This window comes from Oncorhynchus mykiss, chromosome Y (assembly GCF_013265735.2).
Source record: "Oncorhynchus mykiss isolate Arlee chromosome Y, USDA_OmykA_1.1, whole genome shotgun sequence".
NCBI lineage: Eukaryota > Metazoa > Chordata > Actinopteri > Salmoniformes > Salmonidae > Oncorhynchus > Oncorhynchus mykiss.
Window position 1 is genome coordinate 19,914,089 of NC_048593.1, and position 143,262 is coordinate 20,057,350.

The window sequence follows — 143,262 nt, forward strand, 5'->3', positions numbered from 1 at the left end:
CCCTTCTGCACAGTTCTCACACCTAGGAACCTCCCTCCTACACACTGTTGCCACATGACTATAAGCTGGACACCTGTAACAACGTAATGTATTCAGCACAAAAGCTCGTACAGGATCATTTATATATTCTAACATCACTTTGTCGGGCAAAGACTCAACATCAAAACTCAGAAGAACAGACAATGACTTTTCTATTTCACCACTCTCGCCACCCTGTCTGCGACGAGCATCACATACACCGGGAATCTTCCCCTTCAGTTGGTCAACTTTTACATTTACTGCTACCCCAGTAATCACTCCTTTCAATGGCACCCTTTTCGAGAGGGAAACCATTCACATTTCTTTCCCCCATTCGTTTAGCTAACATGGTAAGTAGTTGCAAAGTAGCCAAAATGTTGAAGTTTTCCTTGATGTAATTAGAACACGCAACCATGTTTCGTTTTTGCTTTAAGTAACCTATCTTATGTAACCATACCAAACGTAACATATCATACTAATGTCAGTGTCCTAGTCTGAGACTAGTCTTTGAAAAATTATCATATGTAAATCTGAAATGTCAGACTACAAATTGCAAGACAGATTACTTTGGGGTCATAATTTATGTTTCAAGTGGGAATTTGGCATGTCTTATGCTGAAAAATAAAGGAAATTATTGCTTTCTTCACCCATATTTTATTTTAGCCAAAAAAGTAGTGTGTAGTTCCAGTAGTAAGTTATACAGTAAGAAACTTATTAACTACTGAAAACACTACCTAGATTTGAATTTAGTTCAACTACCACTAAGCTACTGCAACATTTTGTTAAATCACTAGTTGAACTACATATAGTTCACTACTACCCAACACTGATAATAATGTCCTGTTTGTAAAATGCTTTTTTGTGTCATGTGTGCTTTGTAAACATACAGTTAATGTGAAACTCAAAATGCGTTCCAAGATTCCCATCACACTAATTTCCTTGCTGGTCTCATGTACTACTCATTTACTAGGACAATTCATCACTGTTTGACAGTAAACTAGAGCACTGGAAACTACCAGTGGCCCCATCTGAGCAGTGATAATTGATGAGCCATTGTGGATGGGATGAATGACTGCTTCAGAGTCAGGTGTTCTGCATTATCATGTCTGATGGTGTTTGCTCTCCCCCACAGCCGTGTGTCTGGCAGCAGCATAGTGGTCTAGACTCTGCAGACAGCCACCCGGGCCACATCCCTACAAATGTCATCCAGAAAGCACTGCTGGCTGTGGGCCCTGGGGTGGCAGCCCTGCAGGACCCCTACAGACACGGTGAGAAGGATGCCCACTTCCAGTTGTGATATGTTCACATGGACATTTACATGTGTAGGAAGTTTTTAGACATCATCAAGAGTATTTAGCACTGACAAACTCCTTATTAACCAGAGCCATAGGTGTATAGTACCAAGAGTTTGGCTAAATATAATGGTACGCAGTTTGTTTGACTCTGATATTAACCCCAGAGCAGGCAATGGGTTGTTCTACCAATTCGGTGCTTTTAAGATGTTTTGGTGGGGATTTTTTTTGTTTTGATTTCACCATTTTAATATTCTGTCATAAAGAGCACATGTTCAACTTAATAAAAGAGGTAAAATAATAAAAAATAACCATAGTAAGTGCCAAGTAAAGTAACAGGGTTGACAAGTTAATCTTAAATCAGCAATAAATCCCCTTGTGACAGGGGGAATGGAAGCTTATTGTGTACAACAAGGAGGGGCAAGTGAATGGAAAAAAATGAAAGTGAAACATTTCTAGCCTGCCTATCTATGGGTAATAGGGTTGGCTGACTTGTTATGCTCGGCCTATTCCGTTTTCCACCACAAAACACCAGAAAATTGACAAAAAGAGTAGAACCAGCTCACCTGCTTTTACACTAGACATTACTATTAGATGTTCAATGTTTCTTTTGAAAAAAATATTTTAAAAGAAATAGTTTCACCATATTAAAACAAGAGTTCATTTTTTGTAACAGGGTTGACCTTTAAAATAAGGGACAGATTTTTTATCTTAAAATTAATAACTAATCACATTAAATAAATAATAATAATCAGAATGTACTTTCTCAAGCAACAAAATAACTAGGGCTTTATAATGATGTGGAAAACTTAAGTGGATGAAAATGTTCCTCGAAGTTAGAGGGGACTTGTCAAAATGCTGTATTTTGGCACTAACAACTCTTTATTCATAGAAAAAATTATAACAGGCTTTTAAATTCAATAGTGGTGCACAATTTCTAACTAAAATATCAAAGGGATGCAAAAGGCACTTATTTCATGGAACGACCATAATACTGATCCATAATGAGTTGTGTGGGTGGGGTGTTCCCTGTTTCGTTTTCCTGTCTGCATTGAAAATTCAAAGTAGGTGATTAAGTTTCATTACTCAGTAATCGATACCAAGCAGGGTTATTTAGTGGTTTTCCTGTGTCATATAGATCCTTTGTTACCAGGTCTGGTAAAACAAGATCAAAAACTGTGAAACAGTCTTAGTGAAATTAGATGAAAAGCTTGATTTAAAACAAGTAATTGAAATATCAATTTTTCGAAAGTGTTACGGTGAGTGAATGAGGACCCAAAAGCGAACTAACTTAAACAGAGCTTCTTTAATAACCAAACGTAGGTAGGCTCAGATAGACCGGCAGATTCCGACAGGACAGGACAAGGTTACAGCAAACATGACGATAGTCTGGCTCAGGCATGAAACACAACAAACAAGAATCCGACAAGGACAGGAGCAGAAACAGAGAGAGATATAGGGACCTAATCAGAGGGAAAAAGGGAACAGGTGGGAAAAGGGGTGACGAGGTGGTTAGGAGGAGACAAGGCACAGCTGGGGGAAAGAGGGGGAGAAAAGGTAACCTAACAACGACCAGCAGAGGGAGACAGGGTGAAGGGAAAGGACAGAGACAAGACACAACATGACAGTACATGACAGTACCCCCCCCACTCACCGAGCGCCTCCTGGCGCACTCGAGGAGGAAACCTGGCGGCAACGGAGGAAATCCTCGATCAGCGCACGGTCCAGCACGTCCCGAGAGGGAACCCAACTCCTCTCCTCAGGACCGTACCCCTCCCAATCTACGAGGTACTGGTGACCACGGCCCCGAGGACGCATGTCCAAAATTCTACGGACCCTGTAGATGGGTGCGCCCTCGACAAGGATGGGGGGGGGGGGGGGGGGGAGACGAGCGGGGGCGCGAAGGACGGGCTTGATGCAGGAGACATGGAAGACCGGGTGGACGCGACGAAGGTATCGCGGAAGAAGAAGTCGAACTGCGACAGGATTAATGACCCGAGAAATACGGAACGGACCAATGAACCGCGGGGTCAACTTGCGAGAAGCCGTCTTAAGGGGAAGGTTCTGAGTGGAGAGCCAAACTCTCTGACCGCGACAATATCTAGGACTCTTAGTTCTACGCTTATTAGCAGCCCTCACAGTCTGCGTCCTATAACGGCAAAGTGCAGACCTGACCCTCTTCCAGGTGCGCTCGCAACGTTGGACAAAAGCCTGAGCGGAGGGGACGCTGGACTCGGCGAACTGAGATGAGAACAGCGGAGGCTGGTACCCGAGGCTACTCTGAAAAGGAGATAGCCCGGTCGCAGACGAAGGAAGCGAGTTGTGGGCGTATTCTGCCCAGGGGAGCTGTTCTGACCAAGACGCAGGGTTGCGAAAAGAAAGACTGCGTAAGATGCGACCAATAGTCTGATTGGCCCGTTCTGCTTGACCGTTAGACTGGGGGTGAAAGCCGGAAGAGAGACTGACGGAAGCCCCAATCAAACGGCAAAACTCCCTCCAAAATTGAGACGTGAATTGCGGACCTCTGTCCGAAACGACGTCTGACGGAAGGCCATGAATTCTGAAAACATTCTCGATGATGATTTGTGCCGTCTCTTTAGCAGAAGGAAGCTTAGCAAGGGGAATGAAATGAGCCGCCTTAGAGAACCTATCGACAACCGTAAGAATAACAGTCTTCCCCGCTGACGAAGGCAGTCCGGTGACAAAATCTAAGGCGATGTGAGACCACGGTCGAGAGGGAATAGGAAGCGGCCTGAGACGGCCGGCAGGAGGAGAGTTACCGGACTTAGTCTGCGCGCAGACCGAACAAGCAGCCACGAAACGACGCGTGTCATGCTCCCGGGTGGGCCACCAAAAACGCTGGCGAATGGAAGCAAGCGTACCCCGAACGCCAGGGTGGCCGGCTAACTTGGCAGAGTGAGCCCACTGAAGAACGGCCAGACGAGTAGGAACGGGAACAAAAAGAAGGTTCCTAGGACAAGCGCGCGGCGACGGAGTGTGAGTGAGCGCTTGCTTTACCTGCCTCTCAATTCCCCAGACAGTCAACCCGACAACACGCCCCTCAGGGAGAATCCCCTCGGGGTCAGTGGAGGCTACTGAAGAACTGAAGAGACGAGATAAAGCATCAGGCTTGGTGTTCTTAGAGCCCGGACGATAAGAAATCACGAACTCGAAACGAGCGAAAAACAGCGCCCAACGCGCCTGACGCGCATTAAGTCGTTTGGCAGAACAGATGTACTCAAGGTTCCTATGGTCAGTCCAAACGACAAAAGGAACGGTCGCCCCCTCCAACCACTGTCGCCATTCGCCTAGGGCTAACCGGATGGCGAGCAGTTCGCGGTTTCCCACATCATAGTTACGTTCCGACGGGGACAGGCGATGAGAAAAATACGCGCATGGGTGGACCTTGTCGTCAGAGAGGGAGCGCTGAGAAAGAATGGCTCCCACGCCCACCTCTGACGCGTCAACCTCGACAACGAACTGTCTAGAGACGTCAGGTGTAACAAGGATAGGAGCGGATGTAAAACGATTCTTGAGGAGATCAAAAGCTCCCTGGGCGGAAACGGACCACTTAAAGCACGTCTTGACAGAAGTAAGGGCTGTGAGAGGAGCTGCCACCTGACCGAAATTACGGATGAAACGACGATAGAAGTTCGCGAAGCCGAGAAAGCGCTGCAGCTCGACGCGTGACTTAGGGGCGGGCCAATCAATGACAGCTTGGACCTTAGCGGGATCCATCTTAATGCCTTCAGCGGAAATAACAGAACCGAGAAATGTGACGGAGGAGGCATGAAAAGTGCACTTCTCAGCCTTCACAAAAAGACAATTCTCTAAAAGGCGCTGGAGGACACGTCGAACGTGCTGAAGATGAATCTGGAGTGACGGTGAAAAAATCAGGATATCGTCAAGGTAAACGAAAACAAAGATGTTCAGCATGTCTCTCAGGACATCATTGACTAATGCCTGAAAGACAGCTGGAGCGTTAGCGAGGCCGAAAGGAAGAACCCGGTATTCAAAGTGCCCTAACGGAGTGTTAAACGCCGTCTTCCACTCGTCCCCCTCCCTGATGCGCACGAGATGGTAAGCGTTACGAAGGTCCAACTTAGTGAAAAACCTGGCTCCCTGCAGGATCTCGAAGGCTGAAGACATAAGAGGAAGCGGATAACGATTCTTAACTGTTATGTCATTCAGCCCTCGATAATCTATGCAGGGGCGCAGAGACCCGTCCTTCTTCTTGACAAAAAAAAACCCTGCTCCGGCGGGAGAGGAGGAGGGGACTATGGTACCGGCGTCAAGAGCTACAGACAAATAATCCTCGAGAGCCTTACGTTCGGGAGCCGACAGAGAGTATAGTCTACCCCGGGGGGGAGTGGTTCCCGGAAGGAGATCAATACTACAATCATACGACCGGTGTGGAGGAAGAGAGGTGGCCCTGGACCGACTGAACACCGTGCGCAGATCGTGATATTCCTCCGGCACCCCTGTCAAATCACCAGGCTCCTCCTGTGAAGAAGAGACAGAGGAAACAGGAGGGATAGCAGACATTAAACATTTCACATGACAAGAGACGTTCCAGGAGAGGATAGAATTACTAGACCAATTAATGGAAGGATTATGACAAACTAGCCAGGGATGGCCCAAAACAACAGGTGTAAAAGGTGAACGAAAAATCAAAAAAGAAATGGTTTCGCTATGATTACCAGAAACAGTGAGGGTTAAAGGTAGCGTCTCACGCTGAATCCTGGGGAGAGGACTACCATCCAGGGCGAACAAGGCCGTGGACTCCCTTAACTGTCTGAGAGGAATGTCATGTTCCCGAGCCCAGGTCTCGTCCATAAAACAGCCCTCCGCCCCAGAGTCTATTAAGGCACTGCAGGAAGCTGACGAACCGGTCCAGCGTAGATGGACCGACAAGGTAGTGCAGGATCTTGAAGGAGAGACAGGAGTAGTAGCGCTCACCAGTAGCCCTCCGCTTACTGATGAGCTCTGGCTTTTACTGGACATGAAGTGACAAAATGACCAGCAGAACCGCAATAGAGACAGAGGCGGTTGGTGATTCTCCGTTCCCTCTCCTTAGTCGAGATGCGGATACCTCCCAGCTGCATAGGCTCAGCTCCCGAGCCGGCAGAGGAAGATGGTAGTGATGCGGAGAGGGGGGCAACGGAGAACGCGAGCTCCTTTCCACGAGCTCGGTGACGAAGATCAACCCGTCGCTCAATGCGAATAGCGAGTTCAATCAAGGAATCCACGCTGGAAGGAACCTCCCGGGAGAGAATCTCATCCTTTACCTCTGCGCGGAGACCCTCCAGAAGACGAGCGAGCAAAGCCGGCTCGTTCCAGCCACTGGAGGCAGCAAGAGTGCGAAACTCAATAGAGTAGTCTGTTATGGATCGATTGCCTTGACATAGGGAAGCCAGGGCCCTGGAAGCCTCCTCCCCAAAAACAGATCGATCAAAAACCCGTATCATCTCCTCCTTAAAGTCCTGATACTGGTTAGTACACTCAGCCCTTGCCTCCCAGATTGCCGTGCCCCACTCACGAGCCCGTCCAGTAAGGAGAGATATGACGTAGGCGACACGAGCAGTGCTCCTGGCGTAAGTGTTGGGCTGGAGAGAAAACACAATATCACACTGGGTGAGGAACGAGCGGCATTCAGTGGGCTCCCCAGAGTAACACGGCGGGTTATTGATTCTGGGCTCCGGAGATTCGAAAGCCCTGGAAGTGGCCGGTGGATCGAGGCGGAGATGGTGAACCTGTTCTGTGAGGTTGGAGACTTGGGTGGCCAGGGTCTCAACGGCATGTCGAGCAGCAGACAATTCCTGCTCGTGTCTGCCTAGCATCGCTCCCTGGATCTCGACGGCTGAGTGGAGAGGATCCGAAGTCGCTGGGTCCATTCTTGGTCGGATTCTTCTGTTACGGTGAGTGAATGAGGACCCAAAAGCGAACTAACTTAAACAGAGCTTCTTTAATAACCAAACATAGGTAGGCTCAGATAGACCGGCAGATTCCGACAGGACAGGACAAGGTTACAGCAAACATGACGATAGTCTGGCTCAGGCATGAAACACAACAAACAAGAATCCGACAAGGACAGGAGCAGAAACAGAGAGAGATATAGGGACCTAATCAGAGGGAAAAAGGGAACAGGTGGGAAAAGGGGTGACGAGGTGGTTAGGAGGAGACAAGGCACAGCTGGGGGAAAGAGGGGGAGAAAAGGTAACCTAACAACGACCAGCAGAGGGAGACAGGGTGAAGGGAAAGGACAGAGACAAGACACAACATGACAGTACATGACAGAAAGGGTGAGAAATAACTTAAGTTTCTCATTTGGTGTAACATACTACACTGCATTTTTCTCAATAAAAAGGACCATATTTTTGTCACTGTGATCCCTGTTCCCCATGTATTGTAGACATGGTGGTCCGTTCTCGGCGAGACTACAGGACACCTGGCCCTCATTACGCTCTGGGACAGAACAAGAGGAGACCCTGAGGGCCATACCATATTCTAATGTATGGCACAAACTCTGCTGTCTGTCCTACTCAGTGTTTATGTCCATCCTGATTCCTGAAATATACATTGGGTTAAGTTCTGTGGGAACATATATGTCCATTACTACTCTTGCGTGTAGGTTTCATCTATTGGTGTGTTAGAGAGCGCCCACGGATCAGGCTATCCACATTGGATCTGTCCAAGATGGCCTTCCTTCCAGATGGATCCTCAGGGAGAGAGTACTTGCGCTTCCTTGAGGACAATGTGAGTTTGTGAAGGACTGATCTCTTTGCAGAGGGAGTGTAGTGGTTTTTGTAGTGTATTTGCTTATCCTCATATCACTCTACTTTCTCTTTCCCTCTCTTTCTCAGAGGGTGACCCCTGACTCAAGGGCAGATGTGAAGTTTGTGGATAATGAAGAGTTGGCGTATGTTATGCAGAGATACAGAGAGGTCCACGATTTACTGCACAGCTTACTGGGCTTGCCCACTAACATGCTAGGTGAGTCTGCCACCATAGAAGTAGGATTCATCGATTACATACAGTGAGCACCAAAAGTATTGGAACAGAGTACTTTTTTTTCCTTTTTCTACCCCAGATACAATGACCACGCCATTAAAATGCAGACAGTCAGTTTTAATTTGAGAGTATTTTCATCCATATCGGGTGAACCATTTAGAAATGTAGAAATTACAGCACTTTTTGTACATACAGTGCCTTATTGTATTGATACAGTTGAAATCGGAAGTTTACATAAACTAGTTTTAATGACTCCAACCTAAGTGTTTCAATCACTCCACAAATTTCTTGTTAGCAAACTATTGTTTTGGCAAGTCGGTTAGCACATCATTTTTCCTACAATTGTTTACATACAGATTATTTCACTTAGAATTCACTAAGTTGACAGTGCCTTTAAACAGCTTGGAAAATTCCAGAAAATGATGTCATGGCTTTAGAAGCTTCTGATAGGCTAATTGACATCATTTGAGTCAATTGGAGGTGTACCTGTGGATGTATTTCAAGGCCGACCTTCTCACTCAGTGCCTCTTTGCTTGACATCATGGGAAAATCAAAAGAAGTCAGCCAAGACTTCAGAAAGAAATTGTAGACATCCACAAGTCTGATTCATCCTTGGGAGCAATTTCCCAACACCTGAAGGTACCATGTTCATCTGTACAAACAATAGTACTCAAGTATAAACACCATGGGACCACGCAGCCATCATACCGCTCAGGAACGAGATCTGTTCTGTCTCCTAGAGATGAAAGTACTTTGGTGTGAAAAGTACATATCTATCCCAGAACAACAGCAAAGGACCTTGTGAAGATGCTGGAGGAAACAGGTACAAAGTATCTATATCCACAGTAAAACGAGTCCTATATCGACATAACCTGAAAGGCTGCTCAGCAAGGAAGAAGCCACTGCTCCAAAACCACCATAAAAATGCCAGACTATGGTTTGCAACAGCACATAGAGATAAAGATTGTACTTTTTGGAGAAATGTCCTCTGGTCTGATGAAATAAATATAGAACTGTTTGGCCATAATGACCATCGTTATGTTTGGAGGAAAAAGGGGGATGCTTGCAAGCCGAAGAACACCATCCCAACCGTGAAGCACGGGGGTGGCAGCATCATGTTGTGGGGATGCTTTGCTGCAGGAGGAACTGGTGCAACTTCCCAAAATAGATGGCATCATGAGGTAGGAAAATTATGTGGATATATTGAAGCAACATCTCAAGACATCAGTCAGGAAGTTAAAGCTTGGTCGCAAATGGGTCTTCCGAATGGACAATGACCCCCAAGCATACTTCCAAAGTTGTTTCAAAATTGCTTAAGGACAACAAAGTCAAGGTATTGGAGTGCCCATCACAAAGCACTGACCTCAATCCTATAGAAAATTTGTGGAAAGAACTGAGAAAGTGTGTGCGAGCAAGGAGGCCTACAAACCTGACTCAGTTACACCAGCTCTGTCAGGAGGAATGGGCCAAAATTCACCCAACTTACTGTGGGAAGCTTGTGGATGGCTACCCGAAACGTTTGACCCAAGTTAAATAGTTTAAAGGCAATGCTACCAAATACTAATTGAGTGTATGTAAACTTCTGACCCACTGGGAATGTGATGAAAGAAATAAAAGCTGAACGAAATCATTCTCTCCTATTATTCTGACATTTCACATTCTTAAAATAAAGTGATGATCCTAACTGACATAAGACAGGGAATTTCTATTTTCATTAAAATGTCAGGAATTGTGAAAAACTGAGTTTAAATGTATTTGGCTAAGGTGTATTAAACTTCTGACTTCAACTGTACCTCATGACTTATTTCACTTTTTTTTTTTGTTACAGCCTGAATTCAAAATGGATTAAATATATGTTTTTCTTACCCATCTACACACAATACCCCATAATGACAAAGTGAAAACATTAGTTGAAAATGAAACATCTAATTTACATAAGTATTCACACCACTGAGTCGATAGTGTTAGAATACCCTTTGGCAGCGATTACAGCTGTGAGATTTTCTTGGTAAGGTCACAGAGCTTTGCACACCTGGATTGTACAATATGTGCACTTTAAAATATATATATATATTATTCAAGCTCTTTCAAGTTGGTTGTTGATCATTTCTAGACAGCCATTTTTAAATCTTGCCATAGATTTTGTAGCAGATTTAAATAAATAAAAAACTGTAACTAGGCCACTCAGGAACATTCATTATTGTCTTGGTAAGAAACTCTAGTGTATATTTGGCTTTGTGTTTTAGGTTATTGTCCTGCTGAAAGGTGAATTTGACTCACAGTGTCTGTTGGAAAGCAGACTGAATCAGGTTTTCCTCTAGGATTTTGCTTGTGCTTAGCTTTATTCTGTTTATTTTTATTCTAACAAAACTCCCTAGTCCTTGACGATGACAAGCATACCCATAACATGATACAGCCACCACCATGCTTGAAAATATGAAGAGTGGTACTGTTGTGTTGGATTTGCCCCAAACATAATGCTTTGTATTCCGGATATAAAGTGTATTTCTTTGCCAAATTGTTTTCACTTTTACTTTAGTGCCTTGTTACAAACAGGGTGCATGTTTTGGAATATTTGTATTCTGTACAGGCTTCCTTCTTTTCACTCTGTCATTTATGTTCATTTTCTGGAGTAACTACAAGGTCGTTGATCCATCCTCCGTTGTCTCTTATCACTACCATTAAACTCTGTAACTGTTTTAAAGTCACCATTGGCCTCATGGTGAACTCCCTAAGTGGTTTCCTTCCTGTCCGGCAGGAAAGACACCTGTATCTTTGTTGTGACTGGGTGTACTGTGTCATTAATAACTTCACCATGCTCAAAGTGATATTCAATGGGCCTCCCGAGTGGCGCAGCGGTCTAAGACTCCTGTGGCGGGCTGGGCGCATGCACGCTGACAAGTTCGCCAGGTGTACGGTGTTTCCTCCAACACATTGGTGAGGCTAGCTTCCGGGTTAAGCAAGCATTGTGTCAAGAAGCTTGGCGGGGTTGTGTTTCGGGGGACGCACAGCTCTCGACCTTCGCCTCTCCCGAGTCCTTACGGGAGTTACAGTGATGAGACAAGACTGTAACTATAAATTGCATATCACGAAAAAGGGGAGAAAAAAAATACCTGTCAAAAGTTTGGACACACTTACTCATTCCAGGGTTTTTCCTTTACTGTAAAACTATTTTCTACATTGTAGAATAATAGGGAAGACATCAACACTTTGAAATAACACATATGGAATCATGTAGTAACCAAAAAGTATTCAAACTGAGATTCTTTAAAGTAGCACTAAGGTTGCACATTTAGGGGAATATTCAGAGGTGTAAATTGTCAGTTGGAATTAACGGGAATATGGGAATTAACAGAAATGTATGCAAATTAATATTAATACCATTTAAATGTAGATGTTTTTTGCATTGGATAGTCTAGAAACTAAAGCTTTGGTTTTCTTCCTCTCAGGCTTCCATGTCTGATGTTGGTAGGATTTGGAGGATGATGGAAGCAACCAGTGCAAATACCTTCTGTGGTCCAAGGTCATTGATGACTGCCTTCAGCTCATCTGCAATGTAGAGACCGGTGTGTCTGTTGTCCCTTGTGTCAGTGCTTTTCTAGAATACTGGTTGAGGTGGAGATGATGTAGTTAATTATTCCTTGCCCACAAACATTCAACCACCCATCAGAGATGATTGCAATACAGTCTGCTTTCTCTAAGATTTGCTTGACCTTCACTTGAACTCTGCATCCAGCAAATGAGTAGATAAAGCATGTCTGGTTGGAGGGGTGTATGCTAAATGGTATATATAATTATATATATATATATATATATATATATATATATATATATATAAATATATATATATATATATATAAATATATATATATATATAAATAAAAATAATGTATTGTGTCATTTTGGCATCACTTATATTGTAAATAAGAATAGAATATGTTTTTAAACACTTCTACAATAATGTGGATGATACTAGTCTTGGGCGGTATACCATAAATCGGGGTATTTGGAAAAAGCAACAGGATGGTTTTTCAACACCATCAATGCCGTTGAAACTATATATATATATTTTTTTGAATACAGTTGAATATTTGTAGATACTTTAAGTAAATAAATACCTGCAGCCAACTTGTGCGATACTTTAGCACACTTTTTTACGACACTTTTTCACCTGTTACAATATTTATGTAGCTTAGCGTAGTCCCCAGTCACATGTCACGTGGTGTTTGCTTACAAGAACACAACATGAGAACCCGGAACCTTGTGAGTCCCTCACTGTTGGTGCAGTATGCACCAGGTGATCTAAGTACAGTATGGATGTTTGACAGCTAGATACAGTATCTTATAACTATTAAGTTAACTGTTGCTTCCCACAATGTTAACAATATTCCATACCGCACTTCTTGACACCCACCCGCACCAATGTGTCAGAGGAAGCACTGTTCAACTGATGACCGAGGTGCAATGAGCCAAGCAAAGCCCCCCGGCCAAACCCTCCCCGAACCCAGATGAAGCTGGGCCAATTGTGCGCCGCCCTGTGGGACTCCCGATCACGGCCGATTGTGATACAGCCCGGGATCAAACCCGGGTCTCTAGTGACGCCTCCAGCACTGCGATATAGTTCCTTAGACCGCTGTGCCACTTGGGAGGCCCCCGGACTTAATTTCTAATGACAAAGTGTAGTCGGGCCCGCTGACACTTTCCACAAACAAACGGTGCTTGTCATTGCTTGTGGGAAAGCTCTCCCCATACACTCTACACACATTTTTGAGGGCGTACTGTAGTTGACCATTTTTTTGTGGGAGGATGGTGCTCCATAACCTCTTATGTATTGGGTCCGCTTCTGTCATGTTTCCGAGGGGATTCATTTTTATGAGCACAATTCCCGCCTGCCTTTTAAGCCCTGTCTACCTAAATTCATGATTTTTTGGGAGTTGTCTGTCTGAAGAGCACCCTCCCCGGAACTTTTCTTTCTCCCTTTTCAAAGTAGCCAAGAGAATCCCACACAATCCCCTGACCTAGTTCTAGGATTTCTGAGAATATTAGGTGGGACTTTCAGTCCCGTCAATGACACATCGCTTCTTAGGTTTTTAGAATTTAAATCAAATTGCGTATGAAAATTAAATACTTCCTGAAACTGAATTTCCTGAAAGTTTCATAATGAATTTAAAGGGGGTATTGTCTGAGTATTAACATCAGCTGTAAATGCTTCCTTCTCTGTTGTACAATAACTATTGGCATCAGTCTGCTATTTGTAAAGTAGTGTGATTATTTCGGCATGACTGTTTCCTTGTGGCTCTCCCACAGTTGTCTGGAATCCCTGGTGACAGGGACGTGGGCTGTGAGGAATGGCCGACAGGCTCACTGTGTCCTCAGCATCTTCTACGAGCGATGCTGGGAGCAGAGTCTGTAGGACCTAAGACTGGAACTGAACATCGAGCCCCCCCTGCTGACCGTCACAGCTTCTAGCCAGAGACCACATCAGACCCATAGCACTGACCTCTGATGTCACACTGTGTCTGGTCACACTGTGCAACCAGATGGTAGAGGATGCAGGAACTCTTTGGAGTGATGTAATGTTGGAATTTTGTGGGCTGAATGTATTATGGCAATTGTGTCAAGCTTCCCTGTGTTTCAAAGTGAATAATGGTGAAGGAAGGAAAGGCCTATATTCAAAATGGGGGCAGGGGATTTCCAGAGGCATTACCAGAGAGAGATTGTTACCCCCTTACCAAGGTTGAGATCATTTCCCCTTGACAATGGTTAAGTACATTATGACCTGACATTGAGTAGAAGGGACATTTTTGGAACAAAACCTTGTTGAGGGTCTTGTATTACCTACGGCCATTCTTCAAGCGACAAGTCATTACCTAGGTTGGACAAACCAAGGACATGCAAGAGCCTGTTGCTGCTGGTTACACCAGTGGTGGCTTAGTCATGTCTGGTATCATTCAGACGCTGAGACTGGTTCTATCTGACATTTCCTTCTCTTATAACTCAAGGTACATCACCCACCTGGTACTGTAATGACTGTCAATCATTGACTGAGTTTTATTTGACAATGTGTGTGTTCATGACAAGCACAGCACTGTTCATGTATCTCTGGTGTGAGATGTCACTTATCAATAAATTGTTTGTACTTTGTTGAAACCTTTTTCGATAATGCTGGGTTTAGTACAGTACTGTATTATCCAAATTACTACTAGTCTAACTTGTTGCTCAGTCAGCTGGAGCTGAAGTTTGCTTGGATGTTTTTTTCCAGTTTGTTTGAAGTCGGAACTGACAATGTCAACAGCAATGTGTCACTAAGATGGGACCATTCTGTGAAGCCCTTTAAGTTTTCCAAACTACTTCTCACTTATACAGAACGATCTTTGATTATCATTGTGGGGAGTTTTCTGTATTTTCTTCTTTCTCTAGGAAGGCAGGTTTTTCTTATCCACAAAGAAGAAACATCCATTAATAGTACCTCATACCATGTGGTTGATACAGTAAAAGTAGATTTTTTATTTAATAATTTTTTACTTGTAGAATGTAAACTTTGTTTATATATACAGTACCAATCAAAAGTTTGGACACCTACTCATTTCAGGGTTTTTCTATTTTACTATTTTCTACATTCTATGAAATAACACATATGGAATCATGTAGTAACCAAAACAAGTGTTAAACAAATCCAAATATATTTCATATTCTTCAAAGTAACCACCCTTTGCCTTGATGATAGCTTTGCACACTCTTGGCATTCTCTCAACCCGCTACACCTGGAATGCTTTTCCAGTTTTGAAAGAGTTCCCACATATGCTGAGCACTTGTTGGCTGCTTTTCCTTCACTCTGCAATCCAACTCATCCCAAGCCATCTCAATTGGGTTGAGGTCAGGTGATTGTGGAGGCCAGGTCATCTGATGCAGCACTCCATCACTCTCCTTCTTGGTCAACTAGCAAAAAAATCTCACATTTGGACTCCTCAGACCAAAGGACAGATTTCCACCTTTCTAATGTCCATTGAATGTCCATTGATCGTGTTCTTGGTGCAAGCAAGTCTCTTCTTATTATTGGTGTCCTTTAGTAGTGGTTTATTTGCAGCAATTCGACCATGAAGGCCTGATTCATGTAGTCTCCTCTGAACAGTTGATGTTGAGATGTGTCTGTTACTCGAACTCTGAAGCATTTTTTGGGCTGCAACTTCTGAGGCTGGTAACTAATGAACTGGGGTGCGCGCAAGATGGAGGTCAATGCAGATGTGTAGCTGAAGGAATAATTGGATTTCCTCACCCAAATATGACCATTTGCTAATTTCTAAGGCCAAAGTAATTAATTACTCTCTTAAATGTATTCCTCTCTAAAACTATTAAGTTAGCGACAACACTAGGTAGCCAGATCAGCTAGCTAGCTCAAAAACTGTAAACTTCCACGACCAAAACCAAATGAAAAGAAATGGAGGAGAAATCATCAGATGGACAATTAACAGCAAAAGATGGAATGGTTTTGGGTACTCCTCTCCAGAGGAGAAATACTGCTATGTGTGATGAAAATTCTGTGAGCACGGACAACGAAGGCGCCCATCCAGTCCCCAGCTCGGGCTGTTACCTTACGACCCCGGCACTCCAGTCAAGCCCCAGGGGAAAAAGATGAGAGGGCAATAGGGTATGTCACTTCTTGAGATGTAAAACAATATTGTGATGCTTTTGACAGCAAAGATAGGTGAAAGGGCAAATGGCTTTGGGAGAATACAATGAAAATTGAGGCCATAAAAATCTGTTGACTTTATCTATGGATGAGTGAAAACCCTCAAAAGTGACATGAAGAAAGTGGAAGTTACTTGCCAGGAAAATAAAAAGGTGACTGAACTCGAGCAAAAGATGAATGAGATGGAGAGATACCAGCGCAGGTGGAACCTGAGGCTCCATGGAATTCTAGAGCAGGCGGGTGAGGACATCAAATGCAGAGTTGTTGACATCTGTGGAGCTGTCATTCCCTAGTCAAAAGCCAAACTTCAGGAAAATGTGGACATCGTTCATTCTTTGGGAAGACTCAAGGATCAAGACAAGAGACCGAGGACAACCATCATCCGGTTCATCAACAGATCTACACGGATCTTCTCTGAAGGCGAGCGAAAAACTGAGTTCCTCATCAGGTCAAAAATGGAGGTTCACGGAGGATCTGACCTCAGCAGACAAAGTGACACGAGAGAAACTGTGGTCGATGGTGGCTGCAGCTCGAAAGGCAGGGAAAACAGCATTTTTGTCGGTGCAAGAGTGATCATCAATGGGAAAGAAATGCGGCCAAACCAGAACATTTGAGAGAGAGCCAGAGTCTAACTCGGACAGAACTGGTAGGCCTAATCACTGCCTCATTTCCAGGTGAAAAGCAGCCTTTTTTTGTAAAGAATTTACACAAACACTTGAATGAGAAAAGGCTGACCCTAAAACTGGTAAACTAAACACTATGGGTGAATAACTGCTTATTGTAAGGTCTACAAAATGTCTCCCCCTTGTGGGAGTAAGAATAATTTGGTAACTTTATGACCAGTATTTCTTCGTTTTTTGTTGGAAGGGTTAATAATGGGATGGAAATCCTTTTGAGGTACATATCCTTAGGAAAAGCTTATATTAGCATAACAAGGTTGTTGGTTGAGGTTTGTCTTTATCTCTTCGTTCAATTCATGTCGGGGGTATTCGGAATTTACTCAAGCATGAGGCTATTTTCCTGTATTGCAAACAGTTTAATGCAGACTTTTACTTTCTACAAGAGACTCATGCTTGTTCTTCCCATCTAGCTTTTTGGAAAAATCTATGGGATAACGATATCTGGTTATCATATGGCAACAACCACTCTGCAGGTGTAGCAGTTAAGAGGTGCATTTAAAGGGAAGGTCATCAGTAGTAAGACTCACCACTCTGGATGTTGGTTAATTTTAACAGTGAATTTGAAACGTGACATTTTTTTTATTAGGGAATATATATGCATCCAACAACAAACAAAACAACAGGATATTATTTCAAGAATTTGAAGAATAGATTAATAGAGTTATAGGTGTATTTCAGGATATCAAAATTATCTTAGATGGATATTTTAATTCTGTATCTAATGTGATGATTGACAGATATCCCCCTCCTAACAGATCCAGCATTGTTAATCCTGAGTTTATTAACCTGTCTTGGTCTTGGATTAGTCGATATTTGGAGATCTAAATATCCTGATAAAAGGGACTGCACTTGGAGTAACAAGGACATGTCCAGACAGTCAACAATTGACTTCTGGTTGATTTCTAATTAATCAGATAACACTGTAGTCAAAGTATCCATTGAACCATCAATTCTTACTGATCATAAAGTTATATTCTTATCTTTAAACATTAATGGCTCTGAAGTTAATACATTGAATCGGAGTTAATTGAAAACTCAATACTCAGACTGTTGTCAGATGATAATTTCAAGATGGATGCCAAAGATATAAAAAGAAAATTGTAGGAAAGCCCAACTATTTAAGACTTATGGAAAATATTGGGAATTAATGAAGTATGAAATAAGATAAACAGCCATGAAGAGAATTAAAGAAATGGCTGAATTTTAAACAATTTGAGGGAATATAAACTTATTTAAGGAAATAAATTCTCTAATCTCAATGGAGGACCTTGATGAAGAAGGGAAGGGTCAGTTATTTTCTTTACAACTAAAAATGGACCGAATGTATGAAGAGAGAGCAAATGGGGCATTTGTCAGATCAAGATGGTGGGAGGAAGGTGAAAAAAATAAAATACTTTTACAATTAGAGAGAAAAAAAAATTCTGAATTTACCTCTGTTCAGAAGCATAATATAGATGGCAAAGAAAATGAAAACCCCAAAGATATTTCAAAATATGTTTCAGAATTCTATGGTGATCTTTACACCAGCAATGCCTGTCCACCTAATGACATATCTGCCTTTCTAGACACTGTCAAAGACTATGCAAAATTTACAGATGAAGACTTCAAAAAGTCGTGATACATTTTTTTATTTCATGAATAGAAATAAATTCATCAGCAAGTTAAAAGAGAACAAATCTTTAGGGAATGATGGCTTTACTTGTAAATTCGATGCATATTTTCAGGAGGACATTGTTGAATTTATATTTAATGTTTTTAAGGAAGCAAATGATTTTGGGGTCCTGCCTGTTTCTATGACACAATGCCTATTTTCTGTAAGCCCCAAACCAAACAAAGATCCTATGATGTTAGAAAATTGGAGACCAATCACGTTAATGAACAATGATGGAAAGCAACTTGCATCTATATTTGTAAAAAGACTTAAAAAAGGTTTTGACCAAATCATTGATGATACCCAGTCTGGTTTTATGAAGGTCAGACAAGTGTTGTGGTGTCTCTCGTCATGATGTGTGTTTTGTCCGATATTTTTATTAAATGTTAATATTTTTAATCACAACCCCCATACCCGCCTTTTGGTAGGCCGTCATTGTAAATCATAATTTGTTATTAACTGACTTGCCTAGTTAAACAAGGGGAAAAATATATAAAGACATACAGTATATGTAATAATATTTGACTATTATTGGTCTTGACAGACTATACAATGAGCACGTTATGGATGTCACGTATACTCCCTTTCTGGCCTCTAGGTCATCAGGCTGCTGATTATCCCGCACACCTGTCACCATCGTCTCACGCACCTGCGCCTCATGACACTCACCTGGACTCCATCACATCCTTGGTTCTTTCCTCGGGTGTTATTGACTCTGTTTTCATGTTGGTGCGTTGTTTGTTTTTTGTGTTCATTGGTGCGTTTATTTATTAAAACACTTACTCCCTGAACTTGCTTCCCGACTCTCAGCACACTCATTACAATGGAAGATAGCTTTATTTGTCAATATTTTCAAAGTGTAGTTAAGACACTTTACAATAATAGTAACAGCTCTGTTAAATGATCCCATGGAACTTCAGAGATTCGACATTAGGCTCGGAATGCCCAAAGTATGCCCAATTTCTCCTTATTTGTCAAAAGTTATTGCACTTCAATAAGGTTAGCTTTAGGGGTATTCAGAAGATAAAGAGGTAAAGTGTTAACAATTGGCTGACACCACCATTTTTTTTGAAAGATCATAATGAAGTCAGGAAAGCTATTGAGTGTATTAGTTTTGACAATTGCTTCCACATGATTTCTGAAACTATGGCTCCTTTTCTCAAGACTCTACACACAAAACCCCAAAACACACACAAACATGCAAAATGTCACATCTCTTTCAAAACCAAACTCTTCAATCAAAACTATTTTAACTCTCCTCAAAATTGTGTTTTTGCGTCAAAACTATACAACCAAACCATCAAATGATTAGCTCTTATACACGTCAACTACACAAGGACGTGACAAATGTAAAAGACAAAAAAAAAAAAAAAAATTAAATATTGTGCCCCTTTTACTTAAATTTTTTTTTAGGTAACTATTTGCATCAGCCTCTTAAGTAAATCCAACAGGGAGGATCATTTAAGTATAATATACTTCGCTTTTAGTGCATTACAAACTCAAATATATTAAGTGCAAACAGGATCTCAAAAATTCCTTTCATTCGCTTAATTTTATCAGGTTCAGAACAGTTGTCACGACTCCTACCGAAGGTGGCTCCCCTTCCCGTTCGGGTGGCGCTCCGTGTCACCGGCCTACTAGCTGTCACTGATTATTTCCTCCCCCTCCTTGTCTGTTTATTGGTTACATCTGTTGTTTATTTGGTGATTAGTTGGGATTGTTTGTGTGACTAGTATGCACTTTAGAGGTTAACGTGTTTTTCCTGTTCGTGTTTTTTTTTTGCTGGACTGTTTTAGTCCCCGTGTTTGGGGCATTTGTTTTTGTGTGCGCCATGTGTTTTCGTGGGGTGGCTTATGTTCGCCGTTTGTGCATTAAATAGCACTACCCTGAACTCTCTGCTTCCTGCGCCTGACTTCGCACCAACTCGACCCAGATCGTTACAACAGTTTTTTTTGTTACCTGCTTAATTAAGTCCTTCATGTCCCAGAACTAATATTATACGTTTGATATACTTAATGTAATCAGTTACAGAACTAATATCATAAGTTTAATTTGCTGAATTTACTCAGTATCGTAGGTTAGAAAATCTATTTAAATTGGGTTCCTACTACTCAAATATATACTCACAACTATACTTAAAAAGCTGATGCAAATAGTTCTCAATATAGTTGGGATCATTTACTAAAAATTACCATTTCTATACAAGGGAATATGCAAAAAGTAACAACAGTGTTCAACTTCAAACTTCAACACCTTTATTTTTAATAAAGGTTTTCTTCAAACTTCAATCTCAAATTGCCCTATAAACCCTACTCCTTAAGCATGTGAAGAGCTCATTATTTTGTAATCTGTAAGCATTCTGGGTGTAACTCCACCTTGCCTCCTTAGGTAAAGTTACATCCAGATAGCTTGCACCTGACTACAAATAATCTCAAATCTTCACAACTGCATAAAGTTCCGGTGATAGTTTGGGATTAGCACTTTGACCTCACATCTTGTACATTTTCTGGTGGTCTGTGTGCCCCTTAACATCAAAGCGATATTTTAACAAATGTAAATGAACGATTTATCTTAATATACTTTACACAAGGCACAATATGAACTTTAGCTCAAATACAACCTTATTCGAACTGTTTAAGATTAATCAAAACATGTGTTTTCAAAACATACATTGCAGATCTTGTTACAAAATATATGCCAAATTGTCCCTTAAACCTGACTCCATTTGCACTAGTGAAGCCCATATGGACATAATATTTTGACAGGTATAATCATTCTGGGTATAACTCCACCTTTCCTCCTGAGGTAAAGTTACATCCAGATAGCTTTCACCTGACTACAAATAATCTCAGAAATCCACTAGTGCATATGAAGTAAGTTTTAAAACAAATCTGAATTGACAATGTCTTATGATTTCACCTGAAAAAGAGCATCATGTAAACTGTAGCTCCTATACCACCTAGCAACAAGGTTTTCAGCTTACTGAGTATGCTCTAACCACTAGGCTACCCTGCTGCCCCCATATACTATCTCAATCTAAAATAAGGAAGTCACACATTGTCAATACCTGCCTGGGTGACAAATCATTGAGTAAAACACTAATAGGGCCCTATGAAATTATTATTATTTTATTCCCCCAAATGCTGTTTTATTTTACAGAATTCCATGTTAACTTTTTGTTACCTAACGTGCTCAACCCATTTGGTTGATTTAAAAATACAGTATATATCTAATACCTATTATTCACAATAATGTTGGGTTACTGTAATTTAAATATCCTGTCTGAGGGGTACCTGTATTCTGTTTAAATTTCTGGATTCCGTCTGAGTTTTCCCTACAAGCCCTTATGTGAGTTACAATGAAAACACACAGGCATTTGAATATATTGACATACCTTGTCAATGTATTCTGGAAAATATGGTATGTCCAGTACTCAGGAACGTCTGAATACGTGAATTATACCTAAAGAAGAGAAGTTGTAATAACATCTATGACAATGTCAGGAAAATAACACTCAAATGACTTCAGCTTTAGATAGCTTGGATTTCCGTGTTTTAGCTGACTTGGAAGAGCTGCTTGTTATCCATCTTACTAGCCAGCCCAATTATTTCATTCAGCTATTAACGTTAGATATTGACTAGATAACTACTGCACAAGGTCTACGTTCAGTGCTGCCTTGAGCATGTTGTGAATACGTGAACAACAAGGTTTCTGCAAGGACAGGTGTAGATAGCTAGCGAACTACACCTAGCTACGTGTTGTTCCTACCTGTCTCTTCCTGGGTACGTTAGCATGCCTAGCAGGCTAAATTGACCTTGCTGGGGCACATGTGTTCAGTTCTACTGTAATGTTTGCGGACAACGCATTTTTTTGATAAGCTCGGTAGCTAATATGTTAAATAGCTATTTCGGTTAATATAAAACAAAAATGACAAAAGTTATAAACAGCGCGTAAAGGTACTGCAAACGTATTAGCTAGTAGCATGCCCACCACTAGCTAACTATACAGACATCATGGCCGTTAACTAGCTAGCTTATCAACGTGCAAATATATAACGTCAACGTACTCTGGCAATATAACTAGTTAAAGGCTTTTCGTACTTGAAGAATATTATTTAACGAATATTTTTGACATTTCGTTGAAAATATGTGTAGAGAGATCCAAACTACATTCCAAGTTATAATTTGGTCCTTCACTGCTGCTTGGCCTTTCAAGAGGAGAAAGATCAAGACGACGTCCAGGAACCAGGAACCTATTAATGTAAGACAAAATAATTGATTTTCTATTGCAATATTTACTAAGCCCGTGGGTCATTTTTTACTGTGTATATTGTGTATTTTGCATGTGCAGTGGAGTCCACAGCAGTTTGTCATAGCACTCACCCTACATGTACAGTTGAAGTCTGAAGTTCACATACACTTAGGTTGGAGTCATTAAAACTCGTTTTTCAACCACTCCACAAATTTCTTGCTAACAAACTGTAGTTTTGGCAAGTCGGTTAGGACATCTACTGTGTGCATGACAAGTAATTTTCCAACAATTGTTTACAAACAGATTATTTCACTTATAATTCACTGTATCACAATTCCAGTCAGAAGTTTATACTAAATTGACTGTGCCTTTAAACAGCTTGGAAAATTCCAGAAAATTATGTCATGGCTTTAGAAGCTTCTGATAGGCTAATTGACATCATTTGAGTCAATTGGAGGTGTACCTGTGGATGTATTCCAAGTCCTACCTTCTCACTCAGTGCATCTTTGCTTGACATCATGGGAAAATCAAAAGAAATCAGCCAAGACAGAAAAAAAATTGTAGACCTCCACAAGTCTGGTACATCCTTGGGAACAATTTCCAAACGCCTGAAGGTACCATGTTCATCTGTATAAACAATAGTACGCAAGTATAAACACCATGGGACCACGCAGCCGTCATACTGCTCAGGAAGGAGATGCATTCTGTCTCCTAGAGATTAACGTACTTTGTGTGAAAAGTGCAAATCAATCCCAGAACAACAGCAAAGGACCTTGTGAAGATGCTGGAGGAAACATGTACAAAAGTATCTATTTCCACAGTAAAACGAGTCCTATATAGACATAACCTAAAAGGCCGCTCAGCAAGGAAGAAGCCACTGCTCCAAAACCTCCATAAAAAAAGCCAGACTACGATTTGCAACTGCACATGGGGACAAAGATTCTACTTTTTGGAGAAATGTCCTCTGGTCTGATGAAAATAAAATAACGGTTTGGCCATAATGACCATCGTTATGTTTGGAGGAAAAAGGGGGCAGCTTGCAAGCCAAAGAACACCATCCCAACCGTGAAGCATGGGGGTGGCAGCATCATGTTGTGAGGGTGCTTTGCTGCAGGAGGGACTGGTGCATTTCACAAAATAGATGGCATCATGTAGGAAAATGATGTGGATATATTGAAGCAACATCTCAAGACATCAGTCAGGAATGAGGAAGCTTGGTCACAAATGGGTCTCCCAAATGGACAATGACCCCAAGCATACTTCCAAAGTTGTCAAAATGGCTTAAGGACAACAAATTCAAGGTATTGGAGTGGCCATCAAAAAGCACTGACCTCAATCCTATAGAATATCTGTGGACAGAACTGAGAAAGCGTGTGCGAGCAAGGAGGCCTACAAACCTGACTCAGTTACACCAGCTCTGTCAGGAGGAATGGGCCAAAATTCACCCAACTTATGGTGGGAAGCTTGTGGAAGGCTACCCAAAACACTTGACCCAAGTTAAACAATTTAAAGGCAATGCTACCAAACACTAATTGAGTGTATGTAAACTTCTGATCCACTGGGAATGTGATGAAAGAAATAAAAGCTTAAATAAATTGTTCTCTCCACTATTATTCTGACATTTCACATTCTTAAAATAAAGTGGTTGTAACGATAGATTTCCTTTTCGTCTGAAGAGGTGTAGCAAGGATCGGACCAAAACGCAGCGTGGTAAGTGTCCATGTTTTCATAGTATAAACTGAACATGACACAATACAAAATAACAAAGTGAATATAACCGAAACAGTCCCATGTGGCACAAACACTGACACAGGAAATAAACACCTACAAACCAACAGTGAAACCCAGGCTACCTATATATGATTCTCAATCAGGGACAACGATAAACAGCTGCCTCTGATTGAGAACCATATCAGGCCAAACATAGAAATGGAAAAACATAGAAAAACACACATAGACTGCCCACCCCAACTCACGCCCTGACCATACTAAACAAAGACAAAACAAAGGAAATAAATGTCAGAACGTGACAGTGGTGATCCTAACTGACCTAAGACAGGGGATTTTTACAGTAACAGACAAAACAAATACAATAAATAGGATTGTTACTATAAAGAAAAAAACAATTAGGGTGCATCCTGTCTCCTATTTGGGTCTGGCCAGAGCACCTCATCAACATCACAAGCGATGTTCTGTCTGGCTAAACAGCGGGGAAGTAGCATCTGGAGTAGCAGCATCTGGAGTAGCATATCCAGCCCTGGCATGCCCCCTCGTCTATGTTACCACAGGCCTTCTACTTGTCCTTGTCTTCGTCCCCCCTCTTACTCTCACTCTTCTTCCTCTAACTCTCTCTCCAATATTGGCCTCCATTGTTGTCCAAACCAAGAAAGCCAACCTGAAGCCTGTTTATAGTGCTCAAGCTCTGATTTCTAAGTGAAGAAATTAGCTATACGTTTTTTCACACGAGAGCACTGGGTGTAGGTAATCGGTAAATGAGTGTGGCATTTTGAATGGCAGTGTTTTCCTAACGAAACAGAAGACCTGTTAGTTTTGAATGATGATGTAGAGAACTGAATTTAGTGTTTTGCAAAAAGTGTGTTTTAAATTGCAAACTGAGTGTAAAGCAGATCATCTGCTTGCAGTTTTGCAGACTTGGTCTGAAGATTAGGGACATGAGTTAATGGTTTCACTGAGTGTGCCTCAAGTACCACTTTTAGTGTGTAAGCGATTGTAAAAAACTGTAATGCATTCTCACATGTATCTGGTTTATCTCTGAATATTAGGAAATGTGAATTGAAAAGATGTGACTTAAACTCAGTATGTAATATCCCTGTAAAGGATGTGATCACATATCTTGGTATTAAAGTTAGCAAAGATCAGAAAGAAAGGGCCAACTTAAACATAAAGGAAATTGGAAGGAGATTTAACTCCTGGTTATTAAGAGATCTTTCTTTATCTGGATGTGTACTTTTGTCAAAATCTGAAGGTCTGTCCAGATTAGTTCATACCTCCCTTGCCTTGGATGTTCCTCTGTCGGTAACTAATATGGTTGATACTAAATTAACTTCATTTGGAGGTGTTGTGTCTTTGGCTATGCCGGATTAAGTGATATGACATGCCATTCTATAAAATAATTTATCTGTAATTAATATTACCTGATTAAACTAATCATGTAAATGTAATTAACTAGAAAGTCGGGGCACCACAAAATAATGTTTATAGAGCTCTTTTCTTCCGAATAAACTCTTAAAGACCTTTTAGTCTTTTACATCAGTAGCAGTCAAAAATGAATCGTCACCTTATTCAGTCTCATCTGAAAGTTCTATATTCTTGGTTATCTTCACGAACCCTGGCTAACAAGTTGAATCAGCAATAAAAAAATGTGGTTTAATTATTTATTTACTAAATACCTGTCACACCCTGACCATGTTTTGCTTTGTATGTTTCTATGTTTTGGTTGGTCAGGGTGTGAGCTGAGTGGGCATTCTATGTTACATGTCTAGTTTGTCTAGTTCTATGTTTGGCCTGATATGGTTCTCAATCAGAGGCAGGTGTTCGTCATTGTCTCTGATTGGGAACCATATTTAGGTAGCCTGTTTGGTGTTGGGTTTTGTGGGTGATTGTCCTTAGTGTCCTGATGTCCTTGTTCTGTGTTTATATGCACCAGTATTAGGCTGTTTCGGTTTTCGTTACGTTTATTGTTTTGTAGTGTTTGTATTTAGATTTGTGTTGCTTCAGTTTAATAAACATGGATCGCAATCTACACGCCGCATTTTGGTCCGACTCTCTTTCACGTACAGAAAACTGTGACAATACCTAAATAATAACACAGAATTACATCTACACAGAATGGATCATAATAGATTACAAATTATGTCATAAAGGAAAACGTCCCTAGCGGACGGAACAGATATGACGGCTGGTTACACCAAGAAAGGGGGTTGGGTTTGAGTGAAAGAGCGGGAGGACTGAGGAACAAAAAGGTTTTGTGTCTATCGGGGCGTAGGCAGCTATGCTATCGTAAATACAGTATGTTATGCATTCTAAATAACCGCCCATTTGGAAAAGGAAAATGCAATAAATATTTACTCTGAGCTGCGCTTCGGTAGATTGGTCATAGATAGGAGGCTGGGTTGTCAGCATGGATCTCTTGTCCTCTGAAGAATGTCTCGTGGTGAACTTTAGCGTGATAGAATGGATACTCTGTCCGTCCTCTCCTAGCCCACATTTACAGTTGCTGCGGCTAACTCAATCGGCTAGGAGGTATCACTTCTTTAGTGAATAAGAGTTCAAAGTTCATACCAAGTTGCCCTACTTTAAGCTCATGCTTTTAGATTAACTAACTTCTTAGTAATGACTCGGGACGTCGGGTTTGATACGAAAGCTTATTTTAGTAAGAATACTTGTTTACGTTACATTTAACAACAATTGTTTTGGTACAGAGCAATGCAGGTAAGATGCTGTCGGAATGTCAGCCACAATCACTCGCACCTGCACATAATTGGCGCGTTATCACTCATTCCTCTCGCAAGGCATTCTGGGACTTGCAGTCAAAAAGCGTAATTCAACACAACCCAATACAATTACATATGCAAATAAATCTAAAGAAATATCTTTAGATACAGCTCAAAGAATAAACTTAAACATTAACTCTGTAACACATTAAAGTTACAACACATGCTATATTCTGGCTGGTATAGTCAAAATTCATCCTTTCGCCATCTTCACGTTCAATCAGAGCTCACACTGAGGTTGGCTTAGTTCTGGTGATCTTGTCCTTTTAACGCAGGGACCGCAAGTCCTCACGTCCTTGGAACAGAAAGTTGGATTTTCATCAACTGGCTTATATCGTGGTGAAGAGAAGGGCGTGTTTCATAGTTTACAACCAATGTCTGTTCACTTGGGCGGGGCCTCTGAGTGAGCAGAGTTTACTCTATGACAAACCGTTCTCTCATTAAGAAGCTAAAATTACATTTAATCTTTTCACAAATAGTTTCATATTTAAACATTTAAATTGCACAACAATTCCATGTGAATCTGATAACTAGAATGTGTAGAATTTCCAAGATACAGTTTATGTCATCCTATCATTAGTAGTAATGTCTCAGACAACAACTGATCTGACATCATATTCATTAAGTACCAATGCATATTTTCAACTGGTTGGATTACCGAAATATGGTTCCGTTTCCCACCTTTTGATGTTCCCAGACTCTCTATGTTACAAAGGCTTTACAAGAGTCAACTCTATAAATTAGAGAGAGAGGAGGTATTTATGGGGGTATTTATGGGGGTCATAAACCTCCCCCAACAGGCCAATGTCATGACAGAGGAATAAACCTCATTATTTAAGAAAAGCGGTAATATGTAGCACCCAAAGTGAGGGGGGTTGAATGCTCTGGATTTCAACATCTCTAATATAATATTTAAAATCAAATGGGCACAACACTATTTAAGAAATAAAGATTGTTGTCACAACTTCCGCCGAAGTCGGTCCCTCTCCTTGTCCGTGCGGCGTTCTGCGGTCGACGTCACTGGCCTTCTAGCCACCACCTATCCACTCTTGATTTTCTATTTGTTTTGTTTTGGGTTTCACTCACCCAATTACCTGTTTATTATTTAACCCTCTGTTCCCCATGTTTGTTTGTGAGTGATTGTTCTTTGTATATCAGTCCGTTATTTGTGGGCTTGTAAATTTGCCTTGTATTTTTGTATTTTGAGTAAAGTACGTTGATTACTGTCCTGCGCCTGACTTTCTACACCAGCTACACCAGCTACACACAGGACCCTATTACAATTGCATTTGGAATATAATCCCTAATTTAATATTCCAACAGATTGGTGGTCTAAAATTCTTGCTAAATGACTATCGCCCTGTGCACTCACATCTATAATTAGGAAAGGTGTTTTGAAAGGCTGGTTATGACACACATCAACACCATCACCGTGGACCCACTCCAATTCGCATACCACACCCAACAGATGACACAATCTCAATTGCACTTCACACTTTCCTCTCCCACCTGGATATGAGGGAAAATAACTACGTGAGAATGCTGTTCATAGACTACAGCTCAGTGTTCAACACCATAGTCCCTTCAAATTTCATCACCAATCTGGGGTCCCTGGGACCTCCCTCTGCAACTGTATCCTGGACTTCCTGATGGATCGGCCCCAGGTGGTGATGGTAGGCAACAACACCTCCGCCACGCTGACCTTCAACACGGAGGCTTATCAGGTGTGAGTGCTTAGTCTCATCCTGTACTCCCTGTTCACCCACGACTGCGTGGCCACGACTCCAACACCATCATCAAGTTCGATAATGACACGACGGTGGTAGGCTTGATCACTGACGGCGATGAAACAGCCAACGGGGAGGAGGTCAGAGACTTAGCAGTGTGATGCCAGGACCACAGCCTCTCCGTCAATATCAGCAGGAGAAAGGAGTTGATTGTGGACTATAGAAGAGAGGGGAGAGCAGGCACCCATTCTACGATCCACATCACTAAGAACCTAACATGGTCCACCCACACCTGCACAGTCTTGAAGAGAGCACAACAGCACCTCTTCCCGCTCAGCAGGCTGAAAAGATTGGACATTGGCCCTCAGTTCTACAGCTGCACCATCGAGAGCATCTTGACTGGCTGTATCACCGCTTGGTATGACAAATACACCGCCCTCAACCGCAAAGCTCTACAGAACGTGGTGTGGAAGTCCATTACATAACTGAGGCCGAGCTCCCTGCCATCCAGGACCTCTATATCAGGCCGTGTAAGAGGAAGGCACAAGAAATTACCAAAGACTCCAGCCACCCAAGCCGTAGACTGTTCACTCTGCTACTGTACAGCAAACAGTACAGAGGCATTGGTGAGATAGCTTCTACCTCCAAGCCATTAAATTGCTAAATAGTCATAAGACTACAAAATAGTTAACTAAATGGCTACCTGGACTATCTGCACTGACCCTGTCTTGCATTGACTCTATGCACACTCATAAGACTATATACAGTATACACATTATATACTGTACACAGTCACTCTCAAACAAAACCCACACATGTTCACATACACTACATACGCACACACGCATACCAACACAACACATACACACACACTTACCCTGCCTTCATGTAAATATTTTGTGTGTGTGCATTTCGCTACACCCGCAATTACATCTGCTAAATATGTGTATGTGACCAATAAAATTGTATTTGATATCTACCTCAAATACCTCGCAACCCTTCACATTGATCTGGTACTGGTACTCCCTGTATTTAGCTCCATTGTTTTGTACTCTTGTTGTTACTTTTTCTATTTTTATCATTTTCTAAACTCTGCATCGTTAGGAAGTGCTCGTAAGCACGCATTTCATGGTAAAATCTACACCCATTGTATTCGGCATATGTAACAAAGACAATTTTATTTGAGCGCCCCTAGTCAGCTATTTAAATATGTGCTATGCAGAAATCGTTCCGCCATTTCCTGGTTGCTAAAATCCTAATAGTTTGCCTAATTTTTGTTTATATGGCAAAACAAGCAAGTATAGTGTAGAGAATCATTGTACTGTCTAAACTGCTGTGAAATATATTTTCCATAACCAAAAATATTGTATTTTCAGCTGTTCTTAATTAAGCTGTAACAAAACCGAAAGTAAAAATGCCTAAACTAAATTTAAGAATGGAAAGAATAGAAATAGCGCACATAGAACAGATCTACCACTGCTTAGACTTGCTTTCAATTTTATTTTAATTTAAAATATATATTTTACCTTTATTTAACCAGGTAGGCTAGTTGAGAACAAGTTGTCATTTACAACTGCGACCTGGCCAAGATATAGCAAAGCAGTGTGACACAAACAACAACACAATGTTACACATGTAATAAACAAACATACAGTCAATAATACAATAGAGAAAGTCTATATACAGTGTGTGAAAATGAGGTAGGATAAGGGGGGGTGAGGAAATAAATAGGCCATAGTGGCAAAATTATTACAGTAAGGCAAATTAAACACTGGAGTGATAGATGTGCAGAAGATGAGTGTGCAAGTAGCGGTACTGGGGTGCAAAGGAGCAAAATAAATAAAATAAATAACAATATGGTGATGAGGAAGTTGGATGGGCTGTTTACAGATGAGCTATGTACAGGTGCAGTGATCTGTGAGCTGCTCTGACAGCTGGTGCTTAAAGCTAGTGAGGGAGATATGAGTCCCCAGCTTCAGTGATTTTTGCAGTTCGTTCCAGTCATTGGCAGCAGAGAACTGGAAGGAAAGGCGGCTGAAGGAGGAATTGGCTTTGGGGGTGACCAGTGAAATATACCTGCTGGAGTGCGTGCTTTAACCCTATGAAACTACAGCTATGGCCTACTTCAGAAAGAAGTTTCAAAAAGAAGAGGAAGACTAGTGCCCGGCATTGGGAGAGTATGGAGCGAGATGGAACTGGGTCGATATTCTGCTGATTTTCTCATAGAAGAAAAGGCCGATCTCAATACAGTATTCTGTTCCTAAAACTAGAATATGTTATGGACAGAGTCCACTAAGTTTAGTAGACGTGACCCTTTTCCAAAGTAAAAAAAAAGGCATTGTTTATGTAACAGGGTTATATTGGTGATTCCCCTTGCCACTTTATTGTTGAGCCAATGGGTTTTTGGTGTGAGTTTGTTTTGCCTTCACCTACTCAACATGGCATCTTATTGGCTGGTTTGCGTAGCTTGCTTACGAGGGGGGATGTTCCAGTTAAAATCGTCCCAGTGAACAAGCACCAAACCAGCGGTAAGTTGTTGGTTGCAAAGCACTGTACATCAAAAGTGATTTTTATACTCTCAAGTGATGATTTAAACGTACAATTTATATCAAATTGTTTGTAAATGTTATTCGAACATCACATATAAGATGCAGCGGTTTTTGGAGAATATTTGTTGTGCATTTTGTTGTAGAGAATTCCCGCCAGTATTAGCTAGCAACTTACTGTGTCTGGTGGGGGGGTTCATATATTTTGTACAGTGCGTGAGTGCAGAGTTGGATGGTGAGACGTGCATTGCATGACGTGCAATTTTGTGTCGTTCTTATCAGGTACATTGTTAAATATATTATATTGTATATTGTAATTGTATTATTTTGGTAACTATCCCAGTGAACAAGCACCAAACCAGCGTGCGTGAGTGCAGAGTTGGATGGTGAGACGTGCATTGCATGACGTGCAATTTTGTGTCGTTCTTATCAGAATAAAGCTACATGACTGGTGCTACATGTTGGAGTTCCGTGTCGATGACTGATTGTACACAACGCAAGACGAGTACTGTTACATTTACAAGGAGTGCAACGGCGAATTGAGTAATTGCACAAGCACACTTTACAGAAAAGGCGTCCCCTAACGGGAATATGCAGATATATAATTTAACACACCAATAAGAACTAGATAGCTCGCGTCGGCTCTGCAGTTGCCCACCTCCTTCCTTGTTCTGCCCACTATACTTAATTTGCTCCCATTGAAAACGACAGCGATGAACTATCTTGGGTTAGTTATAAATATATTTGCAATTATGCTGCCCTCTCCTGGTTCCCTCTGAACCTTAGTCAAAACAAAAGTACTGGTGATATTATGGCATTGATCATTCATTGCCATAATTTGGCACCCACAGTAGATTGGTCCAAAATTAAACCGAATAATCAGCGCGAATGCAAGGGTAAAAGCTTGACCACACATTGAGCAGAAAGGCTATACTTTTGACACCATCGATGGAAAAAAACACTACTTCCCCCTGCTGTTCATTTGTAGATTGTCGTCTGTATTGCGTCGGGCATTTCATTAATTTTCTTTCCAATGATGACGAATGGATGGAAAGCAGGATGTGAGTTCATACTCACTCAATAGAGGCATACATTGCATATCAGACAATCAAAAATATTTTAATACATTTGACAGGTAGCAAGCACACTGAGCAACTTCTGGATCAACCAGTTCCGCAAACAGGTGTCTCTCGAAAAGGTAGAAAACATTCACTGAAGTTATCAAAAATGATTATCAGATCATAAAAGTGCAATAAATATAAATAGCATACTTCTAAAACTTAAATTAAGAGTTTGGGACAGACTTCACAACAAATTAATCACGGACACATTAGGACTACAGTATAATTTGATCTACAGAAATCTATACAGAAGCAGTACTTCAGATAAACAAAGAATAAATTAGAAATATGTTCCTTAACAAAGGAGAACTGGCTGCATACCTCATCAATGCAGACAGAAATTTGATTCCATTCAAATACATTGTGAAGCTTTGATTAGTATTCTATTCTATTAGAATTACGTACAAATATTAGTAATTCAGTAAGATTTTATCAGCAGGTATAATGCATTATTACTTGTTATGAGCATTAATAGGCCCTTACAATGTTATATTATCAACTCATAAGATATGTCTTCTGAAAGTGTTATCCGTAATTGTAATTCTATATCAATGGCACTATAGACGGTTACTTCGGAGGGCAGTGCAGTATGGTGACACTACGGTCAGCCACGGCGAATGCAGGCAGCAGCGGGCCACTGAAGGTGTGTCTGACAGAGTGCAACACGGCACTGGAGTCTGGGTCATAAAATACCAGGGTCTGACTGGGCCAGTCCAGGAGCAGCCCTAGACTCTTGGGCTTGTGGATCACGTGCAGGGGTGTGTTCTTCCCCGCATGGCAGAAGGAGAAGTCCCCATCATATTTGGAGAGCACCCAGGACTGGCCATTGTAGCCCAGGCGGGAGTTGTTGCCCGAGCCCTTACGCCCCATACTGGTGTAGCATACCCCCACCTTGAAGGCCCCGCTTTCACCCACGTCCATCACCCAGCTGTGGGTGCCGGAGGAGATTGACAGGGTGCCCAGCGCATTGGGCCAGCTGTCGAAGCGCGCCGGGTCGTAGGGCGGGGACTGGCGTGACCTCTTAGGCAGGAAGGTCAGAGTGCAAAGGTCTTCTGAGAGGGACAGTAGGGAGCTGACGGTGCGCTCGTCAAATGTCAGATGTGCTGAACCATAAGCTAAAGGGGCGAGGGAAGAGAATAATGTATTGTTATTCATCCTCAATTAAGCACTTGTGCTGTGTTAATAACATTGTAATAGTGTCTGAACAACTGGCAACAATGCATAACTGCAACTACTTGGAACAACTGTACCCTGAACGAATCAAGGTTGTCCTGACCTGTATCATGGAGATATGGATAAAAGCTGTAGTACTAGTTACCAATTGGCCCCAGCAGTATGGCGCTGGCCCACAGGCCCCTCATGAGTTTGCTGTCACTGCAACCTGCATTCAGGTTGAGCCGGTCTGTGTCACAGGGTTCACCCACCCCCTCTGCATCCTCAACCCTGATCGCCACACACAAGAGAGAGCTCATGTGAATCTGGCTAATGAACAACTTCACCGGCAGGATTGCTTCAGTGGGTGAACTATTTAACTATGTATTCTTACTACTTGCAAAAAATACTAAAAATGGATTAAACATTTTTTTTTTTTACCTGTCAGCTATTTCTTGGCCAGAGGTCTGAAAACACAGGAGTCAACAATCATTTCTGAGAATGAAATTGATCTTAATTACATCATCATCAGCATCATCAGAATTATCAGGGTTATTGCTAGGGTGTGGACATGAAGTTAGGGTTAGGGATGAGCCAGGGTGTAAACATGAAGTTAGGGTTAGGGATGAGCCAGGGTGTGGACATGAAGTTAGGGTTAGGGTTGAGCCAGGGTCTGGACATGAAGTTAGGGTTAGGGTTGAGCCAAGGTGTGGACATGAAGTTAGGGTTAGGGATGAGCCAGGGTGTGGACATGAAGTTAGGGTTAGGGATGAGCCAGGGTGTGGACATGAAGTTAGGGTTAGGGTTGAGCCAGGGTGTAAACATGAAGTTAGGGTTAGGGATGAGCCAGGGTGTGGACATGAAGTTAGGGTTAGGGTTGAGCCAGGGTGTGGACATGAAGTTAGGGTTAGGGTTGAGCCAGGGTGTGGACATGAAGTTAGGGTTAGGGATGAGCCAGGGTGTAAACATGAAGTTAGAGTTATGGTTAATCATCATCATCGTCATTTGCACCATCCCATTCAGTCTTGTTCGACCCTCTCCCTATTCATTCTTCTTCTTTCCACCACTGTATTCTCCAACTTCCCGTCCTCTGTCCCACCCTGTGCCCATCATCTTTCCCCTACTCACCGCCAGCTGTATGTCCGGTGTGTTTGTGAGAGTGTGCACCAGGCGTGTGCGTGTCTGTGTGAGCATAGCTAGGGCCTGGCCCCAGTGGGCTCTCTGAGTGAGTAGGCACTGCTCCACCCTCTCCTCCTCCCTCTGCACGGCTTCTAGCAGCCGCTGCTCCTCCTCCTCCACCGCCTCCCTCACCACACTGACCTGTGCCACCACTCGCTCCCGAGCCCCGCTCGCCTCCACCTGCATGGACACATGGCAGAGGGGGCAGAAGTCACAGCAAAAAGACATATGATGGAATCCATTACACATCTGTGTGTAGAGCTTGTGATTCCAAGGCTGTGTGGAGTGAGAGCACATAAGGGACTGAGTGTGTGTCACAGAGCCTGTGTGCTCACCTGCAGTGCCCGCTCTTTGGCAGTCAGAGTCTTGTTGATAAAGTGCTCGATGCGCAGGGCCTGCAGCTGCATTTTCTCACACACGTCAACCAGGTGGTTCTGTTCAGGACAACACTCAAACAGTGACTGGCATGAAGAAGAGCAGTGTTGGACTTGAAAACCACAGAGTTGATCAGGTACAGTTTCAAAGGCAGGGGCACTATCCTGACAGGCCTATTCCTGTAGTGTGGAACTGCCATCACCAACATGTCATTGTGTATCCTGAAATAATAATAACTTGGAAGAGCACTGATGACAATTTATTTTATTTTACTTATTTTTTTTTTTTAAATGTATTTTTTTTTTATGGACACTATTTATGTAAAGGCTTCCCGTATCTTCCCAACAGCTTGAAATTCCTGTCTCCTCACATTCCATGAGACATCAACAGGGGAAACTCCTCAGTGTGGTGTCGAAAAAGTGTGGCACACCCTACACACCCACCAGGCATGTGAACACACACTTTCCTAACCCAAACCAGCTGGCCCTTTGTACTGTAGTACCCCAGGTGACCAAAGGTAAACTCAGTTTGCCTGGTCAATTCTAACTCCTAACTGTAGGTCAACAATCTCCTGGCCCCAAGCCCCATTTACCGTGACAAAGGTTCATATGACACACAAGCAGCTTGTAACTGCTCAAATATGAGAATATATATGACTATATTCTAATATAGTGCTATACAAGAGATCATTTCCTTTCAGGAAAAGTCGGGGCACTCACCCTGACTGCTGTCACTCTGTTGGCCAGGGCTATCACCGTGTGTCCCTGGCAGGATCCCACTATGGTGCAGTGCGAGCATATGAGTTTCTGCTCGGAGCAGCAGAACCAGTCCAGGTCTGATTCATGTTCCACGCAAAGTTCCGATTCACCGGAGAATATACCCGATTCTGAGTCGGAGGAGGTCACCGCAGCCTTTCCAGACAACCCGGAGTCCTCTTTAGCTGATCGAATTTCATTCCGGAGTACATTCAACGCGGATAAAATGGGCTGTTGTAAATCCATATTCAAGTTTCTCGAACTTTCTGTAACTTCTACTTCAGTGTCTCGGTCGTCCTGTAAAGAGCACCCAGGTGTTGAATGACATGATCCTGGCTCCGCGCTCATGTTACGTAAAATAGTCTACAAGAGTAATAGCAATAGAACGTAGCAGGTGGCTTAAGTATCACTATCTACCGCACCTATAACACAGGTGTATCAAGGTATGAACACGGAAGTAACACCGACACTAAAGGTCAGAGCTGAAAAGCAAGTTTAGCAACAAGGCCGTTTCAATTATAAGGTTTTTGGTTCCCGTGTACTTGTTATAGCCTACCATTGTTTTGACCTCCTTTGCCTGTAAGATGACACAGTGTTTCCATATTGTAATTTGACCTCATAACATCCTCAACCATCAATGACTCTCTCTTGTCTAATTTTAGACTAAATGTATTATAGTTTAGAATAGGCTAGAACAGGATTTTAAAATGTAGGATACATTTAGCCTATAGGTTAGGCTGAAATATAGTCTATAGGCCTATATGACAATGATGCCAATTTCTCGAGACATATGCACATGACTGATGATATTGGAGGTAAATCCCTTTGTGCAAACCCCACAGTAATGTTAAATGTGTTGGAGTATATACAGTGCATTCGGAAAGTATTCAGACCCCTTCCCTTTTCCCACATTTTGTTAACTTACAGCCTAATTCCAAAATTGATTAAAATGTTTTTTTCTCTCATCGACTTACACACAATACCCCATAATGACAAAGCGAGAAGAAAAAAATCTGAAATATTTGCTAATTTATAAAATATTAAAAACATAAATACCTTATTTACGTAACTGGTCAGGATTGAGGGAAAGATGAAAGGAGCAAAGTACAAAGGGATCCTTGATGAAAACCTGCTCCAGAGCGCTCAGGACCTCAGACTGGGGTGAAGGTTCACTTTCCATCAGGACAATGACCCTAAGCACACAGCCAAGACAACGCAGGAGTGGCTTCGGACAAGTCTCTGAATGTCCTTGAGTGGCCCAGCCAGAGCCCGGACTTGAACCCGATCTAACATCTCTGGAGACACCTGAAAATAGCTGTGCAGCAACGCTCCCCATCCAACCTGACAGAGTTTGAGAGGATCTGCAGAGAAGAATGGGGAAAAACTCCCCAAATACCGCTGTGCCAAGCTTGTAGCGTCATAACAAAGAAGATTATAGGATGTATACGCTGCCAAAGGTGCTTCAACAAAGTACTGAGCAAAGAGTGAAGATTTATGTAAATGTGATATTTACAAAAAAACATTAATGTGCAAAATGTCCGTTTTTGCTTCGTCATTATGTGATATTGTGTGTAGATTGATGAGGGGGAAAAACAATGTAATCAATTTTAGAATAAGGTTGTTACGAAACAACGTTTGGAAAAAGTCAAGGCATCTGAATACTTTCCAAATGCACTGTACTGGCACTTTTGGTAAATAGGCCTAAATAAATTACATATCAAATGTATTTAAATTGCAATTTCAAATATATTTCCCTTGACAGAAATAAGACACAAAAAGGGAAAAGGGGCTAAGAATATATGCAGTAAAAAAAGCAACACAAATATTTTAACATGTAGCATAGCCCATGGTGGCGGTTAGACAAAATAGGATAAAGACAACTTTATAAGTAATAAAATCAAAGTTTATTGGTTGCGCACACAGATTTACAGATGTTATCGCAGGTGCAGCGAAATGGTTGCGTTTCTATCTCCAACAGTGCAGTAATACCTAGCAATATGAAAAAATAAACAATACAAACATAATCCAGAAAAATTTATTCATTCAGAAATATCAGAACAAGCAATATCAGAGACAGGAATATAAATATACACACACACATACAGTGGGGAGAACAAGTATTTGATACACTGCCGATTTTGCAGGTTTTCCTACTTACAAAGCATGTAGAGGTCTGTAATTTTTATCATAGGTACACTTCAACTGTGAGAGACAGAATCTAAAACAAAAATCCAGAAAATCTCATTGCATAACAAAAGTTCTTGATACATCAGAAAAGCAGAACTTAATATTTGGTACAGAAACCTTTGTTTGCAATTACAGAGATCATACGTTTCCTGTAGTTCTTGACCAGGTTTGCACACACTGCAGCAGGGATTTTGGCCCACTCCTCCATACAGACCTTCTCCAGATCCTTCAGGTTTCGGGGCTGTCGCTGGGCAATACGGACTTTCAGCTCCCTCCAAAGATGTTCTATTGGGTTCAGGTCTGGAGACTGGCTAGGCCACTCCAGGACCTTGAGATGCTTCTTACGGAGCCACTCCTTAGTTGCCCTGGCTGTGTGTTTCGGGTCGTTGTCATGCTGGAAGACCCAGCCACGACCCATCTTCAATGCTCTTACTGAGGGAAGGAGGTTGTTGGCCAAGATCTCGCGATACATGGCCCCATCCATCCTCCCCTCAATACGGTGCAGTCGTCCTGTCCCCTTTGCAGAAAAGCATCCCCAAAGAATGATGTTTCCACCTCCATGCTTCACGGTTGGGATGGTGTTCTTGGGGTTGTACTCATCCTTCTTCTTCCTCCAAACATGGCGAGTGGAGTTTAGACCAAAAAGCTCTATTTTTGTCTCATCAGACCACATGACCTTCTTCCATTCCAACTTCAGACGGGCCTGGACATGCGCTGGCTTGAGCAGGGGGACCTTGCATGCGCTGCAGGATTTTAATCCATGACAGCGTAGTGTGTTACTAATGGTTTTCTTTGAGACTGTGGTCCCAGCTCTCTTCAGGTCATTGACCAGGTCCTGCCTTGTAGTTCTGGGCTGATCCCTCACCTTCCTCATGATCATTGATACCCCACGAGGTGAGATCTTGCATGGAGCCCCAGACAGAGGGTGATTGACCATCATCTTGAACTTCTTCCATTTTCTAATAATTGCGCCAACAGTTGTTGCCTTCTCACCAAGCTGCTTGCCTATTGTCCTGTAGCCCATCCCAGCCTTGTGCAGGTCTACAATTTTATCCTTGATGTCCTTACACAGCTCTCTGTTCTTGGCATTGTGGAGAGGTTGGAGTCTGTTTGATTGAGTGTGTGGACAGGTGTCTTTTATACAGGTAACGAGTTCAAACAGGTGCAGTTAATACAGGTAATGAGTGAAGAACAGGAGTGCTTCTTAAAGAAAAACTAACAGGTCTGTGAGAGCCGGATTTTTTACTGGTTGGTAGGTGATCAAATACTTATGTCATGCAATAAAATGCAAATTAATTACCTAAAAATCATACAATGTGATTTTCTGGATTTTTGTTTTAGATTCCATCTCTCACAGCTGTGGCGGGCCGGGCGCAGTGCGCGCTAACCAAGGTTGCCAGGTGCACGGTGTTTCCTCCGACACATTGGTGCGGCTGGCTTCTGGGTTGGATGCGCGCTGTGTTAAGAAGCAGTGCGGCTTGGTTGGGTTGTGTATCGGAGGACGCATGACTTTCAACCTTCGTCTCTCCCGAGCCCGTACGGGAGTTGTAGCGATGAGACAAGATAGTAGCTACTAAAACAATTGGATACCACGAAATTGGGGAGAAAAAGGGGTGAAAAATAAATAGATAATAAATCTGTCTGTAAACAACTGTTGGAAAATTACTTGTGTCATGCACAAAGTAGATCCTAACCGACTTGCCAAAACTATAGATTGTTAACAAGAAATTTGTGGATTGGTTGAAAAACAAGTTTTAATGACTCCAACCTAAGTGTATGTAAACTTCCGACTTCAACTATATATATATAGTCATGATCGTTTTGAAGGACGGACCAAGGTGTGTTGAGTTCCACATCTTTTATTTAAGTGAAACTTCCAAAAAAAACAATAAACAAACATGACATCCATGGTGCAACATGCCCCTTGTGCAACATGCCCCTTGTGCCTCCCCCCCAAAAAAATCTTGGGGTTTCTGTGGCCGCGGACCCCGGCGTCGTCTCTGTCCCTCCAGATTCCTCTGCGATTCTCTCCAAGGAAGGGTCTCGCATCCTACCATGATCGCCTCCCAGGTCCAACTCACTTTATCCTCCATGGCACGTTGCTTGGTGCTTTCGTGGTGGGATATTCTGTCACGATCGTTTTGAACGACGGACCAAGGTGCAGCGTGTGTTGAGTTCCACATCTTTTATTTAAGTGAAACTTCCAAAAAACAATAAACAAACAACGAAACGTGACATCCGTGGTGCAACATGCACATACACAAAACAATATCCCACAATGCAGGTGGGAACAGGGACACCTGAAGTATGATCCCCAATTAGAGACAATGATAATCAGCTGCTTCTAATTGGGAACCATACTCAAACCCAAACATAGAAATATAATCGACTTGAACACCCCCTAGTCACGCTCTGACCTACAACACCATATAGAACCCCGAGGGCTCTCTATGGTCAGGGCGTGACACACACACACACACTATATATACATTGCAACATTTACCTAGAGCTAACGCTGCAGATAGCAATACTGGGTGATTTGAAAATAATAATAATTTTAGCAAAAAATGTTATCTTTAATTTACAATCTGTAGAAACTATGAGACTAGAAAGGTTCGGTACTTTTGTGAGGCATCATAGCACTGTTTAAAAATATATGGCAAATAGAAATCCAAAATGGATGGTGTTAAGAGATAAATGGGAGGGATTGAATGGAGCTGAAGGGTGGGACTAATAATAACAAGATAACAAAGGTAAAACATACAGGATCTGTAAAATGTATATAGGTTCAGAACTTTTGTGAAATAGCACAGTTACAAATATATGACAAATAGAAATCAAACTGGGTGGACATCAGAAATAGAGGAAGGCCAGGACTAAACAAACAAAATATAACCATTGTAAAATAGATTGTGTCTGTAAAATGTATATAGTATGTATACGCTGTAAGTAGAAGCCTAAGTGTTATTGTTTATTAGTTTAATCCAATTGGGGGAGAGATGGTAGGGTTTGCGGGGAATAATAAAGGAAAATATATTCTAAAAAGTTATGTGTGTATATATATATATATATATATATATATATATTATATATATTATTATTCCCCGTATACCCTACCATCTCTCCCTCAATTTTTATATACAGTGGGGAGAACAAGTATTTGATACACTGACGATTTTGCAGTTTTTCCTACTTACATACAGGTAATGAGTGGAGAGACGGAATTCTTATTGGTTGGTAGGTGATCAAATACTTGTGTCATGCAATAAAATGCAAATTATTTACTTAAAAATCAGACAATTTGATTTTCTGGATTTTTGTTTTAGATTCCGTCTCTCACATTTGAAGTGTACCTATGATAAGGAAAACATACTTACAAATTACTTGTAAATTATGCAGACAATTACATTTTTGGAAGCAACATCCACCCCCTGAAAAAAAAATACAAAAATACAAATAAAATAAAGATTTTTTAATAGAATTTTTTTTTAAGAGCTCCGACTGGGAAAAATCGGTTTGAACTGTCATCCAACTCGGAAATACAAGTCAGAAATTCTGACATCATCTTACCTAGAGATCCGTCTTCTCCGATCTGAAGAACACTGACGTCACGATTATTCTCAGTCTGATCTCGTTTTTTCCGAGTTCCTAGTTGTCTTGAACACCCCAGTACACAGGAAGAAGCAATAGAGCCCCACAATGGAGGTGTCATAATACCCATAAAACCTAGCTGTCAAACAGGGAAATCGTTCCAATTAGTCTTCCCATAGGGAATTTTTGAAACACTTAAAATAAGGGCTGTGTTTTGTGTAGGTTTACCCTGGCATGACGTTTTGATACCATGTAAATCTCTCTCTGACAAGGTGACTTTTATTATATAGTCTGCTCTAATTACTCTCAGATTCAAAAATTGTAATTAGCATCAAAGTAGACATCATGCAAGATTACAAATCCTGCACCTAATCTCTAGCTGAAACTTTTGAAAACAGGTATTGTGTCAACTGTGTGAACTTGCACAAGACAGTAAACAGAATTGTCTATTGAAAGAAATTTTGCCAATTTATTAATTACTAAATTTAGCTAACAATTCTTAATCAAGAGATTCTTACCTTTGCCTCGATTTGGCAGTCTTGTCCAGTTCATCATGGCATTTGTAGTTTTTTATGATAGCAACAGTGTAAATATAGGCAAATATGTTGATAAGTAACCTTATTCTAGCGAGATGCACATGGTTATCAAAATGTCACGCAGTGTAAGTATACACGAAACATAACTCTTATTTGAAGGGTTTCTAAACCCCCTATGGGGAAAAACAATTATTATGGAAAAACAATTGGAACCATTTCATTGTTTGACCGCTAGGTTTTATGGGTATTAAGATCTCGCCGGGATCCTTATGATTGTAATGTACATTAGTTAACTGGCATGGTTAATGTTAGGTAATAGTTATGGTTCATGTAAGGGTTAAAGTTAGGGTTTAGGGCATGGACGTCCAAAGGTTCCCAAATAGCACAGACGTTAACGTGATGGAGCTTGGGTGTTGCTCCAAAGAAATCCCCGTCTTGATTGGCGAATCGGATAGGACGTCAAGAGAATTAAGAACGCAACATATGTTACGATTTTTGGATTGGGCCAAAGCTTTTCAAAGCTCTATTCTCATTGGTTTAAAATGTTTTAGCCTCTTTGTCCCTCCCCAAAATCCAGCGGTGTGTCATGGAGATTTTGTTAGCGGGTAGTGAGGACCAGAATCGGGCAACGATTGACCCTGTTTAACTTAACCGGCTGTACATCGGGGCTGGGGGGTCGCCCTGACGAGTTTTAAACGTGTAGATCGCCTCATATTTTTCCACTTGATCGACTGGTCTTCCAATGTCGGATTTCAAGCTTGGGATTGTTCGACTTGGCCGTGTGGCCGGGAAGGTGAGCTGGATCCGAGGGCTGCCATGTGCGACAAGAAGGGGAGGGGATCACAAAAAGCGGTTACAAAATGGCTCGTTGAGATAGGTGATGGCATCGAAAATATTTTAATTTTGAATATCTGTCGGAAAAGAAGCATACATAAGTTAGCTATCTAGCTAAAGTTAGGTGGCCCAAATGTTTCGCTAAATTCGTATTCTCACGAAGCCGCCCATCTCAAGCCAATTACTAATAGCTAGCTAGGTACAGTTCACCGACGTTCGTAGCTAGTTAATTTATCGAAGCAACGATGTCTTTGGTGAATGTTGAAAGTTAAAATATAATGTAATCTAAATGCACACTTTACCGGTAAAGCAATTGTAGTGTACGCTAGCTAACTGGTATAGATAGTTCTGCTCTAGTCTTAATGAGGAAGCCATTGCATTGCCACGCTTTATCCAGGAACCCCTTGCAACGTGATTGAGCACCGGTATGTTTTAGCCAACAACGGTATTTTTTAAACTAGCTTATTTTTATCTTAACATTTGAAGGCTGATACAAATGTCAATAATGACGCCACATAACATGTAACGTTACTAGGGCTAGCTAGCTAATGTTAGTGTTTTTTTTTTTTTTTTTAGCTAGCTAACGTTTTATTTAGGCTAACGACAGTAGCTACGTGATCTACTTTTACCTGACGAATTTGAACAGTGACTTGAATATTTAGGGGCCCTTTTGCTTTTAGCCATAGTTTTCGCACTGAGGGCAGTTGGTGAACATTGAAATGGGTGTGTCACTTATACATGAGAACCACTTGGACATATCACGTGTTATGGAGTGACCCCCCCAGGAACATTAGTCAACACCAAATGCGGTGCTGTTGCATGCCAATGCTATGCCTTCCCAAAATGCTTGTTTCATGATTGCTAATTTACTCAAAGCAAATCTAACTTGACTCGTGGTCTTAATTAGGGATGGGTCGACACTTAGAGAATGGTTACCTGAAGGAAAATGGGGAAGGGTCATTATTTAATTTGTTTAATTTAACTAGGCAAGTCAGATTCTTATTTACAACTTTAACTGCCTTGATCAGGGGCAGAACGACAGATTTTTATCTTGTCAGCTCAGGGATTCAATCCAGCAACCTTCCGGGTCCTGGCCCAACACTCTTAACCACAAGGCTACCTGCCACCCCTGCTACCTGCCAATGTTGGGCTATGACAGTCAATTACATGATGTCTCATATCTCACCACCACTAATGAGATGGGTGTACATGATGCATGTTGTCAGAGCATCTCAAAGTCAGTGGGTGTGGTCAACAGTGCACACCTCATCTCTGCTGTCAAATTGAACCTGGATCAATATTTGGTTTTAATGCAGATGAGAGCACTGCTGAATCCAGCTTCACAAAGGGTACCATGAGTTCTAATCCTCTGAGGGAAATGGCAGGGTATTCCCTTTGAATCAGGTACCAAAACTCCTCAAGTTACCCTTGAATGCTTTGTTTGAAGCATTCGGTAACATGACAGCTCGAAAGGCCGCACTTGAATAATTCCGAATCAAGGGCGACCTTTTCCCAAAATCAAAGGACACCCGGGTTGAATTTTATCTTTTAGATTTAAATCATTTTCATTTAGCTTTAAGGTTAACAATGTATGATTGAGAGACAGAATATATATAATACCAGTCAAAAGTTTGGACACCTACTCATGCCAGGTTTTTTTTTTTTGGTTGCCATTTTTACATTGTAGAAGAATAGTGAAGACATCAACACTGTGAAATAACACACGGAATCATGTAGTAACCAATTAAAAAAAATAATCTAAATACGTATATTTTAGATTTGAGATTCTAAGTAGCTACCTATTGCCTTGATGACTGCTTCGCACACTCTTTGCATTCTCTCAACCAGCTTCATGAGGTAGTCAGTCACCTGGAATGCATTTCAATTAACAGGTGTGCCATGTTAAAAGTTAATATATGGAATTTCTTTCCTTAATGCGTTTGAGCCAATCAGTTGTGTTGTGACAAGGTAGGGGTGGTATACAGAAGATAGCCCTATTTGGTAAATGACCAAGTCCATATGGCAATATTATAGCTCCAATAAGCAAAGAGAAAGGACAGTCAATCATCACTTTAAGACATGAAGGTCAGTCAACCCGGAAAATTTCAAATAACTTTTAAAGTTTCTTCGAGTGCAGTCGCAAAAACCATTAAGGGCTATGATAACTGGCTCTCGTGAGGATCGCCACAGGAAAGGAAGGCCCAGAGTTACCTCTGCTGCAGAGGGATATTTTCATTAGTTACCAGCCTCAGAAATTGCAGCACAAATAAATGTGTCTGTTACTTGAACATTGAAGCATCTCAACATCAATTGTTTAGAGGAGACTGTGTGAATCCGGCCTTCATGGACGAATTGCTGCAAAGAAACCACTACTAAAGGACCAATAAGAAGAGACTTACTTGTGCCAAGAAACACGAGCAATGCACATTAGACCGGTAGTTTTTTTATTTATTTCACCTTTATTTAACCAGGTAGGCTAGTTGAGAACAAGTTCTCATTTGCAACTGCGACCTGGCCAAGATAAGGCATAGCAGTGTGAACAGACAACACAGAGTTACACATGGAGTAAACAATTAACAAGTCAATAACACAGTAGAAAAAAGGGGAGTCTATATATACATTGTGTGCAAAAGGCATGAGAAGGTAGGCAAATAATTACAATTATGCAGATTAACACTGGAGTGATAAATGATCAGATGGTTATGTACAGGTAGAGATATTGGTGTGCAAAAGAGCAGAAAAATAAATAAATAAAAACAGTATGGGGATGAGGTAGGTGAAAATGGGTGGGCTATTTACCAATAGACTATGTACAGCTGCAGCGATCGGTTAGCTGCTCAGATAGCAGATGTTTGAAGTTGGTGAGGGAGATAAAAGTCTCCAACTTCAGCGATTTTTGCAATTCGTTCCAGTCACAGGCAGCAGAGAACTGGAACGAAAGGCGGCCAAATGAGGTGTTGGCTTTAGGGATGATCAGTGAGATACACCTGCTGGAGCGCGTGCTACGGATGGGTGTTGCCATCGTAACCAGTGAACTGAGATAAGGCGGAGCTTTACCTAGCATGGACTTGTAGATGACCTGGAGCCAGTGGGTCTGGCGACGAATATGTAGCGAGGGCCAGCCGACTAGAGCATACAAGTCGCAGTGGTGGGTGGTATAAGGTGCTTTAGTGACTAAACGGATGGCACTGTGATAAACTGCATCCAGTTTGCTGAGTAGAGTGTTGGAAGCAATTTTGTAGATGACATCGCCGAAGTCGAGGATCGGTAGGATAGTCAGTTTTACTAGGGTAAGTTTGGCGGCGTGAGTGAAGGAGGCTTTGTTGCGGAATAGAAAGCCGACTCTTGATTTGATTTTCGATTGGAGATGTTTGATATGGGTCTGGAAGGAGAGTTTAGAGTCTAGCCAGACACCTAGGTACTTATAGATGTCCACATATTCAAGGTCGGAACCATCCAGGGTGGTGATGCTGGTCAGGCGTGCGGGTGCAGGCAGCGAACGGTTGAAAAGCATGCATTTGGTTTTACTAGCGTTTAAGAGCAGTTGGAGGCCACGGAAGGAGTGCTGTATGGCATTGAAGCTCGTTTGGAGGTTAGATAGCACAGTGTCCAAGGACGGGCCGGAAGTATATAGAATGGTGTCGTCTGCGTAGAGGTGGATCAGGGAATCGCCCGCAGCATGAGAAACATCATTGATATATACAGAGAAAAGAGTCGGCCCGAGAATTGAACCCTGTGGCACCCCCATAGAGACTGCCAGAGGACCGGACAGCATGCCCTCCGATTTGACACACTGAACTCTGAACACTGAACTGCAAAGTAATTGGTGAACCAGGCAAGGCAGTCATCCGAAAAACCGAGGCTACTGAGTCTGCCGATAAGAATACGGTGATTGACAGAGTCGAAAGCCTTGGCAAGGTCTATGAAGACGGCTGCACAGTACTGTCTTTTATCGATGGCGGTTATGATATCGTTTAGTACCTTGAGCGTGGCTGAGGTACAACCGTGACCGGCTCGGAAACCAGATTGCACAGCGGAGAAGGTACGGTGGGACTCAAGATGGTCAGTGACCTGTTTGTTGACTTGGCTTTCGAAGACCTTAGATAGGCAGGGCAGGATGGATATAGGTCTGTAACAGTTTGGGTCCAGGGTGTCGCCCCCTTTGAAGAGGGGGATGACTGCGGCAGCTTTCCAATCCTTGGGGATCTCAGACGATATGAAAGAGAGGTTGAACAGGCTGGTAATAGGGGTTGCGACAATGGCGGCGGATAGTTTCAGGAATAGAGGGTCCAGATTGTCAAGCCCAGCTGATTTGTACGGGTCCAGGTTTTGCAGCTCTTTCAGAACACCTGCTATCTGGATTTGGGTAAAGGAGAACCTGGAGAGGCTTGGGCGAGTAGCTGCGGGGGGGGGGGGGGAGCTGTTGGCCGAGGTTGGAGTAGCCAGGCGGAAGGCATGGCCAGCCGTTGAGAAATGCTTGTTGAAGTTTTCGATAATCATGGATTTATCGGTGGTGACCGTGTTACCTAGCCTCAGTGCAGTGGGCAGCTGGGAGGAGGTGCTCTTGTTCTCCATGGACTTCAGTGTCCCAGAACTTTTTGGAGTTGGATCTACAGGATGCAAACTTCTGCCTGAAGAAGTTGGCTTTAGCTTTCCTGACTGATTGTGTGTATTGGTTCCTGACTTCCCTGAACAGTTGCATATCGCGGGGACTATTCGATGTTAGTGCAGTCCGCCACAGGATGTTTTTGTGCTGGTCGAGGGCAGTCAGGTCTGGAGTGAACCAGGGGCTATATCTGGTAGTCCAAAGGACCGGTAGTCCAAAGGACAGATGTCTGAGTCCAAATGTTTGATTTTGGTTCCAACCGCCATGTCTTTGTGAGACGCAGAGTAGGTGAACAGATGATATCTGCATGTGGGGTTCCCACCGTGAAACATAGAAGAGAAGGTGTGATTGTCTAGGGGTGCTTAGCTAATGACAGTTGATGTGTTTAGAGTTCAAGGCACACTTAACCAGCATGGCTACCACAGCGTTCTACAGCAATATGCCATCCCATCTGGTTTGCGCTTAGTCCCACTATCATTTGTTTTTCAACAGGACAATGACCCAACACCTCCAGGCTGTGTAAGGTTTTTTCTTTACCAAGAAACCAGTGATGGAGTGCTGCATCAGATGACCTGGCCTCCACAATCACCCGACGTCAACCCAATTAAGATGATTTGGGATGAGTTGGACCGCAGAGTGAAGGGAAAAGCAGCTAACAAGTGCTCAGCTTATGTGGGAACTCCTTCAAAACTGTTGGAAAATGATTCCAGGTGAAGCTGGTTGAGGGAATGTCAAGAGTGTGCAACACTGTCATCAAGGCAAAGGGTGCAGCTTAACTAGGTCTTTCCTTGCACTACTTGGCCATACAACTGGACAATAATCAAGATATGAGAGAACTAGAGCCTGCAGGAGTGTGGTGTTACGGACAGCCCTCTCCCCATCTTTACAACCATTGAATCTATATGTTTTGACCATGACAGTTTACAATCTATGGTAACAGCAAGTCATTTAGTCTTCTCAACTTGTTCAACCAGTCATTACCCGATTCAGCTGAAGTGTAGAATTTAGGGAATGATTTGTATCAAATACAATGCTCTTAGTTTTAGAGATGTTCAGGGCCAGTTTATTATTGGCCGCCCATTCCAAAACAGACTACAACTCTTTGGGGGTTTCGGTGACTTCATTAGCTGTGGTTGCTGATGCATACATGGTTGAATCATCAGCTTATATGGATACACATGCTTTGTCTATTGGTAAAAATACGTAGTCCTATGGCATACCCTCTAAATTAGTCTGGGTTTGAACTGAACAGCAGGCCTATAGGCTATTTAGTGTGGTCTAGTTCTAGGCTACGAAGTGCATGCTCTGAGAAGCACAGCATAGTTCTATTTCTATGATAGCTGCTGGGATGGTGTAGGAATAAATAAAACAAGGCTGCATTACACATGCAATGGATGTTCCAACCTTGAGCCCCAGGCTGCTCTGCCCTTGCTGATAAACTTTTTGGGGTGCTGCCTAACCAATGGCAGTTCTGATTTTTATTTATTCATCAAGCCTAGTCCCAAAAATGCATCTTGCGCATCAGACTAGCCTATAGCCTAAATTCTGTTCCGTTTGAGAAAGAGAGCGTGAAGATAAGGACCGGAGGTAAACTTGGATTGCTACTACTATAATTATTTTATTAAACAATATTGTAATTCTTTTTTTAGTTGTTATTTTCAATGACGGCCTTGCAACCTTACAGTTAACTAGTCCAACGCTCTAACCACCTGCCTCTCATTGCACTCCACGAGGAGACTGCCTGTTACGCGAATGGAGTAAGCCAAGGTAAGTTTCTAGCTAGCATTAAACGTATCTTACAAAAAACAATCAATCAATCATAATCACTAGTTAACTACACATGGTTGATGATATTACTAGTTTATCTAGCGTGTCCTGCGTTGCATAATCGATGCAGTGTGTATCGTTGCTCCAATGTGTACCTAACCATAAACATCAATTCCTTTCTTAAAATCAATACACAGTATATATTTTTAAACCTGCATATTTAGCTAAAAGAAATCCAGGTTAGCAGGCAATATTAACCAGGTGAAATGGTCACTTCTCTTGCGTTCATTGCACGCAGAGTCAGTGTATATTCAACAGTTTGGGCCGCCTAATTTGCCAGAATTTTATGTAATTATGACATAACATAGAAGGTTGTGCAATGTAACAGGAATATTTAGACTTATGGATGCCACCCGTTAGATAAAATACGGAACGGTTCAGTATTTCACTGAAAGAATAAACGTCTTGTTTTCGAGATGATAGTTTCCGGATTCGACCATATTAATGACCTAATGCTTGTATTTCTGTGTGTTATAACGAAGTCTATGATTTGATAGAGCAGTCTGACTGAGCGGTGGTAGGCAGCAGCAGGCTTGTAAGCATTCATTCAAACAGCACTTTTGTGCTTTTTGCCAGCAGCTCTTCGTTGTGCTTCAAGCATTGCGCTGTTTATGACTTCAAGCCTATCAACTCCCGAGATTAGGCTGGCGTAACCGATGTGAAATGGCTAGCTAGTTAGCGGGGTGCTTGCTAATAACGTTTCAAACGTCACTTCATCTCAGCCTGTGGTTGTTTCCCTTGCTCTGCATGGGTAACGCTGTTTCAAGGGTGGCTGTTGTCGATGTGTTCCTGGTTCGAGCCCAGGTAGGAGCGAGGAGAGGGACGGAAGATTTTCTGTTACACTGGCAATACTAAAGGGCCTTTAAGAACATCCAATAGTCAAAGGTATATGAAATACAAATGGTATAGAGAGAAATAGTCCTATAATTCCTATAATATCTACAACCTAAAACTTCTTACTTGGGAATATTGAAGACTCGTGTTAAAAGGAACCACCAGCTTTCATATGTTCTCATGTTCTGTGCAAGGAACTTAAACTTTAGCTTTCTTACATGGCACATATTGCACTTTTACTTTCTCCTCCAACACTTGGTTTTTGCATTATTTAAACCAAATTGAACATGTTTCATTATTTATGAGGCTAAATTGATTAATGTATTATATTAAGTTCAAATAAGTGTTCATTCAGTATTGTTGTAATTGTAATTATTACAAATAAATAAATAGAAAATCGGCCGATTTTAATCGGTATCGGCATTTTTTGGTCCTCCAATAATCAGTATCGACGTTGAAAAATCCTAAACGGTTGACCTTTACTCTCCAGAGATGTTCGATCGGGTTCAAGTCCGGGCTCTGGCTGGGCCATTCAAGTACATTCAGAGACTTGTCCTGAAGCCACTCCTGCGTTGTCTTGGCTGTGTACTTAGGGTCTTTGTCCTGTTGGAAGGTGAACCTTTGCCCCAGTCTGAGATCCTGAGCTCCTTGGAACAGGTTTTCATCAAGGATTTCTCTGTACTTTGCGCTGTTCATCTTTGCCTCAATCATGACTAGTCTCCCAGTCCCTGCTGCTGAAAAACATCCCCACAGCATGATGCTGCCACCACCGTGCCAGGTTTCCTCCAGATGTGAGGCGTGGCATTAATCAGACCAAAGAATCTTGTTTCTCGTGGTCTGAGAGTCCTTCAGGTTCCAAACTTCTATTTAAGAATGATTGAGGCCACTGTGTTCTTGGGGACCTTCAATGCAGCAGACATTTTTTGGTTCCCTTCCCCAGATCTGTGCATTGACACAATCTTGACTTTGAGCTCTGTGGACAATTCCTTTGACCTCATGGCTTGGTTTTTGCTCTGACATGCACTGTCAACTGTGGGACCTTTTTATAGATGGGTGTGTGCCTTTCCAAATCATGTCCAATCAATTGAAATTATTATTATAATTTTTTTTAAATTTTACCCCTTTTCTTCCCAATTTCGTGGTATCCAATTGTTGTAGTAGCTACTATCTTGTCTCATTGCTACAACTCCCGTACGGGCTCGGGAGAGACGAAGGCTGAATGTCATGCGTCCTCCGATACACAACCCAACCAGCCGCACTGCTTCTTAACACAGCGCGCATCCAACCCGGAAGCCAGCCGCACCAATGTGTTGGAGGCTACACCGTGCACCTGGCAACCTTGGCTAGCGCGTCACAGGAGTCGCTGGTGCGCGATGAGACAAGGAGATCCCTACCGACCAATCCCTCCCTAACCCGGACGACGCTAGGCCAATTGTGCGTCGCCCCACGGACCTCCCGGTCGCGGCCGGTTACGACAGAGCCTGGGCGCAAACCCAGGGACTCTGATGGCACAGCTGGCGCTGCAGTACAGCGCCCTTAACCACTGCGCCACCCGGGAGGCCCCAATCAATTGAATTAACCACAGGTGGACATCTCAAGGATGATCAATAGAAACAGGATGCACCTGAGCTCAATTTCGAGTCTCATAGCAAAGGATCTGTAGACTTATGTAAATAAGGTATTTCTGTTCTTGATTTGTAATAACTGCAAATATTTATAAAAACTTTTTTGCCTTCATTACGCTTCATTATGGCGTACTGTGAGTAGATTTGAGGAAAATAAATAGTTTTTGAATAAGACTGTAACGTAACAAAATGTGGAAAAAGGCGAGGGGTCTGAATACTTTCTGAATGCACTGTATAAAAGGCAATTTTTGTCTTGGCCCATCAAATATGCCAATTGATTCATGCAATGCTTTTACTATGAAGGATATCTTTCCACCCCTACTCTTGTCCACGGTGGTCTGGCCCGCAGCCCTGTGCACAATCAAAATTCCTACATTGGCCTGTAATGGATACAGGATGAAGAACAGTTTATAAAACTGTGTATTTAAGGCTCTGGTCTGTCCAAGAAGTGATGGCAAATGTTCTCTACTATCCACTTTGTTTTAATTATTATTTTGGGTATAAGGTGGTGTCGCTTTTTTTTTCATACCTGCAGGGAGGTTTTAGATAAAAGGGCCATCCATTTTCATTTCAGAGAAGTCCAATTTTCTCCATTTAACCCTTATTATAAATAATGTTCACGCCCTCATACCGTCCACATGGTTCAGTGTCGTGTCACACCTCACTGTTGTGACCTTTAAACTACACAATAATAGTGTTAACCCACATTCCAGGTGGCATTATCTGTCCTTTCTTTTGCAGACGAAGTACACACTGATTGATGAACAGGACATACCATTGGTGGAGAACTATGCCTTCGAGGTAAGAGGGTGGGGATTTATGAGGAGGGTGTGGTGAGGGTCATTCTAGTCAAAGACCATTCCCACACGAGACTGGCCCCAGTAAACAAAACAAAACAAGAACAACTGGACTTTTCTTGAGGAAATGGTCTGGGATATAAAAATGTCACACCATTATTTTTTCAGGCACGCATGGATGTCGATGCAGACGGCAATGGGGCAAAGATCTTTGCTTATGCCTTTGACATTGGCAAAGGGCGCTGGGCTGGCAGGCCACTGCACGAGCTGCTCTGGTGAGTCCCACCCCTGCATTCTGCTCCTGAATACATCATCGTAGTCTGTTGGTAAGGGCAGCTTTTTGCCTTTTATCAAACAAACTATCCATTGTTCATATTGTGTGTGACGCTGGCAGACTGGTTGTCAAAAGGAAATGTCAATGTTTCTCCAGGGAGAAGCACAGAGGAGGCATCGCTCCCAGCTTCCAAGTTGTCCACATCAACTCTGTCACAGTGGATAACCGTCTGGACAATCTGCGACTGGTCCCCCTGGGCTGGAGCCCCAAACCAGAGGAGATCTCCAGCAAGCAAAGGTATTACAGCTACCTTCTGCTCTCCTAGCATTCATCACTTCTCCACTACAATTACTAGAGCTACATTCTGCTCTCCTAGCATTCATCACTTCTCCACTACAATTACTAGAGCTACATTCTGCTCTCCTAGCATTCATCACTTCTCCACTACAATTACTAGAGCTACATTCTGCTCTCCTAGCATTCATCACTTCTCCACTACAATTACTAGAGCTACATTCTGCTCTCCCAGCATTCATCACTTCTCCACTACAATTACTAGAGCTACATTCTGCTCTCCCAGCATTCACCACTTCTCCACTACAATTACTAGAGCTACATTCTGCTCTCCCAGCATTCATCACTTCTCCACTACAATTACTAGAGCTACATTCTGCTCTCCTAGCATTCATCACTTCTCCACTACAATTACTAGAGCTACATTCTGCTCTCCCAGCATTCATCACTTCTCCACTACAATTACTAGAGCTACATTCTGCTCTCCCAGCATTCACCACTTCTCCACTACAATTACTAGAGCTACATTCTGCTCTCCTAGCATTCACCACTTCTCCACTACAATTACTAGAGCTACATTCTGCTCTCCTAGCATTCGTCACTTCTCCACTACAATTACTAGAGCTACATTCTTCTCTCCCAGCATTCACCACTTCTCCATTACAATTACTAGAGCTACATTCTTCTCTCCCAGCATTCATCACTTCTCCACTACAATTACTAGAGCTACATTCTGCTCTCCCAGCATTCACCACTTCTCCACTACAATTACTAGAGCTACATTCTGCTCTCCTAGCATTCACCACTTCTCCACTACAATTACTAGAGCTACATTCTTCTCTCCCAGCATTCACCACTTCTCCACTACAATTACTAGAGCTACATTCTTCTCTCCCAGCATTCATCACTTCTCCACTACAATTACTAGAGCTACATTCTGCTCTCCCAGCATTCACCACTTCTCCACTACAATTACTAGAGCTACATTATGCTCTCCCAGCATTCACCACTTCTTTACTGAGGAAAATGCAACATCTTTACTGAGGAAAGACAAGGATATTCAGACTTAGCTCAGTATGACTGGTGTGTTTTAAATGTTTCAGTTGTCATGAAGGTATGTTATGGTCTTTATTTCTCCCCCTGTAGAGAGCAGTCTCTGTACTGGCTGGCCATCCAGCAGGTACCAGCTGACCCTGTAGAGGAGCAGTACCTGGAGCTCAGTCGTACCCGCTACTACAATGCTAACGGAGAGCTGGTGGAGGAGGAGGAGTGCTCCTGTACTTACTACGAGTGTCACTACCCACCCTGCTCGCTCATCGAGAGGAGAGTACGTACTGCTACCATCGTATTCAGTTACCTTCAGTTATTTTCACACTCCATATACTTTCACTGTAGGCAAGGGAATATTGAAGTACATGGCTTTGAGGATTTCTGTGATCCCATTTACTTCCGAGGCTGACATAGATATTGTTGCTATTTTTAGGCGTTTTAATATGTTAGTCTCAGAACAGTGTCACAAAACCCATACAGGTGTCTTTCCACCAGTCTGATTTCTGTCTCCATCTGTCCACAGCTTAGAGAGTTCAACATCTGTGGTCGCTGTCAGGTGGCTCGCTACTGTGGCTCTCAATGCCAGCAAAGGGACTGGCCCGCCCACAAGAAGCAGTGCCGTGAGCGCAAAAGAGTCCTGGCCCTGGAGTCTGAACCAGAGCGATGATCTCTGGATCAACTACCAGGATAGGGGAATGGGGGGAAGATTGGGAATGAAGTGCAAAGAAAAAAATCTGCCAACAGAGAATTATGAGAGGACAATGTTGGTTGGTAGGGTTTAAAAAAAAAAAAAAAAAATCTCCATATACTTTCTTTACATGTCAATGGGGATGGTGGGGAAGTGTATATATCATTTTTTTTTTCCGGAGAGGGCGATCCTCCTCGAGCTCTACCTGCTGCTATGGATTTGTATGTTTGAGTAAGATGATGTCACACGGATAAATTGCTTCTTTTGGACAGCAATTGATTATCGACAGTTGTCGTCATCAGCTTTCTCCTTCCTGCCATCCACCAACCTGTAATGCCGTGTACAGGGATCTAGGGAGGACAGTACCTGCTGCTCACCTTGTACAATGGGACATGGACCTTTTCACTGTACTTCTTGGACCTCTGCTGCACACACTCAGTCATCTCCTTGTTATGCTCTAAGACCAACATACAGCAGATAGATTTACTTTGCTGTTTCGCACTAGCAGTGTTGTGTGTGCTGCCATTTTGGACTGACGGACATGGATGAAGTGCTGAACATTGGGGGGGAGGGTGTTTTGGTTCTGTGTGTGTGTGTGTGTGTATGTATATATATATATATATATATATATATATATATATATATATATATATATATATATATATATATATATATATAAGTGTCCCTCTTTGTTGGGAAGGGGTCATCAACTTTGGGCTTGATCAGGCATTGTTACTTTCCTGTGTTAAACATCCCTGAATGAATCTGCGATTGGTCAGTTGCCCTTCCAGATGCCCACACAAACAGTCCCTGTCACTAACGCTAACGTTCAAGGGATATCCTGGGAAAAACTTGGAAAACCCAGGTTGGCCGTTGGACAGGCTATGTCAGTTCGGGTCTTGGGATTGTATGAAATGGCCCGAATTCAATTCCATTGTTTTCTACACGTCAGTCATCAGAGATATTTGTTCTATGCCCAATGATCACTCCCTAGGAGTGATGGATGAACACCTGCTCAAAGTTTGTCTTCCTGTTGTGTCTTAGGTGGCAATGAGGAATCCTGACACTCACAGATAATGCATGTAACAAGCAGACCGACATAATACATGCAGCACACGTTGATAGTTTATGTGGACTGGTTCATAACACTGTGCACTGAGTTGTTTTAACACACCCAACCGTTACCTTTGTCATAGAGATGGGGGGGAGTTTAGAGGTAGGGAGAGTTGACTGTTGGGTGTAAAAATGCTACTTTTTTTTTTTTTTTTTTTTTTACAGAATGAAAGCATTAATCACATAAGAGTATAAAGCTACAGTATATGAACAGGAGTACAGTTGGGGATAACTAGCTGTCTCTTTTCACTGTAAAATGATCAAATGAAATAAAATGACAAAATGTTTCCCATGGATGTATGACTGGTGGGAGTTTAAGGCGCCCTCATGGTATGTCACCACAAAACTGTTTGTTCATTTAGATATGGAGGAAATGGTCTACGTTCAGTTGGCCTGATACAATAACAGTGTGACACAGAAGCAATTTGAAGGTGTCGCATATGAGGGTTAGGCTCAGGAAATAATAGCCGGGAATTTATTGTGGAGCTTGTAAAATTAGATCTTTACTTCCATTGGCAGGTGTGTGAATAAACTAGAAGAAAAAGTAAAAGGGACAGCAGACATACAAATAAAGGAGCCTGGACAGTTTAATGTGTCTAAGTAAAGTGGAATGAATAACCTTTACTCAACGTCACCATGGTGATCAGTGGGCTGGTCTGGTACTGTGCAGCTCTCTGGGACAAGAGATAGGAGCATAAGGAGCCTGTGACGTTTATCCCCTCCCCTCTCCTTCACATTCCCAAAGCGAACCCAGGCAAAGGAGTGACAAACCCTCACTATATTGAATTAGAGCCTATGTGAAATAGCGGCTTAAGGAAAAATTGCTTGAGAAACACTTACGACTGCTACTAGAAAATGTCACAAAAGTCTATCTTTAGTTGAGTTACAATTGGCCCAGAGGCTCAAATAGTGTTACCGGAGTGCTGAAGGATGGCTTGCTCTGCTGTGCCCAGTGGACTATGATTTACTTACTGGACAGCTTATATGGATGTAGAAAGTCTGTACCCCGAACCACAACTTTTTGAAAACTCACTTTGCACCAACCCGGTGAGTATTTCAAGCTTATATGTTCATATAATTACATTTGTATTATTGTAAGGGCAGACGGCGTCGGAGAGCTGCGCAGGCAATCATAACCAAATCCTAACTCGGGAATCCTAACTTTGGGGACTTTTATTCCCAAAAGGCACTGAAATCCTGAAATAAAACCACTCCTGACAATTGATGGCTTGTCCTTGCCAATGTCACTCGGAGAGATCACTGTCCATGCTCCTGTGTCCGGAGCCCACTCATGTGAAGGCTGCGTTGGAAGTTCTGAGTAGGTCTGCTCAGGAGAGCAGAAAGCAGCTGGTGGTGGAGATACTGAAGGATCCTAAGAGAGAGCGCTACATCAGGACACTAGAATATTTACTCAGCTCCACAGACTCATGGTGAGTGCAGATTGATACTACTTTACAGTTTTTACACATTACAGTTTTGCCCTGTTTACACCTGGGCTCTCAAACAACCCATCACGTACTCTATTCCTAAAGGTGTGTCATGCAAACATGCCTTGTGATCAAGGTTGCATTATGGTATTTGTGTACCTATACAGTACAATGTTTTATTTTACTGTAATAAAGAAGTAATTAGTCCCTGCACATCAATGTTTGTGCTGCTAAGGCAAAATGCACATCTTTCCTCTAAGTAAGCATTTGTCTATCCTCTCCTGTGCAGAGAGGAAAAGTCTTCCCTGCCTTGTACGGGCCTCGCTTTGCGTTCCCATAACAGCAAGGTCCCCACCCTGAACTCCAATAAGTGATATGGAGGTTGGCTGCCCTTGAATATGCCTGAGTTTGTGACTACTGAATGTGACTACTAAAGAAAATCATGTTTACTGCTGTTTGTAATTTACACAACCATGGTTCCAAGACGCATATTAATTAACATTAATATCAGCCTTTACACTGACTGGTGGTTAATGTTTTTCCCGTTGCTCATTCAGGCTTTGCAGTACTGCAGCCTATCTTCTTGGAGTCCTGGTGGAGAGAGAGGAGGTTGTGCAGCAGCTCAAGGCCAAGGCTCCAAAGAGCAGCAACAGCCTTGTTGGGACTCTAGGGAAGCTCCTAACCAGACATGATCCAGACATTGTGATGAATGCTGCTGGTGCTTTAGCCTCTTTGGTAATAGAGTGTGTGTGTGTGTGTGTGTGTAAAAGAGAGTGTGTGGGGCAGCCTTACCAGTGACCCTCTCTGTCTTGAATCATCCCTCTCTCTCAGGTTGAGAGCTCGGCTGGACGTGGGTGGCTACAGAGAGACCAGGCTGTGTTTGGTCAGCTCTTGACCAGCCTGTTGACCCTGCTGGACCACGGACCGGAGAGCATGGTGAACTCTGCAGCCCTGATCCTGGCCAGGCTGTCCCTGTGTGATGTGGCCTGCCAAGGCCTGTTACGCCACCCCTCAGCCCCCAGCACCTTGGGCTGCCTGGTACAATGCCTGGCACACAGCCATACAGGTCAGAGCTAAGGACGCAGGAGGGATAAGGTCTTGTGTGGCAAAACATAGTGCTGCCAATGCTCTGCACTATTGAACCCAAAATACCAGTAGGAATGGTTTTATTGCTTCACTAGGTCGGGATGTTTCGTCAAATGTTGACAGTGACAGGTTTTCTTGTTTAACAGATAAACGTTTAGCTGCATGCTTCTAATGGCTGTTTTTCACTTGTAATAGACACGGCTATGAATGCAGCCTTTGCTTTGGGTCGTCTGTGTGGAAGTGAAAGAGGCAGGAGTCTCATTCTGACATTTGCGCCAGAGTACCAACTGGTAAGACACTGTACACATCTGTTTGAGGAGAACAGTAGATGGTGGAATAAGTAGTAGATTCTGAATCCACACCAAGCTCTGTCATTCAAAAGGGCCTTGTACTTTTCATCTCTCCAGGTTCACAGTCTGCAAGCCCTCATGAGTGAGGTGGCTGGGCCAGAGGCAGGACAGACAGCCTGTTTTGCATTGAGTTGCCTAGTAACAGAAGAAGATGGACACGCTCTGGTGCTGGGTAGCCCATCCCTTCCCAGCCTTCTTGATGCTCTTCTCTACCGCTTACAAACAGAAGACCAGGACAGTGCCTGGTTTGCTGCCATGTACGTATGTCACTCAATCCTCCACCTTACACCCTAGGGCTTAACTCCTTCCATGATCAAGAAGCATTAATAGTCTCACTGTCACTGTACCACTAGAGAACATGGAAAATATTTCACAATCTATCACAGTGAAGTCAGGTTAGGTAGCTAGCTGAAGCACACCGCCTCACCCTTCCGTCCCTCCCTCGGTCTCACAGGGCAGTGAAAGTGTTCGTGTCACGACCGGCTGGAGTGTTACACGTGCGAGAGCACAGGTCTCTGAGGGAGCGACTGAAGGTTGTCTTATTACAGTACTCTCTGGAGAATTTCTGTTGAACCAGTTTATGCTAATGTGCCTGGAATGCAGTGTTTGCTTGGTTGGTCAGTTATTACATAGCCTATAGATATTTTTTTCAGTATCAATAGGATGTCTATTACTACATCAATCATATTACTATATCAAAGTTTTATTATATATGTCAATATCCATTAACAGTTATCAATTGAAAATTAAATTGTCTTACTTGCATTCATTACATTGTCTCAATCCCTTTCTGACTCTCTCCTCCAGTCTCTCTCCAGCTCTCCCTCCATTGGCAAGGATCTCAGGGAGGAAGTGACCTCATGTCTTAGGAAGCTGGAGCCACTTGTTAAGCCATTGCCCCCGACAACTAGGCGCCTCCCATCTGGGGCCTGCACTGTGTCATGGGAGAAGTGTTTCCCTGAGAGTGGCCTAGAGGTCACTTACAGGTCAGCTGGATGCAGGAATGTTAAGGAGTGTTATTATAGGGACCTTTTCACCAAATACACCCTCTCGCAATATTCTTAGAGGAAACCAGAAAATATCAGTGTGCTAACAAACAACCTGTTTTACATTGTGGCATACTGGCATTTAACATAGAATTGCAGAAACAACGAACAAATACTAAAATGTATATTTTTTAGCAATAAGCTGATATGTGGTCTCTTACTGTCCTCAGCCTTCTGGACAGAGAGATAGTTATGTATCGTGGAACCCAATGTCACGTGACTTTACCGGTATCAGTCCTCAAACCTGGACATGAGTTCTCACTCCGACTGATCCACTCTTCCGCTGATGGAGACACCAGCCCCTGCAGCGAGCCTGTGCTATTGGTCATAGAATCAGAGGAGACGGGGGCAAGGCCTGGTCCTCCACAGAAGCTGCGCGTGATTGGATGCACAGCCTCTCATGTGCGACTGAGTTGGGTTGCGCCGGCGGGTGAGCTGAAGCCCCAGGTGTATCAGCTGTATCGTGGTGAAACACTACTAGATACCACAACAGAGCTGAGGTAAATGATGTAACAATCAATGTCCTTTTTAAACAGCTCCTTTTGAGTAAAGAGTTATCATCATCCTCCACACAAAAGCCTGGAATATTAACCATAACACATAACATAACATTTGCCAGGGCTGTAGTGGGTGGTCTGTCCCCGGGAACCCTTTTCCAGCTGGGTGTGTGCGCAGTGGGGCCAGGGGAAGAGGTTGGCCCCTGTGCGGAGGTGGAGGTCCGTACAGCCAAGGACCAGGACCACGCACCCAGCGGCCTGACCATGGTGGTGCTGGGCAGGCATGAGCTGCAGATCATGTGGGGGGCTCCCCTGGTGCCCCTGGGTCGCCTGTTCAACTATGAGCTGAGGCTGAATGATTGCGTGGCTTACTTGGGCACGGCGCGTGCTCACACTGCCCGCCGTCTGGCCGCCAACACGGCCTACACCTGTACTGTAACGGCCATCACCACCAGAGGGCGCTCTCAGAGCCGGTCCGTCACTAAGAGGACCGCTCGCGACGAGTACCCGTACACACAGAGGTGAGAAGAGGAAAGACAATCAGATTATATCTCTAACATGTAGCTTGTGTAACTGAATCTATCCATTGACAGGGTGGACTTTAAGAGTATTCGGTCTCAAGTGATGCTCTTTCCCATGTGTGGGGGCCGTATCACAAGCCACAGTTTTGTTATATTCTGTCCGTCTGGCTGCCTATCAGGTGTCTGTACTCCTCCAGCCGTCAGCCTCCTCCTAAGACTCCTTCATCACCCCCATCAGTCACAGAGGCAACAGAGGTCAGACGAAAGGTCACAGAGATCGTGGAAAAGGCCAAGAAACCCCACTCTGCACACGACCATCTGACCAAGGTCCATCTGTCCAGCAGGCAATACAGAGGGACTGATCACGACAGCGAGAGACACAGGTTACCCTCATCTGAAACGAAGCTTTGTCTTGTGAGAGATCATCTTGACGTGTAGATTTGTTGTGTGATTTTATGTCCTTTTCCTTCCTCCAGGCAACCTTTGGTCTCCACTTCATCTGCTGGCTGTGAAAGCAGCAAAATGGAATCATCTGAGGTAGGCCTACCTACACTTTGGTATCTTAGACAATGCAGTAACAAAGCAATTTTGGGGGGAATCCAAGCGCTAATGATTTCTCCTGTTTTACTGTATTTCTTTGTTCTAGATGATGACCATGGGGCTGGTGAATGGATATGATGCAAAGGCCTTATGGAGGAGAGCCAAAGAGAGGGCAGGAGTATCTGTCTGCCCTGCTGGGCTTCCAGTCCGACCCCTGCTCCATCTCCAGGCTAAGACTGAGGAAAACCTGCTTGAGAGGCAGTCCCACCGTGGCCTGGACCAGCATTTAGACCCTTCATGCCTCAGGGCCCAAATAAGCCCATGTAGGTAGTCTGACTAGACATCCTGGTCCACAATTTTCTAATGTTCTGGCTTAACACGTTTGTATGTAATATAACGTCAGTTTGGCATAGAGGAGCTACGTCACTGCCTATGCCACTACCTTATCTGCTTGAATAAAATATAAAGTAGTAGCTAGCAAGATGGAGATCACAGACATTATTTTGAATTAGTTAATTTTGCAAGTGGCTAATTTGCATCAATTAAAACCACTGCAAAGGTTTGGCCTGCAAACTTGGTTTACAAATTGTGACGTTCTGGCATGTTTTCCTCGTGATTTGTTGGGAGAGTTGTCTGTCTGAAGAGGGCCCTCCCCGGATTAAAAAAAACAAACCTTTATTGAAGTTGCCAAAAGAGTCATTGAAAACAGAACCTAGTCACTGCTGTTTCCTAGGGTCGAGACTACCAGGTAGGTTATATTTCTGTGTCAAATAGATAGAGGCTTCACTGGTCATGGGTAATGGTGCACCTATTGTATAACCCCAGGGATGCTTCTCCAGTGGAGTGCTCTCAGAAGACGACCTAGAGACAGAGGAAAACTCCCCTGTATCCCCCATCATTTAGGTGAATATGTTACATGTTTAGCAACAACACAAATGCACTATTCCTGTCATACATCTGTTTCTGTCTATGTCTGTGCTTGTGTTCATGTCTGTTTGTGGTGGTACATACAACAGATGCAGTGAAGTTAGTCCATCCCATTCCTCCCTCCTACCCACAACTGGACTGGACAGGAAACTATAAAGACAAGCTGCTGAGAGACCGGTAGGGGTCCTGTTGACTTTTTATCTGGAACTTGAACGCTCTGCTGTCTTTCAATATTGTGTTCTGCCTTAACATCCCTTCCTATAACCCTAACCCTCTGTCTGTGTACATCTCTGTCCTAGGACAAGGCTTTTGACAGGACCAAGAGTGCAGAGCGAAATCCGAGGAAGACATCCCCTAACAACAAACTGGACCAAGCTTAGCTGATAATGATCCGTAGAGGATCAAAATCTAAAACAAGCAGAGAATGGTGCTGCTTCAGAGAATGGTGCTGCTTCAGAGAATGGTGCTGCTTCAGAGAATGGTGCTGCTTCAGAGAATGGGTTTTGGGGGCTCGTCTCAATACCAGTGATTTTCATAAAGACTGTGTGAATGGAAAAATGTAATAATCAACTGTTTCAGGCTTGTTATTCAGTATTAATGCCCGGAATTCAATTTTTTTTAAATGTTTTGTTTATTTTGATGCCGATGTTTGTTTCAAATCAATGATGTTAAATGAGTGAATCTCAAATCATAGCTCCTCATTTTTGCATCAATCATATGGTTAAAGAAGTATTACTCAGCAGAAAATAAACTATCCCACCAAACAAAATATTTTTCTGTCCCCAAAATAGAGTACAGTAATGTATCTATGAAATGTATTTTTTCTGATGTTATTGTCAGATTATCCAGCCTCGTCATTATTTGACTAGTGTAGTTGTACCTGTGTTGTGAACAGAGAAATTTTTAGAGGACATATTCAACATCAAGCAATCATCTCAAATTGGGTTGCACATTTTTGGGGAATATGCAGAGGTGGAAACTTTCCGTGGGAATTAACGGGAATGAACTGAAATATATGGAAATGAATATTAATACCATTTAAATGTAGATGTTTTTTTGCATTGGATTTATTTACCATATCATATGGAGACAGAAACATGAACATTTTACCTTATCAGTAGACATAATTGCAAATGATTAAATCCTTCCAATAGAAATAAAACAATATCTAATTATGAATTAAATGAGTTGACTCTTCACATGGGAAGATTTCACTGAACAACAAAAGAAAGGGGATATTGAATGATCCCCAATGATCCATCCCATCTCCCAAAAACATTTTCAACATACATCTGTAAAATGATAGTCTAGAAACTAAAGCTTTGGTTGTCTTCCTCTCAGGACGATGGAGGCAACAGGGGAAAGAGCCTCAGATCCACAAAGTCCCTTCCACCAGGTGGGCGATTGAGATATGTTGGAACAACTGCCATATTGCATCTCCATCCCAAAGCCCTTGCTTGGAAGTGTACTTTGTCAGACTGCCAAGAACCTTGCTCTCCTCCAGGCCAAGGTGGCGAGACACGGTAGTGATGACACCATAGGCCTTGTTGATCTCTGCACCAGACAGGATGCTCTAGCCAGCATACTTGGCATCCAACACGTACGCTGCAGCGTGTATGGGCTTCAGGCAGAAGTCTTCACGCTTTTTGATGTATTTCAGCACTGCAGTTTCCTCTGCTTGGAGCAACAGTGTTGTGGGCAGGGCAGTACAGATTTCTTCTCTTACATCTGCAAACCGAGTCTGAACATCAGACAGGATGGCATTGTCTCCCTCAATCTGTGCAATGGCTACTGCTATAGGTTCCAGGAGTTTCAGGCTGCTTTACCACTCTCTCCCAAAATACATCATCCAGGAGGATCCTCTTGATGGGGCTGTCCATATCGACAGACTGTGATATGGCCATTTCTTGGAGAGACTCCTTCCCCTCCAGGAGACTGTCAAACATGATGACAACATCACCCCAATGGGTGTTGCTGGGAAGCTTCAATGTGTTGCTCTTATTCTTCTCACTTTGCTTGGTGAGGTAGATTGCTGCTATAACTTGATGACCCTTCACATACCTAGCCATTTCCTTGGCTCTCTTGTAGAGTGTATCCATAGTTTTCAGTGCCAGATGTCCTTGAGGAGCAGATTCAATGCATGAGCAGCACAGCCAATGGGTGTGATGTGAGGGTAGGACTCCTCCACTTTAGACCAAGCAGCCTTCATGTTCACAGCATTGTCTGTCACCAGTGCAAATACCTTCTGTGGTCCAAGGTCATTGGTGACTGCCTTCAGCTCATCTGCAACGTAGAGACGGGTGTGTCTGTTGTCCCTCGTGTCTGTGCTCTTGTAGAATACTGGTTGAGGAGTGGAGATGATGTAGTTAATTATTCCTTGCCTATGAACCCATCAGAGATGATTGCAAAACTTTCTGCTTTCTCTATGATTTGCTTGATCTTCACTTGAACTCTGTTGAACTCTGCATCCAGCAAATGAGTAAATTAAGCATGTCTGGTTGGAGGGGTGTATGCTGGGCGAAGAATATTCAGAAATCTCTTCCAATACACATTGCCTGTGAGCATCAGAGGTGAGCCAGTTGCATTACACAGCTCGAGCAAGACATTCATCAGCATTTCTCTGACTACGCTCCTCCATTGAGTAAAAAAAAACGTTGAATTCCAGGAGGACCATGAGCTGTTGCTATCGACAAGGTGTCTGATTCATCATTTACACCTCGAATAGAAGTAGAGGGACTTGTGTCAGAGGTTACTTGTTGTGAGCGCTGAGGGAATTTTATGCACTTGGCCAGCTGATTCTGCATCTTTGTTGCATTCCTCACATATCATTTGGCACAGTATTTGCAAATGTACACAGCTTTTCCTTCTACATTAGCTGCAGTGAAATGTCTCCACACATCAGAAAAAAACCTCAAATACAGTTCCATGTACAGATAAATAGTTAAGCTGTTAGATTAAGATAAATGTTTTAAAATGAAACGTGTATGGAAACAGCAGGCTCAAGCAAGCTAAAACCCACATGGTAGCAAAAACTAACTTGCAGAAATTGTTAACAAGTTACAAATGATTATAAACACACTTTGCTGTAGGCTACTATTTACTAGGTAACAAAACATCATGTATGTCATATAAAATATATTGACCCCACCCAGTATTGTAATCAAAACTTACCAGAAACCATGTAGTCCTTGGCTCAGACAGTGTAGTAGTGTCGGCACAATAGCATCTCATTAGTGTGCAAGATCTTGAGAATCAGCTGCACATGTAATAGAAGAGTGTGTTGCACATGTGATGGAAGAATGCACTGTGCATGCAGAGGGTTGCAATTCCATTGAATTGGAGATACTTTAACCAAAATATGCCACAAGACCTAGAATTGCCTTATGTGTATCCCACAAAAAAAGGTTAACTGTTATAAGCTAACTTTTTTGATCAATTTAAGCAAAATTCCCCAAATTGTTTTGAATTTATCATCACTTTAGAAAACGTTATCCATTCCGTTGTGTTAGGTTTTGAAACAACATCCACAACAGCCATTTTTTACCCTGTTTCAACCTGCTTTTGAACAAATTTCTTCAAATTGATCATCACAGTGAGGCGAGTTTTAAAAGCATGATACTGTTTTGAGTGGCTGTTAGGGTACTACCTACACATGTCCTGAGAGCATAGAGGAGATTACCGCGACTCAACAGTCACATGGAATTTTACTGGCGTTGCAGCGGTAATATGGTCACTGCTACAGCCCTAGCTGCTATTTTATTCTATGTGGACTCCACCGGAATTCTTGGTGTGCACAATACTGTACCTGATGAAGAGGGATAACATAAGGCCAGGGGTTTATTCAGCTCTCTGACATCTCTCGGTGTCAGTCTGTGCTGTCTGTGTTGCAGTATCAGAGCCTGCAGCTGAGGAACCAGCTGGGCCGAAGAAGACCCCATATGGAGATGTGATGGAATGACCACAAGACATACTCATGTACAGGCAACCCCAGCTCTCTGCTTCACATCACACCAGGTCAATCCCATCAACGAGCACATTTATTTATTATGGTTTGACTGTGTCACCACCAATGGACGATGTTCTGCCACGTTGGACTTCTTTTCACGCAGCTTAATTGAACCCTCTTTTTGGAGCAGAGAACCTTGTAAAGGGTTTAGTTAGGACCGGGACAATACCAGTATCTTGATATTTTTTTTCCATGGCCAAAATAAAATCACGAAGCAGACCTAATTCTTTGTTCCTTTAAAAACCAGCTGTATGTAAATAATTGTGTGCTATAGCTTGGAAAATGGATGTGACTGGATGACAGCATCATGTTTGTTTTCAACATTAGGGCTGTTTTCCTAAAGAAGTTAAATCTGCTTCATGTTTTGTTTCCTTACCATGATACTAATGAGTATGGTGAAACTGGTATCCTCCCGGCCCTCGTTTCAGTTGATTATTGTATTTCTTCAGATTTGGCCACCTTGACTTGTGTCCAGATGTGTACCGTATAGCCTATTGTAGGGGTATTCAGCTCTTACCCTATGAGGTCTGGAACCTATTGGTTTCTGTTCTACCTGATACTTAATTGCACCCACCTGGTGTCCAAGGTCTAAAACAGTGATTAGAGGGGAACGATTAAAAAAAGCAATGGAACTGGCTTCAAGGTCCGGAGTTGAGTTTGAGGGGCCTAGTGCATATGTTATATATGGAAAAGGTAGGGGGAAACATTGTTATTCTCTGTCACAGAGTGGTCCTTGGGACGCAAGTGAAACTTGAGTCTTGAGGTTGAATAAACAATGTCCATTTGATCACATCCTGAAAATACTGGGTTTATTGCAATAGAAGTCATGACCATCATCATCAAGCTTTTATCTCCTCAAAGATAATCTACCGTTGACACATGGAAGTAAGGGTGAGATTTCCAGACAGATATGCTGTGGGATTTGGAACCGGATATGAGGGCTGATGATGATGCTGCATTTTGACAGCAAATTTGACAGCAAATTTGAAGCTCATGATCATGTATTATTCTTTATGTATGGGTTGGCATGTTGTATGGTGAAACAAACCTGTAGTTTCATAATTTGCCACTAGTGGTCAGTATCGATTATTGAGGTTTTGTATAACCGCTGAGCCTGTAACACAGTTTGGGACAGGTTATAGTCACAGAATAACATACGGTACTAGATATAAAGGGCATGAGGATGCCTCACTTACATGATGCTTTACTGTTTGACAAAAGGTCTGATAGAATTCCATTGTAAGGACTGTACTGCCTGCATTCATTAACTTGGTGAGCAGCTCCCTTAAGAGTTGACCAACCCTTTCTGTTCTTAAGAAATGTGCCATGTGATGCATTAAAACATATGTCAAGGGAAGACGCTGCCCTAATAACTTGAGATCTTGTGTTATCATTAAGTGATTGCAGGTGTCAAAGCAATGTGTATTTTCACTTTCACATTTGTGAGTACTTTGCATGATATGCTGAATTCTGTTCATTTAAAAGTCAACGGAAGTTCCACTGATTTAGAAGACAGCAATGATGACTGGAGGGAAAGAAGGGAATTAAACTCCCAAGTTTTTTATAGTAAACTGAAAGTAAAACAATAACTAAACATGAAATAAACCATTTAATAATCTGAAATAAAATAATTAAGCCCATTTGGAAAAGCTAAAACTATACTAAAACTATTTTGCCTGGCTACCCAAACTCCTTGCTCCGGCCAAACGCTACGCCCACAGACGTCAGTTTCTTCTCCGCAATGAGTCTGGATCTGAGTAACTCCCCGATGAGTTCTAGAACGTTAACACATTCTAACCGTTCTGATTGGTCCCAGAAACCGATGGGTTGGGCCAGAACCAGAACACACAATCGCTGATTACTTTGTTTCGTATGACACCCCTCATTTTGACATCACCACAAAGGACTTCAACGAGGGCAGTCTCAGACTGAAGTATGTATCGAATATAGAGGCCTCCCGAGGGGAGCAGTGGTCTAAGGCACTGCATCGCAGTGCTAGCTGTGCCACTAGAGATGCTGGGGCCAAGTCCATACTCTGTCGCAGCCGGTCGCGACCGGGTGACCCATGGGGCAGCACACAATTGGCTCAGCGTCGTCCGGGTTAGGGGAGGGTTTGGCCGGCAGGGATGTCCTTGTCCCGTTGTACACTAGCAACTCCTGTGGCGGCCTGGACGCAGTGCACGCTGTTACTGTCGCCAAGTGTACAGTGTTTCCTCCGACACATTGGTGCGGCTGGCTTCCCGGTTAAGTGGGCATTGTGTCGAGAAGCAGTGCGGCTTGGTTGGGTTGTGTTTCGGAGGAGGCACGGCTCTCGATCTTCGCCTCTCCCGTGTCCGTACAGGAGTTGCAGCGATGAGACAAGACTGTAACTACCAATCGGGTACCATGAAATTGGGGTAATTCAGAAGCTTGGGGTTTTCAAGCTTCTGAATCTTCCGGGTCACATTGAGATTAACTTTATGATTGAAAGGTCAACTCAGCGAGATCATGTTGCCTCGAGCAGCACCACAGATATTGGGTGTGTTCGAGCCGTAAGGCTAACGAGTCGATTGTATACAAAATTCGGCGAGTAAAGTCGGGGGAGGTGCAACTGTGACAGTGGAAAGTCAGACACGGGTGGTTTTCCAACCGCAAGGCTCAGATCAACATTGCAGTGTCAACATAGCTGCTTTTATTTATACGAGGTTTTTAATTATAAATGTGGAAATATACCCCTATAACACACAGTCACAAACTGAAAACATAACGTCTCAAATCTACTGTTCATTCCTATACCCTTTAGCTTTAGAATAGCGGACAAGTTGGTTCCTGTTTCAGTCATGTCTTTGGTCATGTTTGCGTGGGTCACCCAAAAACACCCTTATAATTGGTTGACAAATAGTGCCTCCCACAATGCAGGAGATGGCTGCATGGTGCAGTTGGTGAGAAGCAACAGCAGCGACTTGAAGGCGACTTAATCAAAAACAACCTTACCTTTGATCACATGGTCATTGACTAGACAAAATGTATCCGCTCGAAGGGGATGAGCGTGATGCAAAACTTTGCTCTCTCCTACAGTCATTGGTCATGTTCGAGAGGAAACCACTGGGAACTCGGAAATCTCCGACTTAGTTGCATTCAACTCGTAAAAAAATAACTCAGACTGGGATTTATTTGTATTTTTATGGTCATCTAACTCGGAATTCTAAGTTGGAAACTCTGGCCTCTTTAAATCAGATCTTACTAATTGAAAACTAACTGAAACTAAACTACATTTCTAATAAAAATCTTAAAACTAATATAAATAAAAACAGCTATAATAACCTTGGTGAGCACAGACACCATGCAAGCTAATGTGATGGTGTCTGTAATGATTCATAACACAATGTTCATTCAACTAAAGCAGTTGAAAATGGAGAGGCTAAAACGGTCAGCGTTAGTGTTAATGTACAACGTTAACGTACAGGATTTGCCTCTGAAACATTCATTAAACAGATAATGTTTGCCTTTATGTCACAGTATATATATACACTGCTCAAAAAAATAAAGGGAACACTAAAATAACACATCCTAGATCTGAATGAATGAAATATTCTTATTAAATACTTTTTTCTTTACATAGTTGAATGTGCTGACAACAAAATCACATAAAAATGATCAATGGAAATCAAATTTATCAACCCATGGAGGTCTGGATTTGGAGTCACACTCAAAATTAAAGTGGAAAACCACACTACAGGCTGATCCAACTTTGATGTAATGTCCTTAAAACAAGTCAAAATGAGGCTCAGTAGTGTGTGTGGCCTCCACGTGCCTGTATGACCTCCCTACAACACCTGGGCATGCTCCTGATGAGGTGGCGGCTGGTCTCCTGAGGGATCTCCTCCCAGACCTGGACTAAAGCATCCGCCAACTCCTGGACAGTCTGTGGTGCAGCGTGGCATTGGTGGATGGAGCGAGACATGATGTCCCAGATGTGCTCAATTGGATTCAGGTCTGGGGAACGGGCGGGCCAGTCCATAGAATCAATGCCTTCCTCTTGCAGGAACTGCTGACACACTCCAGCCACATGAGGTCTAGCATTGTCTTGCATTAGGAGGAACCCAAGGCCAACCGCACCAGCATATGGTCTCACAAGGGGTCTGAGGAGCTCATCTCGGTACCTAATGGCAGTCAGGCTACCTCTGGCGAGCACATGGAGGGCTGTGCGGCCCCCCAAAGAAATGCCACCCCACACCATGTCTGACCCACCGCCAAACCGGTCATGCTGGAGGATGTTACAGGCAGCAGAACGTTCTCCGCGGCGTCTCCAGACTGTCACGTCTGTCACATGTACTCAGTGTGAACCTGCTTTCATCTGTGAAGAGCACAGGGCGCCAGTGGCGAAATTGCCGATCTTGGTGTTCTCTGGCAAATGCCAAACGTCCTGCACGGTGTTGGGCTGTAAGCACAACCCCCACCTGTGGATGTCGGGCCCTCATACCACCCTCATGGAGTCTGTTTCTGACTGTTTGAGCAGACACATGCACATTTGTGGCCTGCTGGAGGTCATTTTGCAGGGCTCTGGCAGGGCTCTGGCAGGCGGAGGTAGCGGTCCTGCTGCTGGGTTGTTGCCCTCCTACGGCCTCCTCCACGTCTCCTGATGTACTGGCCTGTCTCCTGGTAGCGCCTCCATGCTCTGGACACTACGCTGACAGACACAGCAAACCTTCTTGCTACAGCTCGCATTGATGTGCCATCCTGGATGAGCTCCACTACCTGAGCCACTTGTGTGGGTTGTAGACTCCGTCTCATGCTACCACTAGAGTGAAAGCACCGCCAGCATTCAAAAGTGACCAAAACATCAGCCAGGAAGCATAGGAACTGAGAAGTGGACTGTGGTCACCACCTGCAGAACCACTCCTTTATTGGGGGTGTCTTGCTAATTGCCTATAATTTCCACCTGTTGTCTATTCCATTTGCACAACAGCATGTGAAATGTATTGTCAATCAGTGTTGCTTCCTAAGTGGACAGTTTGATTTCACAGAAGTGTGATTGACTTGGAGTTACATTGTGTTGTTTAAGTGTTCCCTTTATTTTTTTGAGCAGTGTATATATATATATATATATATATATATATATATATATACATATATACACTGAGTATACAAAACATTAGGAATACCTGCTCTTTTTGTGACCGACTGACCAGGTGAATCGTTATTTATTTAATTTTTATTTCACCTTTATTTAACCAGGTAGGCCAGTTGAGAACAAGTTCTCATTAAAAACTGCGATCTGGCCAAGATAAAGCAAAGCAGTGTGACAAAAACAACAACACAGAGCTACACATTGGATAAGAAAACGTACAGTCAATAACACAAAAGAAAATCTGTCTACAGTGTGTGCAAATGAAGTAAGGAGGTAAGGCAATAGATAGGCTGTAGTGGCGAAGTAATTACAATTTAGCAATTGACACCGGAGTGATATATGTGCAGATGAGGATGTGCAAGTAGAAATACTGGTGTGCAAAAGAGCAGAAAAAACAACAAATATGGGGATGCGGTAAGGGATGAGGTAGGTAGTTGGTTGGATGGGCTATTTACAGATGGGCTGTGTACAGCTGCAGTGATCGGTAAGCTGCTCTGATAGCCGATGCTTGAAGTTAGTGAGGGAGATATAAGTCTCCAACTTCAGTGATTTTTCCAATTCATTCCAGTCATTGGCAGCAGATAACTGGAAGGAAACGCGGCCAAGTGAGGTGTTGGCTTTGGGGATAACCAGTGAGATATACCTGCTGGAACGCGTGCTATGGCTGGGTGTTGCTATGGTGACCAGTGAGCTGAGATAAGGCGAAGCTTTACCTAGCAAAGACTAGATAACCTGGAGCCAGTGGGTTTGGCGACGAATATGTTACAAGGACCAGCCAACGAGAGCATACAGGTCGCAATGGTGGGTAGTATATGGGGCTTTGGTGACAAAACGGATGGCACTGTGATAGACTAGAGTGTTGGAGGCTATTTTGTAAATGACATCACCGAAGTCAAGGATCGGCAGGATAGTCAGTTTTACGAGGGTATGTTTGGCAGCATGAGTGAAGGAGGCTTTGTTGCGAAATAGGAAGCCGAATTTAGATTTAATTTTGGATTGGAGATGCTTAATATGAGTCTGGAAGGAGAGTTTACAGTCTAGCCAGACATGTAGGTATTTGTAGTTGTCCACATATTCTAAGTCAGAACCGTCCAGAGTAGTGATGCTAGGTGGGCGGGCGGGTGCGGGCAGTGATCGGTTGAACAGCATGCATTTAGTTTTACTAGCATTTAAGAGCAGTTGGAGGCTACGGAAGGAGTGTTGCATGGCATTGAAGCTCATTTGGAGGTTTGTTAACACAGTGTCCAAAGAAGGGCCAGATGTATACAGGATGGTGTCGTCTGCGTAGAGGTGGATCAAAGAATCACCTGCAGCAAGAGCGACATCATTGATATATACAGAGAAAAGTGTTGGACCGAGATCGGCCCGAATCCAGGTGTTAGGTTCTAAATAAACAGAGTAAAAACTCACGGACGATTAGTAACGCTCAAACCAAGTTTATTCACCCACTGGGTCACACAGCTGCATAAGACAAAGACATGTTTCCACCAGCACAAGTATATACACCCCAACGTGGGTGAAGTCTCCTCCTTCCCTCTAAACATGACATCTTTATTGCTAGGCAGAACTTTAGTGATATCTGCTCTTCCTCACTTCATCTGACCTGACCTCGGCCCCAGATTCCTCACTCCTCCCCGTAGGATCCCTGATGTCTAACAATAAGATATTCTAACAGAATGTAAAAGTTCTACATTCCCCTCTCTCCTTCAGTGACTTGAACAAGGATATTTCATATTTTCAAGGTTAGAAGTCAGAACCCATCATAGGTGAAAGCTATGATCCCTTATTAATGTCACTTGTTAAATCCACTTCAATCAAGTGTAGGTGAAGGGGAGGAGACAGGTTAAAGAAGGATCTTTAAGCCTTGAGACAATTGAGGCAGGGATTGTGTATATGTGCCATTCAGAGGCTGAATCGGCAAGACAAAAGATTTAGGTGCCTTTGAACAGGGTATGGTAGTAGGTGCCTGGCGCACCAGTTTAAGTGTGTCAAGAACTGCTATGCTGCTGGGTTTTTCACACTCAACAGTTTCCTGTGTGTCTTAAGTATGGTCCACCACTCAAAGGACATCCAGTCAACTTGACACAACTGTGGGACGCTTTGGAGTCAGCATGGGCCAGCATCCCTGTACAATGATTTCAACACTTTGTAGAATCCGAATAGGAGGGTGTTCCTAATGTTTTGTACACTCAGTGTATATTGCAAACGCTACGACTTTGGTCAGCATTATTTAGGCATGTCAACACTAGCTGGCTCACATATGTGTAAATCCACTCTCACACCTCTCTTGTGAGAATTTGCTCATCTGGGTTGAAGCAGAGGTGAGAGCATGAAATTGTGACCATATGACACAAGTCAGTGTATTCTACTTCCTCATTGCAGTAACAGCCTGTAGTTATGGCCCTGCTCTGTAGATTATTGCCATTCAGCGCTCCTGACAGAATAGATTATGACTTGTACCTCACTCAGAATCCATCTCTCACCAGCATCTGCCCACACATCAGAGGAGAGGTGTATATGTCCCATCTGCTTTGGTCTCAGTGAATAGCTGCTTGTCCGAGAATGAGAAATGCTTTTCTTTGCCATTGAGGGCTGACAGGGTCTTATTTGTGTACAGTACAACAGGTAATCTGGGCCCAGCAGATTGATAACCTGTGGTGCAGCGACCAGGGATTAGCCATAAGAGAGTGGCAAGGGGTCTCATAATGCATTGGCAGCATGGGGCAGCCAGGTAAGGTGAGACACCTTGCTAAATGTGCAACCAGAGGAGAAAAAAATTATATATTACTTGTACTCCACACACAGATACGCGTACAAAGCCCTCCCTCGCCCTCCATTTGGTAAATCTGACCACAATTATATCCTTCTGATTCCTGTTTACAAGCAAAAAATTAAAGCAGGAAGCACCAGTGACTCGGCCTATAAAAAAGTGGTCAGATGAAGCAGATGCTAAACTACAGGACTGTTTTGCTATCACAGACTGGAACATGGGATTCTTCCGGGATTCTTCTGATGGCATTGAGCAGTACATCACATCAGTCACTGGTTTTATCAATAAGTGCATTGAGGACGTCGTCCCCACAGTGACTGTACATTCATACCGCAACCAGAAGCCATGGATTTACAGGCAACATTCGCACTGAGCTAAAGGGTAGAGCTGCCGCTTTCAAGGTGCAGGACTCTAATCTGGAAGTTTACAAGAAATCCTTCTATGCCCTGCGACGAACCATCAAACAGGCAAAGCGTCAATACAGGGCTAAGATTGAATCATACTACACCAGCTCCGATGCTCGTCTTATGTGGCAGGGCTTGCGAACTATTACAGACAACAAAGGGAAGCACAGCCGCGAGCTGCCCAGTGGCACGAGCCTACCAGACGAGCTAAATCACTTCTATGCTCGCTTCGAGGCATGCATGAGAGCATCAGCTGTTCCGGACGACTGTGTGATCACTCTCTCCGTAGCCGAAGTGATTAAGACCTTTGCTCCGGGCACACGTCCTGTCCTTTGATTGAATCTGTAATACCAACATGTTTCAAGCAGACCACCATAGTCCCTGTGCCCAAAAACACAAAGGCAACCTGCCTAAATGACTACAGACCCGTAGCACTCATGTCCGTAGCCATGAAGTGCTTTGAAAGGTTGGTAATGGCTCACATCAACACCATTATCCCAGAAACCCTAGACCCACTCCAATTTGCATACCGCCCAAACAGATCCACAGACGATGCAATCTCTATTGCACTCCACACTTCCCTTTCCCACCTGGACAAGAGGAACACTTATGTGATAATGCTATTCATTGACTACAGCTCAGCGTTCAACACCATAGTACCCTCAAAGCTCATCACTAAGCTAAGGATCCTGGGACTAAACACCTCCCTTTGCAACTGGATCCTGGACTTCCTGACGGGCCGCACCCAGGTGGTGAGGGTAGGTAGCAACACATCTGCCACGCTGATCCTCAACACTGGAGCTCCACAGGGGTGCGTGCTCAGTCCCCTCCTGTACTCCCTGTTCACCCACGACTGCATGGCCAGGCACGACTCCAACACCATCATTAAGTTTGCAGACGACATAACAGTGGAAGCCTGATCACCAACAACGACGAGACAGCCTATAGGGAGGAGGTCAGAGACCTGGCCGGGTGGTGCCAGAATAACAACCTATCCCTCAACGTAACTAAGACTAAGGAGATGATTGTGGACTACAGGAAAAGGAGGACCGAGCACGCCCCCATTCTCATCGACGGGGCTGTGGTGGAGCAGGTTGAGAGCTTCAAGTTCCTTGGTGTCCACATCAACAACAAACTAGAATGGTCCAAACACACTAAGACAGTTGTGAAGAGGGCACGACAAAGCCTATTCCCCCTCAGGAAACTAAAAAGATTTGGCATGGGTCCTGAGACCCTCAAAAGGTTCTACAGCTGCAACATCGAGAGCATGGTTCCATCACTGCCTGGTACGGCAATTGCTCGGCCTCTGACCGCAAGGCACTACAGAGGGTAGTGCGTACGGCCCAGTACATCACAGTACATCAACCCCCCCAACACGTATTTTTACACTGCTGCTACTCTCTGTTTATCAGATATGCATAGTCACTTTAACTATACAGTCATGTACATACTACCTCAATTGGGCTGACCAACCACTGCTCCTGCACATTGGCTAACAGGGCTATCTGCATTGGGTCCGACCCACCACCCGCCAACCCCTCTTTTACGCTACTGCTACTCTCTGTTCATCATATATGCATAATCACTTTAACCATATCTACATGTACATACTACCTCAGTCAGCCTGACTAACCAGTGTCTGTATGTAGCCTCGCTACTTTTATAGCCTCACTACTGTATATAGCCTGTCTTTTTACTGTTGTTTTATTTCTTTACTTAACTATTGTTCACCTAACACCTTTTTTGTACTATTGGTTAGAGCCTGTAAGTAAGTATTTCACTGTAAGATCTACTACACCTGTTGTATTCGGAGCACGTGACAAATAAACTTTGATTTGATTTGACACCACTGGGTGACACTCCCAGCTCTCCCTGACAATCTCCAACTGCCTGGGGCTGCTCCTCAGCTGGGTCTGTCTACCAGTAGTTTTATGTGTGTCATAAATACATTTCATCCTATTGACTCTGAATGACTTTTCAGGTAGACAATGGTGTGTCTCACGCAATGCATTGGCCAACAACCCAAAAACGACAACCCCAAGATTGACCCAGTGTAGTAGTGAAGTTCAGTCTTCTCTAGAGTAGGGTCCTTAAGGATAAAAATAAACAGAGGCTGGGTAAAACATGAAGATGTAGTATGGCTCAAGCTCCTTGTCTCAAGGCGCTCAAAATCATACTTGAACTAGTGTCAACAGACATACCCAATTGGTGTGACATTTCTGTTGTACATACCAGAGGTATGTTATTACCATATAGTGGCAAGCACACTGATAAACAATGCTTCCAAAAACAAGAACACATTTTTCATCGTAAGCCCTGCAGTCACATGATGGATTCTATAGAGGGCTTAGAGCTAGACATGCATTACAATCTATAAATAAATAGTGTATTTATAGGAGTTTGAGCAAGGATTTGGCTTTGCATCAGTACTGTAAGAAAAACACAGTCCGTTTTTATACACCATTTTATACACCAACAGAGTCTGTTTTTATATTTGCATAGCTGAACTAGTTTATTTTTTCAATTTTGTTTTTCTTAATGGAGGCCAGTGAAACAATGGACTCCTTTTACACATAACTCCCGGGAGAAACTAGGTGACCAAAGTCCAGGCCCTTAGGCACCCAAAGAAGTGCTTAAAGAAAACCTCTTAACAATACTAGGCGCCAGGAACAGACTGGAGAAGTGGATTGGCATGGACGAAACTCATCCAGGATTGGACTGTTTTCATTTGATGACAGACATGAAGTCAAATCATAACTGAAGGCTAAACGAGAGAAATACTTGATACTATCTGTTCTCTCCTTTAGTCTCCATGGCCTAAATTCACTTCCACTTCCTCTTTGTCTTCCACTGTGACTAAGCTTTGATTAAAAGACTGTGATTTTGAAGCACTTCCCGAAAAAGAATACTGCAGTGACCCAGCTCTCAAATAATTTGCCACATGTAGTGATATTGTTGAAGGGAGAGACAGAAATACAGAGAGCAAGCAAGACACAGAGTGAGAAAAAAAAGGTATGGTGTGTGTGTGTGTGTGTGTGTGCGCACATATGCACGCCTGAGGGCCAGGTGGCCAGTGGGGTATGGTTCTAATAAGTAAGATTAACAATACCAGGGATAAGTCCCTCAGCGCACAGATGGTTTAGCTTCCACTCATGATCTGTGGGCACTGCAGTGAGTGTGTGAGCGTGTGTTTGTGTGACTGTGGCGGTGTATGCAGGGCTCTAAATTAAACATCGTAATTGGTAGCACTGGTGATAAAAAATCAAAAAAAAGCTTTAGATACAGCCTATATGAAAACAAGCTACTTTTGAAGCATGTTGTGCCTTTAGAAACTAATATGTAACCCTGTAAATAGCCTACATTAGTTTATTATAAAAGCTCAAATGTTCATATTCATTACATATGATAAGCAAGACACAGAGTGAGAAACTTTTTTTTCTCACTCTGTGTCTTGCTTGCATATATGATTGAGATGAGATTCATTACATTGAAAATTGTACACTGTCTTTTTAAAAATGTCAGATTTGTGTTGACAAGCAAGAGATCTGTCATTCATTCGTTGCTATGATCACTAATCTCCTGAATCTCTTTTCCTTTCTTTATGTGCCGCCAAATGTTTGGATATACTGATAAACAAAACAAGTTGTTAGCTAGCTAGCCAATGGGGAAACGTAACTGAACGACGGGCGAGTAGTTTTAGAACGCCCCACGACATGGTTATGAATGTAAAATGCTGTCCCGGTGAACCGCAATAGGAAGATACAAATGTTGCTTCGGTGTCTTCTATCTAGAAGCAAGCCATTTTCGCTGTAGTAATGTTGCTCTCAAGACAACTGGGAACTCTGAAAAAAACGACGTCAAATTGATGTCTGTGATTTTCAGGTTGAAAAGTCGGACTGTGCATATTCACTATATCATTGTTGGGTCAGTGCCACTTAAAATAAAAGTTTGATTTTGGACAATTTCCTCTTCCAGTTTTTCAAATCAAATGTTATTGGTCTCAGATGTAGCAGATGTTATTGCGGGTGTAGCTAAATGCTTAGATGGACATCATCTTCTATTTGCGACTCCCTTTCGCCTAGGCCTATTATATGTACAACGTTGTTTTTATGTATCTGTTTGTCAGTGTGAGCAGAGTAGGCTAACCTGTAATTTGTCGTATTAAATCAGATTTTGCTAATGTCTCCAGTCAGTGGCGACCCTTCCGGGGAACCTTGTTCCAGAGCTCCGACTTTTCAACCTGAAGATCACAGACGTCATCCTCGCCAGGGATAAGGGGGATGCTCTCCGCTGGAGCCAATAAGATAGGCTATACTGTTGTTCGGTCAATTAAATTGAGAGTTGTGATAACTAAAATACAGATTCGTATTTGCATTGTCTTCTCTTTACCGCAATAGCATTTACTTTACAAACTATGTTTTCCCGCTATTATATTTTGAAATATTGGGATCTGCTTGGCTTGGCCTGGACTGAATTTTTCACTGCCAGTCGCAACTCAAAAATAATCTATTTGGTATTGGCAACACGTGCTGCCCAAATTGTACGCGCCGCCTTTCTTTCCGACTGTAGGCAATTAAGGCAAAGTGATGGTCCACATTAGGTTGACATAAAATAAAATAAACAGGAAATTACTATGAAATAATAAAATATCAGTTGTGGATATTGCTTCGTTTTGATTTGATGATTGTATTGCTTGTCATACTTGTCATAACATCATAATCTCATCTCTGCTTAGCTAGATAACGTTATCTATGTGCTCCCCATACTATGCTATCTTTAGTCATCCTGTTTAGCAAGGCTAACCTGCCTAAGGATGCTGCAGAGCTGTCTGACGAAATTATTTTACTAGTTCTTTAAACTAGATAAGACACTTTCACGCACTGTCTCTATCCCTCCCCCTTGTCTTTGTGTTGTGTACATGCGGCCAATGCCGTCTCTCTGTGTGTATCGAACCTAAAGTAGAACATAGCCGGGGTAAAAGTGTCTCCGTCTCTGAGCCAAGAAAACAGGCGCAATGGATTAATGTCATTGTAGTTAATTGCCACCTTTCTGTGCGGAACTAATTGGAATATTTGCTTAATGAAAACTACAACTCCCTTCAGCCCAGCGTCAAACATAGTTCTTCACTTGGTCTCTTTCATTAGTGATTTTATTTCTCTCGAGAAATGGCGCGTTTGGCAAAGAAAAACCGAACTAAATGGAATTCAAGTAGCCTAACTGAACTGACATCGGTCAATTAGTTGTTTAATAGTCCCTAACCGAACCCCCGAAATGTCGGTTAATCGCTCAGTACTAAAAACAATCCACAACTTGATTTTTTAAAAAGAAGCTAATGATCCTCTGTGGTACAGTCATAACATTTTTGAAATATTTTACTTATTTTTGTATAGAAGGGATTTGGCTAATTAGGTTATATACTTTTGGGAATTCAATTTCCTTTACAGAAAGCATTAAGCATTGAGGACTCAATTGCATGACCCTGTGAACCTACCGATCAGTAAAAGAGCACCCCTCCCATTGAACTCTCTCTCAACAATCAATACGTCTGCAATAGTGCTGTGTTTACTGTGTGACAGGATATTAATTTATAGATCATAAATGCATAGCCTGTGATATATTTTGCAGTGAAACTAAATGACATCAATTTCAAAGTTGAGCTCAAGGGATAAGATAAGAATTCAAGTCTGAGCAAGCGAGGCTATAGGATAAAATGGGACTAGAAGACTTGACTTGTGTTATAAGAACCCTTTTTCTAAAGATCTTTTATGATATTTTTGGTAATATGAAGCCATACAAAGCTCTATGTTGAACATTCTGAAAGATAAGTTTTCAATGGAATGTAGCTCTGTGATACAATGTTATACAATGTAGGCTATACATTGTGTCACAATGTATCATAAGCATGATACTATGTACAAACATTATAATAAACATATTGTAAAAAAGACTGCCTCTGGTTTTTTTAACAATAAAACCCACATGTAGGGAGGGTAAGGAAACATATTTCCTCACAAAAAAATTCCTGCGGGTAGGGTACGAATCCGAGGGTGAATAACGTCCGGCTTTATGAATAACAAAAGCACAACTCAAACTTCTGCCTTCCACAACCTCCAACCAATAAGCTCACGGCAATTCTGACCATGACCAATGGCTGCGTCCCTGGACAAATCTGCGCAGATGTTTGAAGGGCGGTCCTGTTGAAAAAGGTATGCTGGAGCCGCAAGACTTGGGAGGGAAAGTAGATACTTTCGTTAAGCGAAGGCATAAAGAAAAGCTGGTCGGATTTCTAATCTGTTTTGGAGAAATATAGTCTATAAAGACAGGTAGGGTAGGCTACTTATAAACACATTTATTTTTGTATCTCGCGTAAGACGTTGGTTATAACCACATTATAAGATATATATTGGTGAGGTTTGATTTTGATATCATTCAATTCAACGATTGATAACTTCATGGCTTTGATAGAAACTGATACTGATGGTAGCTGCAAATTGAACGGGCCGTCGACAATTTACGGTAGGATTGGCACAAGAAGACAAGGCAAGACAGGCATAACCGGTAAAATGCAGCCCAAAGACACGGAATATTCAACAGATGGGTTACCCAAAGCCTTTTTACACAGTCTGAGGACACTCTTTGACATCCTTGATGATGGGAAGAGAGGATATGTGCACATATCGGAGATTGAGAGTAGATGGCAAGGGGCAGATACTCATGATTTGTCCGGCGGGGTTCTGGAGTGTCTGAGGCTGGTGGCCCCACCTCATGGCTGCCTGACATTTGAGCGCTTCGTGGCGGGGCTGCGATACTCCATGCCGAAAGCGGACAACAACAACCACATAAAGGCTCAGGTTTCCCTGCACCCGAAACAAGCACTCCTGCACTCCAAACGGCACCATATGCCAGCGCAAAAACCTGCCCCGCTCTCTACCTGCTCTGTCGGAACTCTGATTGAAAACAAAGTTCGCCCACTGGGTCCAAGCAATGGGACAAATACGCATCACAAACGCGCGTCCTCACTTCAGAGTCGGTCCAGACATAATGAGGGGAAAACTGGACACCCACCAGTCACCTCGGTCGTAGGGGGTCCCATGCGTTACACCAATACGGGTTATGAGAGAACAGGCAGAAGTTTGGAACGGATAACCATTGTGCCCGAAAGCGGTTCATATCGAGCGGATTCGGTTCGGATGGGGAAGCAGACGCATCCACAGAAGAGTCGGGTGAGGTCCACAGAGTCCCTTGCTTTCGAGTCGTCAAGTCTCCAAAAACCAAGTAAGTTTGATTATCAAAGCTCAATCAAATCAGGACCAGTCTTCCACCATCTCTATCCATCTCCCCATCATGTCTATGTATTTTGTTTCTCACTATGCTAAGCGATCAGTACTCGTCCTCAGCAATAAGATCAACTGGGGTATAAACAGATCAGGGCTATTCTGCTGCCTCAGTCTCATTGACCCATGTGTGGAGGTAGAGGAGTTGGAAACACACACACACCCATTACACACATTTCTATACCAGACTGTCATCACTAAACAACTGCAGCACTAGCACCAGGTTCCAACATGTTTAGCATCACATGCTGACTAGACTAGGTTGAAAAGCATTAAACATGCATGGCAATTTAGCTACCTAGCTTGCTGTTGCTAGCTAATTTGTCCTGCGATATAAACATTGGGTTGTTATTTTACCTGAAATGCATAAAGTCCATTACTCTGACAATGAATCCACAGATAAAAGGGTAAACTGAGTTTGTTTCTAGAAATCTCTCCTCCTTCATGCTTCTTCTTTTTCTTTGGACTTTATATGGCGGTTGGCAACCAACTTTAAGGTGCATTATGAGTGTGGACCTCAGTTCATGTTTCAATCACCCACGTGGGTATATGCTCCTAAAAACCAATGAGGACATACACACACTTTCATGCATCGTATATGCTGCTGCTACTCTATTCTTATTTTACTCTTATGAGTATCTATCCTGGTGCCTATATGTACATATCTATCTCAATGACCTCATACCCCTGCACATTGATCTGGTACTGGTACTCCCTGTATATAGCCTCATTATTGTGTATTTTATTCCTATTGTGTTATTATTGTATTTATTTGTATTTCTTAACTCTGCATAGTTGGGAACGGCCTAGTAAGTAAGCATTTCACATTAAAGTCTCTACCTGTTGTATTCGGTGGATGTGTCAAATACAATTATATTTGATTTGTTGACAAATGTCCACATTAAAACAGAGCCCATGACCTGGGGCCACAGCTAGGGGTCAATCCTTCCACACACTCTGGGTTTTTACTAATGGAGGAGCTCAGCTAACATTATTTTGTTATCGTTATTTCAAAGCCCTGGTATGCCTCTCAAATCTCTCTGCTGCAGTGAAGAGTGTGTAATTGAATAATTGACCTCCAGCTCATCCAGAGTGAGTCACAGATCATGTCTTCCGGATGCTTAGCCAGAGTTTAGACTGGGCTCTGGGCTCCTCCTATTGGGATCATCAGCCCAATTTTCCCTGGTCCTTTCCTGGTCTCGCTCATTAGACTGACCTGTGTTCACTGAAGTCGGGAAAGCTATGGAGAAAATCCTGCTCTCTCTCTCCTATGTGCACACAGCCCCCCCCCCCCTTCCCTCTCTCACTTTCTCTCTCTCCCTCTAATGGCCCTGCTGAGTCCAATCCTGTCTGTATCTATAACAGGGACATGTCCGTGAAGCAGCCTGGAGGCCCTGGCTAGATACTTATATCAGTGCCATAGACCCACGCTACCCACTACTCTCTGTAGAGCCATGGGATTGGAGAGTGTGGTGAATGGCAATGTAATCTCCCCCAGCAAACCCGCTGGATTAGCACAGATTACGTGCAGAGTAATTGAGGCACTGCAGCGGTGAAATCCTGCCCACCCCTGGCCAAGCTACCATTACCCTGCTCTCTCTTCTCTCGCTCTCATTGTGTTCCAAATGGCATCCTATTCCCTACATAGTGCACTACTTGGCTCTGGTCAAAACTAGTGCACTATGTAGGAAATATAGTGCCATTTGGGATGCAGACTCTTGGGGGATGTCCAAAATCATGGAGAGAGGTCACGTCTGCCCGGCTGTGGAACTCATTGAAGAGGCTGATGTGGTATTGGAGCAGGGTAATGTGAAGAGGCTGATGTGGTATTGGAGCAGGGTAATGTGAAGAGGCTGATGTGGTATTGGAGCAGGGTAATGTGAAGAGGCTGATGTGGTATTGGGGCAGGGTAATGTGAAGAGGCTGATGTGGTATTGGAGCAGGGTAATGTGAAGAGGCTGATGTGGTATTGGAGCAGGGTAATGTGAAGAGGCGGATGTGATATTGGAGCAGGGTAATGTGAGGAGGCTGATGTGGTATTGGAGCAGGGTAATGTGAGGAGGCTAATGTGGTATTGGAGCAGGGTAATGTGAAGAGGCTGATGTGGTATTGGAGCAGGGTAATGTGAGGAGGCTGATGTGGTATTGGAGCAGGGTAATGTGAAGAGGCTGATGTGGTATTGGAGCAGGGTAATGTGAGGAGGCTGATGTGGTATTGGAGCAGGGTAATGTGAAGAGGCTGATGTGGTATTGGAGCAGGGTAATGTGAGGAGGCTGATGTGGTATTGGCGTAGGGTAATGTGAAGAGGCTGATGTGGTATTGGAGCAGGGTAATATGAAGAGGCAGATGTGATATTGCAGCAGGGTAATGTGAAGAGGCTGATGTGGTATTGGAGCAGGGTAATGTGAAGAGGCTGATGTGGTATTGGGGCAGGGTAATGTGAAGAGGCTGATGTGGTATTGGAGCAGGGTAATGTGAAGAGGCTGATGTGGTATTGGAGCAGGGTAATGTGAAGAGGCTGATGTGGTATTGGAGCAGGGTAATGTGAAGAGGCTGATGTGGTATTGGAGCAGGGTAATGTGAAGAGGCTGATGTGGTATTGGAGCAGGGTAATGTGAAGAGGCTGATGTGGTATTGGAGCAGGGTAATGTGAAGAGGCTGATGTGATATTGGAGCAGGGTAATGTGAAGAGGCTGATGTGGTATTGGAGCAGGGTAATGGGCCAGTGGATGGAGCTGGACTGTGGACTATGTTTAACAGAACTACTGACCCCAATGCTTTAGTGCCCTGCCAAAGTTAAGCTGAAAGAAAGGCATAATAACAAGTATCACTTCCCTGGAACACTATGAAGTATTTCCCACACTCTTAACGGCAGCTTCTGGACAACGTCACTGTGTGGGCGACATGACGTCCATGCTGTACAATGCTCTAAACACTGAAAAAAGATGAGGACAGATTGAGCATTTTTCATGGTTGCAGTGCCTGTTGTTCTATCTCTGTGTACCTGAGCAGTGAACTGTAGGCAGCCACGCAGGCAGGGGAGGCTATGTGGAAGTGGTTGGACAGAGAGAGCGAGAGAGAGCTTGTCAGAGCTGGCCTTTCCGACCCGTCTGACTGCAAATTACCCATGAGGTGTGAGGAACAACTCACCTCTGGAAAAACTGTCTCTGGAGCCAGAGACCGTTTGGAGAAGCGCAGAGGAGGTGGTGTATGTCTCTTTGTTAACAACAACTTGTCCACAATCTGTAATATTAAGGACGTCTTGAGGTGTTAGAATACCTCATGATAAACTGTAGACCACATAATTTACCAACAGAGTTTTCATCTTAATTTTACGTAGTTTCTAACCACCTCAAGCTGATGCTGGTACTAAGACCGCACTCAACGAGCTGTATAAGGCCAAAAGCAAACAAGAAAATGCTCACCCAGAGTGGCCGGTCACTTTAATTCAAGAAAACTGAAATCACATTTACTCCACACACAGAGTCGCATACAAAGCTCTCCCTCGCCCTCCATTTGGTAAATCTGACCATAACTCTATCCTTCTGATTCCTGCTTAAAAGCAAAAACTCAAACAGGAAGTACCAGTGACATGCTCAATACGGAAGTGCTCTGATGAATCAGATGCTAAGTTATAGGACTGTTTTGCTAGCACAGACTGGAATATGTTCTGGCATTCATCCGATTGCATTGAGGAGTTTACCACATCAGTCACCTGCTTCATTAATAAATGCATCGATGACTTGTCCCCTCAGTGACTGTACATACATATCCCAACCAGAAGCCAAAGATTACAGCCAACATCCGCACTGAGCTAAAGGCTAGATCTGCTGGTTTCAATGAGCTAATCCCGCTATGCCCTCCGACGAACCGTTAAACAGGCAAAGTGTCAATACAGGACCAAGATCGAATCCTGCTACACCAGCTCTGATGCTCGTCGGATGTGGCAGGGCTTGCACACTATCATGGATTACAAACGGAAACCCAGCCGTGAGCTGTCCAGTGCCTACCAGCTAAATACTTTCTATGCACGCTTCGAGGCTAGCAACGCTGAACTATGCATGAGAGCACCAGCTGTTTCTGGATGACTGTGTGATCACGCTCTCTGTAGCCGATGTGCGTAAGACCTTTAAACAGTCTTACATTCTCAAAGCCGAAGGGCCAGACGGATTACCAGGACACGTAGTGAGACCAGCTGGCAAGTGTCTTCACTGACATTTTCAACCTCTCCCTGACCCAGTCTGTAATACCTACATGTCTCAAGCACACCACCAGTCCCCGTGCACAAGAATGCCAAGGTAACCTGTCTGAATGACTCACATGTGTAGCCATGACATTTTTTGGCTGGTCATGGTATCACATAAACACCATCATCCCAGACGCCCTGGACCCACTCCAATTAGCATACCACTTCAAAAGATCCACAGATGCCGCAATCGATATTGCACTCCACACTGCCCTTTCCCACCTGAACAAAAGGAACACCTACAGTGGGGCAAAAAAAGTATTTAGTCAGCCACCAATTGTGCAAGTTCTCCGACTTAAAAAGATGAGAGAAGCCTGACAGACAAATTGAGAAAAAAAAATACAGAAAATCACATTGTAGGATTTTTAATGAATTTATTTGCACATTATGGTGGAAAATAAGTATTTGGTCAATAACAAAAGTTTATCTCAATACTTTGTTATATACCCTTTGTTGGCAATGACAGAGGTCAAACGTTTTCTGTAAGTCTTCAAGGTTTTCACACACTGTTGCTGGTATTTTGGCCCATTCCTTCATGCAGATCTCCTCTAGAGCAGTGATGTTTTGGGGCTGTTGCTGGGCAACACGGTCTTTCAACTCCCTCCAAATATTTTCTATGGGGTAGAGATCTGGAGACTGGATAGGCCACTCCAGGACCTTGAAATGCTTCTTACGAAGCCACTCCTTCATTGCCTGGGCGGTGTGTTTGGGATCATTGTCATGCTGAAAGACCCAGCCACGTTTCATCTTCAATGCCCTTGCTGATGGAAGGAGGTTTTCACTCAAAATCTCACGATACATGGCCCCATTAATTCTTTCCTTTACACGGATCAGTCGTCCTGGTCCCTTTGCAGAAAAACAGCCCCAAAGCATGATGTTTCCACCCCCATGCTTCACAGTAGGTATTGTGTTCTTTGGATGCAACTCAGCATTCTTTGTCCTCCAAACACGACGAGTTGAGTTTTTACCAAAAAGTTATATTTTGGTTTCATCTGACCATATGACATTCTCCCAATCTTCTTCTGGATCATCCAAATGCTCTCTAGCAAACTTCAGACGGGCCTGGACATGTACTGGCTTAAGCAGGGGGACACGTCTGGCACTGCAGGATTTGAGTCCCTGGCGGCGTAGTGTGTTACTGATGGAAGGCTTTGTTACTTTGGTCCCAACTCTCTGCAGGTCATTCACTAGGTCCCCCCGTGTGGTTCTGGGATTTTTGCTCACCGTTCTTGTGATCATTTAGACCCCACGGGGTGAGATCTTGCGTGGAGCCCCAGATCGAGGGAGATTATCAGTGGTCTTGTATGTCATCCATTTCCTAATAATTGCTCACACAGTTGATTTCTTCAAACCAAGCTGCTTACCTATTGCAGATTCAGTCTTCCCAGCCTGGTGCAGGTCTACAGTGTTGTATAAGGTGTCCTTTGACAACTCTTTGGTCTTGGCCATAGTGGAGTTTGGAGTGTGACTGTTTGAGGTTGTGGACAGGTGTCTTTTATACTGATAACAAGTTCAAACAGGTGCCATTAATACAGGTAACAGTAGAGGCCTCTTAAAGAAGAAGTTACAGGTCTGTGAGAGCCAGACATCTTGCTTGTTTGTAGGTGACCAAATACTTATTTTCCACCATAATTTGCAAATAAATTCATAAAAAATCCTACAATGTGATTTTTTTCTCTCTCTCATTTTGTCTGTCATAGTTGAAGTGTACCTATGATGAACATTACAGGCCTCTCTCATCTTTTTAAGTGGGAGAACATGCACAATTGGTGGCTGACTAAATACTTTTTTGCCCCACTGTATGTGAGAATGCAGTTAATTGAATACAGCTCTGTGTTCAACACCGTTGTGCCCTTCAAGCTCATCGCTAATCTAACGATGCTGGGATTAAACACCTCCCTCTACAACTGAATCCTTCCTGACAGGCCACCCCCAGGTGGTTAGGGTAGGCAAAAACAACTACGCCACGCTGACCTTCATCACGGGGGCCCCTCAGAGGTGTGTGCTTAGTCCCCTCCTGTACTCCCTGTTCACCCACGACTCCAACACCATCATTAAATTTGCAGACGACACAGCCTGATCACTGACGACGATGAGACAGCCTACAGGGAGGAGTTCAGAGACCTGGCAGTGTGGTGGCAGGACAATAACCTCTCCCTCAACGTCAGCAAGACAAGGGAGCTGATTGTGGACTACAGGAAACGGAGGACCGAGCATGCCCCCATCCACATCAAAGGGTCGGTTGTGGAACATGTTGAGAGCTTCAAGTTCCTTGGTGCCCACATGAATAAGGAATTATCATGGTCCACACACATCAACCCAGTCATGAAGAAGGCACTGCAACGCCTCGTCACCCTCATAAGGCTGAAAAGATTCTGCATGTGCCCTCAGATCCTCAAAATGTTATACAGCTGCAGCATTGAGAGCATCTTGACTGGCTGCATCAACACTTAGTATGGCAACTGTTTGGCATCAGACGCACGGCGCTACAGAGGGTAGTGCGTACTGCCCAGTACATAACTGGGGCCGAGCTCCCTGCCATCCAGGACCTTTATACCAGGTGGTGTCAGAGGAAGACCCTAAAAATTGTCAAAGACTCCAGCCACACAAGTCATAGACTGTTCTCTCTGCTACCACACGGCAATGGTACCGATGCACCAAGTCTGGAACAAACAGGACCCTGAACAGCTTATACCCCCAAGCCATAAGACTGCTAAATAGTTAGATAAATAGTTAACCAATACCTACCAGGACTATCTGTAGTGACCCTTTTTGCACAAACTCTTTTGACTCATCAAATACGCTGCTGCTACTATTTATTATGTATCCTGTTGCCTAGTCACTTTATCCCTATCTATATGTACATATCTACCTCAATTACCTCGTACCCCTGCACATCAACTCTGTACTGGTATCCCATGTATATAGGCAAGTTATCATTACTCATTGTGTATTTATTCCTTGTGTTATTATTTTAAATGTTTTCAACAACAAAAAGTAGAAATGGCCATTAGGCTCTCTTTCAATTAGCAATGCTGTTTCAAGGCATGCAAATGAGGCTTACCTACACTGGTAAACAGTATCCTCTTTGGGTGCCACAGTCCAACTTGACGATTATCTAGAGCCACTAAACTAGGTGCTCTACATATTTCCCTCCACCCCTCTGAACCCCGCATACTCCTGCCCTCAAGGAACTATCTCCAGTTACCGATTAACAGGATTTCTGGAAGTCCGGATACAACATGGAAATGGGTCATGTTTTCTCTGCTCTGTTATCAACTATCACCTGAACTGTTTTTATATACATAAGTTCTTACATTGTATTCTCATCTTCCCCCAGAATTGTAATTTATCCCCATTCAATACAACCCAACCAGATAGGGTTGATAAGGTTAGCAGGGAGGGAGGGTAGCACCCTCGTGTGGCCACCAAAGGCACTGCAGGGTTTACAGATTTCACTACTCTGAGTAGTGGCCTCTCCCCTTTCTCTCTCTCTCTCTCTCTCTCTGTCTCTTTCGTGTTCTCCCTCGTTCACGCACACTCACTCACTCACTCACTCACTCACTCACTCACTCATATACACACACACAGTCATAGACTGTTCTCTCTGCTACCGCATGGCAAGCAGTAGCGATGCACCAAGTCTCGAACCAACAGGATCCTGAACAACATTTACCCCCAAGCCATGGGACTGCTAAATAGTTACCCAAATAGCTACCCAGACTGCATTGACCATTTTTGCACCAACTCATTTGATTCATCACTTACTGTATGCTGCTGCTGCTACTCTGTTTATTATCTATTCTGTTGCCTAGTCACTTTACCCCTGCCTATAGGTACATAGTACCTCAATTACCTCCTAGTCCTGTACATCGACTTGGTACCCAATGTATATAGCCAAGTTATCATTGCTCATTTTGTGTTTGTTCCTCGTTATTTTTAAAATCATTTTCCAAAATGTTCTCTGCATTGTTGGGAAGAGCCCGTAAGTAAGCATTTCACTGTTAGTCTACACTTGTTGTTTATGTGAAAGCATGTGACAAATTACAATTTGATTTGATGTGGAGTTTTGGTGACAATGTCTCTTTTGATTGTTGGCTGGGGGACAGTTCAGTTCTATCATAGATGGAAACCGTGATGCACTGAACACAACAGAGTGAGTCAGAACTTCTCTCTGATGTTCATGTCCATCTAGCTCTATGTATTTGATACTAACATTATAGAAGTGCAAACAAGTTTGTTCTTCCTCACAGCAAATGGGTATGTTTACATTTTATGTATTAATTATCCAGTTACCCAAAGCATAGTTGTACTAACCAGACAGTTGATACCTGTGTTCCAGACAAGACCTGGAAGTCAGTTGATGAAATCAGCAAAAAATCTTTCTGACCACCCATTCCTGCCCAATTTCTGGTCCAGGTATTGTGGAGGCTGGGTTACCGAGGTCCCAGAGTGAGTCAGCCACGGGATTCACTGTCTCCAGACGCCATGGGCGGAGCCGAGATGAGCAGAGACGCCACACCATCACCAACGGGGTGGATTATGTAATGGTACTTACGCCCGCTAACACACACACACACACACACACACACACACACACACACACACACACACTGTTGCATTATGCACAGTTTTCAGAGAGGCAGTCAAGCAACCATGTTCTCACTGCCAGTGAAAACAGGTATTTTGTGACCCACAGACAACGTGAAAGTGGTCTCATACTGGTGTTCAGTGATATGGTTGGTGTTAGGGGTCAGTTTAACTTTTTATCTAGAGTGGGGGTGAGGTGGAGAACAGTTTCATGGATAAACAGGCCTATCTGCTCTGTGCAGACTGCAACTGCTGTAGGTCACTTTGTTTCTGTTGGCCAACACCCACCATTAACTCCCCCATTCAACCCCTTTCCCTACACCCCTCCCACCTTTCACTCAGTCCAACCCCTCTCCCCCTGTGGCCCTCCCAATCCCCTGCCCCCTTTCCATGCCTCCTCTCGCCCTCTTTTTCTCTCTTTCTATCCCCCTGCCTCCAGTTTCTCTCTGAGCCCTACTTTATCCCCCTCTCTATGTCTTCTCCTCTCCTTCCACTCGTTCTCTGTGTGAAGTCGTAGAGGGAGCTGCTCCCCCCTCCCCCCTCTGGCCGCCTGTCCTCATTGTAATGAGCCGGGTCGGGCCCAGGGGCCTGGAAGCAGGGGATTCGCTTGGCCCACCCGGCCCAGCCTGGACAGCTGTCTGGGCAGCCTACACCACTGTCTTCATCCCTCTCAGCAGCAGTCTGTACAGCAGCAAGGCGCTGCACTTTTTCCTCGGGGTGAGTGAGAACAACTAGAGGAGAGAGGTCAGGAAAGAGAGTCTTGTTTGGTCATTGAGCTGTTTCCATGTATGTGTATGTCTATTACACGCTTGCAGATGTGTGTTGAGCAGTGTCAAAATGTAACTATGGAGTTATGAGCAGAGTCAGGGAGAGATAACTGTTTGTCAACTAATTGAATATTTAACAGTTCTGTGTCTGCGGTTGATGTGTTGTTGAAGCTAGTGGAAAGTACCAGTTTCAGTTGGTGTCTTGTTGATAACCAGTAAACTCCTAGTTGTAATGTTTGTTCCTCTGGCCCTAGCAGGTGTATGGTAGTTTGTACTGTTTGGAGCTGTTGTGTAGATTATCCTGATGCCCATGATTTTGTACTTTGTGATTTTAGATACGACAACATCATCTGTGTCATGCCGTTGTAGTACGCTTTGTCATTTTAACATTTACATTCAAGTCATTTAGCAGACGCTCTTATCCATAGCGACTTACAGGAGCAATTAAGGTTAGGTGCCTTGCTCAAGGGCACATCGTCGGCTCGGGGATTCAAACCACAGACCTCTCAGTTACGCTGTTAACCGCGAGGCCACCTGCAGCCCTGGTGATGTTAGCTTTGTCAGCCAGCTCTTCCCTCCCGTACCCCCTCTCCCCTCTGCAACTTTTCCTCCCCCTGTTCTCTCCCCTCTTTACAGAGCAGATTTTCCCTGCCTGTGGCCCACCACACAAACACAGCCTGACACTCTGCGTCACGCTTCATTCCAGCCACAACCCCACCCCCCACTCCCCAACCTCTCTTTCATCCCTCGCTCTCCTCTCCTCTGTTTGCAGCTCCCATTCATCCCAGCATGGCCAGAGCTGAAAGGGGAAATGTGTTTAGTATGCAGTGATGGCACAAGAGGTTTACCCTGGCTAATTACAGTCCAGATCAGATAACAACAACGACAGGATCAGTAGACTTTGACAATACTGGTTGGTTTGGCCACCGCATTATGTCATTGGGAACTAGGCCTTTGTAGAGACATGGTTTTCCCAACGGTGATAGTGTATAGAGAGGGTGGCTGAATGCCAGGAATGGGGCCTGTGCTGTGGTACTGGAGGATAGGATGGTCAGCAGAACTCTATGCTGTCTACCTGTCACTGGGACAGGACGACCTGTTGTAGTGGCTACTGTTTTCCCATTCTTAGGTCTCTGCATGGTTGCCATGGCGCCGGGCTGATCGCTGCTCTTAACATTGTCTCTCCTGTTGAGATCAGGGTACCACTCCGGCACAATTGGCCCGGTGCCATTGTCTCAGAACAAAAGCGGCAGTCAAATATGCAAATAGAAGGGTGCAGATTTCCCAAGTCACCCAAAACAACATAACCATCATAAATATTGACATGCAAGCTTTGTTTGGGGCTCAGGATGAGTATAAGCTTGAGGGGACAGGTTCGCCAAATGACTTCAGGTAAGTGACCCATATTGACGATGACAGTAAGAGAGAAATTGACTCCCTTTCCCCCCTCCCTCCAGCTGAAGCAGATGAAGGAGTTGGAGCAGGAGAAGGACTCTCTGCTGGCCGGTCTGGGCGTGGTGGAGCGGGCTAGAGAGTGGTACCAGACTCAGATCCACAACGTCACCGAGAGACAGAGACACGTGGGCCAAAGCAACCACTGCACGGTAATGACTGTTCAGTAGGCAAGAAACAGATGGAAAAATAACTGAAACAGCGAGGGACTACTATTGAGGTTCAATAAGAAACGCTCCTTTTCGTTTTCCGTTGCATGCCCTAATAAACATGACCCAAGGCATGTATACAATTTAGTAGGAATGGATGATACAGTGTATGAATAATCTGAAACTGTCCGGTTCTTACTCTCTTTCTCTCTCCCACCAGGATTCCTTCGCAGAATCCCAGAATCAAAGTCACAGGAATGTTCTGCTTCCCAAGCTGCAGGAAGTCAACCGTTGCCTTAATGACCTAATTTCCTGCTCTGGAGTGGTGCGTCTTGAAATAACACACCTTCCCTGACTGTGTCTAACTGAGCGTCCTCACTGCTCTTAAAATGGGGGATGGTTGTCTCATATGACTGTGTCATTTCTAAGGTCAAATTGAATTCCACGGCAATTTTGAAGGGACTTATTTTCCTCTTACTGGAGTCCTCCCAGTGGCAATTAGATGTTGAGAGGTAGTTCTACGTTTTAGAAACAGAGTATAGTCAAGCCTAAACACTAGTCGTTACTGAAACATGGTAATTCATGGGGAATAATCTTTCTTTCTCTCCCTCTTAGCAGTCTTTCCCATCCTCCAGCTCCCAGCCCACAGTGATCTCCTCCAGCTCCCAGCCTCCTGCCCCCCCACAAGCCATTCAGAGACTAAAGGACCAGAACCGCCTTCTCACCCAGGTAAACTGAACATATCATGTCAATGTATTGTAAATGTCCAGATTTCCTGAACATCTCACCACTGTCCCTTTATGATGGTCTGACCTCTACCTATGTCTTCTCCAAGATGCACAGGAGCTGTATGTATACTCCTTTAATGCACAATAAATGCTTGTTTAAACTCAAAACGATCTTCCCCCCCTGTCCATGTCTCTCGTCCTCCATCCCGGTGCAGGAGGTGACAGATAAGGGTAAGCGCATCACTCAGCTGGAGCAGGAGAAGTCTGCTCTGATCAAACAGCTGTTTGAGGCTTGCGCCCGGAGCACGCATGACAGCAGCACCATGGACTCCACCTTCATCTGAATACAGACACCATAATACAACCACACTGGGCTCCAGCTCTATCTGACCCCCCTTCCTGTAGCACTCCTACTGGATTCCACACTCAACTCACCACTTCTGTCATGATGAAAGCACCTTGAACTTTTTACCCCGCATTGTACCACTCCTTTTGGATCTCCCCAACTGACCACTCCACTTAAAATGGCCTGCACACTAATCTGGGATGGCCACTCCTTGAGGGGAGGGACCCCCGAGTCAACCCTCCTATAATAAAGTCAGCCTCGCCCACTGGGCAAAAATCCAGGAACACCACAGTCTTACCACTCCTAACTGGGGCCTTCCCAGGATTCCACTCCCACTTGATCACTCCAAGGATCTACTGTGATGCACTAGGATCCTACCTTATTGGACCAGCCTTTATGTTTACCCTCCCTCTCATCACAGTATATCCTATGTGATTGGACATCATGGACTACATTTAAAACCGCTACAGGGAGCTACAGGATCCATCCCTGACAATCACCATGACAACAGCTGCTGTACAAAATACATTTGTTAGAGGGACTTCCGGACCGATACACACACCACACTAAAAATGTAGATTTTTTTTTAAATGAAAAAGTTGATGTGCTGTGATCTACCATTCCAACACAATGTTGTTAACCATTTAATCCAGAGACTTTGATCCCGGTCACACATTGGTCGATATTTCTCCCCTTCTATTCCAACACACCCAGTTGTGTACCTCAAACCTTCATTGAAATGGTTGATATGATGAGAAGCTGAGCTCTCCTGACCTGGAGGGCACAATGACTGTGCAGCATCGCATGTATGTCTCTCTAAGTGCCCTTTAAGTGACGCACCAGTATATATAACCTATTGCCCACCATTTTAGAAGCAGAGCAGCGTGTAAATGTCCCATTTTGTTTCCCTTAAAGTGAATGTATATTGAGAACACCAAAAGGTCCTACAAGCCAAGGGGATCGAGTAGTGGAGAGGGTAAGAGAGAGGTTTGCACGTAGAAGAGACTTGAAGATGAGAAGGATTGGTATATATTGAATGTGCATTGAGCCCTGGTCCTCAGTGGCAGTGTGACCACTGGAGCAGGGCGTGGCTCAGAGAATAGGGCTGTTGTGTTGGCTAGTGGAATTAAAGTGACTCCTTGGTTAATAGGCCTCTAATGTAATGATTCATGCAAGACTGGTTTTATCGTGCCACTTCTCCTCTGTGGTGTCCTGGAGCCTTTGTGTAAAAAAAAAGAAAAAAGAATGAGTGATACCACTTTCTGTTCGTCCTGTACTAACATGGTATGTGAGACTTGGTTCCCTGAGAGGTGAACACCAAGTACAGGTGCAACCGCTCTTTACTGCTATTCTTCATAATGGTCCCACTAATGCAGGATAATAAACCACATTTTTTTAGTGGCTGTAGATTGCTATGTAACGCAGCTATGTGATGATGTTGCAGTGCAACTTGTATTAGGTACTGTCGTGATGTCTGCATACCAATACTCTCTGCTGTGACTGACTGCCTGTCTGTCTCTCCTGTTTGATTGTATGTCTTTGGTCTCCTTATTATCTCGCTGCACATGAGTATATGCCACCCTATCCTTTCCTATTTCAATTGAAGTATTCCCACTTGACTGTAAAATAAACACCAAAAGGTGCCAATAAGGTCATACTATCGATCAGCCACCTTTTCATCTATTTTGTGGTGTTTTACCTTGTGATTCATTTAGCCTTGCTTTTTCATTCCATTGTATTCCAGGGTTGATCCAGATGAGGGTCATCAGTAGTAGGGTGGTTTTAACATGTTATATTAGCATCTTGTTGAACAAAGTTGACTTGATTTAGAAAGCAGTCACCTCTATGCAGGTGGATGTTATGGGTCAGGATGTTGACTGAACAGCTTTTGGGTGCAGGGTGCCTCCAAGTCGGGTTTTGCATGTTTTTCAACCAGAATCTTACAAACTCTGGGTTGCAGACTGAGTAGATGAATTGAAGTTTATGAACATTGATAACGAAATTCTCATAACAGCATGGCACAGTTGGGAGCTTATAAACTTATATTACTTCTAAACAACCTCTTTTCCAGTATAGCAGATATTTAGAAAGTGAAGGAAAATATAAATAATTCTTACTTTGGTTAAAAAAGGTTTATACAGACAGCAAACTGGGCAAATATTTCACATTTGGATTCATATTTGTTGTTGTCAGCAAACATGAATTAAATTTAAAAATCAACCAAACAGTAAAACCCTCTTGTTGATTTGTGGTTGAAACCGGTGTTAAATTTAAACCATTTCTTCAACATCAATCAAAGAGCCATATTTGACGCGGTGTTTACGTTGTGGGGAACAACAATGTGCGGGGTGTCTATGGAAAAATGTTGCATCTTATTAAAACTGTTGATACACAAACGTCTCAATGAGAAAGTGTGTAGGAGGACAGGTATTCGAGGACGTGTAGCTTTGTCTTGAACCAGGCTTCCCTAAAACAGGTGTGACAACGACGTGATTTTGGAGGTATGGCAACGCGGGACTAGGTGGCGGGTAGTAGTGCTCATGTGTGGAGAGAAAGAAGACTCTTGTTTATCTGGATAGAATTACTGATACATTTGCATCTGATACTCATTCTTCCTCTTCTTTTGTAAAACTCTTTTTGTCGGTGGCTGCCAGTAAATAGCACCATTAGATTATCACACACATATAATAGCGCTTAACTAGTTGACTGTTTTTTTTTCTTCAATTGGTTCTTTCTGATCAAATAAAAAAGCAACCCGTGCCAAGTTGATGGACAGGTTGAAATGAATAACCTTTGATTGAGTGTGTTATTGTAAAGATGGATGGACAGAGTGTAACTGACCAGAGATGGGAAATGATCTGTGCAACAATGAGAAATATTAGCCATCTAATTCATTGCTGGCGACCAGACTACTAGAAGCTACATAGTCTATTCTCAGATAGAGATCTTTGTGTCTTCCGTTGAGAGATAATATAACTGGCATTAGGCGTCTCTGACAGATCAATGATTGCCATTGTATTTAATTAGGTGGACAATGCCTCACAGATAACCGTCAGACTAGGAAATGCCCTAGTACGTTATCACAGTATGACATAATTCATCCAATATTCAATTTTGATTTCATTAGTTAAGATCCAACGGAAAAGATTTCAATAAGTAATAGAATTCTGTTTGGCCTGAACATACATCTTAGACTTTATTGGGATTGGTATAATGACTACTGTATGTCTTTCAAATGTTTTAGAAATGGTGAGACTGTGGGGTTTATTCAAGAGACATTAGGATGTGACCATTAAGCAAGTTGACGAAGCTAAACTCCTAGGTATAACATTGGATGGTCAATTATCATGGTCAAGTCATATTGACAGAGTTGTTGTGAAGATGGGGAGGGGTCTGGCTGTTAAAAAAAAATATTCTCTGTGTTTGTTTTTACACAAAAATCAACTGTACTAGTTGTTCAGGCTCTGGTCTTGTCCCATCTTGATCACTATCCGGAATATGTGAAGCAAAGAAAGACCTAGCAAAGTCACAGCTTGTCCTTCACTGCACATGCAGAACTATCATCAACGACCTGCATGCCAGTCCTTCCTGGTTGAGAGTTGACGAGAGATTAACTGCTTCTCTTCTAGTTTTTATGAGAAATATTACTGTGATGAAAATTCCAAATAACATTCAGCTCAGACACTCATACATACCCCACAAGACATGTCACCAGGGGTCTCTTCACAGTCCCCAAATCCAAAACAAATTCACGGCAACGCACAGTATTAAACAGAGCCATGATCACATTGAACTCCCTTCCATCTTCTATTACTCAAGCAAAAGCAAAATTACCTTTGAAAGTGTATAAAACAACATCTCATGGCACAAGACTGTGAAATGACAAACACACGCACACCCAGACACACTATCACACATTATTCTTTAGTTGTATTGCTTGTATATCATTGTATTTTAAAATTGTGTGACTGTTCCTGTCCATCAGTGTTTTGTTACTTGTCGTGTTTTATGTTTTTGTGTGGACCCCAGGAAGAGTAGCTGCTGCTTTGGCAAAACCTAATGGGGATACTAATAAAAGCTAATGGGGATCCGAATGAATTTGATTATATATATCTAACATCCATAAACAAATGAATCAGCTTATGTCATTCACTTTTTTCATTACATTACATTTCACCAGCTTCAGAAACAATAAAAACAACAGCAATACCAAACGACAAAAAGAAACATTCCTAATTAATTGCAATTATTTTTAGACTCCACTGATTCCCCTTTGAAGCATTAATTCCCACTAATTAAATGAGCACCCAAAGCAACAACAGCTAAGCATGTTGAGTCAGAGACCCCAAGGGAAGTTTCCCTCTGCACTTCATCTCTCTCTCTCAGAGACTAACTAAACAGAATGGCATCATGTCATCTGCATGACTGGTGGGGATGTGACTTTCACACAAGATACCGTCTGTGGGATAGGAGAAGCATGCAAACAATGTCTGGCATAATGTGCTCTTCAATTATGTGTCACTGTGACTTCAGGTAGTCACTTCTCTCTGAGGTATCCAAGAGAAGGGGATTTACAGTAAGTCAACTGAATGGCATCTCCTTTTAACCTATCAGTTTCATTGCTGGCGTTTTCAGCCAAATTGGTAATCTAAAGAAAGTTTCCTGAAACGCATAAGTGAAATGACAAGGAAATGACACGTACCTAAATCAGAATGGTATAATTCAAATGTACATGACATTTGAATTGAGACATTTAAATGAACTTTGGTTTGATCTTATGTCTGCAGTTGTAAAAACAGAACCCTTGTCTTGTGGCTGGAGGTGGTGCTCAGAGCCCAGGGCTGAATGTGGCAAGCATCTGGGAATCTTGCCTTATATGAGCAAAATATGTCCTGTGTGAGCATAGCACTAATGTAAACACAACCTTGGATTCAGTCACACAATGAAAGAACCTGGGTTGTTTCGACAGATTCTGTGGGGAATTGTAACCATTATAACCAAGATAAAACACTCAAAGTTATACAGATGTGTGTGTGGATAGATTTCAATAACCATGTTTGCTCAAACAAATCAGACATACAAATTAGTGAACAAATAAGGTGACTCCCTCTGGACTGGATCTAGCTGTGTTGATTGACTTTCACTGTATGAGAAGCGTAGTCATATATTCTAAAGACAACAAGCCATATCTGATGTCACAGTGAAGTGTAATCTAATTCCAATTTGTAATTGAAAAAGGTTTCCTTCACTTGTGTCGATGTCTTTATTCATCTTCCTTTCTGTTCCTTCATAATGGAATGAAAATGAAGAAAGAACACTCTGAGCTCTGTGATGTGAGAGGTCAAACAACCTCTTTATGAGATCAGGTTCTGACATTCAGAGTATTAGGGATCTTCTTGCCATCTGTACAGAGAACAGACCAAAGACACCACGTAGGCTGTGTCTCGACAACAGTGGCATACCTCAGTAAAAAAATAAAGATAAAACATTTGTAGTTTTATAGCTAATCTCATTCAACACATTTTGCCATGAGGCTGAGAGAAAATACAGTATATATATAAAGCTACACTACATATACAGAAGTATGTGGACACCCCTTCAAATGAGTGAATTCTGCTATTTCAGCCACACCCGTTGCTGACAGGTGTATAAAATCGAGCACACAGACATGCAATCTCCATAGAATTTATTTTATTTTTTACCTTTATTTAACTAGGCAAGTCAGTTAAGAACAAATTCTTATTTTCAATGACGGCCTAGGAACAGTGGCAGAACGACAGATTTGTACCTTGTCAGCTCAGGGATTTGAACTTGCAACCTTCCAGTTGCTGCTCTAACGCTCTAACCACTAGGCTATCCTGCCGCCCCATCAAAGGATGCCACCTTTCCAACAAGTCAGTTTGTCAAATTTCTGCCCTGCTAGAGCTTCCCCGCTTAAATGTAAGTGCTGTTATTGTGAAGTGAAGTTGTGTTCTATTCATGTGCTTTTCTAATAACCGTTTTCTGTGCTCATATAAGTGACTGACTGAAGGAATCCTCACTATCAGTAGCTGCAATGTGGCAGTACGCCTTGACCTTTGTTTTGAGAACCGAAAGATATCTCAGTTTCAAGGTCTCAGCTTGGAGTGAAGAAGCCTCGTGAGATATTGGTCTGTCAAATGTTATGAACCAGTATTGGTCAGTCACATGAATTAAACAAAAACGGTAATGATGAATTCATTATGCTAAATCATGCAAATATAACTTGTCTTATATACGGCTGTACACAGACAACTGCTGGGACTGCCCCAGCAGAGCTCCTGATTGACATGTGTACTATGGTGCATTGAGTTGGTTGGAACCTCTCCAGCGCGCAAATAATAAAAGATGATTAATATAAGATTGACTTTGAGTGCCCCTGGTGGTAATTTCCACGACATGTGTGTAAGAATTTCCACAACACAACAGCTCAGCTACAAAGTGGTAGGCCACACAAGCTCAGAGAAGCGTAGTGCAGAAGCGCGTAGCGCGTACAAATCATCTTTCATTGTTGCAACACTCACTACCTAGTTCCAAACTGCCCCTGGAAGAAACGTCAGCACAATTACTGTTTTTCAGGAACTTCATGAAATGGGTTTCCACGGCCGAGCAGCCACACGCAAGCTTAAGATCCCCATGCGCAATGCCAAGCGTCGACTGGAGTGGTGTAAAGCTCGCCGCCATTGGACTCTGGAGCAGTGGAACCGTGTTCTTTGGAGTGATGAATCACACTTCACCATCTGGCAGTCTGACAGACAAATCTGGGTTTGCCGGGTGCCAGGAGAACTCTACCTGCCCCAATGCATAGTGCCAACTGTAAAGTTTTGTGGAGGAAGAATAATGGTCCGGGGCTGTTTTTCATGGTTCAAGCTAGGCCCCTTAATTCCAGTGAAGGAAACTTTTAACCCTACATCATACAATGACATTCTAGACGATTCTGTGCTTCCAACTTTGTGGCAACAGTTTGGGGTAGGCCCTTTCCTGTTTCAGCATGACAATGCCCTGTGCACAAAGCGAAGCAATACAGAAATTGTTTGTCGAGATCAGTGTGTGACCTGCACAGAGCCCTGATCTCAACCCCATTGAACACCTTTGGGATGAACTGGAATGCCCAACATCAGTGCCCGACCTCACTAATGCTCTTGTGGCTGAATGGAAGCAAGTCCCCACAGCAATGTTCTAACATCTAGTGGAAAGCCTCCCAGAAGAGTGGAGGCTGTTATAGCAGCAAAAGGGGGACCAACTCCATATTAATGCCCATGATCTTGGAATAAGACGTTCGATGAGCAGGTGTCCACATACATTTGGTCATGTAGAGTAATTTCCTGCAATTCCACACATATTGCTATGGGGCAGAGAGGAAAATGTGCAGTTTTATAGCTAATCTCATGCCATTCTACACACAGAGAATATAGATTTTTTTGTGCTATTTTATACATTTTGCCATGAGGTTGAGCTCAGTGGAGGCTCCTCGGAGGAGGAAGGGGAGGGCCATCCTCCACAGTGAATTTCTTTTAAAAAAAGAACATACAAAAGTTGTCCTTTTTAGATAAAACTATACTAAATATAGTCACGTCACCAAATAATGTGTTTAAAATAAACTGTTTTGCAATGAAGGTCTACAGTAGCCTCAACAGCATTCCATCCTCCTCTGGGTACACTGACTTTAATACAAAACCTAGGAGGCTCATGGTTCTCACCCCCTTCCATAAACTTAAACAGTAACTATGACAACTCCCGGAGGACGTCCTCCAACTGGGTGACATGTTGTCCACCCAGTCAAAGGATCAGAGAATTAATCTAGTACTGAAAGCATAAGCTACAGCTAGCTAGCACTGCAGTGCATAAAATATGGTGAGTAGCTGACTCAAAGAGAGAGAAAGACAAAAAAAAAGGAACTCTTGCTTCTCCTTCATTTTGGAAGAAATTAAATAGTTCAACAGTTAACAAATTCATTTTTTCATTTTTAGTTTCACTTACTTAACTAGCAAATGCAGATAGCTAGTTTAGCCTACTCAAACACCTTGCTCAAACAGAGGGATGCTATGTTAGCTATCTGGCTATGACTATCCAACACAACACTGGAATTCTTCCAATTCAAGGTAAGGTTTTGGTTTTACTAATTTATTGCCACCAGGGCACACCGGTGTAAGTGCTAAACTGCTTTCTGACTGTACACTAACATTACTGCATGATTGTAGTGGTTTGACTAACGTGTTAGTTATATTAGCTATGTTGACTAGGACATTACTTTAGCTAATATGGTGACAAAGATGTAGGCTGTGTGTAGCGGTTATGATATGCTTTAGCTTGGAAAGTTTTTTGCCTGGTCACATACAGCTGATGTGTTGTGCATTGAAGTCCACAAGTGAAGGGGAAAGGTGAGAGGAGGAGAGCGGATAGATGCGAAAAGGAATACAACGTGGCTGCTATTAGTGAACTGTGTTTACGCATGATCAGGGGTGTATTCTGTTGAAACATGTTTCTTAAACGGAAGCAAAAGGAACAAAACCGGGATAAACATACCTAAATTTGTCCAATAGAAACTCTCAATTGCAACTGTACTAATATTTACACACTAGATCAGCTAGATGAAGGCAAGAGTGTGCAAGGCAGCATTGAATGTGTCACTGTCTGTCACCTCAAGAATATGTGCACCTACATTATTCCATAGACAAATGCCTGTATAGAAAACCATGCTCCTCGCAGTACTGTTTACTCTTGGGATTTAACGAGACATAACACTAGCTCTGGTATTGTGATGATTATAGACCATATCATTGTAGTTTTCCATATAACCTGGGGCACGATCATTTAAGATATATGATTAAATTGGTCCACTCTGGACTCCAAAGGCAACAAGCCCACCTCCCAGAACTCCTGTACCACTATGTGGGTCCTAGTGGTTCAGCATATACCTGATAACATTATTATGCATTACCTGCATTCTCTTTTTCAGCTTTTTTGATAGCCCACTATACCAAGCAGAGCAGGCATAATCAAAATGACAATGAATCAAGGTTGAGACAAGCAGTTTCTTAACTTTGATGTAAAAATATCTAGTGTTACGCTATAAAAAAAAATAATATTTTTTTGTTGCCATTTTAGATTTTAAGTCTCCAGAAAGGGATTGATCTAGGGACACACCAAGATAAGTTACACTTGTTTTAGATTCAATCTTGCCTGCACAGTTTACCTTTATCATGTCAGCATATATCATAGGAAACAAAGAGAATACATACTGCATGTTTACTTTGCATATACTCTACATTACAGGCATCTGCAAACAGGTGTCATGGCAAGTTTCAGTCCTTATTATGTGCACATGAACTAAAACGGAATGCACTCCCAGTTTACGTTTAAACAGTGTATTAAAAACACGTGGCAAGAGGAATTATTCAATATCAGACAACTCTATTCTGGAATCAAGTAAGCAGATTTATTTCTTAAGGCAGATGTTAAGTCATGTTGAAGTTCAGTGACAAGAGGAAAAGGAAGATGCTAACGGGATATGTTGTTTTATTACAAATCATGATCAATGTCATGATATGTCAAAGTGTCCAACTAGCTGTTAGAGATGTTGTGCCAAATCTGACAGTTTTATTCTTTGTTTGTCTATAGAGTCCTCCTTGACCTGTTTGGTGTCCACTGAGTCTCCTACTAGTCCAGTCATCTTGGAGTGCTTCAACTCATCCTAGTTCTACATCAATTCATCCTTGCTCTTAAATCTCCCACAAACCATTAAACTGCAGCATAGGGGTGTGTATGGGCAGTCTGAAGACATGCCAGCCGTTCTCCTCTTCTACCTGGCGCTGCAGTTCATCAACATGTTCCTGGGGATCCAGGATGGTGGCCCTGCACAAGAACAAGAGCGACTCTACCACCTCAGACATCTTCGTAATGCACCTTGCCATCCTGGACACCTTCTTCCGCCTCAACCCCACTCTGGAGGTTGCCAACGTCCTCTACCGGACCACCAGCAGCACCTGATACATGCTGCGCTACTTCTACGGCGTCAAGGACTTCTTCTCCTGCGTCTGTCTGGATCGCTACATGGCCGTGCTCCACCCGATCACCTTCACAGAGCTCAAGGAGCGCCGCCACTGGGCTCTTCATGCTGGCCTATGCTACCGCCAAGTGCGTGGGCAACATCATGAACTTTGAGAAGGTCTTCACATTCAAGATCCTGGTGGCATTTGCCTTCATGTTATTCTGTAACGTCGCCATCCTGTGGGCCCTGAGGCAGTTTGGGCTGGGCCGCCACGAGATGCACCCCGTCAGAGCCTTTAAGATGGTCCTTCTCACCTTGGCAATAATTTTTTTGAACTACTTCCCTCCCGTGGCTCTGTTCCCATTCCAGCACTACTTCTCCCTGCATGTATTCTGCTGCTACATCCACCACATTGTCTTTTGCTTCAGGAACATCAGCAGCAGCATCCAGACTGTGTTTTACCTGTTCAAAGACAATATATTACCACAGAAACCTGGCTCCTGCTGTACTGGAAATACAGCCAACTCAGGATGATTCCTCAACACACATACTGGTTATTAGGGTGTGAATATGTTTTGGTCTAAAACGGACTGAATGTAAGGTACTGATGAAGACACAAAATGTAGGTAGACTGCCAGTAGAACATCTCTCAGATTTAAGGTGAAACAACATTTGCATTAAAAAAATATATAATTTACTAACTTCATACTGTATGTCATATGCGGGGATGGAAATGCATTTGAGGAAATAGACCTGTCAAGCAAATAAATGCAATAAAATGTTGACCATACTCTGTTATTTTGATATGTAGGCTAATGTCTTTGTATGCCAATGTCTTTGCATATGTTATTGCTGTTGTATCAAAGCTATTTAATAAAAAGTTATTAACACATACTATACTATGTCTGAGTGGATTATGCTTTTGCTTGTGTCTGTATACCAACTGATTTGAATGCTGGTGTCAGAATGAAAAATATGTAAATATAACATTGTAGAAAGAAACACATAATTGAACCCTAGTTGCTAGTGGGGGTGGATGGAGACATGTTGGCTGGGTGGGGTTGGGAGAATGGAATGGAAGGTTGGGGGTGGAGGCCCACTTCATTTTTTTATTTTTCTGTTTATACTGAATGTATTATTACTTAAACTCTCTGTGTGTTTTGTTTTTCTTTTGAGTGGCAGCTCACTGGTAAATGTTATATAAACTGAATATATTAATTTAAATGGATATTGTACCTGTAATTTCATATTTTCATGTGTATCTGAGCTATTGGCATTCAAGCAGGCAGAAATTCAGCCGGTATGATGCAGCACAGTGATAAAGTCTCTCACTAGCACTGGATGTTAATAGTAATGACTTTTAAATCGTGAAAACGTCTATCACACATGTCAGTTTTCAGTACTGGCCGATGTCATAACTCAGGCGGATGTCTTCTCTCGAATGAGCCATTGAGCATTTTTTGTGTGATATTCATTCCTTGAGAAATTTGTAATTTAATGGAGGGTCTAGCACATTTGTCTTATTTGTCTGCCTCTTTCATCCAGGATGCATTGCCATAGAGGACCACAAATACAAATTCCATCTAGATACCGTTGCCCTAGAGCACACAAAAAACGATACATACCTCAGCCTAAACATCAGCGCCACAAGTAACTTCCACAAAGATTTGAACGATCTGAGAGACAAGGCAAGAAGGGCCTTCTATGCCATCAAACGGAACATAAAATTCAACATACCAATTAGGATTTGGCTTAAAATACTTCACTCGGTTATAGAACCCATTGCCCTTTATGGTTGTGAGGTCTGGGGTACGCTCACCAACAAAGAATTCACAAAATGGGACAAACACCAAATTGAGACTCAGCATGCAGAATTCTGCAAAAATATATTGTGTACAACGTAAAAAAACTAATAATGCACGCAGAGCAGAATTAAGCAGATACCGGCTAATTATCAAAATCCAGAAATGAGCAGTTAAATTTACAACCACCTAAAAGGAAGCGATTTCCAAACCTTCCATAACAAAGCCATCACCTACAGAGAGATGAACCTGGAGAAGAGTCCCCTAAGCAAGCTGGTCCTGGGCTCTGTTCACAAACAGACCACACAGAGCCCTAGGACAGCAACACAATTAACAATTAGACAACCAAATCATGAGAAAACAAAAATATAATTACTTGACACACTGGAAAGAATTAACAAAAAACTGTGCAAACTAGAATGCTATTTGGCCCTAAACAGAGAGCACACAGTGGCAGAATACCTGACCACAGTCAGTGACTGACCCAAAATTAAGGAGCATAGCCTTACTATTGAGAAAGGTCGCCATAGGCAGACATGGCTCTCAAGAGAAGACAGGCCCACAAAATGAGGTAGAAACTGTGCTGCACTTCCTAGCCTCCTGCCAAATTGTTGACCATATTAGAGGCACATATTTCCCTCAGATTACACAGATCCACAAAGAATTCTAAAAAACAAATACAATTTTGATAAACTCCCATATTTATTGGGTGAAATACCAGTGTGCTCCTTGTCCCAGAATCACCCAAAATGCCCCGCGCGGCCCATTGACATAGTATGGAAGTTTCCCATCTCCGCAAAAGTATACAGTGCCTTGCGAAAGTATTCGGCCCCCTTGAACTTTGCGACCTTTTGCCACATTTCAGGCTTCAAACATAAAGATATAAAACTGTATTTTTTTGTGAAGAATCAACAACAAGTGGGACACAATCATGAAGTGGAATGACATTTATTGGATATTTCAAACTTTTTTAACAAATCAATAACTGAAAAATTGGGCGTGCAAAATTATTCAGCCCCTTTACTTTCAGTGCAGCAAACTCTCTCCAGAAGTTCAGTGAGGATCTCTGAATGATCCAATGTTGACCTAAATGACTAATGATGATAAATACAATCCACCTGTGTGTAATCAAGTCTCCGTATAAATGCACCTGCACTGTGATAGTCTCAGAGGTCCGTTAAATGCGCAGAGAGCATCATGAAGAACAAGGAACACACCAGGCAGGTCCGAGATACTGTTGTGAAGAAGTTTAAAGCCGGATTTGGATACAAAAAGATTTTCCCAAGCTTTAAACATTCCAAGGAGCACTGTGCAAGCGATAATATTGAAATGGAAGGAGTATCAGACCACTGCAAATCTACCAAGACCTGGCCGTCCCTCTAAACTTTCAGCTCATATAAGGAGAAGACTGATCAGAGATGCAGCCAAGAGGCCCATGATCACTCTGGATGAACTGCAGAGATCTACAGCTGAGGTGGGAGACTCTGTCCATAGGACAACAATCAGTCGTATATTGCACAAATCTGGCCTTTATGGAAGAGTGGCAAGAAGAAAGCCATTTCTTAAAGATATCCATAAAAAGTGTCGTTTAAAGTTTGCCACAAGCCACCTGGGAGACACACCAAACATGTGGAAGAAGGTGCTCTGGTCAGATGAAACCAAAATTGAACTTTTTGGCAACAATGCAAAACGTTATGTTTGGCGTAAAAGCAACACAGCTGAACACACCATCCCCACTGTCAAACATGGTGGTGGCAGCATCATGGTTTGGGCCTGCTTTTCTTCAGCAGGGACAGGGAAGATGGTTAAAATTGATGGGAAGATGGATGGAGCCAAATACAGGACCATTCTGGAAGAAAACCTGATGGAGTCTGCAAAAGACCTGAGACTGGGACGGAGATTTGTCTTCCAACAAGACAATAATCCAAAACATAAAGCAAAATCTACAATGGAATGGTTCAAAAATAAACATATCCAGGTGTTAGAATGGCCAAGTCAAAGTCCAGACCTGAATCCAATCGAGAATCTGTGGAAAGAACTGAAAACTGCTGTTCACAAATGCTCTCCATCCAACCTCACTGAGCTCGAGCTGTTTTGCAAGGAGGAATGGGAAAAAATGTCAGTCTCTCGATGTGCAAAACTGATAGAGACATACCCCCAGCGACTTACAGCTGTAATCGTAGCAAAAGGTGGCGCTACAAAGTATTAACTTAAGGGGGCTGAATCATTTTGCACGCCCAATTTTTCAGTTTTTGATTTGTTAAAAAAGTTTGAAATATCCAATAAATGTCGTTCCACTTCATGATTGTGTCCCACTTGTTGTTGATTCTTCACAAAAAAATACAGTTTTATATCTTTATGTTTGAAGCCTGAAATGTGGCAAAAGGTCGCAAAGTTCAAGGGGGCCGAATACTTTCGCAAGGCACTGTATATGCAGTTGCGAATGCTAGACTCCACATCAATCTGCAGGTTGAACATGGTGAGATTGTAGACTCCTACAATTTGTTCAGGCGATTTTACAGCTAACTACCCACTTTACATGCTGATATTGTCTTCGGTATTACTGTGTAGCTACGTTTGCTAAATCGCCAATAGAGAGAGCATTGCGGATTTCGTGTTGCTATCAACCTTATAACACTAAAATGAAACATTTGTTCGGAAAAAATATTGTTCACATAGTGTTATTTAACACTGTAAATGAAAAGAATGCGTGGTTTTGGGTGGATTATTCCTTTAATTACACTTTGAATAATAAATAGTTTTCAAAGTTTGGCATCATTCTTACCAAAAGAATGCAATATTCTAGTGTAACGTGTTGATTTGTTTAAAACCATTAATTGTGAAAATGAACGGCATGTTCATAGATTAAATGATCTAGCTTGTCTCTAGGTAAAGGCCATTGCAACCAATTTGGGTGAATTTCATTATTTACACTAAAATGCATGACATTCTTTTTAAGAAAATCTAAATTTTCTTAGAGAATATGACTTAAAAGCTATGTACAGTGTTAGGAAACAACATTACCACTATATACATAGAAAGACTACCACAAATTACAATTATTACCATAGTTTAATACTGGCAAAGACTAGCTCTTGGGCTACATCCACTAAAAGCAGTTTGCTGTCCTACTACTTGGGACAAATCTAAACTTGAGTTCTCATGAAATTCAGCATACAGTCTTTCTCCAACACTGTACTGATACATCAACATTAAATATCCATATATATTGCAATGTAACACATACAGTAATATGACAGTCTTAGTCCTCAATCTTTATTTCCAGGTTATGGGGAACATCAGTCCCACTGGTACTGCCCTCAATATCCTCAGTCCTCATCTCCTCATCTCCATGAGTCTTCTGGTGCTTTTTGAGGGATGACTGGTCGGTGTAGGTCTTCCCACACTGGTCACAGGTGTAGACCTTCTCCTTGGTGTGGACCTGTTCGTGTCTCTTCAGATGGCCAGACCTACTGAAGCTCTTCCCACAGTAAGAGCAGCTGAAGAGTTTCTCCCCTGTATGAGTCCTCAGGTGCAGCTTGAGGCTGCTCGCCACGCTGAAGCTTTTACCACACTCTGAGCACGTGTATGGTTTCTCTCCCGTGTGCATCCGCTTGTGTATGGTGAGGTGGCCTGCCTGGCTGAAGGTCTTCTCACACAGGTCACAGTGGTACGGCCTCTCCCCTGTATGAATCCTGTAATGTGTTTTGAGGTCCCCCATACCATTGAACCTCTTGCCACACTGTACACAGCAGTAAGGCTTTTCCCCCGTGTGTATTCTCTGATGTATTCTCAGGTTACCTGCGTTGCTAAATGTTTTGGCGCAGACAGTGCAACTGTATGGCCTCTCTCCTGTGTGAGTTCGTAAGTGGACTTTAAGCTGGTTGTGTTCACTGAAGCGCTTCCCACAATGTGGGCAGCAGTACGGTCTCTCTCCCGTATGAACACGCTTGTGTATTCTGAGCTGGCCCGGGTGACTGTAGTTCTTCCCACAGAGGTTGCAGCTGAACGGTCTCTCTCCTGTGTGAGTGCGCTTGTGGGACTTGAGCAGGTCTGCCCGGCCAAAGCGTTTGCCACAGTAGTTGCAGCAGTGGGCCTTCTCGCCACTATGATTCCTCATGTGAATGTTGAGGGAGCTCACTCGACTAAATGTCTTCTCACACTGGGTGCAGTTGTAGAAGCCTTGTGTGTTTTTAGAGGGCTCTGTAGCGTGAGAGTTCAGAGTTGGTAAAATGTCCTCCCCTGTCGTCCTAGCAGGGTCAGTTCCCGTGTCAGGGTAGTATGCCAAGAAAGGATCTTCTTCTGGCTCAGACTCACCAGTATCATTGTGACACAGCCTTCCCTCCGATTCAACAAAATGGCCACCCTCATCGTCTCCCATCTCCATGTGAATGTCAGACACTATGGTGACTTTGACATCACTGTCGCTGTCTCTAGAGTCCACATCTGTGTCCAGTGGTGACTGAAAATGTTCATCATACTCTTCAGGAATGATATAGCTCAACTCAGCACTCTCCATCTTAATTTGCTTAGATGCCAGGTTGAGAGGAGATGGTGGTTTTGAGAGGTCTATAGCATAGTCATCCTCCATATCAGGTTCTGTCTTTATGTTTTTGAAAATTAGGGTGGAAACCGCAGTGTCTGGGATGTTTTTGAGGCATTCTGGTTCCTGCTGAGCTGCTGGATCCATAATGGAGACAGACCCTCTGCTCTGAGGTATCTTGCCCTTGTGCTGTCTCCTGGAGCTCCTCCTCTCATCACCCTGTGTTTTGATTGGCTTATGGGATTGGCTGACAGATGAACGGCTGGAACATGTCTTCCTTGATAAGTCTGGGAGGTGAACGACGTCCTGGTTACTTTCAGGGTCTGGGCAACAACAAATACATGTTAAATGTAAAAAATGTCCAACAAAGTCAGGGGATTACTATCTACTACAAGTTCCAACGTCGAAAGCTAGTCTGAAAGTACCACTGACAACAACTGTTGTCCATGGTTACAATGAGTGTTTGGAAACGACATGTAAAACATGCAACAGAGAGGGGTCAGCTAGGCTCGGTGGCCATCTTGGCAGCATGTACCTCAAAATGGGACAACAAAGGACAGCTGCAACTAACGATAGCTGCACTGGCGATTATTATTTTGAAGCCAACTGCATTGTGTACGTACCCTTTACGATCGAATCCGTATTGTCTTGTTCGTGCAGCCTTCGTTTAAGATCCTCATTCTCACTTTCAATTCTTTGTATTTTGCCCTTGTACTCAGACAACGTTTGGTCCACTGACTCCAATATGTCACTTACTGTGGCTTTAAAAATCTCGTTCAGAGACGATTCCAAAAACACTTTTAAGTCTTTTGACTTTGCCATAATCTGCAAATAAATAGCATACAAATACAATATTAAAACCTAAACTATCTTACGATGTGGGTGTGACCGAGGTTGTTGCCGTGTCCGGAACAAAGCAGTAATCGTCGCTTGAAAGTGACGTTCCATCCCGTCAATATGTCGTTCTCTCCCTCTTTCACCGCCTCCGCAGTTAAGGAGGACGCATTGCGTGTGTGTTAGCCGTCGATTTCAAGTGTCGTAGGCAACCAACCACCTGGCAGGTACTTGTATATGTTTAATGTTATATATGTGATACATTTAGTGCATTCTTTCGAGGGCGGCTTGTAGTAGCTTGTTTGTTGATTTGACACGTGTTTACAGTTCAAGAAGCATAGACCCAAGTCATACTTGTCACAACAACTAGCCCTGGCTACAAGCGGTGCGTCTTATAGGGCTTAACAACAACATAATTCATAAAGTTGACACATGCACAGTGATTATGTTTTTGTTATTTTGAGGTTTACATGGAACAATCATTAGGAAAAACACAGTGGGAATGTTGTCATGGAACCAATAAACCAGGGGGAATATGGTCCACTGGGACTCATAAGTATTTGCTTCAAATGATGCCTACAGTGCCCTGAGGCTCGACCAGTCCACTCCCTTGTGTCAGTCAAGACTTGCAGGAATGAAGTTAAGCCACTCTCCTGACCTGTGGCTGTATGAGTGGCAGAGTTATATTAAGCTGGACCGGGCGTGACCGGTGAGGGAGGAGCGCCAAGCTCAAATCAAACAGCAATCTGCAGCGCTTGGTTATGTTGTCAACAAGACAGCATGATCCATCGTTCAGAAACATACATATATTTTCCATAAAATGTATGTTCACATTTTCAAACAAGTTTTCATTGGGAAGGCAGCTTAAGCCTTTTTTTTCCTTTTTTTTTTTTAAACATACAGAATCCTACTCATTCGTCCACCTTTTGCTTTGAGTCAACTTCGCTGTCGGCCAGAACGAGGCAGCTGGCTCATGCCCGGGAGCAGCACGGTTCCAAAACGAATGCAGTCACTTTTTACCCAGTGCAAACTATGCCTTCCCGGGCCAGCATTATAGAATCCCCTCAATGTATGCTTGTGCGCATCTGTGCCTTCAGGCTGTGGGCGGGCCCAGGTGTGGGCGGGCCCAGGTGTCTTTGTGCTATTTCGCTCCCTGCCAATCACAATGTGGCTTTTCTTTCTTTTTGTTGCCTCTTTCCCTGTTTTTGCAAGGCATATCCATGTTGCAGATGAGCAGAGGGAGGCGGAAGTCTGGGATCTGTTGCCTGGAGATGAGGTATCTCTCACAGAGGAGGAGTGGACTAGGACTTGCGACTCGCATGCATCCTCTGTGACACCCCAGGCTAGCGCTGTGTAAGTGAGAGAGGCTAGAAAACTTGTCATCTGAGGGATTACACCTTGTGCACTAAGCTGTCTGTCTACATGGCAATAAAGAGGTCCCCCCCCACCCCCAGACTGACTTAAAGCCTTACTAACTGACTGGTTATATGATACCCCACGAGAAGGCTGTAAAGGGTAAGTCCAAATCGAAGTTTACTAAGAAAATGGAAAATGGCTCTCTGAAAGTAGTTTGTGTTTGAGTTAGAGTTCTTAATGATCTGAGTCATGTTATTCTTTTGCTGACAGCAGTAGTTTATTATCTGGTGTTTCCACACATGAATAATATATATTAACCTTGTTATCCTGTTGGTATTGATGGTTTCATTCAAGTTTGTGGTTTGATTTCTGCATAGTTGTACTTGTCATGTAGAGCCTTTGGGTGTGTTGTTGACGAGTCAATGTGGTTACAGTCAATTTGGCATCTCCCTCTGATAGACTGCCTCAACAGCTAGAGAGTCCCATGCATAGTGCCTGCCAATACAATGGTCCACTGGTAGGGGATCATCCACATAATCACTGGGACATCCACAAGTTAATGTAATGGTTCATCAGCTACACTAAACCTTTGCCATTTCAATGTTTATTAGACCTTCATTTAACCTGAATTTAAAATATATATATAAACGTAACATGCAACATTTTCAAAGATTTTACTGAGTTACGGTTCATATAAAGAAGTCAGTAAATTAAAATAAATGAATTAGGCCCTAATCTATGGATTTCACGTGACGGGGAATACATATATGTTGGTCATAGATACTTTTAAAAAATGGGACTCACAATGGGGCCTCAGGATCTAATTGATATTGATAAAATGCAATTGTGTTCATTGTCTGTAGTTTATGCCTGCCTGCCTGCCTGCCTGCCCATACCATAACCCACCACCACCATGTGTCACTCTGTTCACAACGGCAAACCGCTTGCCCACACGACTCCATACACGTGGTCTTTGGTTGGAGGTACTGCCAAATTCTCTAAAATGATGTGGAGGTGGCTTATGGTAGAGAAATTAACATTCAAATATCTGGCAACATCTCTGGTGGACATTCCTGCAGTCAGCATGCCAATTGCACCCTCCCTGAAAACTTGAGACATCTGTGGCATTGTGTTGTGTGACGAGACGGCACATTTTAGAGTGGTCTTTTATTGTGCCTAGCACAAGGTGCACCTGTGTAATGATCATGCTGTTTATTCAGCTTCTTGATTTGCCACACCTGTCAGGTGGATGGATGATCTTGGCAAAGGATAAATGCTCACTAACAGGGATGTAAACAAATTTGTTTGCACAAAATGTGAGAGAAATATGTGTTTTGTGTATATGGCACATTTCTGATATATTTTATTTCAGCTCATGAAGCATGGGACCAACACTTTACATGTTGCGTTTCATATTTTTTTCAGTGTAGTAATGCTGGTAATTTAAAGGACACAACTGAAATCTCTGTCTTATTAACTTTAAAAACCTGAAGACTTAATCACCAGCAACATTCAAATCCAAGGTCAGATTATTGTTGTTATTACACCAAACAATAGATAGGCCTATATTGTGCCTGCAGAAAGGGAACAATGTTCCTCTAATTAGATAACTGTAACCTATGACCTGAATACCTTCAAATATTATACCTAAAGGAAGATGACTGTAAAGTCTTTATCCAGACTCCAAAGTAAGAGTAATCTAGTTTATACAACACACACATGGACCTTTATACAATCTCAGAGAGCTGCAAATCTCATTCACACAGATTCAATGAGGAAGTATGGGGTGCAAAAAGAAAGTATCTGTCTATCATTGTAAGTTTATACCGTTCTTTGCTGTTTTTAAGTGGAGCGCCAGCCTAGCACCCTAACAGGAAATGAGAAGTGAGCACCCACACAGGAAGTGTGGCCAAGCACTGTCCCGGATGTTGGTTATGTGATGTGAGTAGACTATTGACAAAAAGGCTGAGCGACTGAAAGAGAGAAATGGAGTGAAAGTTTAAATAGACGGAATAGGAGGTATTTGAACCCATTTTCCAAGTCACTCTTCTTTTTATGACGACTGGAGGCTTAGTATGAGGCTTCACATGAATTGTTACAAAAATGCTGTGTTTATATTAGGTAGTGTCCTTGATATGGTTCAACAACATACTACTGTAAAATCTTCACTGATATCCTCTGGGTCGGTCCATGGACCATGACCTATACATGTACATCATGGTAGCTCAAGTTGATGGTTAGCAGTAGACATGAATATTTAGGATACAGTGAAAACGCTCACACCCCCACCATCTGGCTCTCACTCTCTATTTCTCTCCATCTATGCTCTCCAACTTCTCTCTCTCTCTCTCTCTCTCTTTCTGTAAAGGCTGCTCTTCTGTGGTCAGGAAGTAAATGCGCCTCTGTAATGTTTCAGCAAAAGTCATTGCAAAGCACATCCGCTGTGCCACGCCAAAAGAGAGAGAAGTAAACAGGGTTTATAAAACAACCTCTTCCTTAAAATATATTAACTGGATAGTGTTTGGTATGCAGAAGTGAATGGTGAGTGTTGGCTAACATTTTAATATGTTTAAGAGACCACGTTTGTCATTGAACTGTGCCTATTGGTGTATGATGTGTGAGAGTGACATGAGCTACCGCTGGTCTAAGTTTTAGGATGTTGGCTTTCTGTCAATTGAAAGAGTGTTAATCTCACACCCTAGTCCATTTTTTTTTTTTTAAATAATACAATTTAAAAATTGAAATTTCACACTGTAATATTATTGATATACAAGGCAGGTAGCCAGTGTTGGGGAGTATATTTTAGCCTGTAGAGCAGTATTTTCTCCTGGATTTACTGTACCTGTTTAGATTGGCTTTCATTTGGCAGATGACTCAGTTCACCACATATGTTTATTTATAAACAAGTGCCAGAATGATTGATCTCCTCAAGGTGTACTTCAAGAGAACCTGTCTTTAGCTAAACATATTGTCTTACTGATTTATTTTCATTTGAACATTAGCCCTTTACAAACACTACTTGTTTGACATTACTGTGGGAATTTATGAGCGAGTCACTAGTTAGTTTGAATGGATGTATGTTTTGCCATATTTTATTGTACATGAATGTTCTTGCTTTACGGACCTCGTGCACATAACTAGGGCAGCACCGGAAGCTAACCAACCACAGGAGTCAACCATGACAGCATCACTTTGACCTAATTCCAAGATGGATGCCCTGGCCAGCACAGAGGAACGAGACTAAACTAAGTTGAGCCATATCTCTGCTTAGGACTGAGTGAAGAGAGAGGTTATGGAGGGGTCTAGGGTGCGCTCTCCTCTCCCAGACCTCAGGGAGCAAGACAGCCAGACATGGCCCAATATGGATCTCCCACTACAGAGCAGGCCACTGGAGGAGGCTATTGGGTGGAGAGAGATGGAGGAGCAAGTAAACCAGATGGACAGGGAGGAAGAGGATAACTCTCATCAGACTGGAAGGACTGAGGAGCCAGAGGAGCACTGGGATTCCATGACTTTACCTGTGTACCCCATGATCCATCCCAGTGTCCCTCTGTCCTTTGCCACGGTGCAGTGGGACATAACCAACCCCTCCCCTGACATTCCCTACCCCATGACTGACAACAGCTCGGCCGATGAGCTGGACTCCAGTGGAGCGGCCAGTCTGGACTGGACTGTGAGTCCCCTGTCCCACCACCACCACCAGCAGCAGCAGCAACATCAAGCCTGTGTGACAGGAATCAACATAGAGCTGTCTGTCCAGGAGAAGACACATAATCACAACAGACCGGAGCAACAGCTGCCTTTGGACACAGACCAGAGTGAAAGCTCCCCTCGGGTACGTCAGGCAGAACGGAAAGGATTGTGGTTATGTGTCTGTTGTCATTTGAAATTATGTTGCTGTGTGTTTGTGTGCATTTGTGGACCTTTATTTCCTGTGTGCATGTGTGTGTTTGTCTGTGAAGTACAAGAGAGAGAGTATTTAGGATGAGAAATAGCTCTACCTCGGTCTATTCATAGATTATATACCAGCATATAGGAGGTTGAGATGAGGTGGATGGAATATACCGTTATACAGTACCAGTCAAAAGTTTGGACATACTTAATCATTAAGGGTTTTTCTTTATTTTTACTATTTTCTACATTGTAGAATATTAGTGAAGACATGAAAACTATGAAATAACACATATGGAATCATGTCGTAACCAGAAAAGTGTTAAACAAATCAAAATATATTTTAGATTCTTCAAAGTAGCCACCGTTTGCCTTGATGACAGCTTTGCACACTCTTGGCATTCTCTCAACCAGCTTCATGAGGTAGTCACCTGGAATGCATTTCAATTAACAGGTGTGCCTTGTTAAGTTCATTTGTGGAATTTCTTTCCTTAATGCATTCAATCCAATCAGTTGTGCTGTGACAAGGTAGGGGTGGTATACAGAAGATAGCCCTATTTGGTAAAAGACCAAGTCCATATTATGGCAAGAACAGCTTTAAAACATGAAGTTCAGTCAATCCAGAAAATTTCAGTCGCAAAACCATCAAGCACTATGATGAAACTGGCTCTCATGAGGACCACCACAGGAAAGGAAGACCCAGAGTTACCTCTGCTGCGGAGGATACGTTCATTAGAGTTACCAGCATCAGAAATTGCAGCCCAAATAAATGCTGCACAGAGATCAAGTAACAGACACATCTCAACATAAACTGTTCAGAGGAGACTGAGTGAATCAGGCCTTCATGGTCAAATTACTGCAAAGAAACCGCTACTAAAGGACACCAATAAGAAGAAGAGACTTGCTTTGGCCAAGAAACACGAGCAACGGACATTAGACCGGTGGAAATCTGTCCTTTAATCTGATGAGTCCAAATTCAACCGCCGAGTCTTTGTGAGGCGCAGAGTAGGTGAATAGATAATCTCCACATGTGTGGTTCCCACCGTGAAGCATGTAGGTGTGATGGTGTGGGGGTGCTTCGCTGGTGACATGGTCAGTGATTTGTTTAGAATTGAAGGCACACTTATGCTGCTACCACAGCATTCTACAGCAATACGCCATCCCATCTGGTTTGAGCTTAGTGGGACTGTCATTTGTTTTTTTAACAGGACAATGACCCAAAACACACCTCTAGGCTGTGTAAGGGCTATTTGATCGAGAAGGAAAGTGATGGAGTGCTGCATCAGATGACCTGGCCTCCACAATCACCTGACCTCAACCCAATTGAGATGGTTTGGGATTTGTTGGACCCCAGAGTGAAGGAAAAGCAGCCAACAAGTGCTCAGCATATGTGGGAACTCCTTCAAGGCTTTTGGAAAAGCATTCCAGGTGAAGCTGGTTGAGAGAATGCCAAGAATGTGCAACGCTGTCATCAAGGCAAAGCGTAGCTGCTTTGTAGACTCTAAAATATATATAATATATACACTTTTTTTTGGTTACTACATGTTTCCATATGTGCTATTTCATAGTTGTGATGTCTTCACTATTATTCTACAAAGTAGAAAATAGTAAAAAATAAATAAAAACCCTTGAATGAGTAAGTGTGTCCAAGCTATTGACTGATACTGTACATATCAGTCATCTGAGAGCCAGGTCCCTTCTGTCTGAGTGCTGATCAGCCCACCTCTTTCTCAATCACAAGTTTTCCCCAGCTTGATGTTTATTGTTGACAGCTGCTTTTGCAATTCCAGGCATGTGATACACCAAGGCCATATGTGGAGGAGCATGCAGCACACACACAGGAAGAGGAGGCTTCAGCACAAGAGCTATTTGAGGACCATGGTGAGTGCAGACCGAGGTCATTTTCACAAATGCACCATGGGCATACATGTGTTGACATATATTCTGATAGTTGCTACCGATTCAAATGCATTTGACCTCTCACCTCGACTTGATCATATAGTATGTAGAGTGCATAGGATGTTGGTGGCACCTTAATTGGGGAAAATAGGCTCGTTCTAATGACTGGAGCTGAAAAGTGGAATGGTACCAATTACATCAAACACCTGGTTTCCTGTGATATTGACTTGGTCAATATTAACATGGGTATTTGTGTGTTTAGACTCTCTTTCAGGGAGACGTCCATGGCCAGAGGAAGGGATAGGACAGTCTGTGACAGAGGAGACTATCACACCCTCTGATATAGCTCCTAGCTCTGTAGAAACAGGAGAGTCCAAGACTAGGCCGGATAGTGAGAGTTTAGGCTCTGTGCCGGGAGAGAAACAGGAACAGACTGGCACAGTCCTGACTATACAGATCAACCCAGAGCAAGGATCCAGCTCTACGGACTATGAGGAGGAGGAGGAGGAGCAGACAGAACAGATAGGACAGTCAGAGGGGAGGGAACAGTCGGACAGTGAGGAGGAATCAGCGATGATAGAACTCTTGGAGCACCTGCTTGAGCCAGCTGAACTGAAAGAACAGTCAGAACTCTCAGAGAAGTCTGAACACAGTGGGCAGTCAGAGCCTAATCACACAGAACAGAGTGAATACGGGAACAATAATGAGACAACAGAGCAGCCAGAAGACTCTGAGAAACTTGTAGAGTCCGACCAGGTAGAGCATTCAAATCAGTCAGGGGACGAAGACCAGCAAACTGAAGAGGCCCATTTACAACAGGCAGAACAGTCAGAAGTGACAGACCAGTCAAAACAATCAAAAGAATCAGAGCAGACGCAACAGACAGAATGTTTAGAATCAAAACAGACGCAACATTCTGAGCAAACTATGCACTCCGAGCAGACAGACTTTTCAGTGCAGGCAGAACCACAGACAGAACCATCACAGCAGACGGAACACTCTGAAGATTCTGAGCAGTCAAAACAATCAGGGCAGATGGAGCAGTCAGAGCAGACGGAGCAGTCAGAGCAGACGGAGCAGTCAGAGCAGACGGAGAAGTCAGAGCAGACGGAGCAGACGGAGCAGTCAGAGCAGTCAGAGCAGTCAGAGCAGACGGAGCAGACGGAGCAGACGGAGCAGACGGAGCAGACAGAGCAGTCTGAGCAGACAGACAAACCAATACATTCAAAGCAGTTAGAAGAATTACTTTTCCTTTGCACAGAGGAGCTTGAACAGACAGAACAGTCAGACCAGACAGAAGACCAGAAACAGTCAGGGGCTGAACAGCCAGCGCAGACTGCACTGACTGAGTCCACAGAAGAGCTTGAGCAGACAGAGCATGTAGAACAATTGGAACAGAACGTTTGTACAGAGGATTCATGTTTGCCGCCCAGGGAAGGAAGTGGAGAGCAACTGGAGTCTCAGGTACAGCAGACAGAGGCCTCAGAACCAGTGGTGGTCCATATGAATGGTGGAGGTTTGGACAGGGAGAGGGCCTGCAGGCTGGCTGAAAGACTCTACAGGCTGGATGGGATCTACAAGACAGATGTGGTCAAACACCTGGACAAAGAGTAAGACCAAAGGCTGCAGAACCTTGGCGTGGCCAAACGTTACATCACATAGGTCTTATGCAGTAGTAACTATTAGGGTAATGATCCATGCTAGTAAGTACTTTGAGTTTTTTTTTCTCATAATGTGTCACCTTGAATCATGAACTTGACCTGTCTTTGTCTCCCGGCCCCTCTCTAATTCAGCAATGACTTTAGCCGAGCCGTTGGGGAGGAGTACCTGAAGTTCTTTGACTTCACCGGTCAGAGACTGGACCAAGGCCTGAGGTAAGTCCTTCACACTTTCTAATTCGATTTTTCCTAGTTCACTATAATAGTAACAAGTAATGGTCTCAAATTAGCATCTTCCATCTGTAAATTATCTTATATTTCCTCTATTTTGCCCTCCTCTCCCAGGTCTTTCCTGAGGGTGGTGGTGCTTATCGGTGAGACCCAGGAAAGAGAGCGGGTGCTGCAGCATTTCTCCTGTCGATTCCAGCAATGCAACCCTCACACCTTCTCCTCTTCCGGAGAAGTACTCACACTCACCTGTTCTGTGATGCTCCTGAACTCTGATCTGCATGGACAGGTGAGTCCCCACTGCACTGCAAACGTGTAGGTATTTAGGGTTTTGAATGTTGTTACGCACGCCTCCATGAAGAGGGAATGCAACACCCTGCTTTAACTCAACACTCCATGAAGTGAAAGAGGTATGGACTGTAGGTGTGAGTAAGGATGACAAAAGGCAGAATTTACCGCTTACTAGGAATTTATTCCTTTACACGGTAATGTGGGGAAAAGGGGCTGGACGGAACCAAAGCAAAGAAAGTACATCTCAAACCCCCTCTCCTACCTTACCTGCCTACCCACTACTTACCTAATTTAGCACCACCTGGTGCCCTAACCAAAATACAGGGGGTGGTCCGCCCATGTCTTACCTAGTGTGCCTAGACAGTGAATATACTATGGGTATATGTATGCCCTCAGGCCTCTTGCCTAAGCATTCCCTTGGTGCCTTCCCCTTCCCCCCTGGGAACAAATGAAACAGAATATTAAACAACCCACTTCACAACAAAACTGAGAAAAAACTAACTCAGGCCATTAAAGAAGCTCTGCCAAACCCACAAACACAGAACCGCACCAAAGCTGCTACCAAGAACAACTAACATAGTACATACTAACGACCAACATGCTATACCCCTCAGCCATCAACCTCCTCTCTCAGCAATGATCTATATCACGATCAATCTCTCCCCTGAACAACAGAACACTGGCTTTTATAGCTTCAGAAGGTATTGGAAATTGGAGACAGCTGCGTCCTGACGAGGGGGCGGGGGTCAGCTCTCCAATTAATCGTGGAGTCGACCAATCAGCTGCTGGGGGATCTCAGGAAGCCATCTTCTGAAACACACTCAAATACACAAACTACAACACAGAAACTGGGGAACGTAACAAATGTATACACAGTTAAACCAGGGGAGGACCATCCTCCTTAGTGAATTTCAGAAAAATAAAGAGTGAAACAAAACAAAGTTATCCTTTTTAGATAAAAATATACTAAATATTTTCAGTTTTAGCCTCCCGGGTGGCGCAGTGGTTAAGGACGCTGTACTGCAGCGCCAGCTGTGCCATCAGAGACTCTGGGTTCGCGCCAAGGCTCTGTCGTAACCGGCCGCGACCGGGAGGTCCGTGGGGCGACGCACAATTAGCCTAGCGTCGTCCGGGTTAGGGAGGGATTGGCCGGTAGGGATGTCCTTGTCTCATCACGCACCAGCGACTCCTGTGGCGGGCCGGGCGCAGTGCGTGCTAACCAAGGTTGCCAGGTGCACGGTGTTTCCTCCGACACATTGGTGCGGCTGACTTCCGGGTTGGATGCGCTCTGTGTTAAGAAGCAGTGCGGCTTGGTTGGGTTGTGTATCGGAGGACGCATGACCTTCAATCAATCCGAGCCCGTACTGGAGTTGTAGCGATGAGACAAGATAGTAGCTACTTAAACAATTGGATACCACGAAATTGGGGAGAAAAAGGGGTAAAAAATAAATAAAAAAATAAATAAATAAATACACAGTTTTGCAATAAGTTTACCGTAGCCTCAACAGCACTCTCTAGGGTAGCACCATGGTGTAGCCGGAGGACAGCTAGTTTCCATCCTCCTCTGGGTACATTGACTTCAATACAAAACCCAGGAGGCCCATGGTTCTCATCCCCTTCCATAGACTTACACAGTTATGACAACTTCCGGAGGACATCCTCCAACCTATCAGAGCTCTTGCTGTATGAACTGACATGTTTTCATTTCAATCAAAGGATCAGAGAATGAATCTAGTATTGAAACCATAAGCTACAGCTAGCTAGCATTGCAGTGCGTAAAATGTGTTGAGTAGTTGACTCAAAGAGAGAGAAAGACAATAGTTGAACAGTTTTGAACAAATTTATTTCTTAAATGGAGAAGCAAAAGAGAGCGAGAGCTAGCTATATTTCATTGTCTTTTACATTTTTTTTACCTATCTAGCGAATTCAGCTAGCTAGTTGAGCCTACACAAACTCCTGGCTCAAACAGAGAGGGATGCTATGTTAGATGGCTATGGCTATCCAACACTGTAACTCTTCTAAGTCAAGGTACGCTTTTGGTTTGATTTATTCCCAACGGGGACCACTGGTGTAACTGCTAAACTGCTTGCTGTACACTCTACTGCAAGATTGTAGTGGGTTTATTGAGAGTTAGTCAATATAGCTAAGTATTTTAACTATGACGTTAGCTAATATGGTGACAACGATGTAGGCTGTGTGTAGAGGTTATGGTATGAAGTTTTGTTTTGGAAAGTTTTTTTTTCTTGGTCAGCTACTGTATTCTGCACTGAAGTTGAAAGGAAAATGTGAGAGGAGGCGAGCGTGTAGATGCGAGAAGGAATTATACAATGAGCAAATTATCATGCTGTTGATATGTGGCTTCTATGTGGCTGCTATGAATTGAACTGTTTGTGGTGATCAAGGGTTTATTTATTCACCCGATTCTGTTGAAATACATTTCTTAAACGGAAGAAAACGGAATGAAACGGAGTTAAACCAATCAATCAATCAATCAAATTTATTTTATATAGCCCTTCGTACATCAGCTGATATCTCAAAGTGCTGTACAGAAACCCAGCCTAAAACCCCAAACAGCAAGCAATGCAGGTGAAGAAGCACGGTGGCTAGGAAAAACTCCCTAGAAAGGCCAAAACCTAGGAAGAAACCTAGAGAGGAACCAGGCTATGTGGGGTGGCCAGTCCTCTTCTGGCTGTGCCGGGTGGAGATTATAACAAAACATGGTCAAGATGTTCAAATGAATTATACCTGAATTTGGCCAATAGAAACTCTCGTTTGCGACTGTTGGACTACTGATTACACCTTAGATCAGCTAGACGCAGGCAAGAGTGTGCAAGGAAGTATTGAATGTGTCACGGTCTGTCACCTTGATTACTGAAAAATGTCTCTAGACCTGTGCACCTACGTTGTAAACTTTAATTTGTTGTCTAGGTTGTAGCAACCTCATGATGGGTATAGGAAAAATTTGAGTATCATGTAGTAGTCTAAACCTATCGCTGTTACATTGAACTGGGTGAATGGAATATGAATGACAGTCATCCAATATGCTATAATAGAAATAAGATCATCCTCGTAAAAAAAAAATATTAAACTGCACTGACCGCTACTGAGTTAAACATTGTTTTTGTGTCTGTCCTCAGAATGTGGGCAAACCCATGTCTGTGTCCAGCTTCGTGTCCAACCTGGATGGGATGAATGAGGGTGAGAGCTTCAGTAAGGAGCTGTTGAAGGTAAGATTATCCTCCTCATTCTACACCTACTCAATATTTCAGTAGATACTGTTAACTGAAAGAACCGTGTCTATAGCAGTCTGAAGTAACCCTTTTTTACGGAATACTTTCTCTTGTTTCTTACTCAGGCTCTCTACAACTCCATTAAGAACGAGCCTCTGGAATGGGCAGTGTAAGTAGTCTGACTTAAGAACAAGGTAGTGGGTAGCATTATTCTATACTATTTGCCACCACCTTTTCAGTCTCCCCTTGGACATGGTAGATTTACACACAGCTTCCTCTTCATGTTGCTTTCTCCAATATATTGTGGTTGTGTTACACCTCTCATATTTTCATTGTTTTTTAATTTCCTCTCCATTGCTTCTTCATTCCTCCCCTCATCTCGTCAATCGCCCTGTTCAGTGATGAGAAGGAACTGAAGAGCTCCATGTTGTTGGCGGAGGATGCTAAAGAGGACGCACCCCTGCGCTCCAAGAGCAACCCGTTCCAAGATGTGCCGCATGACAAGAAGGCCACAGTGTTCAAACAGAGCTTCCTCAAACGCAAGGCCCACGCTGACATCGATGGCAAACGCAGTGAGTGGGACTGTGACACTGTTTGCACGAAACCATAGGAACTCAAATATCAGGGCAATAAAGTGTGTACAAGAGCGTCATGGTGTTTTGATAAATTCTTTGACGATTCATCAGTCTGGTGAAATTATTTAGGGTGTCTTTGAGAAGCATCCTTTGACCTCAGGAGTGATGTAATGTAACTGTGTGTGACAGCTCCTTGGGGGAAGAGAAGCTGGAAGATCTTCTATGGAGTGCTGAAGGGAATGGTCCTCTACTTGCAGAAGGTTAGAGTTTCCTCCTCTCCCTCATCTTATTCCATACTTTCCATATCACGGCCTCTTGATAATGTTCTGGATGCCTTTGACACAAATCCCTCACTGCTTGTTACCCTATCCAACCTGTCCTCTCCCTCAGGATGAGTATACGATGGAGTGGCAGAGTACAGAGGAGGTGGTCAGTGTGCACCATGCCCTGGCAGAGCAGGCAGCAGACTACACTAAGAGACCACACGTCTTCCGCCTGCAGACCGCTGACTGGAGGGTCTTCCTCTTTCAGGCCTCGTGAGTCTATGTTTGAGAGACCCGAACTACAGTGAGGGAAAAAAGTATTTGATCCCCTGCTGACTTTGTACGTTTTCCCACTGACAAAGAAATGATCCGTCTATCATTTTAATTGTCCCTGACATCCTTGGAGAGCTCTTTGGTCTTGGCCATGGTGGAGAGTTTGGAATCTGATTGATTGCTTCTGTGGACAGGTGTCTTTTATACAGGTAACAAACTGAGATTAGGAGCACTCCCTTTAAGAGTGTGCTCCTAATCTCAGCCTGTTACCTGTATAAAAGACACCTGGGAGCCAGAAATCTTTCTGATTGAGAGGGGGTCAAATACTTATTTCCCTCATTTAAAATGCAAATCAATTTGTAACATTTTTGACATGCGTTTTTCTGGATTTTTTTGTTGTTATTCTGTCTCTCACTGTTCAAATAAACCTACCATTAAAATTATAGACTGATCATTTCTTTATCAGTGGCAAACGTACAAAATCAGCAGGGGATCAAATACTTTTTTCCCTCACTGTATATCCATGTAGTATTGGAGTTGTGAATTTACATTTGTCACACAAAGGTCTAATGTGTTTGACAGTTTGGCGGTGTGAAGGAACAATCGCATCAATCAGGATGCAGCAGTCCAATAATCCTGTGACTTTGTATACAAAGATATGATTAGATATGTTATGTCTTCTATGTGCACGGTCCCCTTGTTGTCCGAAGCTCCACAGCAGAGATGATTTCATGGATCAGCCGTATCAACCTGGTGTCAGCCCTACACTCCTCTCCTCCCTTCCCTGCTGCCGTGGGCTCTCAGAGGAAGTTCTGCAGACCCATCCTGCCAGCCTCGCAGTCTGCACACACACTGGTACTGTATTCACGTACCCTCTTGGTTCACTCTCTGTAGTCCCAACTGCTTTGTTTTAGTACATTATGTATTCATCTTTGTGGGGTGTGATATTTAAGAGTACGCTGAGACTGTGAACTCAGCAAAAAAAGAAACGTCCTCTCACTGTTAACTGCGTTTATTTTCAGCAAACTTAACATGTGTAAACGAGCAGTATGGCTCGTGGCATTGTCATGCTGGAGGGTCATGTCAGAATGAACCTGCAGGAAGGGTACCACATGAGGGAGGAGGATGTCTTCCCTGTAACGCACAGCATTGAGATTGCCTGTAATGACAACAAGCTCAGTCCGATGACGCTGTGACACACCGCCCCAGACCATGATGGACACTCCACCTCCAAATCGATCCCTCTCCAGAGTACAGGCCTCGGTGTAATGCTCATTCCATCGACGATAAACACGAATCCGACCGTCACCCCTGGTGAGACAAAACCGCGACTCATCAGTGAAGAGCACTTTTTGCCAGTCCTGTCTGGTCCAGCAACGGTGGGTTTGTGCCCATAGGTGACGTTGTTGGCGGTGATGTCTGGTGAGGACCTGCCTTACAACAGGCCTACAAGCCCCCAGTCCAGCCTCTTTCAGCCTATTGCGGACAGTCTGAGCACTGATGGAGGGATTGTGCGTTCCTGGTGTAACTCGGGCAGTTGTTGTTGCCATCCTGTACCTGTCCCGCAGGTGTGATGTTCGGATATACCGATCCTGTGTAGGTGTTGTTACACGTGGTCTGCCACTGAGAGGACGATCAGCTGTCCATCCTGTCTCCCTGTAGCGCTGTCTTAGGCGTCTCACAGTACGGACATTGCAATTTATTGCCCTGGCCACATCTGCAGTCATCATGCCTCGCAGCATGCCTAAGGCACGTTCACGCAGATGAGCAGGGACCCTGGGCATTTTTCTTTTGGTGTTTTTCTGAGTCAGTAGAAAGGCCGCTTTAGTGTCCTAAGGTTTCATAACTGTGACCTAATTGCCTACCGTCTGTAATCTGTTAGTGTCTTAACGACCGTTCCACAGGTGTATGTTCACTAATTGTTTAGGGTTCATTGAACAAGCATGGGAAACAGTGTTTAAACTCTTTACAATGAAGATCTGTGAAGTTATTTGTATTTTTACGAATTATCTTTGAAAGACAGGGTCCTGAAAAAGGGACGTTTCTTTTTTGCTGAGTTTATGTACTCTAGTTGTGCTGGGCCAGGTAGGGTAATCTGATACTAGATCTATGGTTAGGGACACTTTCTACCTGGAGTGTGTTCTGAGCCAGTTCACTGAGCCTGGCTCTCTGCTGCCCCCTGCAGGAGAGACAGCTGCAGTCCCATGCAGGCATGCTGGAGTCCTTCCAGGAAGACCTGGCCTACCTGCAGCAGAGTCTCCCTGACGGGCGCAGGGCCAAAGCCAAGGAGATGGAGGAACACCGAGTCAGAGAGGAGTACCTGCAGCATGAGGTGTGTGTGTGTGTGTGTGTGTGTGTGTGTGTGTGTGTGTGTGTGTGTGTGTGTGTGTGTGTGTTATCTGCATATTTATGTGCATATGGGATTGACCACAATGTTAAGCTCTGTGACATTATCTTAATGCAGGCTACATTTTTTCCCCCTTCACTCTATTAGATGTCTCATTCCTTCCTCTCCCCACAGAAATGTCGCTACGAGGCCTACATCCAGATGCTGGAGGTCTGGAAGGGTTTGAACCAGTCAACTGAGACTGAGGTGGGAACCAGTGAGCTCAACCTGTTTGACAGAGCTGTGTGTAAGGACACAGTGGATGAGGAGGGGGAGGAGGGAACCCTGAAGAAGTCCCACTCCAGCCCCTCCCTGGATCTGGAGATGGCCTCGCAACCCGTGGTCAAAGTTAAACGCAACATCTCGGAGAGACGGACCTATCGCAAGATCATCATACCGAGACGCAACCAGGACATATGAGGGCAGGTGTCCAAAAGAGAGACACATAGAACTCTGACATGACTTTTCAATGTTTTTTTTTTAGGACGGGGACCATGTGTTACTTCCAAGCACAGTCTTTTTTAAGTTTTCATTTTCAGCTTGCACTTATTCAGCAAGAAGGCAAAGGTCAATAAAACAGAATGCATCCCTCAGGGAACTTGCTTGAGTCCTTTTGTTTGTTACATTCTCTCTTCATAAGATACAAGTATTTTAGTTCATATTTGTGCACTTTCAATTTAACAAAATTAATTGAACCTCAGAAGTCGATGTTTCATGCTGACGGGTCAAAAAGAGTAATAGAATGATTGTCTCCTAACGATTTTGATCCCTCAAAACCCACATGGACCTACCTACACCTATGAATTTGCTGTGATATGTTGGGATACCTATTTATTTATATTTATCTCTGCAGTTTCCAAATCTTACTCATTTGCTCTGTATGGCCAGTGTGGAACTCTAGCCACATGAGGGTGCTATACAACAGCATATCACACATCAAATAAAAAAGAAGTTATAAAACAGTTTGAAAAATAATCTAAATTATGTCAATATGCTCATTCTAGTTATGCAGTCTTGTATCTTCTATGTCCTTTTATATAAACATATTTGGATTTCATCTCCATGAAAGACTACCATCACATTTCACTGTAAGCTTCACAATGATTTGATTAGGCTTCTTGAGTTTAGAATCAAAACAGTTAAATGATCCATCCCAGTTGTTTGAGCTGCCAGTCACGTATGCCCTTGTCAATAAGAATGGTGAAAAGGGATTTAATAGTTTTTTGATCTCGCGTGGCACGTGGAGGAATTCTGGGCCGTTCTTTTTCAGAGGGACATCTTCAGCCACGGTCAGAACAGGATGTTTCAGAAGACCCTCACATTCCTCCTTAATGTCACTGTTCTGGATGACACACAGGAATGTGATGTGACAATAGGTTAAAAAAAAGTGCACAGACAATACAGATGGGACACACCTTTTCTGACTGGGCTAGTCTCTTCAGGATCAAGACTAATATCTTGAACAGGAACGTGCATACATTCAGAAATACATTCTACATAATTTGCTTGGGCACCAAGTTTATCCTGGCATACTAAGGCCCAGAGTTTCTCTTGTTCAGGTCATCTGGTAATGTCAAGTAAAGGACCCGTGTCATGAGACATGGGTTCATCAAATGTGTAATGTTATGATATTGCTGACACAGGACCTGCGTTAATGTGATAGTGCTTATTTGTGTGTTTTTTTCTGTTAAAATGGTTCATATTCATTAATTTGAATAACAACAGACCATTAAGATAAAGTCCGATTCTAAAGATGTGGATGATTGATTGAGCAAATGATTGGCAGGAGCTTCAGGCCATGACAATGCTCCGGGTGTGTCTGCCTGATAAGCTCAAAAGACGCCATCTTGGATAACCTTCAAGTTCTTGGTCTGTTGTACATGAATTGCAACAGTAGGAGAAATTCAGAAATCCTGCTGTTCTGAGGCAATGTTAACCTGTTAAACACATGGACTTTCACACATTCACATCGGGCTTCTTCTTAATGCATGCAGGGTACAAATTGCAGTGAATACTTTGGCTTTCATCAATGGAGGGTCTTGACCCAGGCTCTATACATGTTCTCTAGACCATGACAGCAGCAGTGGTGCTGGGTTGGAGTGCCATCTTGCTCCTCCACTCCACACAAAGAGTGGCCATGGCAGTGAGGCAGGCAAGACTCAGCCTTGCATTAGCAGAGGTTAGGGCCATACTTCAGATGGAAAGGTCCTGTTTTTGTTCCCCTCCTCTACTCCCCATTCTGTGGATTGAAGAGCTTTGTGGCGCTCTGTCAGGGCTGGTTGGGTAATTAAAAAGGCAAGGCCAGAGTTGTGATCATTAGGGGCTTGTCCAACGCTTGCACTGGGCAGTGGACTCAAAATAAGCCCCTCCACACATAAGGTCTCTCCCTGTGAAGCACACAAACACTCATCCTGTGTTGAACGCTATCCAACATTCCAAAAGCCCTAATATAGACACACACACACACACACACACACACACACACACACACACACACACACACACACACACACACACAGACACACACACAGTATTTGTCCCTGTGTTTCATTTTCTCCGTCTGTCTCTCCTGCCTCTGCCCTCAATGTCCCTCCCGACACACATTGCCCATCTGGTGCTGACGCCTCACACGCTCTACTTGTTACTTTTTATCTTTTATTCGCACTAACCCTTTATTTGTCTCTCTCTCCCCTCTGTATTTGATGTAGCTTTTTACTCCCTCTACCTCTCCCCATCCTCTTTTATATCCTTGGCCTTTCAGTCGCTCCACTCTTGACTGCTGGCGTCGTGGCGTGGCTTCCTCTGTGGCCCGGCTCTTGAATTCTACTCTTTTCTCTCTGTGATCTTTTCAGGAGTCTCTTTTCCATTTGGACCCTCATCCCCCTTCACTTATCCACTGTCAGCTCCCTCTGTGTCCACTTGAGTTAGAGAGTCTCCAGTGTGACAATCAACACCAAACCTCACAACGTGCTCCATTTCATACTTACACTGTTTCTCTAACCCTATTCATTATCAGTTTTATTGTCTCGTTTTTTTTTTGCTTTTATTATTTATCATGTCATCATCATATTTCTTATTGTCCTCTTCCTATTTTATTTAGCCCCTTTTCACAGGTACCAGATGTGAGGGCATGGAGGCTAGAGATGTCCAGAAATAGCATTAGACTCATCCTTTTTTTCTTTCCCCCATTTTATACTCAGAAAGCAGACATATTCATTTGATTTGCTAAGCAGACCCAGGCCTAACATGAATAACACTTCCACGTTCTACTCTTTCCTTCGTCCCCTTTAGAATGAAGCCCTTGTACCCGTGGAGTCTCTCACTGGAACAGCTAAGGTAAAGTGCCTGGCTTAAGGGCATTTCAATGCATGACCTAACATTACACTCTCCACTTCCACACACTCCTGCCTGGGACAACACTCCCTAGGCAGGGATTCAGTGCTTCTCAGACCCAGGCGCTGCAGACAAACATAATGACACGTAGAATAGGGTTTAGAGGCGGCGTACAGTACGCTGCGGTTAGAGCTTTTAATCTGGGCAGGCAGGACAAACACTGAAAACACTGTATGTTGACGGTGTGTCCTTTTCAATCTGAGCTTGACCGAGTTTTAAGCAGTACTAGTGAGGGGTTTCATCTTGGTGCTATTCATGATAGATCTGCGTAGTGCTGCGTAGCAAATGAAATGTTGAGTGTGAGGAGAGTATGTTTTGAAGCATCTGATGGAGAGAGCAGTGTTGGTCTTGGTTGACTCTGTCCCCATGTCCAGAGTTCAGGCCTCTCCCTCGGGGCAGTACCTGATACCTGGCAGATTTGATCCAGGTGGTTGTATATAGGAGTGTGTGTATGTGAGTCCGGAAGGTGTGTGCTTTGAAAGGTGCGTTCCTCTTGATGTCTCCAGTCAATAGTGCTTCCTGCCCTCAGGGCTGTGTGCTAATAGGCCAGTCAAACAGAGGGCACCTGTCTTTCACCTCCGATCTACCACAGGCTCACAGAGACCGTCTGTTTGGCCACTTCTTTTCTGTTTGGCCACTTCGATTGTTTTAAGTCCTTCTATGGTTTGATGGACAGATGAGATCCTTGAAGTTACTGATGGTATTCATTATAAATGTTTGAGGAAGAGGGACTGTTTTCAAGGGTAGAATTGAAAGTAGTAGTACTCATATTATAATCTGTAGATTAGTGATCACTAAAGCTTTTCTCAGGTTTATTCTGACAAAGGAAATATATTAATGATGACATCAGAGACCGTTCAGAATTGGTAGGGACATGTCATTCCAGGACAATGAGCTCATTTTAAATAGTTTGAAAGAGAAACCTTTTTGTAACAGACCGACAGGGCTCACGTTAATGACCGCTGCTCCATCCAAATCAATAAATGAAGGTGACGAGTTCAATCAAACAGTCTGGATGAAGTGCTTTTCACCAAGCCTCAAAGCCTGTCCTCACAGAAAACATCCGGCAGACGAGACCCTCAGCGCAACCTTGTAGCCCTGCAATTCACAGTTTAAAACAACAGCAGCCTGTGTTTTTTTAGGCAGACCAATGTTGTCCTGTGCACCATGCTTATTTGCGAGTCTGAGTTGGTTCGCCCAATGTTTCAGGCCCAGAGATAAGTGGAGAAGTTTCCAGTTGACTGGCGCGGGACAACTCTGACCCGTCATTCCACTGATTGCCACACACTCCTCTCTGCACTGCCTTTTTGGCAGCAGCTACTCCAGGGGCCTCTATCTGTCTCTTAGTTTGTCCCAGTAATGGCTATGGCACACACATGCACCACACACACACACACACACACACACACACACACACACACATGGATGCATGTGTACACACACACCGCTCTGTCCCTCTCTGTGTTAAATGTAGTTACCCCAAGCCCCCAGCGCTCTCCCCATCCTGCTGGCTTTGTCCCCCCTCAGCTGTTCCGGCCGGGTGCCTGTATTGTGCTGCCGGGCTCATTACTAGAAGCACTGTGGCCCAAAACCTTAACACTAATAGGCCCACTGTCGCCCAGAGCCAGGCCTGGGCTGGGAATTGTGTGTGTGTGTGTGTGTGTGTGTGTGTGTGTGTGTGTGTGTGTGTGTGTGTGTGTGTGTGTGTGTGTGTGTGTGTGTGTGTGTGTGTGTGTGTGTGTGTGTGTGTGTGTGTGTGTGTGTGAAAAAGAGAGAGAGAGAGAGATGAAGTATTTGTGTTGTAGTTGTTTGTGGCAGTATTATGTTGTTTTCGACTCTTTGGCTGCAGGATTGTTAATGTTTAACAGTTGCTGTCATTATTTCCCTGGCAGTCCGTCAGCTGGCTGGGTTTGTGGAGGCTTTGGAATTTGAATTTGATGCTTTGGGGGGATTGCCTCATTTTGCAGCCATTAAAAAACAGAGGGGACATATACTTTAAAGCTCCTCTGTGTTTCAGTATGTGGATGTGATGTGTGTTTCTGCGTGCCTGCACAGGGAACTGAAAACAATGTGTTCCATTCGTTTGATGGGAGTGGGACATCCCACTTCAACAACAACGGAGAAGGGAGTATTGTCTTAAGTACACAGGGCAGAGAGTAGAGTGAGCATGAGGGTCGCAACTTGGATAGGAAAGAGAGGTGTAAAGAGAAGAGAGAGAGAGAGAGAAAGTGAGAGGATGAGGGAGGGAGAGGGAGGAAGACAGAGCATACAGTAAATAAAGAGATGTCATGAATCATCTTCGTCAGTTGCTGAGTACTGCCCTGATTACATTGTATTGCTTGCCAGTTATCATTGATATTGTTTACTTAAAACCATTTTTCAAACGGGAGCTTAGCCTTAATTTGATTTGATTTTTGCATGTGTTCCGTTTTTGAGGGACTAATAAAGGTTTATAGCCTACATTCAGAAGAAAAACAACACACGAATAAAAAAATGGATGTAGTTAAAAAGAGTATTACATTAAAAAAGAGTTTGAATTAGCCTATGGTAAAAACAAAACAAAATGTAGTCTCTTAATTCTATTGATATAATGTATGAGTCTTTATCTTGAAGTAGAATACCACAATGCACAAATTTTAGGTTACGAATTGTCTGAATATGCAACTATATGCAAAGGATATGTGGCAGTAGGCCTATTAGATTTGTCAGCTCACAATCAAGGGTTATTACCTTAGCGCAGAAACTCACTGATGAAGTTGAAACTCTAAGACTAGGGGAAAATAAAGACAGCAACGAATTCATCCCCAGTTCACAAGCACTGCGCTACCTAAATTACACCTTCAAATAAAACAAATAAAATGTGAGACAGAACAGGATTGAGTCCCTTTTGAAGACAAAGGGAATTGCCTGGCTTGGCTGCTTTTCCAGAGACAATAGCCTACACATACAGTAGGTCTTCTTTCCAACATCATGGGGTGTGATCTGGTATAGAATCAGACTTATGCACGGCGGCGAGGCAGGCCATCCATCAAGTCCCGCGGCTTGTGCTGCGATGGTGGGTCCAGGTGGGCCGTGGCACCGCCGAACCGTGGCCTCGTTACCGCGGTATAATTATGAGGCCGCAAAGAGGGGAGAAATAATTGCAAATAAAACTACATGAAGCAGAAAATAAAAAAAGAAATTAAACAGATGCGCGTTTGATCAGGATCATTGATTTTGTCCTCTTACGTTTCTGGTAAATTGCTGAGTTGCAGGAAATATGCAACATTTGAGTTTTGCAGTGGAACCATATAGACCCCAATAATAATAATAATAACAACAACAGCAACTAATAGGAATAGTTATGTATTCTGTTATAACGATTTAATTCACTACGTATTTATTGTGCACAATGGGAATCCTACATTTTAGATCCACGGGAGGAAACTATGCCTATTGTCTTTGTGAATAATTTACATCACTAATAGGACACAGTAAAGTGGTGTGAGGCAGTGAGATCTGGTGAGATATTGGGTTGATAAATTGAAATTAGCAGAACACCTATTTTGACTATAGGCTAAAGAGTTGCACTGCGACTAAAATCCCTAGTAGCACTTTATAATCACTCGACGTAATAAAGCATTTATAATGGATTAGTAAAAGGTTTATTCATCATCTATTAATCATTACTCCGGTCTTAAGGCATTTAATATAGGTCCTTATAAACCATTTACTAATCATTAGTTAAGTATTTTTGCATGGCCGTGTCTAAAGTGTGTGCTATTTATACTTTATAAATGCTTGATAAATGTTTGAGTGACGAGTGTAATTTCTGACAAAAAGAGGGAAAGGCCGTTGGTAGACATTCCAGCAGTATCTGATGCTCCTTAAGCTCGTAAAATAGCCTAGAACATATCAATGGTAACATAATAAGCACACAACACAGGGTGTTTAAAGGTCCACTGCATCATTTGTGGGTAACAATTAACTGTAGTACTGTGATTGTTTTCAATTAAAATGTAAAATGATCAAAAATAGCTCTTGGCAAAGGTCAATTTCTCCAACAAGAATTTTGCTAGGACTGTCTGGGAGTGGTCTGAGTGGGGAGGGGAAAACTGAAAACTAGCTGTTATTGGCAGAGAGGTTTGGAACTGTCATTCTTGTTGGTCTTTTAACTAATCACCAGGCATCCCACTAAAACAGGCTGAAATTTCAGGCAGTCATTTCAAACAACATCATTTTCACAATTTCACAGTATTATTTTAACCTCATAGTGTGGAAATACAGTATATATAACACACAGGACAATCTGGTTTTTGTCTGCACTAGGCCTTTAAGGAAATATATGAAACATTTTATTCACAAAAACTATTGTAAAACAACTGTCTCGATGATGTGAGGAGGTGTTGTAATGTGATTATTTTGCTAATGTTGTCAACCTCATGAACACAATCTAATCATAAAACAGAGAGATGTAGCCTACACACAAAAGCTGGCCAGACCGCCAGTTTTTCTCTAGTTTTTATTCTTTCATAACTACTGATATGTGATTGAGTTAGACATTTTAAATGTATGATGTGCATGTAGAAATGTTATAACCTTTAAGTGCTTCTAGTGCTTCAGTCTTTTAACCACAGACTCATTTTCACACATGGCATTGTTTGGCAGCACTTTTACTGGGCCTTAATAAATGTGTTAACTCTTTAACCGTAATGGGATAGTTCAACGATATGATGTATTCAGATATTTATTTTCTTAACTCATTAGCATTCTATGGATTACGGAGTGACTGCAATCTGCAACTTGGTTTTGGTAGAAAAGTCCCTGCCAAGAAACGCTGATGATAGCATTTTCAGACGAAACGTTATTTTACTCAGCATAACGTGTGTCTAAAGTTACACATCACACTATTACAATAATGTGACTGTTTTGGAATAACATTTTCAATATATTTAAACATCCTCTGAATTGTCTGCTTGTCTGCTGGAATGTCTACCCATCTTTTTTGGAGAAATAACACTGGTCACTCAAAACATTCATAAAGTATAAATGGCCCACACTTTAGACGACGCAAAAATACTTAACTAATGATTAGTAAATGGTTTATACGGACATTTATTATACATCTTATGAATGGTGTAATGATTAATAGATGATGTATGAACGATTTACTAATCGATTATAAATGCTTCAGCATGAGGAGTTGGTATACAGGGCTACAATCTTACAAGATTGTAGCGAAATTCTAAGCTGCATGTGTGACAGAATATTCCAGTTTTGTGATTGTTAGAACAATAGGAGCTTTGTGCAGCATGAAACAACACTGTGACGAAACAATGATCCTCTCATTGTGATGTCCATTCCTTATTGTGATGGAAGTAGTGGGGAGCTTTGTGTAGGCCTATGTTTGTTCATGCACTACATACGACATGCCACAACACTCAAACGGTAAAGACTTTAATAGAAACGGGTTTCTTATTTTTTTGTCAGTTGATTCTAAGGATATTAATAGGACTTTAATGTAAATGTTCTCATGACTCATTAGATGTGCAAACATGTGGGGAAAAGAATGCAATGCACAATCACTTTGTCATGCTTTATTTAATTAAAATAATTATTTAGAAATTCCATATTTACATCTTCAATAACATTAATAACAGTATAAGAAAAGAAAAAACAGTTTAGTCACAGTTCTCATACTAAACATCAGCATGACAACAAAATCGAATTATCATTAAGAAAAAAAAATGAAAGAGTTGTTTTGTTTTTCAGATACTCAGTCATTAATCCCCACAATATTCACCCCCAAATCATCCTTCTGATAAAATTGCATTTCTTTCTCAAGAGCAGTTTGCCATTTACAATATATACATATTGCCAAACAAGAGTAACCCAGACAGTTCAATTCATGAAACCATTTTTTTTGACAAGGACATGAGGACATTTTGCTATGAGAATGATACCCCGTGTGACTGTATGCCTCATTCAGACAATTGGCACTGCACTACATTTAAGATCTGGAAGGTTTGGTTGGGTGGTGAGCTCAAAGAGGCTGAATGTTGAATTCAACACAGAGGATCCTGAAAAAAACGACACTGGAATGCGAAAGGGACGTGTGTATTATTGTATAAAACTATTGTAAACTTGATGCAAATACAGGAGTAGCTTCACAAAAAAAGCTGTTACTGTACTGTGCCACCAAAACATCCTATGATGTCATGAAGTCAAAGTCGCATGTCAGAGTGTTGCAAAATGTGCTACAAATAAAGTCTTTGGTGAAACAGCTTTGGAGCGACGTACACACAATGCAGGATTCAGGGCCTTTGCCACTGACAAAGTCATAGACATCAGTTGCCCAAATGTATTACAGTGTTTAGAATGTCATGTGTAAACGTGTCAAGTCACCCTGGATGAGGCTGTCATTAAAAACAAATAAATAATGAATTAGTTAGCCATGAGAAGGTATTGTCCATGAGTTCAGGGTCAAGCATAGCTGGTCCAGTGTTGCCACTAAAAGTCTTCAATGTCCCTCGGATGTCTTTACTCCCCTGTCCATCATTGGGAGACAGTCCAATTCTCCTCATAGCTTCCTATCCCTTGCTGCATTTGCCTGTTGGTCCCCATTATCAGTCCTCTTGATGAGGGTTGGTCCATGGGAGCTAGAGATGGTCGTAGGCTGCAGTGGATGGTGGAGCGGTGCGGGAGGCCGAGCTATAGTAATAGGGCGAACCTGCAGGGGGCGACAGAGATAAAGGAGTTTACCATTGTGGTTTGATTTTTAGCTTGGCTTTGATGGTGTTAGGAGGGACAATGCAACGCAGAGCAGGCTTTCTTAATCCCATCAACCACATGACAATAGCAGATGGTTCAGATGGAAATCTGCCTTGCTTGGATAGTTTGTCCCATGAATAAAGCTGCCTGTTTTGCACCTTCTCTCTGTTAAAGTATGGGTCTACTTGATGGAAGAAATATCACCGAATATTTTGCATTATGCATAGAATTAAGCATTCAGAACACACAAGCATTAATACTGTCTATGTTCCCCGGTGTCGTTAATAATTGGTGAAATCAGCTGGTTCAAGGTGACACACAGACTTGTGACCAGAAAGTCACAACAGAACACAAGTTCTCATAGGCTGGTAAGCTCAGAGAGAGTTACCGTACACACCAAGAGACGGCAGTGGTATAGCGCAGACCCCCTGGTAACTGGGTAACTAGTTTCCATGGGGACTAGGGGAGATCCTGATACATGTGACCTGACTGAAACCAAAAGTTTGACTGCACTTTATTTCCTGGTTGGCGTGAGGATTTGTATTTGAGGTTTTCCCATTGATACTCTAGGTTCAAATTCATTGGATTTTAGGTTCAAAGCTATTGAATAAGGTTCAAAGTATAAACTTGACCTGACAGGAATGGTTTGCATTAAAAAATAATAATAATAATTGGAAGCTGGGACTTTTATCTGTAACAATTCAGTCACTTTTGTCACGTTCACAATCATAACACATCAGCTTTATAAACAGTATGGTCCTGTGTGGAATCTTTCATCGTTCCAGTACTGACACAACACAGACTACAGTACATGCTTCTAATACTTATGAAGGGTGTGTCCATTGAACACCACTGTGCCGGACTGACTGACTCACCGAGAATGCTGGAGTTGGTGAATCTCCAAGCTTCACTGTAGGAGGTGTAGGGGGAGTGAGTGTAGGTCTGACCAGAGTAGTCTGCACCTGCAAGGACATGGAACAAAACAGCACGTACATCAGATGTACACTAAGAGACATATAGTAACAAACATCATTCAGTAAGAAATTCCCAGATGTACGTGTATAGAAATAAATACATCACAGACAATATCAGGCATAAAATGTCTTATAGAGACACAGCATTCCTCAAAGTGTTTGTTTTTTTGCCTTCAGTTGAGGGTGTTTGTCCTCTTGCCAGCATCTGCTAAGACTTAGCTCATAATTCACCAATGGTTAGGGCATCTTGTAAACCATTAATCTATGGGCCAGGTGGATGGCTGGGGGTAAAATCCCTCGACTCATTGGTGCGTGTGGCTAGTCTCCGCTTCCTCTCTTTAGCGTTTACCCCTCCCCTCTCCGTCCGTCCAAAATGCCCTCCTCTCCTCTCTATCCCTCACTTCCTGCTTCAGCCTTTCAGCCATTCTCTGTCTCCTCTATTTTCTCCTCTTCTTTTTTTTAACATTCCAATATCTAATTGGTAATTATGTTGGCTGGATTGAATACCCCTGCTCCCCCCCAGACCCCCCCCTTTCTGTGAGTAATTGTGTATGAACGCTTCCTCACAGCAAGCCCACCAGAAAAATAATAAATCAGACCCTCTCATTTCGCGCTTCGAAGGGCAGACTTCAAATAAAAAGGCGCACACACACACACACACACACACACACACACACACACACACACACACACACACACACACACACACACACACACACACACACACACACACACACACACACACACACACACACACACACACACACACACACACACACCACAAAGACCCTCCTCCTCTGCTCTCTCTCTCTCTCACCCAGGCCCACTCTGCCACCCTGTGGCCCCCCACCCTCTCCCCCCCCTCTGGTGGGGCCCCTGGTTCCCATGGTGATGTGTGGTCAGAGGGGCGGCGTGGGGCTGCGGGCAGCAGGGCGGAACCCCCAGCCTGTTCTCTTGTACCCCCTGGGCCCTGGCTGCACCGCCATGCAGTTCACCAGCCGAGCAGGCTACTCATTAACCAGCATGCCTTCCTGTTAATCTCCAATCCTCCCTCCCAGCATTTCGCTCTCCCTGTCTCACGCCCATCCTTGCTTTTTTAGCGTTGGTTTTGCTCACTGCCTTGTCCTAAAAAAAAAAATGTTTTTTTGTCTAAATCCTTCTCAGTGGTGCTTTGTCCCAATAGCGTATGCAGTTTCAGCATTCCCCAAGGGAAAACCCAGATAGGATCAGGTTTGGCTGAAAATAAAACTATGAACTGCATTTAAATAAGCTGAACTGAAAGTAGAGACATCATTCATCTCTTTCTCAGAAATCCCATTTTAGGATGCCATGGCCTGTCTCATAGCCTGTGTGTGTCAAGGGACGGGAGTCTTACCTGCTACCATGCCAGTGATGGCCGAGGATGAGTAGCCTGTCTGGCCACTGGAGGGGATGTGAGGAGGGTAGCCAGGGAGAGTGGAGCTCACCATATCCCGCCCTGAAACAGAGGAGGACAGACCACACACTGTCAGCATGAGGATGTACACATACTGTAGTAGTGCAGCAGCTGGATATACACATGAAAAACAAATCAATTCTGGCACTGTCAGTGGTGCTCACCATCATCTACAGCAATTGACGTTCCAGTACAGTACTGCACATGGGGTTTGGTGTGTCGTGGCAGGTGACATGATAAGCGAGTGTAGTCTATACTGTCTGCATGGACCCCCTACAGGGCGTGGCAATGGGTGAGACGAATGCTTCATTACCTGCTATGAGAGACTGGCTGCTGAAATGGCCGTACACTGGTGCATGATGGGAGAATGAGTTGAACGCATGAGGGAAATGGTTGGAGCTGCTGCAGCTGCTACTGACAGTGACAGGGGTCTGCAATGACTGCAGCTCTAGGAAGGCAGAGTTGGCCACCGCATTTAGGGAGGGGCTTGTGCTGGTCACCTCCGGGGACATTTCCTGTTTCAGACAAAGTGTGAGGGGCTGTAGGGGGTCTGAGGTGGCATGGCCAGTGGGTGGATGGGTGAGAAAATGAAATAAAATGGAATTAACTAATATGAATGAATGGATTAACAAATACACTGCAGAAATAGCCAGGAAGCTGAAATTAATGCTTGAAACAAATGACGAGTGAATGGGTACTGCATTAGACATACAGCACATATTGTACGTCTGTTTTAAATTAAACTTGAAAGGGTGCTTTGGGCAGCTCGTGATAATAGGCCAAATTAATTGTACAACGCATCAGCAGGCACGGCAAGCTAACATGTGGCTGCACTGCAGAGATAAACATCAACTGCTATGATAGCTCGGTCGGAAACAAGATCTATTATCAGATTGATGACAACCGCAGTTGCTACAGTCCGGAGTATACACGCCTAAACAGACTGCTATTACATTCACAGATTATGAATGCATTATGATATTTAAAATAACTGCCTTTGTGAATTGGGTGTTGAGATATGCTAATGTTTACATGTGCCAGCGTGTTCAGTTTTCCTTCTGCTTCATCTTTGAGCGCTGATCTTTGTGCGGGGTGAGAGGGCACCATCCATCGTTAGAGTCTTACCTGTCACCACAGTGTAACCCTGGTGCGCTGCCAGATTCCGACCAATAGCAGCACTCGATGTTGAGAGGCTGGTCTTCCCGTCTTCTAGACTGCCATTGATGAGCGAGAGAGGGTACACAGTCTGTGGAGAATAAAAGCGGATTAACCATTTGTACGTGAGCGTGTGTTGTGTGTGAAAAATAGAGGGCGGAATTCAAATAAATAAGGAAATCTTTGACTATGTACAGACTCAGTGAGCATAGCCTTGCTATCGAGAAAGGCTGCCGAAGGCAGACCTGGCTCTCAAGAGCAGACGGGCAATGTGCACGCTGCCCACAAAATGAGGTGGAAACTGAGCGGCACTTCCTAACCTTCTGTCAAATATATGACCATATTAGAGACACGTATTTCCCTCAGATTACACAATTTTTTTATAAACTTCCATATCTACTGGGTGAAATACCACAGTGTGCCATCACAGCAGAAAGATTTGTGACTTGTTGCCACAAGAAGAGGGCAACCAGTGAAGAACAAACACCATTGTAATTACAACCTATACTTATGTTAATTTATTTTCCCTTTTGTACTTTAACTATTTGCACATCATTACAACACTGTATATATACATAATATGACATTTGATATGTGTTTATTCTTTTGGAACTTTTGTAAGTGAAATGTTTACTGTTCATTTGTTATTGTTTATTTCACTTTTGTTTATTATCTATTTCATTTGCTTTGCCAATGTAAACATATGTTTCCCGTGCCAGTGGCGTTAAGCAGACTCCACCTCTCAGTGCCAATGTGACATGTAGGTCACCGTACCTGCTCGGTCTTGCTGGCTGCTGCAGAGCTGAAGTCTGGTGGATAGTGGTGGCGGTCAAAGCCACAGTCCAGGTGCTGCGGGGGGAAGTGCTCCGGTCTCAGCTGCTTCCTAGGAACGCCTGCGCTGCCCTGAGAGTCCACACTGTGTCTACAGCTCTCCTGGTCACCTGAGAGAGGTGAGAGAAAGAGAGAGAGAGAGAGAGAGAGAGAGAGAGAGAGAGAGAGAGAGAGAGGGTAGGGTTATATTGAGAAGTTATTGAATCTATTTGAGTTTGTACATAAATTATGGTAGAAAAAATTGTCAGAGTGAATCTTACTGAATTGCATAAAAAAATATAATAAAATGTGAGAGGAGTATAGAACATCAGGATTTGGGATTGCACAAGAATTTGTGGGTATTTACTGTCATCATGGCTCCTCTTGCCCTCTTGGCTGGGCTGTGGTATTCCCAGCAGGCCACTGATGGAGTAGGTGGAGCCCAGGGAGTCGGACTGGGGCGACTCTGGGGGAGTGACAGCTGAACTGGGGACTGACAGAAAGAAAGGGAAAACGGACTATTATTACTGCAATATTATCGTTGACCATTAGCGCTTAATCTTACAAACCATTAAGCATGGAGTTTCTTTAGGCTAAATACTATATGATCAGATCTTAATGCTAGGCCTTAGTGAAGGCGTGTGTTGGTGCTTGGAGTGGGGGGGTGATAGTGCTTTGTTAATGACTAGGGTGTCTGTCTGTGTGTGTGTGTGTGTGTGTGTGTGTGTGTGTGTGTGTGTGTGTGTGTGTGTGTGTGTGTGTGTGTGTGTGTGTGTGTGTGTGTGTGTGTGTGTGTGTGTGTGTGTGTGTGTGTGTGTGTGTGTGTGTGTGTGTGTGTGTGTGTGTGTGTGTGTGTGTGTGTGTGCGTGTGTGTGCATGTGCGTGTGTGTGTGTAGAGACTCACTTAGTGTGTGTCCTGGGCTTAGGCCTTTACCATCCAGAGGCAGGTTGAAAGGCAGCTGCACCTTGGTTCGGATTATTCTGGAATAAAGA

General features: G+C 43.1%; 7 protein-coding genes and 1 non-coding gene across 24 annotated transcripts in view; 5 read left to right on the forward strand and 3 right to left on the reverse strand.

Moving 5' to 3' along the window:
• Positions 1-7,513: 7,513 nt before the first annotated feature.
• LOC110509779 lies at positions 7,514-14,471 on the forward strand. The gene is made up of 4 exons (XR_002471486.2): positions 7,514-7,822; positions 7,942-8,066; positions 8,174-8,303; positions 13,629-14,471. It is a non-coding gene; the product is annotated as an uncharacterized LOC110509779 (transcript).
• An 18,007-nt stretch (positions 14,472-32,478) lies between these two features.
• LOC110509780 (B-box and SPRY domain containing) lies at positions 32,479-36,536 on the reverse strand. 2 transcript variants are annotated; one of them, XM_036968089.1, is made up of 6 exons: positions 35,927-36,536; positions 35,168-35,266; positions 34,782-35,012; positions 34,095-34,120; positions 33,820-33,944; positions 32,479-33,616 (listed from the first exon to the last, which is right to left on the reverse strand). In XM_036968089.1, exons 1-6 carry the CDS (start codon positions 36,308-36,310, stop codon positions 33,069-33,071), a joined length of 1,413 nt encoding a protein of 470 aa, XP_036823984.1. In that variant the 5' UTR covers positions 36,311-36,536; the 3' UTR covers positions 32,479-33,068. The 2 variants fall into 2 exon arrangements, with proteins under 2 accessions (XP_036823984.1, XP_036823985.1); XM_036968090.1 differs by having other exon boundaries at positions 34,974-35,012; positions 35,927-36,535.
• A 6,280-nt stretch (positions 36,537-42,816) lies between these two features.
• zmynd19 (zinc finger, MYND-type containing 19) lies at positions 42,817-55,704 on the forward strand. 2 transcript variants are annotated; one of them, XM_021590883.2, is made up of 6 exons: positions 42,817-43,069; positions 52,744-52,803; positions 52,968-53,074; positions 53,230-53,370; positions 54,514-54,694; positions 54,941-55,704. In XM_021590883.2, exons 1-6 carry the CDS (start codon positions 43,019-43,021, stop codon positions 55,082-55,084), a joined length of 684 nt encoding a protein of 227 aa, XP_021446558.1. In that variant the 5' UTR covers positions 42,817-43,018; the 3' UTR covers positions 55,085-55,704. The 2 variants fall into 2 exon arrangements, with proteins under 2 accessions (XP_021446558.1, XP_021446559.1); XM_021590884.2 differs by lacking the exon at positions 42,817-43,069 and adding an exon at positions 49,459-49,483.
• A 64-nt stretch (positions 55,705-55,768) lies between these two features.
• On the forward strand, positions 55,769-63,755 carry LOC110509781. Of its 2 annotated transcripts, XM_021590880.2 has the most exons (16): positions 55,769-57,265; positions 57,405-57,648; positions 58,203-58,380; positions 58,477-58,711; positions 58,927-59,021; positions 59,139-59,338; positions 59,536-59,614; positions 59,889-60,067; positions 60,298-60,627; positions 60,747-61,145; positions 61,325-61,528; positions 61,622-61,682; positions 61,792-62,008; positions 62,511-62,588; positions 62,702-62,789; positions 62,912-63,755. In XM_021590880.2, exons 2-16 carry the CDS (start codon positions 57,443-57,445, stop codon positions 62,994-62,996), a joined length of 2,634 nt encoding a protein of 877 aa, XP_021446555.2. In that variant the 5' UTR covers positions 55,769-57,265; positions 57,405-57,442; the 3' UTR covers positions 62,997-63,755. The 2 variants fall into 2 exon arrangements, with proteins under 2 accessions (XP_021446555.2, XP_021446556.2); XM_021590881.2 differs by lacking the exon at positions 62,511-62,588.
• A 17,520-nt stretch (positions 63,756-81,275) lies between these two features.
• On the forward strand, positions 81,276-97,301 carry LOC110509783 (suppressor APC domain-containing protein 2). Of its 4 annotated transcripts, none has more exons than XM_036967695.1 (6): positions 81,276-82,177; positions 90,902-91,032; positions 93,297-93,443; positions 93,661-93,765; positions 94,056-94,169; positions 94,384-97,301. In XM_036967695.1, exons 1-6 carry the CDS (start codon positions 81,355-81,357, stop codon positions 94,510-94,512), a joined length of 1,449 nt encoding a protein of 482 aa, XP_036823590.1. In that variant the 5' UTR covers positions 81,276-81,354; the 3' UTR covers positions 94,513-97,301. The 4 variants fall into 4 exon arrangements, with proteins under 4 accessions (XP_036823590.1, XP_036823591.1, XP_036823592.1 ...); XM_036967696.1 differs by having other exon boundaries at positions 94,059-94,169; XM_036967697.1 differs by lacking the exons at positions 81,276-82,177; positions 90,902-91,032 and adding an exon at positions 91,446-91,789.
• Positions 97,302-109,039: 11,738 nt separating this feature from the next.
• LOC110509785 (zinc finger protein 260) lies at positions 109,040-111,820 on the reverse strand. The gene is made up of 2 exons (XM_021590891.2): positions 111,492-111,820; positions 109,040-111,191 (listed from the first exon to the last, which is right to left on the reverse strand). The coding sequence occupies exons 1-2, from the start codon at positions 111,688-111,690 to the stop codon at positions 109,588-109,590; spliced, it is 1,803 nt and encodes a 600-aa protein (XP_021446566.2). The 5' UTR covers positions 111,691-111,820; the 3' UTR covers positions 109,040-109,587.
• A 4-nt stretch (positions 111,821-111,824) lies between these two features.
• On the forward strand, positions 111,825-128,350 carry LOC110509784 (PH and SEC7 domain-containing protein 1). Of its 7 annotated transcripts, none has more exons than XM_021590887.2 (15): positions 111,825-111,929; positions 112,915-113,217; positions 116,200-116,893; positions 118,740-118,830; positions 119,111-120,458; positions 120,642-120,722; positions 120,852-121,023; positions 124,163-124,252; positions 124,381-124,424; positions 124,655-124,827; positions 125,020-125,090; positions 125,221-125,366; positions 126,077-126,221; positions 127,552-127,698; positions 127,888-128,350. In XM_021590887.2, the coding sequence occupies exons 3-15, from the start codon at positions 116,351-116,353 to the stop codon at positions 128,170-128,172; spliced, it is 3,336 nt and encodes a 1,111-aa protein (XP_021446562.2). In that variant the 5' UTR covers positions 111,825-111,929; positions 112,915-113,217; positions 116,200-116,350; the 3' UTR covers positions 128,173-128,350. The 7 variants fall into 7 exon arrangements, with proteins under 7 accessions (XP_021446562.2, XP_036823301.1, XP_021446565.2 ...); XM_036967406.1 differs by having other exon boundaries at positions 112,915-113,055; XM_036967404.1 differs by lacking the exons at positions 111,825-111,929; positions 112,915-113,217 and adding exons at positions 114,337-115,077; positions 115,427-115,599.
• Positions 128,351-136,706: 8,356 nt separating this feature from the next.
• LOC110509787 (paired box protein Pax-8) overlaps positions 136,707-143,262 on the reverse strand; it is a 12,989-nt gene continuing 6,433 nt past the window's right edge. For 4 of the 5 annotated variants that reach the window (XM_036967981.1, XM_036967982.1, XM_036967980.1 and 1 more), the window contains 8 exons: positions 143,174-143,250; positions 142,637-142,762; positions 142,234-142,400; positions 141,430-141,550; positions 140,618-140,854; positions 140,245-140,346; positions 138,771-138,857; positions 136,707-137,854 (listed from right to left, as the gene is read on the reverse strand). In XM_036967981.1, the coding sequence (XP_036823876.1) occupies positions 137,784-137,854; positions 138,771-138,857; positions 140,245-140,346; positions 140,618-140,854; positions 141,430-141,550; positions 142,234-142,400; positions 142,637-142,762; positions 143,174-143,250 (988 nt within the window). In that variant the 3' untranslated portion in view covers positions 136,707-137,783. The remainder of the gene's footprint in view (positions 137,855-138,770; positions 138,858-140,244; positions 140,347-140,617; positions 140,855-141,429; positions 141,551-142,233; positions 142,401-142,636; positions 142,763-143,173; positions 143,251-143,262) is intronic. The other variant, XM_036967984.1, reaches the window with a different exon arrangement.

Coding starts and splice junctions, on each gene's coding strand:
- LOC110509785 (XM_021590891.2), bottom strand. CDS start 111,690: ATGGCAAAGTCAAAAGACTTAAAAGTGTTTTTGGAATCGTCTCTGAAC. Junction 111,192..111,491: donor TACGGATTCGATCGTAAAGG/GTACGTACACAA, acceptor GTTGTTGCCCAG/ACCCTGAAAGTAACCAGGAC.
- LOC110509784 (XM_021590887.2), top strand. CDS start 116,351: ATGGAGGGGTCTAGGGTGCGCTCTCCTCTCCCAGACCTCAGGGAGCAA. Junction 121,024..124,162: donor ACTCTGATCTGCATGGACAG/GTGAGTCCCCAC, acceptor GTCTGTCCTCAG/AATGTGGGCAAACCCATGTC. Junction 125,367..126,076: donor GTCTTCCTCTTTCAGGCCTC/GTGAGTCTATGT, acceptor TGTTGTCCGAAG/CTCCACAGCAGAGATGATTT.
- LOC110509783 (XM_036967695.1), top strand. CDS start 81,355: ATGGCTTTGATAGAAACTGATACTGATGGTAGCTGCAAATTGAACGGG. Junction 91,033..93,296: donor ACGGGGTGGATTATGTAATG/GTACTTACGCCC, acceptor CCCTCCCTCCAG/CTGAAGCAGATGAAGGAGTT. Junction 93,444..93,660: donor GCCAAAGCAACCACTGCACG/GTAATGACTGTT, acceptor CTCTCCCACCAG/GATTCCTTCGCAGAATCCCA.
- zmynd19 (XM_021590883.2), top strand. CDS start 43,019: ATGTCGGATTTCAAGCTTGGGATTGTTCGACTTGGCCGTGTGGCCGGG. Junction 53,371..54,513: donor GAGATCTCCAGCAAGCAAAG/GTATTACAGCTA, acceptor CTCCCCCTGTAG/AGAGCAGTCTCTGTACTGGC. Junction 54,695..54,940: donor GCTCGCTCATCGAGAGGAGA/GTACGTACTGCT, acceptor ATCTGTCCACAG/CTTAGAGAGTTCAACATCTG.
- LOC110509780 (XM_036968089.1), bottom strand. CDS start 36,310: ATGAGCGCGGAGCCAGGATCATGTCATTCAACACCTGGGTGCTCTTTA. Junction 35,013..35,167: donor CCAAAGAGCGGGCACTGCAG/GTGAGCACACAG, acceptor GTGTCCATGCAG/GTGGAGGCGAGCGGGGCTCG. Junction 34,121..34,781: donor CACCGGACATACAGCTGGCG/GTGAGTAGGGGA, acceptor CTGTGTTTTCAG/ACCTCTGGCCAAGAAATAGC.
- LOC110509781 (XM_021590880.2), top strand. CDS start 57,443: ATGGCTTGTCCTTGCCAATGTCACTCGGAGAGATCACTGTCCATGCTC. Junction 59,022..59,138: donor TTGCGCCAGAGTACCAACTG/GTAAGACACTGT, acceptor TCATCTCTCCAG/GTTCACAGTCTGCAAGCCCT. Junction 59,615..59,888: donor CTCTGAGGGAGCGACTGAAG/GTTGTCTTATTA, acceptor TCTCTCCTCCAG/TCTCTCTCCAGCTCTCCCTC.